Source organism: Ambystoma mexicanum, chromosome 11 (assembly GCF_040938575.1).
Source record: "Ambystoma mexicanum isolate Mex_15411 chromosome 11, UKY_AmexF1_1, whole genome shotgun sequence".
Classification (NCBI taxonomy): domain Eukaryota; kingdom Metazoa; phylum Chordata; class Amphibia; order Caudata; family Ambystomatidae; genus Ambystoma; species Ambystoma mexicanum.
In genome coordinates this window covers 1,231,127,042-1,231,271,220 of record NC_090934.1, presented here as the reverse complement: position 1 = coordinate 1,231,271,220, position 144,179 = coordinate 1,231,127,042, and the positions used below count along the sequence as shown (strand labels likewise).

Sequence of the window (144,179 nt, the reverse complement as noted above, 5' to 3'; positions counted from 1 at the left end):
CTGAAGCACAGCAATCATTTTTGTACATGACTACAATCATGTACATTATACACAGTTGCTACTGCCTCTTGTATGCTTACTTTACACTCTATACATAAGCCCCATATTTGTATGCATTGCAGTGTATTTATGTTTTGTGTGTATTACTATAAATATGTATTGAGTGATGCATTATTAACAACTGAGTACATGTTTCATAGACCAGTAAAGTCTGGTACAGAGGCATTCATCATTTTATAGTCCAACTTTGGAAAGTAGAAATATAGCACCTCTGTGGTGTATGCTGCAGCCATTAACTATGTTTCTGTATGAGTAGGTTCGTGTACTAGAAAGAACACTGCAATGGAATTTTCTTTAGAACACTACATTGCGTGCTGAAGTATGAAGTTTATTACACATGTCCGATAATCCCTGATACTTTTTTACCAAACTTACATTCTCAACCCCTTGTCTGAAAATTAAGCTGCACATCATCAGACCGTACGCTCTGCAACACAATTCAGGAACATGCAGTGAGTAAGTGTAATGCACATGACCGCACCAAAGCACCACACAGGTCATGCATCCATTAGTGCGCACGAATAAATCCCACCCAGGGAATACACTGATTATCACTGGCCCTATACCACAGTAGCTCTGCATGCCAATATGGGAAAATGAACCGATGAATGACAAGTCATGATCAAACACGTGCTAATTCTGCTAGTTAACATACCTACAAAGTACTCAACATCACCTATATGAGTGAAAGTTCAGTGGTAGGAATCCACAGTACATGAGTATCAGCATGCAAGTGGACACCCTGCATCATCTGGATAACGCAACCCACACCTGTGGACCATAGCACATAACAAATTGTGGCATATAAACATGAGGGCAGACATCCAGGGACATGTGCATGTCATCATCAAATAGCTGCAGGCATGAGAGTGCAAAGTACATGTGACATGGCGGACATCAGCCTAAAGCACAACACATTGGCAAACATGCATTTAGTCACATCACCTGCCCCGCATCCCTCACAGGTGACTACATCATGTTCCCTATCACTCCATCTGATAGTGTGTTGAGTCCGATGTGAAGGCCCCTCAGTCCTGTATGTGACACATGCCCTCCACCATTTTTTGGCCACGTCTTGAACAGGCCAGATAGTTGCGCATATGTGTAGACAATGGGTGCCATCGGAGATACCCGGCGTACCAACATGAACAATGAACAGGCTAAGTACAGGTGTCATATAAGAAATAACCGCACGCATATCTTATTATGCTCCCATGCAGATGATGCTGGCTATCCCTTGAAGCCGTGGCTCCTCACTCCTGTCAGGAACCTGCAGAACAGGCACGAAGAGGACTTCAATCAGGCTCATACCCGTACCCGTGTTGTGATCGGGCAGACCTTTGGCCTGTTGAAGGCACGGTTCTGCTGCATCAACAGGTCTGGTGGCACACTCCTTTACGGGCCTGAGAAGGTGGGGAAGATCATCATGGTCTGTGCCTTGCTGCACAACATGTGCATCCGGCGGAACGTACCTCTGCCACCTGACATTGACCAACAAGCCGGGGCGAGGATGAGGATGAGGAGGGAGAAGATGTAGCACATCAGCCAGGTTGCAATGGATGAGATGGACATTCTGTGCGCCAATCAGTGATAGACAATTTTTCTGAACCACTGGGATGCAGAGGGTTCAATGGATGTTGTACTCTGGGCACTGGGATTGTGTGCATATGGACACATGGTCTGGGGGTAGATGGCCACTCTGCACTGTCATGCATTGAATAAACACACGCCAAAGAAACCAAATGTCCACTCATGATATTTTTTTGCACACAACGGGTGTATTTAACTGTAAAAATGAATTTCAAATGACCCTCCACCTCCCTCACACCCCCTCCCCCTCAACACCACCACACACTCCCTCCCCCAACACCACCAGCCACCCCCTGCCCCCTGCCCCCTTCCCTCCGACACCCCCACACACCCTCTCCTCCCTCCTTCCTCCCCCCAACACACTGACACACACCCTCCCCCCTCCCCTCAAACTCCCCACACATGATGTTCAATAAATGTTTTTGTCTGCAAATGGAGTCAGCACATGCTGGGTGCTCCTGCTACTGGCAGCCCCTCTTTGGATCCGGGGGCTGTATTTCTGAGTGCTGTGTGCCATCCCTGGACATCCTCACAGGGCTGGTTTGGGTCGTCGAGCTGGCTGGTGTGCCAGATGATGTGGATGTGCATTGTTGTGATTCTGTTGGTGCAGGACGCCACTGCTCATAGTTATCTGCAATACTGCCCAAGACCTAGGTTACTGCTGCTAACCCCTCATTGATCAGCTGTGTGTTCCTGTTCATGGCCTCTATGATTGACGCAGTGTTCTCAGGGAATTGGTGCCGGGTCAACTCACCCTCTGCCACATACTGCCTAACAAGCTTTGTCATCTGCTCCTGGCGCCCCTCCATTCGCGTCATGCGTCCCTCAATGTCATGAATGGCTGTGGAGGTGGATGTGGCACTTCCAGGGGGGGCCCAATGCAGGGCTGTCCTCTGATGGGGACCAAACCCCTCGACTCCCTTGTCCTCCGGGCTGGTGCTGAGGGGTGCCTTCTGGGGTTCTGTCTGTGGTGCCCTGTGTGGTGTGCTGGGGGTGGCCTGGGGGCTTGGTGTATGTGCACCATCCCCATACAGGTTGTCATCCCCGTGTGAGTGGTCCTCACCGTGGCACTCTCCCTCGGTATCACTATGGGGCGCTGAGGCAGCTGCCTCCCCGATGGAGCTGGTGGCGGCCGACTGTGTCCTGTCTGCCTCTGCTTCCACTACAGTGGACACGTCCTGTGTTGCAGCTTCCTCATGTGGTGTCTCCCCTGCTGTTTGACTGTCCTGTAGCTTGGCCTGTGTTGATGGTGGTGCTTTGGAATGGCTCTCGATGTTGATGCCCTGGTGCCATCATCCCTGGGTCTGGATTTTGTAACAAGTGTCCTGACCTGTGAGACTGCAACCTGTCCATCACTGTCAGCATCCGTGCCTGTGGGGGAGCAAGCGAGGCAGGACATTAGTGATGGTAGTACGTGCATCAAGCATACATTGGTTTTAGTGCAGTTATTCCTATGTTATGCATTGCATTCTTGTAGTTGTGGCGGACAGAGTGCTTGCAATAGGGTGGGGTTATATTGGCATATGTCGGGTTCTCACATTTTTGTGGTGGTGTCTGCTGTGGGGCCTACTTTTGTGTTGTGGTTTGCGTGCTGTGTGACACATGCAGTTTTGCTGTGTGTAGGGTGTCTATTGGGTATGGAATTGGCATGAAGCATGTATGTTAATGTGACAGTGCTTGGGCCACCATCAGAACAGTGGTATGTCCATGTGTGTATGATAGGTCATGCATTGTCTTACTTCACTATCACATTAGTTGGCCTACATCATGCTTTGGTTATCTATGGTTTGTGGGGACACTCACCTTCATCTGCCGATGATGGTACTCCCAACTCAACATCTCTGAATCCTTCGATTCCCTCCATGATGATGCTCATGCTGCATGTCTCTTCCCAACTGGTGAGTTTGGTGGGAGAGTGGTCGTCGCCGCCTGTTGCCAGCCCCTGACTGCGGGTGGCCGACAATATATTTTTGACGCGGAGGCGTAGATCATCCCACAGCTTCTTTACATCTTTGACAGCACGGGCGGTGGTGCCGACCGCACTGACCTTCCTGGGCACTTCCTCCCATATTTCCTTCTTGCGGATTTGGGCGGGACACCTCAGGTCTGCAGCAAACACTTCATCCGCATGCAAACCAATGTGTCCGCCAACATGTTGAGCTCATCATCTGAAAATCGCTTCTTGCGCTGCCGTCGGGCGCCTTTCCTGGTAGCTTTTGCCATTTTATACAGATTGTGTGTGCTCTGCAGTCAGTACAGGTCCTGTGTTTGGAGGATTGCAATGGATTGTGTTTTTAAGATGGCCGCTGGTGCATTTCCCGTTCCGGCGCGATGACGTTACTTCCGGGTCCGGTATTAACGGACCCGGTAATACCACTAATGGTATTACCGGGTCCGTTGTTTAGGGGTGGTCAGAGGCGGAGGCAGCATCAGCGCATTGCATGATGCCGCTATTGGGGGTTTGAGGGTTGTTAGCGGCATGGCGGTACGGACGTTACCGGCATGCCAGCACGCGGTGCACGCACTCTCGTAATCGGCTGCCATTTGCAGCATCAAGGCTTCTTGGACGCGTTATTACCGACATGCCGGTAATGGCCTTTTTTTACAGTGAATCTCGTAATGTGGCCCATTGTCTCTAAGGGGCTCTTTATGACTACTTTCAGAATTTGTACATTTTCAACACACCTGAAGAAGAGAATTATTTCTCAAAACGCATTGCATTCAGCTGTTTTATTGTTAGAGAATTTAAACATAAGTTGTATGACATTAAATTGAAAATGTAAATGCGTGTCTCATTATATCTATTGGGTGATTGTTTATCAATTATTATCAACATTTACATATGTATAGTTATTATTTTTGGAATTTCTGCAGTACCATTTGGCTTTTTTGGCCACACATAGTGTGCAGGGGACGGGAGTTCCCAATGCTGGGAACCCTTTGTTTTCTAATTTGTTGAGCTTTTCATGCAAATAATGCTGCTTTGATCCACTCTGCTGCCGGCTCTTTCAGTGCATCTTTTGCTAGAATGGATGCTTACAGCACCCCATACGTAGATAGCAGGATGTACGTTGCTTTCCCGCAGGCCGTATTCATCAAAGCCTGGTTGCCTGGGCCCGGTTTTAGTGCTGCAGGGAAACATTGTTCCCTTTTTGCTTCCCTTCCCCACCCTCCTGCCTGATGTGGGGGACGCCCCTGAAAACCCTGGTTCGTCCACCCACCCCTCACCCAGGCCCAGATGTAGATCACATACTCCACCCACTTCGTCCCCGAACCCGCTCCCGCGTTCCCGACCCTGGTATGCCACACGCAAAACACACACACACACCCACACACACCAACACATAGACATACAACACTACCCCACTCCAAACCTCCTCCTCACTTCAGAGTCCGGGGCGCCACTATGTCCAGCCCACTTCCTCTATGTGCAGATCAGGGGAGTTGCTAGGTCTGGAAAAGACCCGGGGCTAAGCTGATGTCGGAACTGTTGGGACTGGGGGCTAGCTAGTCTTTTGGCTGTAGCTCCTGAGATTCTATCCGGGGCTACAACCAAAAGATCAGGGGCTATAGCCCCCTTAGCCCCCCCCCTAGCAACGCCCCTGGTGCAGATAACAAATGCGTAGTTCCCCGAAAGGCCAGATTGTGAAGAAACGGCTCCTTCCGGGAACTCGCAACAAGTAAGTGGGGCTGATCCAGATAACATGGAGATGATTATGCCGTATCCCCCCCTCACACTGGCAAGGCATCTGCTCCTCCTAACCAGGACTTGGGGCCAGCGCCCAACTTCATGAGGAGCACGCCGTCATCCCCTCATGAATCTTTGGCTCCTCTTTTAATGCATCGGAGCTTTCGTTCCTTTTCCTTTGAATTTCCCCATTGGCCCCAGACCACTAATTTGGAGCTAGGAATCCTGGGGTCACCCATGGCCCACGCAGCCACAGTATGTTGCAAACCACAATGTTAAGCTCAAGTAGTTGGAACTCCCTCCTGGGAAGTTTACTGCGCTCAACTTCTCCACAGCGCCCCCTATATGTGGGGTTTGACTTCTAGGAATGAAAGATATAGGAAAGAAAAATATTTGGTCTAGATCAAGTGCAGGATTAAGATGCAGCTGCGAACCAGACAGCACATTATTTCTACTGTGTCCTATGCGTTATGCGACTTTCCTCTTTGCTAATGAATACGGGCTGTCTCCGGAACCTAAATAAAGATGCCAAAGGCAAGGCTAAAGGTGGTATTCCTGTCTTAACCCCTTCATCTACGCTCCGGGGAATTTTTTGAAGGCAAAGGAGGGTGGGGGAACAGGAGTTACTTTTCCGCCTCACTGCTCCCCTCTGTCCTCAAAAACCACTTGGTTTAATGCCCGCACAGCATATTCATGGTGGTGTAAAACCCAGAGGACTCCTATGGAATCTTCCAGCTTTCTGCAACATCAAAAATCAGGTGGATTCCATTGTAAAAAACTGCGTGCCATGCATAAATACAGGTGACGTAGACACATTTTGCAAAGTGGAGTTCATGGCGTGCATAATGGATCTGGCCACCCTCTGTCCTCCTGGCCTAGGTACCTGCTCACCCTGCCACCCTCCTGCACTGCCTCTGGGCCACTCTTTGCACTGGGGTCTGTATCTGTACTCCTACTGTCCCCCACCCACTTTCTTCTCTTTCTGTACTTTTCAGACATAACCTATATGCTGCCTTAAACCCAGCACTTGCTGGCTGCACTTCCACTTTTATTGCATTTATTATTTATTCATTATTATTTATTGTTTCTCGCCTGCTCCGCACTTTCCACTTCTCCCCCCTCATCCCCTCCCGCTCTCCCATGCACTTGCGTGTTCTCAATGTCACTGGGCCTAGCAAGATCGTTGTTTCGTGCTCCTTTGTTCCCCTCCCTTGCCTTGTCGCGCTCTGACACACTTGTGTACCAGCGCCATATAAATAAAATATCATATCATATCATGAAGAAGAGGCATAAAGGCGCTTCCGCCACCATTTTAGACTTCCCACTGCAAATGACAACAATTGCATGCACTGCCTGCACTGCTTTCGAGAGCGATTCCTTCTCTAGAAAAGAGATTCAATCCATATTAATCTTGTCCAAAAGTCAACTTCTCTCAGATAGAGGGCGCATGGGCTGCATTGTTGATTTCTGCAGCCTCCACCTCTCAACCCATGAACTATCCTTCCAGCCCAACCAATTAACGGTCTTAACTTCTTTAGATTTGTAAGGACGATGAAGATCAGCCTTACTGTGATGGTGATAGCATGAGAACCATTTATGTGCCTGCAGAAATCCATACAAGCTTTATTTCAGCTCTTAGAAGTGGGAAGACTATGCCATGAAGCGCTATATAGCGCTATATAAACACCTGATATTATTCATGTGTCCATTCCAGGAGCAGTAGAAAATAACACACCTTTGATTGCTAATCATCAGACTGTGCAGAAAACATTCTTCGGCTTTTGAAATAAAAGAGCAAACTTGATTATTTTAACTTTGGGAGGCACACAATTGTGCTTTCTTTCTTCGGAGAAAGAGTGACAATTAAGTACCAGCTGTCAGGCGTTTATCGTTCTGAGGGAAGAAAATATTGTTAAGTTTTAAAATAAAGTTCAATGCAAAAGTGCAATTTATCTGTGACGCACTTTGGAAACTAGAAACGTATAGAATGTACTGTACAAATGTCATTATCCAGAGTGACAACTATTGTGAGGACTGTCAGCCTCAAATCAAATTTCTCTGAGTTTGGCATTTATTATTCATATGCGTATTGCATTATTTTGACGTGTTTTCCATGAAGTAGGCACAGCGCATGACTGGAAAGTATTGGCACTGAGTTTGTGGAGTCACAGCTCAGCCCCGAATTGGGAGTGGTGGCAGAGTTGTGCATGAGAACATATGAGGAGGAGTGAGATAAAAAACATTGTGGGTCATTGGCAACACGGTGTGCAATAAGCCAGCACTTAAAGTGCATGCTTGAAAGCCTGGGGTGTGGAGGGCCTGCCATTAGGGGTTCATGTTTTACCTATTCACTGATGGCTATTGGATGCTCGAGAGCCAAGGAATTCATGGGGAGCACAGAGCCAGAGACGAGCCATTGGGCCTGGCTTGGCTCTAAGAGCCAATTGCGAGCCGAGCCAGCAAAATATGCATACTTTGCCCTCTACCTCCCAAACCTCAAACACAAAATCCATCCCTGTCATCCTGCCTCCTCAAACCCTACAACAACAACAACAAAATACCTGACATCCACCTCCATACACCCCACAATACAAACCCATAATACAAATCCATGACTGAGATGCTGTTACCCTGCCTCCCACATAACAGGAAACCTATACCTGGCATCCCAATTCTAGAAGATGTAGCACAGTTAAATAAAATTATTTGTCCAGGATCACACACTTTCTGTAAAATGGGATATGATCCCAGTCTGCACTTTAGACAGAATGGAATCGATTGTTAGTATTGGAAGAGTAGGGAAGCGTAGCCGGCGGTAGGGGGCACAGGACCGAATAGAGTAGTGAACCGGTGGAGGTCGGTGTGTGTTACAAGGCACATTGATGCATAAACGAATTGTCGTCTGAACAAAGCACAACTTGATGGGGAGACCACGACTTGGCTTCAGAAGAAGGCTGTCAAACTTATAAAGCCGAAACGTCTGTGGACTCCAGCACCATTTGGTGCCCTTACGCTCCACCCCTCTTTTGAACTTTGGACTATGATTCATTCTCCTGACGTCGACCTACTACAAGGTCACCCTTTAGCCTGGCTCTGGTAGACCTCTCCAAGGTCTTTTCTCCTAGAGAAGCTTTATTAGTTATGCTCTCCTAGGATGTTGAAATTGAATAAGGTTTTAGAGAATGCATAGGATACTGACATGTAGTATGAGACATTCCATGTTAGTGTTTGCATGCTTGCATTTTTTGTCATATGTTGCATTGCCTTGCACTAATTTGCTTTCGTGCATGAAGTAATGCTTTTTGTGGCCCTATCTCTCTGTTTATGCTACCATGTAATCTAGACACTGTGTAGAGGGAACAAGCTATGCCACCCTCTTGTCAAATGTATTAAGGTTTATTTTTGACCACAGACAGATTGCTGTTTTCAGAAATTTAACAATAATAATAAAAAAATAACTTCAGCAATAAGAAAAGCTGAACTACAAAAAATCACTAAAATTGAGTGCATGTTTGTACCTTGCACGTCAGAACATTATATGGTAAAAAAGAATGTTGTCCATTAATGTTCTTTATCACAACTGATTGAATTTGCATTTAAATATATTGCAGCTACTAACTACCACAGGCAGCCCCCTCTAGTGTGTACCTTTAGACACTTGGGGCCTGATTCATAGAAAAAGCACCCATAAAGTACTTAGAGCGTAAAACATCTTTGCACCTACTTGCACGCAAATGTTTTTTTGCAAGATCCACGTATTCATGGATTTCTAATTGCAAAGTACCCCGAGGTGCAAAGAAAATCGCGTTGCGCCTGGAATGCTCAAAACACGCCCCACGAAAACAAAAACCAGCACTAAATACTAACCTTTGCACCTACCTTATCCCCACCATCCAGCACCCTGGCGTACTATGGGTTGTCCCCCTGCAGCACAAGGCAGCACCCCAGCATACTGCTTACTTACCCCCGTAACTCATGGCTGCACCCTGCTATTCTGTGTTCCATTCTTCGTAAACCAAGTTAGCACCTGGCTAATCTGTATCCGATCCTCCATAACTCAAGACTGCACCCCGCTAATCTGCTTATGATCACACCTAACTGCAAGCGCCACCTCAACTACGTACCGTCATCCATAAATGACTATACAAACGTAACCTTTTGCGCATTGGCTCCTATGCGTGTTGCACTTTGCGCTTCCTATCATGTGGTGGTAAGATCACAAGGTTTGTGTGTAACTTTTCCTGATGTGAAGTTGGGTTTTGGAATTCATGAATTTGGCTAGGTTTGTGCTTGACTGGGTGTGTGATTTCCTTGCGTGGCGCATCCGTCAAAATGCCCATGTTAGTCCTTGTTCTTCCTCATTTTTCAGGGAAAAATGGGGAATATGCAGGCTGCGCCCCTATTTATTTCTTTGTGTAGGCCCGTCCCATACTTTGTGTGGAGTGTCGCGCAAAGCGATCGACTGCACGCAAAGTCATGATAGACCCACAGAAAGTCACGGAAAGACCTGCAAAGTCCTATCCATGAATCAAAAAAAGGAGTTTTGCAAGCTGAAAAGTCAGCAAAGTCACTTTTCAGCGAGAAAAATATTCATGAATCAGGCCCCTCACCACATAACTTCTAATTTCTTGCTAATATAAATGGAGGTTAATTTAGCAGTTCAAATTATACTGTTTCATAAAGATGACTCAAAAGTACAGTATTCACAATATAGACCAACCTGACAAATATATAAATCCTTGTGTTAAAGGTCTCGTCCCCCCTTCTTTGATTCCTTTCAAACATACCTGCATCCTGCAACAAGGGAAGGAAAGCTTGTCAAAATTATTTTTCCTCATGGGGGCATGACCAACTTCCAATGGCCTCAGAACGCCCATTTCTTCCAGGCTTCAGGATATCATTTTATAGCACTTCTGTGTCTTCACAATGGACATCTCTGGTGCCAACATGAGCTATTTATGTAGACTGATTTGCCCATAATTGCGCAGATGGGTATAGTGTGGAAGCACACATGTGCCTATTGCATCTTTAGTTTTGCACCAACATGCAGTTCCAGTCCAAACGTAAACACAGCACTCTTGGTAAGTAGATGATTGCATCTTTGAATGTAACACAGGAACAGGTGATACTTGGCTTGGCTCCAGTTGGGCTCTTCATCCACAAAGGCACTCGAGCCAGAGCCAGGCATTTAGCTCCAAGCAGGCCCGAGCCCGCTCTGGCTCCTCCACCTCTAGTTGCTGTGCCGTCACAGTTGGGCCCATGCCACTGCAAAGCACATGGCCCCATGAATGATTTTAGGCGAAGCAGTTGTTTTAATTCAATTAATATGTCCTGCCATTTTTGGCCGAGTTGGCCGGGCGAACACATGAAGGAGGTTTCAGCAGTTATAGTTCCTATGTTTTGTTCACTGTGCATTCTAGTGAAGTGAATGGCAGGGACAGGCTCTAACAGCAAGGCCCAGGGAGCGCTTTGTTTATTTATTTATTTATTTTTAAATGTATAAAGCGCACTTAACCCTCAGGCATCTAGGCGCTTGTACTTGTAGTTGCAATTGTACTTATCTAGGCGCTTTGGCTTGAAGTCTACAATCCTGCAGAAAACAAAGCACTTTTCTTGTATTGCCCTTCAATGTTCTTTCTGAAAAGAAGGAACACCTGCTCGGATCCTTAAGGGCAGGGATCAAGTTAAGTGTGTACGTGGGTGGACAGATACCCCCACTTTTTTCAGAAGACCCCCCACTTTTTTTCAGAGGGTAGCTTGATATGCTAATTTCTGTTGACGCCACATTCAATTGATATGTTACTGCGTCCCCCCGCTTTTATTTTTAGGATTTGACACCAAGAGACCCCACTCCCATGTACAGGCCAGACAACTGTGGTGACCTCGCTTCCTTATATGGGTCAGACAAATGGATAAGCCATTCTGGATCACAAAACGAGCAGCACAGTGCACAGCACTGTAAGCTTCTGGTGCAAGCAGGAAGCAACAGAGCAAGCTTCTTACACACAAATACAGAACTGGATTAGCACATACAGCAACAGTGCAATTTCCTCTCCAGCACAGCCGTGCAGAATGCACAGCAATAGTGCAAACTACCAGCACACTGAGGAGGGCGGGGGCGGGAGAAGGAGGGAGCCTCTAAGCTTATCTTTTAGAGTGGGAGGGCCTGGAGGATAATCTTAAAAGGTGGTTCTCTAGTGGGGCCACAAGTGATCCCCCAAAGCACAATGTCCCTCCAAGTGCCTGCATGCCTACTACCACACCTGCCTTTGCTTTGCATGAATGCTGGCCACCCATGGTCTAAGAGAGACCTGCAATTGATGCTGAAAATCCCAAGTCTGGGAGGCACCTGATGGGAAGGCGGAGAAACACAAGATCCGGGAGAGACCAGATATTAATGTTGAGGAACCCAACATCTAGGAGAGCCCTGGCGTGATTGCCAATGAAACCAAATGTCTTGGCGAGCCCTGAAATGAATGCAGAGCAACCCAAGGTCTGGAAGAGACATGAAGTGAAAGCTGAGCCACCCAAGTTCTAAAACAGACCTGAAATTGATGCTGAGAATTCCACTTCTGAGAGGGGCCTGATGTGAAGTAGGAGAAACGCAATATCTGAGCAACCCAAGGTCTGGAAGAGACGTGATGTAAATGCTGAGCCATCCAAGGTCTGAGAGAGATCTGCAATTGATGCTGAAATCCCAAGTCTGGAAGTCACCTGATGTGAAGGCGGAGAAACGCAAGATCTGGGAGAGACCAGATGTTAATATTGAGAAACCCAACATCTAGGAGAGCCCTGGCGTGATTGCTGTGAAACCAAATGTCTTGGAGAGACCTGAAATGAATGCTGAGCAACCCAAAGTCTGGAAGAGACATGCAGTGAATGCTACAAGGCTGAGGTGACCCCTAGGGAAAAGGAACTTGAGAAGCCTGAAACCTGGGCGAGGTTATGAGAGGCCTGATGAACGAAGGAAGGCCGGCGAAGGTTCCAGACTGTGAGTAAACCCCGGAAGAGCCTTCCCAGAAGTACCTTTTTACTAGTGTGTGATGGACAATGTGTAGGCTATCTATGGGTAGGATGTGTACACTTTTTTGTTTTCTGCTATTTTAAACTTTATATGGTACTTTAGCATAGCCAAGAGGCTAAAGACTCCTTAGGATTTGGATTTAAGACATTTCCTGTTGGCAACACCACTGGACATTTGTGTTTGGACTGGAGTGTCCACGGACGAACAAGAACTCTTAGGAATAGGTTACAATTGTATGATTCGGAGACTCATCCATGAAGGTGTTCACTTTGTGTTATCCCATCCCTGACACTGTTTCCAGTAGGAATATCCATTCTACTTCTGTCTACTTACCTAGCTCCTCTAGATGTTTATTTCTTCAACTTCCCTGACAAGATACTGAGTGTAAGTTATCCTTTGAACCACAGCCATCTGGTACCGAGAGGGTAATTCTCTGCCTTGCCATACAGGTGAGAGATGGGAAAGGCTCTTGCTTTAGGGTGCACCTTTCCCATCTGCACACCTGTCTGATCGTCATTGCAGAGCGCTGTATTTGGGCTGCAACTTGTTCACCTTGGGAGGGCTTCAGCACTCCTATTTCCCAACCCAAAACTGGTGCTGGCTCTGCCACTGCAGCAAAAACAAAATATGTAGCTCGGTGAGTACCAGTGCAAGCTTCCAGGACGCACAGGGCAGATACAGCAAGGGCAACAGCAGGGAAAAGTTCCGTGATGCACACATCAGAGCCCAGGCATTATCAGCAATGCAAGCTTCTATCAGACAGAGAACACAGATTTGACAGCCACAGTGCAAGCTTCCATCCCCAATAACACAGGCACAACAATGTCAGGTTCAGTACAAGCTTTCACGATGCACTCAGAATAAGTAGAGCCTACCCAGGCATTATCAGCAATGCAAGCTTCCATCACACTTGGACACAGCATTGACAGCCACAGTGCAAGCTTCCATCTCAAGTAACATGGTTACAAGGCCAGAAGCAGTACAGGCTCCCATGAGGCACTCAGAATAAGTAGAGCCCAGACAGTATCAGCAGTGCAAGCTTCCATCACACAGAGAACACAGCTTTGACAGCCGCACGACAAGCCTCCATCACAAATAACATAGGTACGACAAGGCCAAGAGCAGTGCAAGCTTCCCTCACAAGCAATTAGTAGAGGGGGATACCGTTCATCAAATATTTGTTTTGACAGGTGACCACACCCCTTTTTCACCTTTTTCACCTTGGGCCTGACCCCTGAACCCTATAAAATATGGTGGGCCCCAGTCATTTTTAAATCAATTTTCTTGACGGCCAACCTTTTTTAAATAAATTGCATTGACCCCCGACATTTATTATATAAATGTGATCAGAACCCCAAACATGTTTGATATAAATGTGATAAGAACCCCAGGAATGTTTGTTATAGTTTTAATATACATTTGAGATTGATAGATTTGATATGATTTTGATATCAATTTGATATACATTTATATAATTTTAATATACACTGCATATCAGGTTGTTATAAAATGATATACATTTGATATAAATGTATATACACTTGATAATATGTTGATATAGATTTTATATCATGTTAATATAAATGTATATACATGTATATACATTTTATTGCCCCCTAAAATTTGGATGTGCATTTGATGACCCCCCAAATTTTTATATAAATTGCCTATAAAATTGATAAGCCTATTGAGTATCAATAGGTGACCTAATTAATTAATTAATTAAAACAAATGGTAACCTTCGACTCTGACTTCACCATGCCTATGCAAAAGACCAGCCGGATGGCTTTGGCAATGTGCGTTCTATCGAGATCAGTCCCATCTGTGCCTCCCAGGGAGTCGGAGTCCACATCCCCAACCACACCTCAATAACCATTTGCTATAAAGATGGAATAACGCTTGCGCTTCTCACCCCAAAAGCCTCCCGCAGCCCTGGGGCAGGCATCCCTGGAATCCCAGTACCCTAGCTGCTGCACTTTACTATACTGTGTGATTTTTGTGCAAATCCTCCTAGCCCCAGGGATTGCCCTTCAGTGTTCTCACACTGTGATCTTTTGCAAATCCATGTAGCTCCAGGGATCGCCACTTGGGTGGCATAGGCATCCCAGCTGTCACACCTCACTATACTGTGTGATCTTGTGCAAATCCTCCTAGCCCCAGGGATTGCCCTTCAGTGTTCTTACACTGTGATCTTTTGCAAATCCATGTAGCTCCAGGGATCGCCACTTGGGTGGCATAGGCATCCCAGCTGTCACACTTCACTATACTGTGTGATCTTGTGCAAATCCTCCTAGCCCCAGGGATTGCCCTTCAGTGTTCTCACACTGTGATCTTTTGCAAATCCATGTAGCTCCAGGGATCGCCACTTGGGTGGCATAGGCATCCCAGCTGTCACACTTCACTATACTGTGTGATCTTGTGCAAATCCTCCTAGCCCCAGGGATTGCCCTTCAGTGTTCTCACACTGTGATCTTTTGCAAATCCATGTAGCTCCAGAGATCGCCACTTGGGTGGCATAGGCATCCCAGCTGTCACACTTCACTATACTGTGTGATCTTGTGCAAATTGTTGTAGCTCAAGGGATAGCCATTCTGCTCTCTTTCCAAAGACATGGGGAAGTTCCTGTTGTGTGGATTTCTGTGCCACATACCGTGAAAGTATCATTTAAAAAAGTAAAAGGGGAGTTATGCGCGGCCGGTAACCAAACCACTCAAGCAGGTCCGAGGTAAGGCAGGTGAGGCATAAATGGCATAAATGTTAAATGGTAAATGTATTTTCCAGTGAAGCAGGAGCCTGACTCAGAAAAGGGGGCCCGTGGGGGCTCTCCTCTGGTGAAATTATTTTGCAGCACAATTTTCAAGAAAAGTTGTAGAAAAAGACCTTTGATACGAGCAGTTCTCAGAGGAGAGCCCACACAATATTCTACTACCAGAGATGCCAAGTTGCTGACAGTACAAAGGGCCATTTTGCAGCAGTAAATCATGTATATGCCCATCTCCTACAACGGCACAAATATGCTTCCATCATTAAGGCAAGTGCTGGGTAAAGTGCGCCACTGCCAACCCCTAAACATTTTCCAATTTATACAATTTTCCTGCAGGAATTACACCTATCTTAAATAATGTGACAGAAGATTTCATGATGCACATGACTTTCCTTGTTTTGGTAGTTAAAAATACAATCAGAATTTGCTGCAACTCATCAGAGAATACCATACAAAGTGTATTCAAGTGTTGCTCAAATACTCAGTGTGTTGCTAAATAGATATGTAATGTGCCAATTGCCTTGGGTGATGCTTAAATACATCAGGGCACTCCCAAATGTGTCCACTCAATAAACCAGCTTTGCCGTAAAAGAAATGACATGTACCTTTTTACATTGCCAAGCCAGTGTAGTTAATAACACGTTGTTAATGCCATACCATTGAAAACAGTGCACTCATATTAGCTTTACCCCAGTTGAGCACAGCCATGCAATTCCAGCAATACCATTCCTAGCAATGTTGCCTCACATCGCACACTGCCATGTTGGTATCCACCTTGTGCCCAGAAAACAGTATTATCCCAGTGGAAGCCCCTGTAAAAATACATTGGGCCTCATTACGAGTTCGGAGGCAGCCATGCCCTTAATAAGGGCATGGCTGCCTCCAAACTCAGTCCGGGTCCGTGGTCCCTGAATGGGGAAATACCAGGCCATTCCAACTTTGGAGGGCCCAGTATTTCCCCATTCAGGGAACCCGGACCATTCCCATTTGAGCCCCCATAGGGCTCAATGGGAATGGGGAGGGAGCTAACAACGGGCCCGTTGATAGCTCCCTGGTCCGCTTGTGGGACCCGCAAAGGACGTCTGGTGTGACCAGACGTCCAGAGCAGGTCCAGCAAGGGGAACTCGTAATAGGGCGGAATGGGTTTAATGGCACCGGCAGCTCTATTGGCGCTGTTAAACCCATTCCACCAGGGTGGTAATGAGGCCCATTGACAGAACACTTGGGGTCTAGTCACCACTATTCCCACTAGTGGAAGCTTGAACTAATTGGTCCTTGTACTCCCTCCCTGCTTCATACCTATAGGGTAGGTAGGATCCAGTAGCACTCACACAGACTTGCTTATTCTGCTCTTATGTAAGAAACACCCTTCGCATTTACACTGAAGTCCTGCAAAGAAAGCAGACATTTTATTAACATCTGTCCCTCCTCTGAAATTAATAGAGGCAGAACCTATAGTGAACACTCTAATGTTCACTCGGCAGCAGGCCCGGCTGAAGATGTGTGGGGGCCCATTTCAACATGACGGTTGCCCCCCTTTCTTAGAGTGTGAAGCAGTCTGAGGCACCCATTGGGGGCATACATTATAATGGAGATAAAGAAAAGGTTAATAGCTGCCAATTATCAGAAGCTCTGAGCGAGCAGGGAGCTGAAACATGATGTAAGCAGTCAAAGAAGGATTCTGGCCCAGAATCCTTTGGGCATTCAATACCAGAGCAGTCTGAGGTCTGGTAGGGCTGCCTGTAAGCATGTCCGCACTGTGCCCATGACAGTGGTGCAACACCATTGAGCTCCCCCGAAATTTTGGGCTATATTGACTCGATCTGGCTGACCTACATAGCCGTGGGCAGACAGAACAAGGACACTGATGTTAAAGGGCCGCTAGGCTTCGCTGTTAACAAAGACCAGTCAATTACTAACATAAAACCTTTCATTACTGTCACCTGCATTCATATGCATTATTGTGTCAGTAATTGAAATCGTAATTTGGGTTTAGTACTTGCCTGCCAGGGGAGTGTTTGGAAGGGTAGAGAGGGGACAGGATACCGCTCATTCTCACAGCGGTCCTTAAATGGGTGCTTTCAGGGAGAGAGTTAACTGCTTGTAACATTGAAGCTGCACTAGAATAGTCTCATTAGAATGTGTAAAGAAGTGAGATGCCCCCACAGATAAGTGTGCCACTCCCCTACCATCTCTGAAGTTATCACCTCTGCCAACATTTGAAAGGTTAGCCCGCCGCCCGAAATTTAGGTTTTGTTGCACCCCTGTTTTAACACATATCAAAGCAGTAAGCCTATCCCTCTAGTATGCCTGTGCCCCTGTGATTTTATTAATATTTCCAGGGCTACATGTAAACACTGGCCTGGGCACTGCACTTAAATGCACAGACTGTGCTTAGAGTTGAAAGCAGTCTGAGGCACCTGTGGGGGTGTCAGACATTAATGATCTGTTTGCCCCACACGGGTGCCTCAGACTGCTTTCCACTGTCACTTCATCAGCTCTCTGCTCTGCAGTGCCCACAAGCACGTCACTCACTGTGAAATTTGTTCACTGGCCTGGCCACTGCACTTTAAATACAGCCAGCTCCTCTGCCTCTCGTCTCCAGTCATTCTAGTGTGGACCCACGTGCAGGAAGTTACAAAACCAAACCAAACACAGCCTATGGTGTTTGGTTTAGTTTCAGTTCCTGCACGTGGGTGGGTCCCCACAGTGACATCACTGTGACCCTCTTTCAGCACCCCGCCCCCGTCCTATCTCTTGCACAGACTGGGGTGTGGTCTGTAAAGTCTGACGCTACCCTAGTCGGTTTGAGGAACAGGACAGGGGGCTGGGCAAAGAAAAGAATGCCTTGCGGGCATTTCTTTTCGTTACGCCCCAAGGCATCCTTTTCAGCTGGGTTTCTCGGCTGTCATTGCTGGCCCGGTAGGGCCTGAACTGCGCATGTACAGCAGTGATGGCTGAATACTGTGCTCCCCGCTGCATATTCAGTGCAGTCCCCACCATGTCCATGAGTAACAGGATCTTGCTGTTCCTCGTGGACATGGTGGGGGTGTCCTATTGTTGGTGGGTCGCCACCCCTCCCGCCCCCATGGACCAGCTGTGCATGGTGCACAAAATCAGCAGGAATGTGGAGAGGGCTGGGGTCCTGCACTCTGTCTGAGGTCTTGCAAAAACATACCTGGGCATAAGTAGGGGCTATCGGAAGAGCTAGGCATGGGACAGCACGGCTGTTATGTTTCCCTGCGTCCTGAGATGACAAGCTGTGTATAGCTATTTACGCTGCTGCAACAAAACTACAGATATGCTGTTTCGAATGTCTTGTTAAGGCAACTGTAAAGACGACAGGAAGCAACAAAGTAAGTTGATTATGTTTTTGGTTTTGTTAAGACACCTTGGCCGTGAACGGAGTCGGGGGTTGTTGTGCGTTGTGAAGCCCTACGGAAGCAGTTTTAAGAAAATAAAAGTGGCTTTGTTTTTGATCTGTTAAGACGCCTGTGAATGAATAGATACACCTATGTTGATATTATCCAGGGATAGCCAGAGGCGTGGCCGCATTGCCCTTACAGGACCTGGTGCCACGATGGACGGTAGATGACAGAGGTTTTTGAAACCGAGCCAAGCAGGGGTTGGATGTTGCAACTGAAAGCTCAGGGCCAGAGTGCGACATAACACGCAAGGTGTATTGGATCCAGGAAAACACAAAAGGCCGCTTTCCTGGGCTTCAGCAGACTTTCTCGGGTGCCAGGTCTGGGACTGGCAGCCATAGTTCTTCAGCACCCGCTTGAGAGCATCAAGCTAAGACAGAATTTTCAATGTTAATTTATACCCAGGCGCTAATGATCAGATGGTGTTTTAAAAGGTTTAGGCTTGTAGCGGTTTGAAATGTCAAATTTCAGTTTTTTTTGTTCAGCGTTCTGGCATAGTGTGGGTCTGCTTTGGGGGTGTATATAAGGAGTATCTCCTTACAGCTCTTAAAGCTTGTGTGCACTGTGCTTGTGGAATGTAGTCTTTAACTGTCCGATCAGTCACCTGATTTCAATCTGGTGTTTGTTTGCCAGGTAAACAGCCAGGGAAGTTCCTAAATTATTGACATACATTTCATTTTCTTCACTCTTTAGGTTTTTCATAATTTCTGCCAATTTATCCTTTTCACTTTAAACTATTATTGCATGTCCCGTTTGTTTTCACAGGGAAAATGTTAGGGGGAAAAAGATCAATTTGTTGCAGAACCCTTGAAGCGAATAAACTTGCAAATCTTTGACAGCCCTGTTTTTGGTTCCATGTAATAAAATCCCCACAAGAATGTCACCATACAAGAATGGCGCCATTTATTTGTGGCGATATTACCCCATGGAACCTGTAGGGGACACCCCGCAACCCCCATAATTTTTGAAAAGGAGCAGGGGGCATCCCTGCTCCCATTTACCCCATAAATTATCTCCATAAATAATGTTGCTTATGCCTTTTCCAGGAGACTATCTGTATGGCGACATTATTTATGGGGATACTATTACCCAATACCCTGTTTTTGGCAGGTAATATGATATTTAAAGTGGCACTGACTGGATTGTGGAATCTCTGGGCCGCAACGATGCGCGTGCAATTTTGTGTCCCTGAGATGCAATCCTTGGGATGAGGGTCAGCGTACCACTTTGGATTATCACTGTGAATATATTTTTTGCAGTCACATTTCAGTCGATTTATTTACTTTCTTTGCATTGTTTTTACTCAACAGAGGCGATAGTTGATTGACATAATCGCAGTGTAAACTCCAGGGCAGTATCTAAGGCAGTGTTATAAGAGGGTGTCCAGTTAAAGTTTCGAAAATAAAGGATCGAATGACCTTTTATTCAAAAGTGAAAGGGTCGAAAAAAAAGGTTCGAATTTTTTTTAATTTATTTATTTCTATTTTTTTGTTTGGTTTGGTAAAAAAGGTTTTTTTAATAAAGAAAACAAGGGTTCGGGGGAACCCCCCATAAAAAAAATAATAAAAAAAAAATGAACCTTTTTTTCGACCCTTTGACTGTCGAATAAAAGGCATTCGAACCTTTTGATTTCGATACTTTAACCTAGAACCTTATAAGAGACGTTATGGTCCTGCTGAGCATTACAATAATAGAATGTGTCTTTGGATTCTTCTGGCTTCTAGGCACTGAACAAATACATGTTATAATTGCCTGATTTAATGTGCTCACTAATGTCATTAGCTCTTAGAGTATGTAGCCAAATCATGCCTTAGTACTACCCATGTGAGTAGCCGACAGTATCATGTGCCCTGAGGCCCATGGGCATGTGGCGCCATACAAGAAATAAAATAAATAAATAACTATCCCGTCCTCGCAAATGTAGGTTCACCCACAGTGCGCACTACGAAAGTTGAACAAGCAAATACTATTTCACTGCATTGCGAATGTCCAGGTATAATTACCACCTTGGCTTTTTTGTCACATGTGAAATGGTTGAGCCTAAACCAGGATGATTGAGAGGCTGTTTCATGTAATTATTTACGTCGAAAATCAGGGATTTGTGCGCCATTCTGCCCGCAAATCCCTGTTTAACAAATGGGGATTTGCAGGCAGAATGGCGCACAAATCCTGTTTTTTCGGCGCAAATAATTCCATGAATCAGACCCTTAGACTTTAACCTCTAGTTCAATCTGTGACAGCAGGTCCAGGCATAACAGGCCGGTTGGGTGAGCCAGCTGTGTAGGCACGAAGAATCTGGCAAACCAAATAGGCGTTCGGATGGAACAGTGAACATTCGCACCAAGTGCTCGCATCCGAACACTTGTGCGATGTATAAAATGAGAGTATTTTAGCAAACATCAACCCGATAATTTGCAGGCGGACCGAGGAGTGTAGCCTTAATCACAAAAAGCGAGCCAGCTGCATGATGGGTGTGGCGATACATTGTAGCCTTCGCACATTGCTTAAGTAGCTTTGCTGATTATATCCGGGGTGTGCCTGATTAACAGAAACATTTTATAATGGTGCAATCCCATAAGAAAACATTCTGTGAATCAGGCAAAGTGCTCACTGCCTGATTTCTAAAAATATTTAAAAATAAACACTACAAAGAACAAATGTATGTTCTGTGTCTCCTACATTCTAACATTTCAACAAGAGACACCCCTTTCACCAAAAACATAATGATACATCTTTGACTTTATCCTCAGTGCCAAAGGTGTTTATAAACATCAGTGTTAATGAAACATTCTATGCTGTACAATGTACGTTTTTAACCGCTGCGCCGACTTTGCCGTTCCAGAAAAGGCATTGGGCATTGTAGTGGGTAAGTACATATTTGTTTTCTTCCAATGATGGAGCTGCAGTCCACATGTTGTTTAATACTAGCCCGCAGCATCATATTGAATCTCTGATCCGTGCTATAGCAACATTTCCCTGGGCCCACTGGAAACCGCGTCCCTACTTTGGACACGTTGTGGTGGGTTAACAAGCAGGCACACTTATCACAGCATCTTTTGTTAGGGTGCCAATATGTTTTGAGAGCACAACACATAAATTAGAGTTGCTGGTTTTAAACAGCAGAAAGCTGTGTTCACACAACCTCGCTGACAACCACACTCTAAAGTTAGCTAGCTGGTTCACAAGGCATGGGGAAATGACGTGACTATGCTGCAGCATGGCAAAGGACTCAAGGGGCTATAAGTGCTCCGAATTCAGTTCCCACCTGCATCACATGCTCCCCGCATCCCTTCTCCAGAGCTATATTTCTAGATTTATCACTGTGACACTGTTACTATTTCAGTAATGAAAACAACTTTTCACTAAATCATTTTTGAGATTCTTTACAATGTATTCAATATGACAAGATGTGGGTTTCATGGTGGGATTAGAGTATTTGTCAAAGATCACACAGTTTGATTAAACGGTGTGGCTGGGATTCTTTCCCACAAACTGACAGTTTGTTATGCACTGTGTTAAGAAAATTAGAATATCCATAAAGTTAAGACTTTTTTACACGCATTCCAAAGTAGCGGATACCATAGGTGGTTTTATTATGATCATTCACTTTCATTGTACAATAATATGGAGTGTGGAAGGGAACTTGGTGTTTTCAGTACAAAATGTGCCAGCATGCTGAAACACATCGGTGTGCCCAACCAAAATCTTAATTTATAACCTTTAAATTTGATTCTGTTAGCCTAATGCAACCATCTCTCAATGACGCTAATTAATCACAGACTGCTTTTGACCTGTTTTGACGCTGTTGTTATTTGTATGAAAGATACTGGACTTTGTTAACTCCCAATTTTGGTAGGCAATGCACAGTGGGATTTAAGTAGTTGTCAAAGATCACACAGTTTGATTAAGCTGTGTAGCTGGGATTCTTACACAAACTGATTAAAATGTCAATTTTTTTTAAAACTGTATTTACTGTGTTTACCAAAGACCTGTGTAAAACATAGCACAGTTTCCATTGATGTTTGAAAACAAATCTCATTTTAGAAATGTATTTGAATATTGTAACAAAGTAATTGGCGCTGTGTGCAAAATGGCAAATAATGATTCTATAATTTTGTGTATTTATTTAGTACTGTCATGGATCAGTGAACCCTCGCAGTCATTGGACCATGGAGGAATAGATCTAGGCCTGCCTGTGACTGTGTCTGGTGTGCCCTCGCAGTCATCAAGGATGGATCTGTGTAGTCAGGTTTTGGCAGAGTGTTGCTGGAAGGGGCTGTTTTGCTTCATTCAACAAGTCACAGAGGATTGGGCTCGCCAGCACAGAGTGTTTTTTCATGGACTTCAAGCCACATAGGTTCGGGGTGGCTCCTGATGGTGGGCATGGCTTTGTTGGTTCAATAATGCCTCTGGGCCAGTGCGTTTAACAGGCAGCTGGTGATGGAATGCTACAGGGGTCTGCCTTATTTTGGAACCAGGGTGTGGCATTGAACCCCCACAGCAGGAGCGACAGAATGTGCTGGTGAATATTACCGTTTTTTAACTGTGGAGCATTGTTTCGCGGGTCTGTGAATGGACCTCCATATGCCACGATTATAGTACTTAAAGGTATGTCGTCGTGCATCATACACAATGGTTGTGGGTTTCTATACAACCTTTAAAGACATATATTATTGAAGAAAATATACAAAGTTGAAGCATATTTTTGGGTGGTTACTAACTGTGTTAATATAGCGCTCACTCCTGCAGTTTTGCACATCACGCGCAACAGGTGGTTATTTGAAACCAGTGCAGCAGCGTTTGTGTTATCAGTCCCAAAAGGATGAAAGGCTGTGGCATCAGGGATTTAAACCCCTTGTGAAGTTCTCCCATAGGTATCTGTAGATGGTGCATTAATCCATAAGTATTGGCATTAGGGATACCAGCCTACAACATCTGTTTTTGTGTGTGTGCTATTGGGGCCTTCTAGCTGCGGCAAGAGTTATTTTGTCAGAAAACTTCTAGAAAACACCCACACAGCCACCATGACTCCCGTCCTAAACAATATTGTTTGGCTCTACAGCTGTTGGCAGCCTCTTTTGTACAACCTTACAACAACAGTCTAAGCACCTTCGTTTTGTAGAAGGTATGCCTGACAATCTCAATAACCATGGTTCACTATTGCCGAGCATGGTAAATATGATCATCGTGGAAGATTTGATGACCGAGGGTGGCCAGAGAGACGAGCTAGAAAAATCCTTTACTCAATATTCCCACCGCTGCAATCCAAGCATTTGTTATATCATTCAAAACTTGTTCAACAAAGGCAAGATCAACAGATCTATAATGCTAAAGGCTAGTTATATAGGGATATTTCAAAACCCCAGTGATAAGCAACAACTAGCCTTGATAGCGTGACAGATGTATCCACCTAAAACGTGTTTCTTCATGAAGGATTTGGAAGACGCGACCAGTAAACACTACGGATATCTGTTGGTTGATTTAAAAACAACCACTATCTAGTGGATTATAGATTGTGCACTGACATATTCCCACCACATCTATTTGCTGTTTACACTCCTAAAAGGAAATCTAAAAAAACACCCTTAACTCCAATGCTGCCTCAGTAGCTAGCTGTGCTTATACCACCTCAGTAACTTGTTGTGCTTGTACCATGTCGGCATGCAGATGGAGGATGATTGTGCTGCTCAAAATACATGTATACACCACCCCTCAACAGTGCAAGGACATTCTAATCAAGGCGTCTGACGATCTGGTGGCCGCAATTTCAGAGATTGCTGAGAACACTTTAAAGGGACTTGTCCCCTAACACACCATCAAGCAAGTGTGTTGAAAAAGGGCGTCATCAAGAAATTGGTCAATGAACAGATAGCGCTATGTGCTAAAAGAAATGTGGTCTCTCAGGCCGGTGGATTCATAGGATTTCTCATAGGCATATCCCTACTGCTAGTGATGGGGAATTCTCACAAAATGTATTTGGTGAACAAGCGGCATTAGAATGTCTGGTGGCCTCCACGCCCCCGGCGGATTGGGATATATTGAAGGTTGTCACTGTGCATCTTGACTCGGAAATGAAGGATTTTAAACAGACCTGATTTAGCGGCGTATAATAAAGCAGCCTTACAGACGGATATTCGGCATAAATACTTAAATCACACCAAGAACAGCGATGCAGCAAAAACAAACTAACCTTATACATGCTATCCGAGGAATGTAGCGGTGTGAAGGTGCAGCCTGCGGTGGACCCGGTTGTGGCAGACGTGGTGAATACACTTAGCCAACGCTATAAACTTAATGCAGAACTCTCACAACATAAAATGGGACAAGAAAAGGATGTGGTCACGTGTACTGTGGGATGTCTTAACCCACTCATCCAAGCCCTGCAACATCACTAGGCATTGCTGGCAGCAGAAACATCAGAATGGCCATTGGAAAGCATGCTGCTCGTTCAAAACCATCAAAAATGTGCAGTAAAAATCTGAAAGATAGGCTGCCATCCACTTTTGTCTATCTTAGTGAGCACAGGAGATCACTGCCTAAAACCGCCATTGGGCCATCCACAAAGCAGCCTGAAACCACTTGGAAAAAGCAATGCTGATTGCCAAAAGCAACACAGAGCTGTGTGGGAATTCATTTTCTTGATTGTCAAAATGTGCTAAAATCATGGCTCACAAATCACCAACAAGATCCAACCTTCTTGTTGGGTGTTCCACATTATTCTACTGCAAGAATCCACATCAACACAAAGTCCTCAAGAATCATATGCTATCAAGCTAAATCCCCTTTTAAAGATACTGATGTAAAGACAGCTGTCAAGAATGGGTGCAATACCGGTACTCACCACTACCAGAAGCCGGCGTTTTAAAACCATATTCTTTGAAAAGTTGAACATGGAACCCAAACTATGCAGAAGAAGAGAATTCCATCAAAATGCCATATAGAGTGCCACACAGTGATTTCATTGTTGAAAAAGACTTGATTTAAAGATATGTTGCTTATTGTGAGTTTATAAATGTATTGCTGGAAGACTCCAGAATCCAGACAAGATCCAGATTGAGACTCCAGATCTAGATCCAGAGACCAGAACTTAGAATCCAGACTCTAGAACCAAGCTGTAGAACCCTGAAGCAAAGGCCTAATTCACAAGCTGAATCCTTCTCAGCAAGCCTTCAGAATCTTTTGCAACCTGATTCTAACCTCTAAACTTCAATGGGGCCTAACTAAACCATTCAACAGTCTTGCTGAGCTGTGTTGCTTCTAGCTAAGAACCCTGTGCTAGACCCAGATCCAGACTCAGAGAGAGCAGTGCGGTATCCAGACCCGTCAGATCCAGTTCAAGAGACCCAGACCGCCGTGCAGTGCTGAGAGCAGAACCCAGAGGGCCTGAGACCTGTCCGGTGGCGAGAGTGAAGCCAAACCCTTGACCAGATCTTTGACGAGTCCCATTCCATTCCAAAGCCTAGGAGTGAGTATCTAGTCTAGAACTGTCCATAACCAATCTCTTAGTTTAAAGTAATCCTCTTCCACCCATTTCAACCTGTCCAGAACTGCATTATAGAATCTTGTGTCCATCCTGTTGTTGGTAAATCTCTAAGGCGCATCTGTCATTTCTGAAATCTTGACTTTATTTCTGCAGAATCTACCTTCACAAAAACCTCCATAACCTTTGAACCACACGTCCTAGAAGCAAACTTTAACTGTCATTTTAAAGCTAAGATCCTAAGCTTTCCATCAGAACCAAAATGAATCATTGCTAGTGTTGACCTGAACCAATCTCAAGTAACTATCACTCATCCTGAATCTCTTTTAGTGAATTAAAATCAATTTAGCAGATTTCCCCATCTATTGCAATCACATTCAAAAGCGTTTTGACCTGTGTTTTAAAATCATACCTGTTTTATCTAAGCTTGCTGGGGGGAACTGGAATGGAACTGCATTCTTGATTGTATTCCTGAAACCTGTGTACCCTCATTTCCACCTATTCATATTGCATAGGGGGGGAGTGAGCAGTCACAGGGGAAAAGTGACCACATTATCTTTTTATTGAAATCATATCAAGTCTATTTCTGTGTTGCATTCTTTCCCATTCTTTCCCATTATTGCATTTCCATGAATCACATAAAGTATTCTCTGCTAGAGTATCCTTCATATCCTTACTCCATAAGTGATTAGAGAAATTGTTACTTTTGTAATATTATCCATTGTATTACCGTCCATATTCATAAGTGTGCTATTCAAATATTATTTTGTTCATAAAAGTGTGATATATATCTTGTTTAATTATTCAAATAAACCTTTTAATTTGCAAAACAAACATACTTCTTGGCTCAGTGAGGTCAGGGAGATCCAAAGAGAGGGGCGTTATATAAGGGTTCATCATCCATATTTAAAGAACTTTTGACATAAAAATATATAAATAAGGGCTTCCATTGGGCATCCCATCCTAATCATTGACTTAGTTGGATTGCTGGATTGAAGTCACTTACAGTACTGATAGGGGGGATTTGATCTAAACAGGTAAGGATATAAGGGGATAGAACCTGCACAACCTTGTACATGGTGTTATAGATCAACAGCCCACTTTTAAAATAAATGCCCCCAGCGACTGGAGCGAGTTTGTTAGGCTTCTTTTGAACTTTTTTTCAGTGCATAGGTTCCCGCTCCTTAAAAGGTTGAAATAACCCATTGATACATTGTTGGATCTTAAATCGAAGGTCAATAGTGTACAGCCGAAGGGCATACTCGTTTCGTGTGATTCCAACAAGCACATTGTGCATATGCGACCCCATGATAGACACCAGGCCCATGTATTCCCTGATTGTTTGGAACTAAGTTCATGTTAGAGTGTTTGAAGTTCAAGAGATTCCGATCGTATGCACTGGCATACGTATTACCACTCTGCGTTATCATTTGATCGCCCTGCGCCACGTCCACCTGGTTGAACATGGTGGCTATCGAATATGGGATTGCCCCATCGTGCGGTAACTGCGATGCCGGTCCCGTCCACATTTGTTATTTTACAGGTTAGATGCAGTAACATGTCGTTCAAACCCAGATTCATGTCAGTTGACCCCCGATACAATGAATTCTGTGCTGGCTAGCAGTGAAACAGCTGCCAGAGGCAAGACCTCCATGAAAAAACTGTTGCTGGTCTGGGTCAGGGGTACGCCGAAGAGATTGAGCTACAATTTCATGCACTCCCCTGAGGCTCCATGTAGGAAGGCCATTGTTCTTAAAAAGCTATCACTGCCCTTGTACCTTTTAGGGATAACACGCCTCTTCTTCTTACTCAGCTGTTTGCGGTGGGGTGTCTAGCTGCTTTTCTTGATGGCTTTCAGGGGGCTGTGCAGATGGGACGTGGACCTCTTACTCTTAACGCTCCTACATGGTCTTAAAATGAATCTTGATCCCTCCTGGCCTTTCTGTTTGGCGAGACGGTTGGCAACGCCGTTGTCACACTTCCCATGGCATCTTTTGCAATATTGGTGGCTGCCATTTTCACATGCGGTTTAGCTAATTCAAGCTGCAGCATTGCAAGTGTATCACATTTCTGAAGAGACTTCTAAAAATCCTGTTGACCCCCTCTCTAAATATTATGGGGCTGACGCTAAAATACGGCTGATCGCTGTAGCCAGCATGGTCCTGTAAACTATGGGTCCCCATAGTTTTTCACCATGGACATTGTAACACTGTTTCATTAGTCTTTGAACCAGAGCGGTCTGAGGAGCAACTGCAGGCAGATTTTCCCATATTTAAATGATACAAACAGCCCTTGATCGTCTCATATCTATATGTTGATGGTTTCAAAATGTTTGTTACACACAGGGACGTAATCGGGTTTGTTGTATTTAATGTTCACAATATTGTTTTTGTACCCTTTAATCTTCATGGTTCTAAGTAGCGGGCGTAGCTATCCCTCACCCTTTGATACTCTGAAATATCGCTGTAAAGCAGTATGCTGTAAAAGCTCCTGCAATATCGGTACATGTATTGTCACGCGGTTGGTCTTTACTTCTAACAACGTGTTGCACGGTTCCCAGTATGTTACGCAGTCTCCCTGTTGATGAAAACCTGACAAACAAATCCCAGCCCCGATAAAAAAAACCTTTACGCTGGTGTGGGTATAGCTGTAATGTTATATCACCGTACTCTGGTATGACTGATATGGTTTTGTTGATGAGTGACATGCTTTTGTATATTAGGGATTACCCTTCTGTGAACCGTCACATTATAAACGTGGCTTCCACTTTGCCTAAAGTACCCCATGAGTGGACGTATTGAATTTCTGTCAGCGCCACAGTTCATTGTGCTTCCAAATGTATGAGTTTGGCTAGCTTCACTGTGAAGTTGGATATTTTGTTCCCTCTGAATGTTTTGGCTGAAGCCTTGCTGGGGAGCATAATGTAAAAAGGTGTAGACTCAATGCCACTCCTGTTATACACCATGGGCATCTAGATAGCCGACATCCACCCAACTGTTGAGTTTGTCAGGCCAGCCCAGACATTTGACTAGATATGGCTTCTTAGCTCCACAACCTTTACTTCTTATTATTTTTTCTGTTCAATAGACTCGTTGTTGGTCTTTATTGACTTTCTGGATCTCCTACCTATAAAAAACACATTGACCAGCTTCACCCTAGTACCAATTAGTCTGTATACATAAAGACCCTGCCATTCAGTCTCTCCTTCTATGATAAAGATCTTGTCGCTGTAGTTTTGCCTGTACCCCTATGTAAAGACAGTCTTGTGTTTCGAGATGCGCACAGGATCCCCCTTTTTAAAGGGCGTGTGTATCTCCTTTTAACAAAGTCTTTTGCCATACAGTATTTTTCATACCTCTAAATAATTCTCAGGTGTTACTGCAGAGGGGGTGGTTTTAACAGTTCTGTGATGCCCCTCCACATGAAAACCACTTTTTCAAAGATGCTTCTAACACACATCAGACACCACTGTCTAAAGTGCTCCATTTTCAAACGGGGGTTGTCTGCCACTTGTATAGTCCACAGCATTTTATTTGTATTGTTCAGTCCCTTTCCCAACCCTTAGCCGGGTTAGCGGTTGTATCAGCTGCATCATTTCTTCGAGGATTTTAGGGCTCAACAAGTAACATATTTTACCTAGCGCTTTATCTGCATTAGATATTTCCAAACATTTGTGAGCATCCTGTTGACGATCAGTAGTTTTTATGCCTGTGGCACCGTCAGTAATAGTGGTGTTTTAAACATGCTTCTGTCGCTATGGCTGTAAAACCCTGAATAGCCAGGGTAGCAACCCTGGGAAGAACCGATGTGTCAGTACCGTCTTTAATGCAATTGTTCTCCATTAGCGAGATACATTCCTTACACAGTCTATTATCACAAGCCCCAGGTTTTCAATTTGATCTGAACAGCAAACACAATAAATATTGACATTGTCTTTAATGCTATCTGTCTCCATTAGAAAAATACAGTTCTTACATGTGCTTTTATTGCAATCCCCGGGTTTTCAATTTGATTTGAACAGCAAACACAATACATATTGTTAGTCTCCACCCGGAGTGCAGGGTTGCTCTCCCATCTCATAACCGTATCTTTGTATGCGACCATAGGCTCATAGTTGGTCTCTTGAGAATTCATATCACCCATGGGTGCTTGTGCGGGCTACATGGCCAGGGGATGCTTCAGAACCATGTCGTCACCCCAGGTAGCCGCATTCTCCGTGAGTGCACCGGCATCGCTACCGGTCATCAAATCCTGAGCGTCTTCCATCGCATCTTGACCCGTAAGACATCCCTCGTCGTAACAGTAATGGTTCATAATCGCAGTTTCCTCTGCACCATGCTGGATAGCCTTGGGGAGCCGGAAGAGCACACGTGTTTACCGGACAGACCGCAAAAGCTATATATCTGGGTTGTAAGATCCTCCCTGACAGCGTCGTAGCCTTATAACCGCCCCTTTGGATCAAAATTATATCAAAGTAATATAAAAGTTATATTAAACATTCTTGGGATTCTTATCCATTTTATATATAATGTATATCTAATTTATTTTAAATTTATATCAATTTGAAAAATTACATAAAATGCAGATAATATATATATATTACAATTAAATAAAATGTATATTAAAGTTATACCAAATTTATATCCGATTTCTATCAAACATTCTTGGGGTTCTTATCAAAGTTATATCAAACATTCTTGTCTTTTTATCACATTTATTTCAACAATGTGGGGTTCAATAAAATTAATATCAAAATGATCGGGTCCCCCACCCCATTTTATAGGGGTCAGCCCCATGGTCAAAAAGGGGTGTGGCCACCTGTCAAAACAAATGTTTCACGAAAGTTATCCCCCTTTACTACTTAGGCAGTATCAGCAGTGCAAGCTTCAATTGCACAGAGAGTGTATACAGCAGGGGCAACAGAAGTGCATGCCTCCCTCACACAAAATAACAAAGGGGGGACAGTTCAAGAGTAGGTTAATTTGCCGACTTTTATGCAGGCCTTCCTTTCTCCATGTCAGCCAATAGGATAACACGCTTGAGGGGAATCGATGGAACCTTAGTCTTTCATTGAATATGCTAGAATTGACTTCTAAGGTGCAGGCAACAGGACATCAGCTCCTGTACACCTTTAGTCACCCAGATTCCACCCATGGGAGAACAGGATTTGGAAAAACTATGTGCACATTAGGGGTGGAATGATCGCCCTGACATGAGGATATTTAATTGCAATAATTATTGATTGGCAGAGATGGATATATTTGAAGCCTCGTTCGATAATTGGCAGGAGGCGTGTGACAAGGCCTTAATTCAGAGAAACAAAAGAAAGAAAATGGAGGGCCAGTGACCAAACATTTCCTAGCATGTACGTAGCCGCTCTGCCAACTTCTGGCACTGCCCTCTGTTGCTGCCGACAATGCTCATGTATTTGAGGCCGGCCGAGCCTGCCACTCCCACCAGTTGGTGGTGGGTGAAGTGGAAAAAGGAGTGTGAGGCGAGGAGTATGATACTCCCCAAAACTATATGCATGGTCAATCTACCTCCGGGATGCTCATGAAGACAGCACAGAGCCTTGCTCACGATGTACATGGTGAACTGTTGATGCCACCCAGTTAAAATAATTTGCACTGTGCAGCACATGAGAGATACTCCAAGAAGTCAAAAAGCATGTATGCTAATGTTGCCAAGTCTTTATAACCGGCGGCTTGTTTGGTTGTTTCTTGTCCCAGTGTCAACTTCCAAAATAGTCTTTGTTTACAGTCCCAACACCACACCTCATGCTCACCCTTATTTGGGGGGAGGGTCTGATCCTCCTTGGGATCATTTTAATACCCTAGTTCGAAGAGCATCCGGTAAACCTTATTCCAATCATGGGAACAGAAGTGTCCAAGAGCCAACAAGTGACAGCGCTACTGTATTAAAAATAAGTGTCCCTCCAGTGATTACTAATTTTAGTAGCTCGCTGTGTGTGACCATGATAAAACACTTCTTAGTTTATGCTCTACGTTTCGATAAACATTTTGGAGTAATGCGACCCATTCTCGTGGTTAAAAACTGGGTCACCGACCATATTAAGTGACTTACAACCTTTGAACCTCTGCAGAATTAGGGCATCCTAGGTGATGCCAAGAAGCAAAAAAAATCAGAACAAATAATGAATTAAATGAATTATCACTGTATTACATTATTGTTCTCAAATGCATCCTAGGTGATGCCAAAGAGAAAAAAAGAAAAATAGGAGAATGTATAATCCATCGAATGAATTACAAATTTGATGCATTATGGTTCCCTAAAAAGCATAAACTGTGTGAGATTTAGAAGAATCTGAAAGTAAAACATCTACCCATCCTCTCTTCAAGTTTTTGAACCTTAGTTTATGTGCTTTTTTCTTTAACTATTCTGACGCCTGGGTCTTTTTGAATATATGCCAACAAACGAACTTATCACACTCTTCGGTTTTCTGTTCTCTTCAAACTTTCTTCTCAAAATGTTTAGTCCCTTGATTGGAGGCCATTTTCTGATTATTTGTTTTTCTACACTTGTTACCGAATGGTTGTATTTATTTTGGTTGGATTGTCGCCTTTTCAATAAATAATGTTTTAACATATTTCCTTTGAGTGTCATAACAGGATGGTGATAAATGGGGCAATTAACTAAATCCTCTATGAATAGGAAATTGGATTTTAAATATGATTAGTAACAAAGTCCAGTGATAGATAGTTTTTTGTTTTTGTCATCTTCATTCAGGTCTTCCTCCAACAAACTGTTCCTTTTCACTCCCTCAATGGTCCCATCCTCCAAATATTATCTGGCACCAGCCTTGTTGGAGATTGCACAAGTTGAGATAGATATGCACCCACAATTACAGGTCCCTCCTACACCCTAGCACGCAGTCACTGACCTAGTGTACACCATCTCTGAGTAAAGCACATGGCAGCGGCTGGGGTCTGGGGTTCTGTTGAGGTGGCCACCCTGGCAGACAGTGAGAGAGAGAGCTTGAAAAGTCGCATGCACAGTTCAGGTGATATTTCCCGCTGCATGCCGGCAGATCGAACTGATGTTGAGTCTGCTCTCCACTGTGCATATCTATAAGTCAGCAGCAGATTCAGGGCGCTCTCTGCCAGGCCTTGCCTCTGTGGTGTGAATGTCGCTGCCACCTATTCTATTTGCATCAGGATCTAGGTTTGCTCTGCCTGGTAGGCCCTGTGGTGCAGATCAAAAGCACATGTCACAGTGTGCTTGGGACCCACTGAGCATGTGTCTTGGTTCACGCCTGAGTATCAGTGCACTTGGTGACGGTGATGAGTGTCGGAAGAGAAAGGGCGCTGTGCTACACATGACCCTCCTTGCATACGCGCAATGCCAACAACAAGGGCAGCACACCCGTATCTCACTGCCAGGACACCTGAATCACTCACCCACCAATGCCGCCCCCCATCCTTGTTGCCAGCTGTTAGCAGCTGCATGCAGGGAGGCTGACTTAGGTGGAGCAACATGCCTCTTGGTTACATTCATGAGAATGGATGAGCCAGGCCATCACAACGCATGTGCAGTGATGCAAGGCGGCTAATCAGCTTCCTGCAATGCCAATGAGCCGGAGCTTGGGAGTCAGTGATTACGGGCAACTGGCACAAATAGCCACACTCAAGGCATTTAGGTGATCTTGTGATGTGTGAGCCAATCTCAGAAAGTGTTATAAACATGATCAAGGTGCAACTTGCAGCACCCTAACAGCAGATCAAAGACATGACAAGAAACACCAGTGTTATTTAACATATGTGCCAGGGCTCAACCCCGAGTAGCTCCGGCACAAATGAATCACTGGGCTCATGCCAAGAGCAGGTTTCATACATTGCTCTTTATGGTAACGGTGGAAGTGCATCAATGCATCAATGAGTGTGAGCATTAACATGATGCTAGCCTCAGGCACCCATCCAGACGCTGCCTCGCTCTGAAAAGGTGATTGTATGTCCACATAACCAATGAAACGCAGCCCAGCAAAGACGGAATTCATCCTCCCCCGCAACAACATGAAGCAAACAGACCCAGACCCAGCTCTATGACATGAAACTTGAAGACTTTACCTCCCACCACATCAACCTCGCCGAATCACTTGGCTTCTACATCGACTGCAACATCTCCTCCAAGACTCACATCAACATAAAGAGTGAAAGCAAATGGCACCAATTCTCTACCTGAAAATACAATCCTAACTTCCTGAAGAAGACCTCAGGCCCGTCGTCCAAAGACTAGTCATCTCTTACCTGAATGGAGGCAGCGTCCTCCATGCCGGTACATTGGTTGCCGCTCTGGTCCCTCGGAAGGGCACCCTGCACGCAGCAGCTAATCCGAGGTAGTACAGCTACATCACCAGGATGCTGGGGGCACTTCACTGGCTGCCCCTCCAAGCCCACATCACCTTCAAGGCAGCCTTCATCACCCAATAAGCACTAACAACCAGTGTAGTGGGGTAAGGCTAAGGTCAAACAAGAACCTGCATGTAAACTCTTCAAAGACAGGCGCCAAGTTTGGTATTCACAGTTACTTCATTTTATTAGTGAGTTGTTAGGAAGAATCTTGTTCTTTGATTACACGTATTTTGGCATAAAGCGCCTTTTTCAAATCTGGGCATTGGTAACTTGCTTTTTCATTTCTGCTTCGTTTTGTCACATAATCTGCCATGTATTAATGGGGTAATTCCCTCTTGCACGTCTGCTGCTCCGTCCCTCTGCTTCGGCTCTCACGGTCAAACAAGAAGACTGCACAACACCAGATCCCAAAAAAAACTGCATGAAAAAAAGACCAGGAAGCACGCCTCCACCAACTAAACACTGAAAACATGGAAGGGATTCTGCATGACATCAGACTGGTCATCTCTCTTCTGCCATTCAGGAAAGGCCTCAAGGCTTATCTCTTCAAAGGACATCTGAGAGATCGACAAGCTGTACATCCCGCGACCTCCATGGGTCTGCTTTCCCTTCCCTGCCTGTATCCCTCTGTGTCCCCTCTCTCTGCATCCTTCTAACTGAAACCTTAAAGTTCTATCCTTCTCACTGTGTTTATGTTATTGCACCAAATGGTTGCACTCCCTTGTTGCACAGCGACCAGCGGGTCTTCTTTCCCTTCCCTGCCTGTATCCCTTTGTGCCCCCTCTCTCCGCATACTACTAACTGAACCCTTAATGTTCTATCCTTCTCACTGTGTTCCTATTATTGCCCCAAATTGTTGCACTCCCTTGTTGCACAGTGACCAGCGGGTCTTCTTTCCCTTCCCTGCCTGTATCCCTTTGTGTCCCCTCTCTCGGCATCCTTCTACCTGAACCCTTAATGCTCTATCCTTCTCACTGTGCTCCTATTATTGCACCAAATTGTTGCACTCCCTTGTTGCACAGTGACCAGCGGGTCTTCTTTCCCTTCCCTGCCTGTATCCCTTTGTGTCCCCTCTCTCCGCATCCTTCTAAATGAACCCTTAATGTTCTATCCTTCTCACTGTGTTCATATTATTCCACCAAATTGTTGCACTCCCTTGTTGCACAGGGACCAGCGGGTCTTCCTTCCCTTCCCTGCCTGTATCCCTTTGTGTCCCCTCTCTCCACATCCTTCTAGCCGAGCCCTTAATGTTCTAGCCTTCTCACTGTGTTCATATTATTGCACGAAATTGTTGCACTCCCTTGTTGCACAGTGACCTGCTGCTCTACTCCTTAAGCTGGTTGCGCGCGATATAAAGCGCAGCACCTACTGCACGGGACCCAGTACTGGGTAGGATGGCTAAAGGATGGAGATGTGCCCGCAGAGTTGTATGCATGTTGGTCCCAGAATTGGAAATACGATAAGGTGCTGCAAGTCACGACAGAAGTGCATTGGCAGAGCTGGTGCTGGGCAAGAGTGATGTGTCTCAGAGCTTTGTGAGGGAGGGGTCCCAGTACCTGAATGGCAAAAGATGTCACCGTCCTGGATGTAGCTGCCATTAGGTTGGTGTGCTGTGTACAAGCCCAATAAAGAGGTGTCTTGGCAGAGCTGGTTATAGCAGAAAACCGCCTCTTCCTCTGCCCATCTGTCCTCCCTTTATTCCACGAAGTCTCTTCATTTTAAAAGCAATACAATTTACTGAAGGGGCCGTGCGGATATTATTCTGAGCGGAGCTTTCCAGTCCATGTCATTTGCTTAATGTGCTTTTCACTCCGCTGCTGCCGTGCGGGCCCCATTTCCTCTTGATGGATTTGGCTACAGTCAGTAATAATTGTTCAGACTGCAGTAAATTCCTTTAAATTCCTAACAATTTAAACACAATGCCCCTTTCTTCCTATGCTTAAATTTCATCAGCTCGCTTTTCATCTATTTCCGGGAAGATAGCAGCTGTCCGCGGAGATAAACGTGTCTTCGGCTTCCTCGCTGCTATTTATCGACGCGCAGGTGTCACCGCGAGAGCAGCGCTTCAGCCTCTCGCGCGTCAAGAGTGGCGCGTGCTCTCCCTCAGACGCGCTCCAAGCCCTGACCAGGCCACGCCGGCTGGCATCGCTGTGGGACCCGAGCGTGTGAGTCTGTCAGCCTGACTGGCATTCTACATTGGATGTGGGTGGGACCCTGGGTGGGATCCTGTCCCCAGGGGTGTTACTAGGTCTGGAAAAGATACTGGGATACGCTAATTTTGGGACTGTCAGGACTGCGGGCTAACTAGCCTTTTTCGTAGTAACCCCTGAGCGTCTATCTTGGTCTACTTCAAAAAGACCCGGGGCTATAGCCCCCTTGGCATCCCCAACCCCACCCTCTGCTTTTCCCTATCATATATGCATGCACTCGTTTTATGAAGACCAGCAATCCCTTTAAGGAGGACAGCCCCAACATGGCAAATCGGGACCTCGCTAACTCTAAAGCAGGGATGTTGTTAGGTTTCTTAAAAGATCCGGGGCTACGCTAATTTCATGACTGTCAGAGTTTAGGGCTAGCTAGCTTTTTGGTTGTATCCCATGAGCTTCTATTTGGGGCTACAACCAAAAGACTCGGGGCTAAAGCAGCCCCAGAGTGCGACTATTTACTGAAGAGCATCATAATCAACCCAACCGCCTATAAGCTCCCAGCATCCATATCCCTCACCACACCACCCCAGCTTAACGCACCTAGCCCACCTATACTGCTTATCGACACCTTATATGCACGCGCTAACATCTGTTGCACCACAAAATGTAAAGGCATTTAGCCTACCGTTATTGCCAAGTTATACCCTAACAACTACGTATTTTCAGCGGCTGCACCACAAAATGTAACTTCAACTGTTTATGGATAAGCTGTATGTACCTTTCTAAGAATATCAGCGCCTAGATGACATAGGGTTAGGTGCGCGCTACAAATGCTTAAATAAATAAATAAATAAAGACTCCCCATCAACGCATCTGCCTAAAGCACAGTCCTTTACATTCCACAAGCGTTGAAGACAAGGTAAGTGCGTGCACGTCAGTCTTCGCTTGAGTGGGTGGTGCACTCCCTCATACATCGTCAGCAGGAAAAAGAGGGACCTGAATTAGGATAGGAAGCTTGACATTCAGCCAGCCATCTACCAGACAAGGCCTCCACTCTCAAACAAGAACCAATAGGCTAAGATAGTCTGCCCCAGGGGCAGGGTTAGGGAGTGACAAACAGAGTAAGGACTACCTAAGAGCTGGAACTAGCCAGCCCTAATTCCACATCAGAAATGGAAGCCATCCTCAAGGGTAGCTGCCCGCAAGCCAATCCCTACACTATCTGTCTGAAGCGACACACCCGAGTTCCCTTACTGGAGGGCATGGTCAGGGTGTGGCAGACAGAGGGGATCACCCAGTGGCAGGGAAGAACCTATCTATAGTCCAAAATCAGTAGTTTAAACCTTCCCCAGAAGGTGGAGCCCAACATCCAAACCCTATCCAGGATAACACACCTTAGCCCCGTATTACAGAGAAAGGAAGAAAGGAGGGGCCAACGCGCTGTAAAAGCGAGCAATCTCAGTCTGGTAATGATGGTGTTTGGAGTAGGAGGTGGAGAGTGAAGTCACGAGTTTGTTTGGAAAAGGTTGGAGAAGAGAACAAGAGACCGAGCAAGACCCAGAAGACTGGCAGAGAGGTCCTTTATGTTGCAACACAGGAACCTGGGCCCTGGAGTAGAGACCCAGGAGACTGGACCAAGGAGTTCAGAGAGATGAATCAAGAGGCGGGAGATGCTCTTGGGCGATAGCACTTTATAAATATTTATACATATATTTATACATATAGACAGGTGCCCAAAGAGGGTGGTGATCGGAAGGTACCAAGAGAGGCAAAGAGATTGAGAATGGAAGTAGAGAGGAGGAGAGCCATGATCTGGAGAGAGAAGGTGCTCAGAGGACTGAAGAGTTTGATGGTAGAAGTAGAGAGTTGTCTCGGGAGGATAGCTGAGGGGCAACGTGCTCGCCTTAGAAGCAAGATGGCACGGAGCACCACAGGTTCGATCCCCGGGTCCACTCTTAGAAATCTCTGGGTATTAAGCACGTTATAAATAACCTATCATATCAGAGGGGACAGGATAGTGCTCAGATGAGCAAAGATGGTCCAGAGAGGGGTTAATTTGAGGGTGAAATTAGTAAGGCGGGTGATGCTCAGAAGGGGGAAGACTGTGTCCAGATGGGTGAAGGGGTTCAGGGTGAAAGCAATACAGAGGCAAGATCAGATGATCGAATAATGTGAGACTAGTGCCAGCAAACCCCAAAGGAGGTAGGGAGAATGAACACAGGTTTTGGATAGTGACAGTAGTTAGTGCCTGAAGGGGCGAAGTAAGTGCGAAAGAGAAGTCCGAATGAAAGTACACAGAACCGAGGTGGTTGCAGGATGATAGTGCCCTGGAAAAGAGAGAAAAGACGTTTGTAGGGGTATTGATAGTGTAATGTAGGCTCGCAGAGTGCAATTGAGAGTATTCAAACTAAGGGTGGTTGTAGGAGAAGAGGGAACAGAGGAGAAACTACATAAAGGTAGCAGGAAAGGGGTACATCGGTTGAAGGAGATTGAATGGAGTAGGAGAGAGGCCAGAACACTTGGGATCAAAGTTAGAACTGCAAGTCACAGAGGGGGACCACAGAGAAGTTGGCCGCTCTCTCACTCTGCCAAGCTCACCTTCTCCCCATCAAGGACTTTGGGTGTTGCCACAACGTCGACCAGAAGCATCAAAGGATATTCTGCTCGAAAATCCATATACATGGAAATGTATTGCACAATGAAGAAATAAACTAATGGTTTAAAATAAAGCAGGTGTAATAATGTTAAATCAAAGTAAAACAAGCCATATCAAACTAAAACACATTCATGCCATTCATACCAAGAACAAAACATTTAATCTAAACACAGAAAAGTGATACATTGTAAAAATAAATGTAAAATAGTATGGTCTTTTTTAAAATAATTTTATTCTGAATTGTACAGGTACCAAGGCAGCAGTTTAGATGATGCCAATCTTGTTGGCCACATCCAATGCATCGTAGTCCGACGCTAGATGCACGTATGCCTTCTTCTCATCATCAGGCCTGATTAGCGTGTTGACCTTGGCCACATCGATATCATGTAGCTTCTTTACTGCCTGTTTGATCTGATGTTTCTTGGCCTTCACACCAACAATAAAAACCAGAGTGTTATTGTCCTCATTCTTCTTCATGGCAGATTCTGTAGTAAGCGAGAACTTTATGATGGCATAGTGTTCAAGTTTGTTCCTGCGGGGAGCACTCTTCCGAGGATACTTGGGTTGTCTTCTCAACCTCAAGGTCCTCGGCCTCCTAAACTTGGGAGCAGTCCTGATTTTTTTCTTCTTGTGACTGTGGACCCCCTTTAGAACAGCCTTTTTGGCTTTCAGAGCCTCAGATTTGGCCTCTGTTTTGACAGGGATAGCCTCTTTCCTTCGGTGCCATCGTGGGGGAAATTTATCTTTTTTTTAATCTAATCTAGAAACGTTACTATGACGATGGAAAATGTATGAGTTACAAATAATTATATTATGAATAGAGAAATTAATTCTAAACAAAAACGAACTGGCATTAGACGATTTCCTCATAAGAAAGAGTTAATCAATGCAGACTCCAGAACCTGAGTTTTGGCTGAATGACCATCTAACATTGATGGGCCCAGCCTTCACCAGGACAAAATGGCAGAGCAAAGTAGGTGATAAGGCTTGCTTTGAGTCAGGTGTTGGAACATTTCCTGTGAATGACCCATGCAAACTGGGTTACTTATGTGTTAAAGGGTTACCAATTGAGGAAATAAGCAATTTCCATCTCCAATGGTTGTGACCTTTTGCTTGTAGCCAATTTCAAATGGAGACTAAAAAAACATTAGGACATTTCCAACTTAGACCCATGCACCCGGTAGCCAGGCATTCCTTCAGTAGTTGACCAGTTGGAACAGAATGTGGGGAACCATAAGAAAACAAACCATAGACTAAAAGAAACATGTCATAGAGGAGAAGGAGGAGATAAGAAGCGAGGTCCACATGAAACAAGTGCCAGCAGAGGGATACACCAAAAACACTGGGATAGGTTAAGTCCCAAGCAGAAGTGGCAACACAGACACTTTGTTTTATTAGACTTTGGGAAAGACTTTGGTCTGTGTTGTGGACACCTCTCCAGGAATCGAACACATGGAACCTCACTACGTGGAAGCAAAACCACTTTGAACTTTTTGTTTTTCCTGAACTTTCAGTTACAGCCACTTGTGTAATCCTAAAGTTTCTGTTGTACTTTACGCCTACTCGGTTTATTTGTTCATTATTTTTCCCCCTCACTGCATCAGTTCTCAACTAAAGTACTTGAAATCCAAGCTTTTGAACTTGTCTGGTCTGGTTTGTGTCAGAAGTGAGACCATTTCCCTAGATAACTAAGATCGACCCACTCAAGGACCCCGTTCACACCTCCTAGGAGATCCAGCCTCCACTATGGAGGACCAGACAAAGAGTCAAATGGTAGAGAGTAGAATGAGGGAGATAGTACACAGCCTTTCCCGCCTTACTCTCATGTTCTATACCTTGTTGCCAGTAGTGACTTCAGTCTTCTGAAGTTGGTCTCCCCACTTTGTCTCCCCACTTCAGAAGACTAATACTCAACAGGAGATGACTTAGAGGATCCCAAAAGAGAACATCCAGAATTTGACCACTGAGGGACCACTGGCATAATCAGAGCTGCAGTTCTCTCAGCTGACATTCCTGGCCCAGTTACCAGTGAGACACAAGCCTTGGAGGACGAACTACCAAATGCTTTCATCCATCGATGTGGAAGATACACGTTGTGTATAGGTGCTCCTTTAGAGCGCCTCTAGGTGGAGATATCAGAGAGCAGCTACAGTTTAATCATCCCATCATAGCCCATGCAAACCTATTGACAGCTCCAGATTGTATGCACTGTGGTCCCAAAAGCAGAGAAAGAGAGCAGGTTGTGTTCTTGTGAAACCAACTGAGCTGGCCAATTTGGATCCAACAACGTGGGAAAGTAGTGTACGTGCAAGTGGAGCCTTGCCACTACGTGCGGGAATTCAGCTAGCCCTGAACACTGGATTCAGGACCAAAGCCTCAACAAGAACCCTTTCAGGTTCCAAAAGCAGGGGCAGTAGTACTGCAGTCTATCAGAGACCCACATGTCTACTAAGAGTGTCAGCTCACCATCCCTGAGCAGACTGAGCCTCATTGTCTTCTATGGAGAGCCAGATTACAGCAGATTCCAGGAACTTGGTCCAGCCATCCACCCAGAGTCCTATAAGTACCCTAGGACTCCACCGCCAGCCCATTACCCAATGGATAAGTGAACAGCATCTTGAAGACATTAAGGATGAGGAAGCCCTCTGAAAAAAAGCCTGAATCAGTACATCAACTAGGGCGGGAGAAGGCACAAGCCCATAACACAACTGAGACACGATGGAAGAGCAGGAAGTAAACCCAGAGGAATGGTTGCACTCCAGATCTTAGAAGCCCAGATCCAGTTTCTTTTCTGACCTAAAAGCAGCATGCCAACCGCCAACGACTACACCAAATCAAGATCAGTGCCATTCCACAAGAAGCAAAGAGGTTACAGGAGAAACTAACAGGGCTACGAAAGGTCCAAGGGTCAAGATACTTGGTAGTGAGCCCCAAATTGTTTTGGGATTTCCCTGATCTCTCTGAAGATTTCCAAATGGCAGGGAAAAGTGAGAATTTTAGGTTTCGTATAGGGTCTCCAAGGGTTTTCCCCTTCGCAAAAACAGAGGTGATAGCCTCAAGAGGAAATGAAAGGAGAAAGAAAGGGATGTGGCAAAGTCCCCTTTCTGTTCTAGAAGACCTTCAGTGGGTTGATCAGGTAGGCTGGGTTCCTCTCCAAAATAGAGAATCGCAGGGGGAAGATCTCCTTGGGACCCTCACGTGTTCTGCTGCGTAAGGCAGGGAGGAGACAATCACATGGTGTGAAAAAAGGGACTGGTCCCTTCAAGGGGCATAGCGCTTACACCTGGAAGTTGCAGATCATAATCAGATAAGGGAAATCAGGATCTCCCCAACCCTAAAGCACAGTCCTTTAGCTTTCACAGAAGCTGGGGACTCTGTAGATACTGCCCCTTTAAAGTGGGGAAAGGTGGACCCCCTAAACTGGCTCCCTTCGCACAAGTGCAGGAATCCATTATAAATCTACAGCAAGAATGAGATGAACCTGAATTAGGATGGGAAGCTTGACAGTCAGCCAGCAGTTAACTGCACAAGGCCTCCACTCTCAAACAGTTAGTGGTGGGTCCACTAGCCAACCCTTACATCAGCTACCCGAAGAGCCACACCTGAGTTCCCTTACCCCAGAGAGAATCTAGAAAGCAGGGCCAGATTGCGGCAGGTGGAGCGAGAACTGCCCAAGAGGAGGGCAAGCCAATCCCAAGCCCCACATCAAGATTGTAAGCTGTCCCTAGGGGAGGAGCCCAACAGCCTATCCCTAGCCCAACTACCACACCAGACTTCCCTTTCACCAGAGAGAGGTTGGAAGGCAGGGCAAAAGTGTATAAATCCCACAAGCTTATTATGACAGGGTGGGAGTTTGGAGCGGGTGGGGGAGACTTGTGAGTGGAGACAGGAGTGTCTTTGGAGAAAGTTGGAGAGAGAGAACAAGCAACCAGCCGAGACCCACAAGTCTTGAGGAGAGTTCTAGGAGGTTCAGCAACATGAATCTGGGGGGCAGAGGAGAGAACCAGCAGACTGGGCCAAGGAGTTCAGAGAACTAGAGCAGGTGGTAGGGAATGGGAGAACGGTGGCCAAAGAGGGTTATGCTAAGAGGAGTGAAGAAGGTGCCTATCGAATTTGAGTGTGAAAGTAGTAAAGAAGAGGGTGGCGCTCAGATGACGGGTGATGGCGCCCAGAGGGGTAAAGAGTTTGATGGTGGAAACCATATAAAGGAGGTCAGAGGAATGAAGAAGGTGAGAATAGAGACAACACTTCTCAAAGGGGCGAAGAGAGGGATTTTGAGAACAACAGTGGTGTCTGAAGGGGTAAAGAAGGTGAGGATAGCATAGTGTAGTTTCAAAAAGAGTGAAGAAGGTGGAGAGAGTGACAGCAGTACCCAAAAGGGTGAATAAGGTGGGAAAAAGAACAAGATTAGGGGTACAATGGCCAGATGTGATTACAGAAGGAGAGAGTTCTGTTAAAGGAGAGGCTGGAACTTTGTAGAGGTATTGACAGAGGAGTGTTGTCTTGAAGAGTGAAAAAGATAGCACTCAAGCCAGGGATGTTTGCAGGACAAGAAATAAATGAGACAAGAAACTACAAAATGTCTGGAGGAGGAGGAGGAGTGAAGGATAGAGTTATTGAAGGAGATCGAGGAGAGTAGTAGAGAGGCCAGAGCACTGGGAATTTGGTGTTACAAACTACTAATGGGAAAGCAGAGGAGTCAGTCACCCTCTTCCCCTACCCAGCTCCCCTAAACTCCATCCAGTACTTTTGGAGTTGCCAAAACCTTGACCAAGGCCCTTCCCTCTTTAGACTCTGCAACCAGCGTTTCTTCTGCAGTCGACCATCTAGATCAGAGAGTGGGCGACCTGACGAAGAATGGACCACAGACTAAAAGAGAAACGTCTCAGAGGAGAAGCAGGAGAGAAGGGGAAACATCCTCATGAAACCAGTGCAGAGGAGTGATTGAGCAAGAACCCCGAGATGAGACAATTCCCAAATAGAGGGGGGAATTAAGAGAATTGGTTCTAGGGAGAGACTTTAGTCAAATAGAGACTTTTGGGATACGCTGTTTTCTGCTACCATCACCTCTCCATGAAGGTAATCCAAGACCTCACGTGGCTGAAACAAAGGCACTTTGAAACTTTCGTTTCCCTTGTACTTTCAGTTAGTTACAGCCACCAGCGTAACCATGACATTTCTGTTGCACTTCATGCCTACCCCATGTATTATTTTGTCCGCTCACTGTATCAGTTCTCAGATAAAGTACTATATATCCAAGCTACTGTGTTTTCTGGTCCTTTGATTCCCATCACAGAATGGGCAATGCATTCTCCAGGGTCGATCCTTAGGGTGCTATTATTTGTCATCCAGGCTTCAATTAAGCATCATCCAGACTTTAATCACGGAAAGACAACCATCACTTCTAATTCCTGTTGCGTTTTACAAAGACCTTGATCTTCACAATCATGGATCAGTTTAGCCAATGGCTGAATTATAAACTTTAAATGATATGTAGGCCTAGTAGACCCCTGGGGGACACCACAAACGAATGATTGAGGAGAGGATGTAAAAGAATGAAATTCTACTGTATGATCCTCACCTATAATATAGGTTACAATCCATGAGGACCCACGCCATCCACACTGTATGATTTCTTAGTTTTCAAGTGGAGAGGATAGTCAACAGTTTGGAAGGATCAGGGTCATGTTTAACTGAACGATTTTCTGCAGCACATGAGCCGGTGCACCCTGTTTCCGCTCCAGCCTGCTCCCCTATCTTCTTCCCAGCCTTCTTCTCATCTCCTCATTTCACTTAATCTCTCCCCCATCGGTCCCAGACTCTGCTGCACCTTTTTTATTCTTTTGGAATCATGTTTCAGCCACCGCTCTTCCGGTATGCACAGGACGTGTCAGTTGGGCACGCGTGGATTGGGCGTGGAAGCCATGAGCCCAGTCCTTTCTTCCAGTGGCCACAGATAGCTCCAGTGAAGCAGGGTTTCTGGCAACGCTTCCATCCATCTCTTCCTGCAGCTGATCAAACATGGCTGTGTTTACCAGTTCAAAGCATGGACGTCATTTCACCAAAATTCCAGGGGTAGCAGAAGTGACATCACATGACCCTTGACCCCCCTGATGACATCACAGGAAGTGATGCCATTTGACCCCACCCCAAAGTGATATTGGGGGAAAGTGATGAAACACGACCTGTCATCCATTAACAAAACAGGAAGTGGCATCACATAGCATTGTACACTATGAAAAATATGGTTACGATAGCACTATAATGTGATGTACATTTCATACAAGAATGGATAGCCATATGTATCGTTAAGATCAGTGTGTATAGGCCCATATCACCAAATTACTGTGAATACAAGCAGACGTCCATGACCAAATGATAATGATGTGTTATTATATAGCACTTATGCTAAAGCGCTTTATATAGAAAAAATATACACCCAATATCATCCAACCTGTGTTGGTACTCATTTGTCGACCTCAGAATGATGAAAGGCTGAGTTGAGGCATTTAAGAACAGACTAAATCAGTGACTTACCCCCTGAAGTGTGCCTGAAATAAACCTTTAATGAGTCTAGCTATTATTGTATATAATTCCAGAAAGACACATTATTTGGTATTCCTATTCCTTCTTATTTAGGGTATGTGCTGAAAGTGTTAGACTTGTGGCACTCCTGTTCTTATTTTTCTTATTTTCTTTAAGGGGCCTGAACAAGAAAGCCAGCCACTCCAGAAGTAAAGAGCCACATGGTGCTGGCCACAGCTCAGGAGCTTGCATTACAAAATTTCAAAATTTTTAGAGGTTGCAAGGGAGACCACAGAGGTCGCAAGGAAGACCTCAGAGGTCGCAGTTGCGACCTCTGGTGACCACTAAATGACATCCCTGGTTCAAAGCCCACATCACATCTGAAGCCAGACTGTTCAGGGTCAATCAAATCACTGTACCCCAAAATATTATACACATTTTACATACTGTACAACTGTCTGTTGCTGATGGATTCATCTCCACAAATGTGGCCATAGATGGTTTGATGACAAAATCTCAGCCACTGAATTTGGCCAGAGTTTGCAGCGCACTACAGACCTGAATACTAGGGTTGCTGTGATTGTGGCAGGTGCAGGGTTTTAGGTGAAGGCTCCATGGAAGGGGACCCATTTTTCCCCTAAGAGGAAGCACAATGAATGCACACTACTTCCATTAGTGGTGACTTGGTATCAATGACGATTGGAGAGTTATAAGAAGAAGAGTTAGGAATGGGATTATCTGATGAAACCACGAAAATAAAAACACTCTTTAATTTTCTTCGACTTGTTGTGCCTTTCCCTCCCCCGCCACCTGCCAGGCACCATGAAGTGGAATCAAAGTCTTTCTATCTGCTCCATGATTGATAACAAGCACAGAAGGGAGCAGACTGCAAGTCCCTTTGAAATTCATGCCAAAGGGCTTCCCGTTGTCACCCTGCAGAGGGAAGTCTCCAGCGTGTTCCACTGCCGAAGTGTGGTTGGTGTGGGCACCCACTTGTCAGTCCCCCAACTACTGCCCGTAAATTTCCCTCCTAGACCAGGCACACGCAAGATGTACTTTCTTTCTTTGGCCTGGTGCCTTGTGGATCATGGAGTGGAAATCACACTGAGTACCAGACTGCGTGGGGAAAGATCAAGGACGCTGGGAGTGGCAGGTCTGGTGAGCTCGCTCTCGAATAGCCATGCAGTCAATGGCTCGTCCAGGGGAGCCACGTGCCCCAATCACACAGAGCAAACCTTAAATTAGATTCAAAGGCAGGTCATATCCTTAATTCCCACCACAGTGATGCAAATGGTCCAGGACAAGAGGCTATCATCGCCCTTTCTCAGGCTTATGCACAGTCCTATGAAACCATCAGGGAGCCTAGGCTTGATGCCACCATCTTCAAGGGGCACTGGAAATCTGGCCCATCCACAACACGAAGGCCCTTCAACCCTACTCTCACTATTTTTCTCAGCCCAAGAGTGGGGTCATAATCTTGAGCCCCACCCGTGACTAAATGGCCAAAGCACAGAGTGAGAGTGTTAAAGGAAGGTTTGCGAGCCTGACCTGCAGTGTGCAGTAGGATTCCGTATTGAAGAGAGGATTATTTTCACCACAACCGTAAGTGTTAAACATTTGTTATGCATTTGTGTATGCATGTGTGTTTCAATGTGTGTGTGGGTATGACAAGTGAGAGAGAGGTTCTTTGAATGAGTGTGATGAGTGTGCATGTGTGAGTAAGCGCAGGGAGAGTTAAACTGTTTGAATCTTTTTACATGACTGGGTGTGTTCAGTTTCAGTGCCACGTGGCAGGCCTCCTTCCCTTGCCATGAATATGCCACGGGATCGGGTGCCTGCCTTCCACAATGGAAGGGTATTTTGCCGGTCAAAACAGCATTGTCAGTAAGAGCGCTCCTACAATGACAAAAATGGGCATTACTGGGGTAATCCAAGACTGAGGCACGTGCGTTCATACAGTGGCTGGCAATAGTGGACTTCTTGTGCAAAGCCATCACAGGTGTGTTCTTAGAGTTATAGAATTGACAATTATGGGAAAAGTCAGGGCAATTGTGTTCTTACAGTGGGTGGCAGTACTTGCCTTATTGGGCAAAACCAACAAGTGTGTGTTCTTGCAGTTACATTAATGTCATTGTTGGACAAAACCAAGGCAAGTATATTCTTACAGTTCTAAAGAGGGAACCAGACATGGGCCAATGATAAACATTTTTTAAAAATAAATAAATTAAGGAGATTGACATAATGATATCCCAGATAGGACAAGTGAAGAGATATTGAAATACACTACCAATTCCAAGGGATTAAGAGACAGTATCATATCCCATAGGAAATAAGTCAAGAGACATTTATTTATTCACATTTATAGAGCGTGCAATAGCCCAAAGGCATTGTGGTGCTTGTTACAGCCATAAATATTGGTTACAAGGTATAATACATTTTTTTACATTTAGAAAGACAAAATGTAATGCAGTGAAAGTATAAAACTAGGAAGGGGGTGGGAGGGAGGCAAGTAAGGGAAGAGAGGAGAGGAGGTTAGTTTGAGAGAGTTAGTTAAAGAAAGAGGTTTTTATCATTTTCCGGAATGCCGGAAGGGAGGTCTCAGCTCTGAGAGCTATAGGTAGTGTGTTCCAAAGTTTAGCAGCTATGTATGGGAATCCAATCCCGCCTGCTTTGGCCCTGTTGATGTGGGGATGTACAGTTGGTCAGAGTAGCAGGTTCTTGTGGGGCGTGTAGAGGTGGTTCTTGCAATGGTCTTCGATAGGTATGAGGGGGCTGTGAGATTTACCCATTTGTGCGTGAGGGTGAGAATTGAGAATTTAGAAAGTAATGCGGTCCCTGACGAGAAGCCAGTGTGCTGCCTGCCTGGCTTGGGTAATGTGGTCCCTTTTAGGAATTCATAATGCTGCTCTCAGAGCATTATTTTGTGTAATTTGGAATCTATTTAAGTTTTTCGTTGATGTTCCGGCTAGAAGGGAGTTGTAATTGCCAGGTTTGGCCCCAATAGTGGCTCTATCTATTGCCAGACAGTTTGGCTTGGAAAGGTAGGGATTGACCGCGTTAATGAGTTTCGTGGTATGAGCGGAGGCCGAAGCGATGGTGCTGACTTGCCTGGTCATGGATAGAGTAGAGTTTATATATACCCCTTAAGTCTTTACTAAGGAGGATATGGGAATGATGGACTGTCAATGCTGAAGTTCGAGTATTGGATGTCAAGTCTGGCTAGCGTAGCTTTTTGACAGAGTATAATTATCTCGGTCTTGTCTCCATTAAGACAGAGGCCATTCACCACCATCCAAGCTTGGATAGTGGCGTAGATCAGATGTAGGGCCTTGGCATCTTGGTCATAGGAGCCGGAGAGTGGTAAGAGTACTTGAGTATCGTCAGCATAGTTTGTATATGCTAGACCAAGTGCATCAAGCTTTTCGAAGAGGTGCTTCATGAACAAGTTGTATAGAGTGGGAGCTGTGCAGGAGCCCTGTGGGACTCCACAGTGGATGGTGGTAGGGGCTGCGCTGGGTTGATTAGAGAAAACCTTCATAGCTCTGACTTCAAGGAACAAGGTAATCCAGGAGGCTGCTTCTTTGGAGAATTTAGCTGAATGGGTGAGATGTGATGTGAGTGTCTTGTAATCTACAAGATCGAAGGCAGCTGAGAGGTCCAGGGGTAGGAGAAGTGTTGGCTTACCTTTGTCCATAATTTGTGTGATTTGTTTTTTTAGGTCTACCAGGGCAGTTTCTGTGCCATGACCTTTGCGGAAGCCTGATTGTCTTTTCCCTAGGATGGAATTGGCTTAGAGAAAATGTTGAATCTGGCTGTGGGCCGCTTTATCCAATTTTTTTTGGAGGAACAGAAAGGTGGATATGTGCCAGTAGTTATTTGGCAAGGCGGGGTCTAAAGTGTTTTTTTTAAGAGGGGGCGTACCCATACTTCTTTAAGGCTTGTCGGGACGGTGCCTGTTTTGAAAGAAGAATTAATAAAAGCCGTCAGGAGAGGGACGAGGGAGTAGGGACAATCCTTAATGATGTTAGGTGGGCAAATGTCACCTTTGCACATGGGTGGTTTAAGGTGTTGGAGGAGGTTCATGACTTCTGGTTCTGTGATGTCACGGAAGGAGAGTAGCAATTCATTGGGGTTCACAGGGTTGGGGACTGTCTAGGGGGGCCGGTGTTGGTGAGGTAAGGCTTTGTTGTGATCCTGAATTAGATTTTCTAGTAGGTCAATTTTATTGAGCATTGCAGATTGTATATTCGCACACCACTCCTCCTCTTTGATAATCTCATCTGGGCTAGTGGGAAGAGTGATGAGTTTGTTAAAGATGGTAATAATTGCCTTGGCTTGGGAGTTGGCATTAGTGATATGAGCGTTGAAGGAATTGGATTTGGCTATGGTGATGAGTTACTTGTATTGGGATGAAATCTGTTTGAAACCTTCCTTGGCAAGGTCACTTGGGTTTGCGTGCCAATTGTTTAGTGACTTACGTTTGCTAGTACGTAAAGCCTGTAATTACTCAGTAAACCAAGAGTGAGAGTGCAAAGACTATTTCTCTTTTTTACATTCGAGTGGGGCTATGGCTTTGATAGCTTTAGTGAGGGTGACCTTGTGCCTGGCTACCAGAATGTTAGGGTCATTGGAGAAGGGGGCGATAGTTCAGGGACTTCCAGATGATGGTGGAAGAACAGTTGTTGTCGGTGACCCAGTCCAGGGTGCGGCCTTTGGAGTGGGTAGAGCTAGTGACTTTTTGTGTGAATCCTAAGTCCTTGAGTTCTTTGGCCAGGGTGAGGCTGCTTTGTCTTTTCTATCATTAAGACCTAAATTTAAGTCACCAAGAAGTAGAGTTTTAGTGGAGCTTTTGATATTATCGCTAAGTAGTGAAAGATTAAAGAATATCGAGGCTTAATACCACATAATAGAAATACGCCAGTCACAAGGTTAAAGTATAATGTACATTTGTCTGGCTCTCAACACCCCACAATGTGTGAAAGCAGACACAGTGAAATGAGAGAGTGCTGGACATTTCAAAAACACAAGTATTTATACAAGTTTTCCACATTACTGGACACACCTTCAGCCCCTCTTCGTGTAATACATTTACCTAGGGTTCATGGCCTATCTACATAACTAAGTCATGCTTAAACATCTTTGAATAGTTTGTTGTTTTCCTTTAAACATTTCACATGTTTTCCAAATATAAGACACAAAGGTAACATTCCTTATTTTGCTTGCTAATATTTGTCTAATATTTGTTCTTGAGTTTAAAGTCAGCTTAGTTTCAAGGAGCGAAAACAAATATTTCTGCAAGAAGAGCACGTTCAATTATTCATCATTCTACTTTGCTGTTTTAACGGAGAAGGGACTATTGGAAGAGATGGTATCTAAATTACTGGTTAGTACAGCTTTTTATAACTCCAAGTTTTCTCAGTGTAGGACAAACAATCCACTTCAGCAGCTTCAACATTCTTATCTACGTTGACATCATGGAAACAGTACAAAGTAAATTTTGCTCTGCTGCAGCCAAAAACACAATTCTAAACATGGGACAAAAAGCAAGAGGCAATCAAAATGGCAGATAACTCAAAATGGCAGTTGGTCAGTCTGTTTCAGGTATATTCAATGCAATTTATAGTGCGATGCGAATGTGCTTAGGCCAACGTTTACTATCAAGCGGTATTCTTGCAAAATATACTTTTAGAGACCCTCCTTTTGGCCTAAGCGAAGAGCATTACTCAAACATTAGCATCATCTGAAAACCATGTATCATCATCACAGCATCCTGAATTGCTATCTTCAAAAATATTGATCATGTCCTGCATTAACAAGGCATTAGTAATTTTTCCGGGCTTAGGTTCTAGTTTACCAACTGCTTGTGCACAACTTCCCCCTATCATGGAACAGATGACAGGAAGACACTGTATGCAACAAGATCAAAACAGTACAATGCCAAGGATCACCATTAGGACTGCAAAGATTCTCCAGCCCCAAGATTGTAACAAGTCCCAGAACCATGTGCCAACATCCCAGTTTCCCTCTGGAATGTGTACTTCAGTACTCAAGGTGTGCAATTTCTTAATTGCCTTAAATATGGTGGGGGAGGAATCGGATACACAAAAGCAACACACAGATCCCACCATTTTGCACACTCCACCACGCTCAGCTAGAATGATGTCTAGCACCATCCTATTTTGGAGAGCCACTAATCTAATAGCCTTTTGCTCTAGTGTCATGTTATATAGGATGTCAGTAGTTTAATTGATGTTTTTTTTTTCTAAAACCCTTGCTAATTGTCTAATATCTTGAGAGTTTATTCTCTGTCCCCAAAATGGTACAAATGATTTAGCAACGTCACCCAGAATCTGTGAGGGATTGTCACCATCCTCATCCCACCTGGGATAAGTTCTAGAAACTTCAGCAGTGGTGGCAACATATACACCTGGTAACAGTATTCCTAAATAACAAGTACCCTTCCAGTCTCTTGGCAACCATGGTTACGCTTCATTACCATAAACAAAGTAAACAGGATCACCTACATACAGAGGTCTATCCTCACTGGTTAGTACGTCATCCCTCAAATGTACCCATTGTCTGGGAACCCTCTCTTTGTATACAAAATGGAACAGAGTGGTGACTGTGGTTAATGGTATAGGTAGAAGGCATGGCATGCCTATTACCTACGGGAGCCATTTTAAAGGTAATCATAAATTGTAAAGGTCTGGAGAGTCTATCAGAAGGCCTAATAGAAGCAACGTTTAGCTTGCTCCTATTTGCAAACAGAGAACATCCTAAAGGTGCTAAAACTCGTTTTTCAAACTTATTGGTATTAGTCCCATCAAAATTCCCAGTGACACTTATCATTCCACCTGTCAAAGAATAATGCCCTAAGTGAAGCACAACAAGCAGTAGTTAGAGGGAGAGGATGTATATACCAGCCCAATCCCTTTTGGCCATGTTGAGGCCGATGTAAACATATCCAACAATTGGTCTTATTTAGAATGGCATGTGTGGCATTCATAATCATCAAGAGGGTGTTGTTGTGATAACCCCCTCTATGTTGGAGGTCTCGAGGTCAAAGAGTGTTTGAATGCACATATGGTGGAGACATAGTGGAGACACTTGCAGTTGGCAATAAAATATCAAGTGGATGTGCACCCTCCAGATACCAGAACCCGAATGTCAGTGTAATTACAATACAAGCTGTTATTGTGATCAGTACCCATTTGGTCCTCGGGGACCATGGCCCTCGATGGGCGGATTCATCATCAGCAAAATGATCAGTATCCTTATTAGTACGAGTGGCCCCTAAAATAGGCCTAGTTTCTCTCCGTCCATTAAGAAGCCTCACTGTTAGGCTTTTTTAGTTCATCCGTGGGTGGCACTTGACCACGTGGCCTATTTTGATTGGAGGTTACTTTGCTGTTCCCTGCCTCTTATCGTAAGCAGCAGAGGAATGATGAGGGACTGGCTCAACTTTGGTTTCTTGTGGGTTTCTTGTGGGTTTCTTGTGGTTTTCTTGTCGGTACAGAATCCTAGCTTCACTTTCCTATTCTATTTACATTAATGTAATGTCAGCAGGCCCTAAATCTAAATCCTGTTCCATGGTTGCAGATTGTACCTTGAAACTCCAGGTACAGAATGATCAGGGAACAAAGCGTTGTTGTTTCCTGAAGAAGATGAAGAAGCAGAAACAAGATCGATCGATGGTGAAGAAGAAATTGAAGTAGAAGAAGCAATCTCCGCAGACCCCAGGGGCTCAGGAAGGACTTTCGAAGAAGAAGCAACAATCTCCCCAGGCATCATGGGCTCAGGAAGAATGTTCGTGGCACCCTCGGTGTCGCTTAAAGCAGGCTAGTTATGAGCGTCAGGATCATCAATTCCCTTCTCCTCCCCTTCTTCATAGGGCAGAGGAAAAGGAATCATCTTCACATGTGTCAGGTGGATCCAGTATTTCTTTCCGGTCACTTGTACTGCAGTTTGCGTAGCCAAAAAGGATCTGATGGGGCCCCTTCCAATGAAGGCAGGTACTCCTCTCGAAATTTTTCACCAATACCCACTGACCAGGTCTAAATAGTCGGTGGCCTGGACCCTCGTATTTTACAGGGAGGGCTGCTCGTACATGTTGGTGAATCAAGTGTATGTTTTGAGTCAACTGGTCACAATAATCAGACACAAGTGGATACTCAATATCTTTCAACTGTTTGGGCCTCTGTGCATTTCATACATTGGCTGGTCTCCCCATGACAATCTCATAGGGGGAGAGCCCTGTCTTTGACTGTGCGGTCGTCCGCATCAATAGTAAGGCTATTGACAAAGCGTCTGGCCATTTCCTATTGCTGTGTGCACAGACTTTAGCAATTTTATTCTTCAGAATTCCGTTATGGCGTTCCACAATGCTGGCACTCTGAACATGTCTGGCCAAGTGGAACCGTTTATCAATCTGCAATCCCGCACATACTTGAAGGATGACGGCAGCAATAAAATGTGGGCCATTATCGGACCAAATTACTTGCGGCAAGCCAAACCCAGGAAAATATTCTTTAAGCATGGTCTTTGCCATTGACATTGATGTGGCGTCTTTCAGTGGGAAAGCCTCAACCAATTCACTAAAGGCACAGATCACAACCAAGACATATTTATAGTTTTGGCAACGTTCCATCTCAATGAAATCAAAATGGATCACCTCAAAAGGCATGGAGGGGGACCAAAACTGCCCTTCGGTGTCAGTGTTCCCTTCCCAATGTTATGTTGCAAACATATCATGCAACTCTGAACCAAACATTCAGCAGTGTTCTAGATATTAGTGTTATGCCAGACGGGAGCTAATTGTTGACAAATCTTTTTAGCACATATGTGTGTTGGGCCATGAGCCATGGTGACCATAGCAGTGATATAGGCATTGGGTAGCATCCATCTTTGCTTCTCATTATCCACCCAAGCACCCTCATCGTCTAGACCCATTGGACCCTCAGTCCACTGTTTGATTTCTTCTGGAGTAGCTTCAGCCTGAATTTCTTTTACACTGCTAACCCCTTCGTCCATCATACAAGTATCAGTAACCCATCTTGCTGAATCGAGCATGTACATTTTTTAGTGCAAATCAATAGCAGTCTGTTTGGCTATTCTGTCAGCAAAAGCATTTCTTTTTCCTACATCGTCCATTACTTTCTGATGTGCGGCACACTTCATTATTGCTAGTTCTGTAGGAAGCGCAAGTGCTGATAGCAACCAGACTATCAGAGTGCCATGTTGAATTTTTGTTCCATGTGAGGCCAGGAATCCTCTCTCAGCCGACAGTCGGCCAAAATTATGAACCACCCGAAATGCGTATTGGCTATCTGTATATATGTTTACACTAAGCCCTTCAGAAATTGCTCAAGCTCTGGTTAATGCAATAATCTCTGCCGCTTGCGCAGTTATGTGGAACTCATTTACTCTCCACAACAGTGCTTAATGTGGTGATTGCATAAGCAGCGGTAGATGCACCATCTAGTAGTTTAAAACAGGAGCCATCACAGAATAGCTCCCCTTGTGGATTCCTTAAAGGTGTATCAATTAAATCAATTCTGCCCTTTGTTTCTTGGTCTATAATAAAGAGGCAATCATGTGACATTTTGTCACTGTAATCCTTCGCTTTTGGAGAAGGCAATAGTGCAGCCGGATTCAATGAACAACATCTCTTAATTTGAATATGCGGAGCAAATAGAATCAGCTCGTACCTTGTTAGTCGAGCTGATGTGAGATGTTGCATCAGCGTTCTGTTTAATAGAACGTCTACAGAGTGGGGTACCATCACGGTTAAAGAGTGACCTAAAACCATACCCTCACTTTGTTTCACGGATGCAGCAGCAGCAGCTACAGCTCTCAAACATCTCGGCAAAGCGTATGCAACAGGGTCTAATGAGGAGGAAAAATAGCCGCACAGCCTATTCCTGCCCCCATGTTCCTGTGCCAAAACAGCCAAAGAACATCCATTACGTTCATTCACATACAAAAAAAATCCTTTTTCATAATTTGGTGTGCCCAAAACTGGTGCTGAACACAACACAGCCTTAAGCAAATCCAAAGCATTTTGCTTAAGGCTGGCAATCCATGTTCCACGGTAAAGGCAAAGAAATGTCCTTCTTTGTCAATGGCAACAAAGAAAAATTCGGGATCTACTTCTACAGTATGAGGCCATGCCTATTAAAAGTCTGACCTCCTTCTGTGCATTTGGAACAGACATATCAGAGATGCTTTGTATCCGTTCAGGTGTCAGTCTTCTTCCCTCCTTCGACAGGAGGTAGCCCAAATAGGCGACCTTCTGTCAACAATACTGTAACATCTTCAATGAAGCCTTATGCCCATGCTCTGTTAAATGAATAAGCAGCAACACGGTGCCCTCTTTGAAAGCATCTTCAGAATCAGCAGCTAGAAGTAGATCATCAACATATTGCAACAACGTGCAAGTGGAAGGTAACCTAAGCATATAAAGCTGTTCCTTCAATGCTCTACTATTGATACTTTGACTCTCAGTGTACCCTTGTCGCACACGAGTGAATGTGAACGAGAGTCCCTCTAGGGTGAAGGCGAACAAATATCTGCTTTCAACATGCACAGGAATACTAAAGAAAGTGTTTTTCAAATCCACAACACTAAAATGTGTAGCCGTGGCTGGAATCATAGTTAGAATTGTGGTGACATCAGGTACAATCGGAAAATGTGGAGCAACAAACGTATTAACTGCGCGCAAATCAATAATAAAACGGGAAGGAATCATATTGTCCCCTTTCTTATAGACTGGTAAAATCGGACTATCACACACACTGCCTTCAATTTGTTCAATTACACTGCGCTGTACGAAATCAGAAATAATACTTTTCAAAGCCTGTTCATCTTCGACCAAAATCTTATACTGCGGTATACGCGGCAATTTAACACCTGGCTCAACCTGTAAAATTCAAACATCATTGTCATTAACGGCCCATAAACATGTCAGAACCATATTCAATTCAGTTGGTGAAGGCATAGACAGAAATTGAGGAACGGAAGTTTGTTGGGGCAAAATCGTTAAGTACACTCCATCTGGAGAACAGTAAATCACAGCATTCAATTTGTTTAATAAATTCATTACCAACAAATGTTCACCACAATTTGTCGTCAATAGAAATGGACAAGAATCAGTAAATGGTCCCAGTGAAATTGCTACCGGCTGAGAGACTTGACTAACCACTGGCATACCAGAGAACCCTATAGGAATGTTGTTCTGCCCTGACAGTGGTTTATCTGGAACACGCAGATGATCAATAGAACACTTCTGTGCTCCTGTATCAATCAAAAAGAGATGCTCCCTATTCCCCACCTTCATTTCAACGTAGGGCCCTTTCTGATCGACGGGAATAGGTATCGGTTCCAGACCCTGCTTCGGGCTGTCCAAACAGAACAGTATGTCGTCAGATGCAAAATTCTCAGAAAAATAGACATTTGAAGCATTATAAAAAATATTCCCACTACTAACACTATGTTGCTGTGATGGTGTCTGTTGGGTCTGTGCAAACTGATTTCTACCAGGACCCCCTATCCCAGGAAAGCCTCTGGATGTTTACTCATGGCGCCATACGTGCTATTTGATCTCTGCTGAAGGATCAGGCATTGTGCTTACCAATGACTCTCCTGTCTACAATGTGCACACTGGTTTATGTTTACGGGACCCAGTTGTGCGCATTCCCACCTCTGGCTCCTTTAGCTATTTGCTGCAATAACAATCTAGTATCAGGTCTCCCTTCTTCTTTTCCACCTTCTCTTTCTCTGTATTAACCCTATTTTCATAGTACTGAGCCATATGTAACACTTCAGATTGTGATTTCACTTGCCACACACTCTCAGAAGTCATGATCTGTGATTGGATTTCAGGCAACAATCCACACACAAACTTATCAACAAATAGCCTCTTTCCTGGCTCTGTACTTAAATCTTGACCACTAAAATCTGAAAATACTTGCTCAAATCTGTTAAAATACTCTGTTGCACCTTCTGACTTCCCTTGCATGCAAGCCGTAAGCTTATCCCATATAATTATTTTTTCAGGAACCAGAGTTTTGAATTTAGTCATTATTCTGTCTGGCAACATCAATATCACATGTGGCGGTTTTTCACTGGCATTCCTTTCCCCATCTACTCATACTAAGGAATCCCATGTATCACCCATTCCTGCCTGATCATCTACAGTTCTGATCTGCTTCCACAAATCAGCAGGAAAGATCACAGGGAAACAACAAATCTATATCACCCAGCATGAAAACTGACAAATGGAAGACAGATTCAATTTCTTTATAAAATCCTGCTGGATTCTTCCTAATATCTGGAATTGATTGCCTAATGGTATTCACTTCCTGTCTAGAAAACGGGACATGGACAAACTGTGAGACATAATGTGCTTCAATAGTGGTGGCAGGTGTTACTGCTGCAGCATTAGCTGGAATCTCTACTTTGGGAACAAATGTCGGAGGAACTACCCTCATCGGCCATTGTAAAGAAGGCAAATCTGAACGTCTATTAAGCAACAAGGCTAAATCAAGTGACGAAAAAGTCAATGCAGTATCAGGCGAAAATGCTCTTTTATAAATAACCATAAAATCTGTGGGACAACATACCTTTTTCTTCATAAATTCATCTTGTAAATACTCAACTATCACCTGTAACACTTTCCTTTGCATTACCAGAGCATACTGACTAAATGTGTCATGCACTTCAATGGGAGAAACTGAAACAACGGAAATCCATCTAAGAGTGTCTCATCCATTCCCAGGCTCGCAGAATCTGGGAAAACCTGGAAGATCAGCCATGCACCTCTGGGATCAGCGCTTCTGAGTCGGAGGATGAATGGACCAGGGTTACCCGAACCAAAAAGGCCAATAAGGCAAAAAGGGTCTTGCTTAAGGACCCATTGAAACAAATAAAGGCAATAAGGAGTGTCATCACGCCTTATCATAAGAATGCCAAGTATTCTGTTTCTATAAGCAAATGATGGAGACTTTCCATTTGAAGGACAGCCAAAGCTGTATTCAATATGTAAAGTGGACCTTCTCACCAGAATACTCCAGTTTCTTTGCGGGGCTGGAGGATCAAAACCATTCAAGGTGGTCCACATACAGGGCGGCCATCTTGAAACATTTTTCTGTGCACAGAAATCCTCAAGAGGCTCGCAAGGCAGCCTACAATTTGCAATGTGGGGAGGATCAGGCCCCACAAGAGTTTGTGCAAGAATTAAAGCGTGCTTTTGCGCAGACCACCAGAAGGGTGCGCACGGATAGCAGAGAATTTATCAATACGTTTTTCCATGCCTTACCCAAATCCATAATGACCCAGCTCGTGAGAGATTTTCATGAGAAAAGATCTTTAGACTGGGTCATTGAACAGGCTACCCGGATCTATGAGGTGCAGAAGCCCAAATAAAAATAAAAATAATGCACCGAAAAACCCCAAAACCAACAGCACCCCTGCTGCTGCCAAGGTGGCAGAGGTAAAGGTTGCCCCCGTTTTAGATTTGGAGATGGGGGGCCTAAAAACCTGCCTGCACCAAATAATTCACAGCCCAGAAGGCCCTCGGGCCAGTCACAGACAGGGAGTCGAGGAGGTAGTCCCACAAATGGGGTCCCCCGCTCCCCTGACTATGTAAGTCCCCACTACAAGGGAAACCGACCAATCCTGGGTTATGTGTGGACTCCTCCAGCCCAAGGGGGGGGATCCAGCCAAGCACCTAACCCAGGGAACTTCCCTCCTAACTTCCCCCAGAAGGGCAGAAATTCTCCAAATCCTGGGCAGAACTTTTTCCCCAGGTATCCGCCCAATTTCCAGCCACAAAATCATCCATCCTTCTTTCCCCAATTCCCTGAGCCCAGACAACCTAATCCGGGAGAGGGGAGGCCAAGGGTGAAGGGGTACCAAAATCTTCCCAACCAGGGGTACTACCAGAGAAGGGATAGCTACCCTTCCCGGGATCAACCCAGGGGAGAAAATAGAGCCCCGTATCAGCCTGAGCGGGTTTCACAACTTGAGCGCCAGGTCCAAAATATGGCACGGGATCTGGGTCACATACTGAGGGCTCAACAGAACCCTCAGATGAGCATGCCACCGCAGAATGCCCCAAACTCTGGACCTGGTGCTCCAGAACAATGACGGGGGCAGCACCCCGATAACCCACCGGTTCCCGGGGAGGAGGCACAAGGGAAGGGGGGTGTAAAGCCTTGGAGGAAGCTTCCTTCCCAACTTGTAAACAGCCCCTGGAAAACCAGGAACCGGAAACAAAATCTCCTGCCCCTGAAAGCCTGCCTCCCAAGGAGCAGGGGGGGTAGGAGAAACAAAGGACCCAAACAGACCCACTTTGTGGAGGAGGTACAGGTCTTCCAATTTGAGGGAGAGGGATCCTCAGAAGATCCTGGGAAAAGGATCTTCTCCTTCAGAGATGGGGGAACTCCTCCCAAGGAAAAATGGGTCCCAAGGGATTCCAATCCAGACTGGGGAGATGTGGAGACTGAGCTACCGCCGCCCATCATCTCATCCCAGAACCGACAATACCAAAATCCCATGGGTCAAACCCATCCTGATGACTGCCTCCAAAAAGGGGAGGGCGGCCCAGAACCCGAAACCATTTCCAGTTGCCAACTTTTTCTTTCAGATTCCCCAGGCTCTCCACAGAATTCTGCCCAAATATCTTCGCTAGCAATGTCCAAAACCAGAAAGTTAGCCCACCAGTTGTCCAAAAATGTGCATTATCTGTGCCCCCTTGAGGAGAAGGATGCAAGATACTATGCCCCGGTACAAGTACAGGGGCAGGGTACAATTTTGGCACTGGTGGACACTGGATCCCAAGCTACCCTTCTGTCCAAAAGGGCCTTTGAGGAACTAAATGCAGGAAGGGGGGAGAATTACCAAATTCCTCTCACCTCTCTTCCTGGACAACTGCAGAACTTTGACGGGAAGGAAATTCCCATTGAGGGGACTGCAGACTTGGACATTAAAATTGGGCGCCACAAGATGAAACACCCGGTCATAGTAGTGACTCCAGAGGGCACCCCTTGTTTACTAGGGAATGACCTCCTGAGAAGGTTGTCACCCCTAATAGATTGTGTAAACAAGGTCCTCTGGACCCAGACTAGCCGACCAATAAAAGTAAAACAGAGTGTCAACCATGTTAGTTTAAACGGCACCTGCCACATGGTTGAACAAAAGTCTGACCAAGTAGAATATCACTTCCAGAACAACCAAACTCCAGACGTGACAGTAATAGCAGTAGGACAACAGACTGGTGATGGGGGGTATTCCACACTGGAAGGAAACACACTGAAATTCTTTACTAATCCACAATCAGAAACTCCCACTCTTATAGTCCAGAAAGATGTGAAATCAGCTCAGAGCCTGGCTGATATTCTGCAAATTGGAGAGCAGTTGTTCATCCCTGTTCAGTTAAATGATGGGAAGGACTCTGTTCTCGCTCGAGTGTGTGTGAACAACGGTAAGAGCTTCATCAGCGAAGCCATGTTCCGCCAACTCCCAAAAGATCCAGCCATTCCCACATTCAAACTGATAGACAAATGGGAAATGGACCTGGAAGCACCTAATTCCAAACATCTCCTGCCAAGCAGGTGTATGCTCAAAATCTACATTGGCAACAAGAGCATAGTCCATAATTGTTGGGTCGTGCGAGACGTCACTGCCGCCTTTTACTTAGGCAGTGACATTCTCAATCGCTTTGCCATTAGTTTGGACCTAATAAACGTCAAAGCTTGGTCCCGATTAGCGGATAATCCCATGGGCTTTGATGATCCAGAAAAAGCATTTAGGTCAGCTCAATTGCTACCTTATGCAGTTGAAATTCAGCTCAAAGAGGAAGTCACCATCCCAGAAAGGACCCGACAATTCTCCCTGGAAGTGAAAGTTAAAAGAGGACAAAAATTGCAAAACCCTGATGCTTATATTCATCTAAATGCTTCTCTCCAACAGCAAGGGTTAGGGGTAAACCCAACACCATTAGTCAACATAGAACATGACACCATTCCAATAGAGGTGGATAACAGCGACTTACAGAGTATTACTCTAGCCGCAGGCACCACTATTGGAATGGCGGTTGATGACCGACATTTCTCTATTGATTTAGGAAATGAACTGTTAGGACCAATCCCCAAGGACTGTTTTGACAGTCACAGTGAGGACAATACAACACCAGACAGGATTTTCACCCGGCATGGGGGGAACTTCCTGGTGTACACTTCTTGCCCTTATGGTAAGGAAGATGTGACTTGTGACTTCAGGAGGGATGAGGTGATTTTCCAGGTCCATGAGGGCTGCCTTTCCCACCTGAAGCCTCCAGTCCAAATCAGCACTCTGACCAGGGACTTCTCCACCCAGCTGGAGGAGGCCGCTGAGATAGCCAAACCAGAAGTCTTTCCAGGCTTCAGGCAGATGGTGGAAGAGAGAGTCAACCTAGCTGATGTCTGTGTGACTCTGGAACAGAAGCAAAAGTTGAAACAAGTTTTCTTGGATTTCCAAGATCTCTTTGCGGTAGACTCATATGACTGTGGTCGCACCGACATCCACACCACAACAATTCCCACGGACCCTGGAATGACTCCAGTGTTTGTGAAGCAATATCGCTTGCCTCTCGCATCCATGGAGTCCCTTACTGAAATAATTAAGAACCTTGAGTCCCGGGGAATAATCCGTCCAGTCCACAGCACTTTCAATAATCCGGTGCTGGGAATATTGAAGCCAAACGGCCAGTGGAGATTCTGCGCCGACCTTAGGGAGCTCAACAAACGGGTCCATACTTCCCGATGGCCTCTGCCCTACATTGACCAAGGGCTGGCCCAGATCCGGGGTCACAGGTATTCACAGCAATAGACCTGACCAATGGATACTGGACCATGCCTGTCAGTAGGGAGGACCAATACAAACTGGCTTTTACCTTTGGGGGCCAGCAGTACACATGGACCCGGACTCCCTTCGGATACCTCAACTCCGGCAATGAATTCAACATTTTCCTACATAAGGCCATGCCCGACCTGGGTGCGAGGGGCAACCTGGCTTATGTAGATGATGTCCTCATCAAAAGTTCATCTGTGGAAGAACACATAGCGGAGATCCGTTATGTTCTGACGCAGTTGAGGGCCGCCAGAGCAAAACTTTCCTTTCAGAAAGCACAGTGGTGTAGAACCTGTGTTAATTTCTTGGGGCATGAGATTACTCCTCAGGGTCTCTGTCCCCAAGAAAAGAAAGTGGAAGCACTTCAGAAACTGAAGGATCCCACAACTCTGCGGGAACTAAGGAGCCTCCTTGGACTGACTAATTACAGCAGAAAGTTCATTGAAGGCTACGCAGAGATCACTAGACCCCTGATTCATCTCTTGAAGGGGGGGGTCAAGTGGGAATGGGGTCCAGAACAATCCGAGGCAGTAGGACAACTCAAAAGAAGCCTCTCACAAGCGCCTTGCCTAGCTTACCCTGTCAGAAACAAGGAGTTCTTCCTGGAGACAGGGTTCTCTAATACGTGCTTGACGGCAGTATTATACCAAAAGCATGACAAGGTCAATAAAGTAATCTCCTATGCGAGCAAAACTTTATCCTCTGTGGAGGAAAAATTCAACGATTGTGAGAAGGCACTCCTGGCAACGGTGTGGGCATTGAAGAATTACCGCCCGTTTATCCAGGGGGAACACATCATAGTGGATACTCCACACCAGCCTCTGCAATATCTCCAAAGTGACAGAATCCGGGCCGGAAATGTGAGTAATTCCCGAATTACTTCCTGGATTCTGTCAATGCAAGGCTTTCCTGTGGAGGTCAGATATGGCCAAAACAAGAAGAGTCCCCTCGCGCAAGGTCTGGCTGACTTGCATGATTGTGCCAGAGAAAACTGTCTCGAGGACGAAAGTCTAAAAACCAAGGACAACATGGAGGCATACCTTAATTCCCCACACAAAGTCCTTGAAGAAGACAAGTGTGAGGGAATGCCCACTGTCTATGTGGATGGATGCTCTTACCATGTTGACAAGAACGGGGTGAAAGAACTGGTGGCCGGCGTAGGGAATGCATGGGTGAAGGAGTTTCCAGAACCCTCCGCTGGATACAAAATTGGTCCCCGAAGTAGTCAGGTGGCAGAATTGATGGCTGTGCATCAAGCCATCCTCACTGCTGTCCAACATCAACTCCACGAACTGGTCATAATCACAGATTCGGATTATGTACGGAACGGGTTCGTGGAGCACCTGGTTAATTGGAAAACCAGAGGCATGTTATGTGCTAACAACAAACCCCTGAAACATGGGAAGTTAATCCAAAACATTGATGATCTGGTCACATCCAATGGGATGACCATCTACTGGAAAAAGATCAAGGGTCATTCCAAAGTAGAGGGACCAGACAAAACTGGAAATGACTTAGCTGATCAGCTGGCCAAAACCGGGGCCATCCAAGGGGATCTAATAGAAATAGAGTCCCTGTTGGGGGAAATCCAGGTCACTGCTATCACTAGGTCCCAGACAAATGCTCACAATGATCTTTCAACTGCACAATGGAGTAAGGAGACCTCTGATGCTGATTTAATTACAGCTCAGAAGGGGGATCCAATTATTGGTAAGTTTTACCAACACCTTGAGGACCCTGAGAACTTTCCCCTGACGGATACCGATTACATTGGGAAAGAGGACCTAAGAGTGTTGATGAAATGTCCAAAAATGTTCCGAATCCAAGACGGTTTGTTGGTAAGGAAATCCCAAGCTGGCCATGATCAGTCGGTGGTTCCTACCTCATTCCGAAACCTGATGTTAAGTCACGCCCAAGATGCGGCCACCGCCGGTCATAGGGGTTTTCACACAACACTGGAAATCTTAAGAGAGGTTGCATACTGGCCACACATGGGGCAGGACCAAGTGGGTGGAATGTCTCCCGGCACCAAACTGCAAGGCAGAAACAGCAGCTGCCCTGATGATTAACCACATCTTTTCCCGTTTTGGTCTACCTCAAAGGATTGAGTCAGACAGAGGTAGCCACTTCACCAGTGAAGTAATGACAAAGATGTGGAGATACTGGGGGTCAAAAGAAAGCTACATATTGCTTACCGGCCAGCTTCTTCTGGGGCAGTAGAGAGATACAACCAAACCATTGTGAGCATCTTAAAAAAGTTTGTGGCAGATTCTGGGCCAAGTTGGGATATCCGACTACCTCTGGTCCTAATGGCCATCAGATCTACCCCTTCATTTGCAACTAAAATGTCACCATTTGAGTTGATGACGGGACGCAAGATGGTGCTTCCCCAGCATTTGCTCTACAGGACCCAAGAGCAGACACTGATAAATGCCTCCACAACTCATGAGTATGTGGAGAATTTAAGGAAACACCTTCAACATGCTTTTGCCTATGCTCAGCGGAATCTAGAAAGATCAGCCGAGAGCATGAAGACCCACTATGATTTAAAAACTACCCGAAAGGAATATAAGGTGGATGATCGGGTCTATCTATACAATTTCCAAAGGATCCAGGCCAAACAGCGAAAATTCTTGCCTACATGGAAGGGACCGTTTGAAATTATAGACAAGATCTCCCCTGTGGCCCACAAGATCCGCATCCCCAAAGGCAGTTTGGCGGAAGGGGAAGACAAGTGGGTACATATAAATCAGCTAAAGTGTTGCCATCCCAGGCACACTCTGCAACAACTGGAGGAATCCACTGGAATCCCAGAGGGGGCCGCTCCAGAGTAACTCAGTTCCAACCCTAAAATATTCCACATATAGCATATAAAATTCTGTGATCCTTGTATATATATATATATGTTCTTGTCTCCTAAGTTAAAAAAGAAAATGTATATGTTCATATCTTCTGATTCATAAAATGTATATGTCCGACACACCATTAATAGTGGTGGAAAAATGTCTAGGAATGTGTATTGCCGCTTTGCTTTATCATCCTAGGAGAGATGAAACCATGGAGACTGACCAAGGAGGACGACCGGGGACCGGGAGCAGAGACCCGAGGGGCCCGGGGTACCGCCCAATATTCCCATCAGGACCGGCGAGGAGAACCGATCAATCCAACTGGATGGGGGAAAAGATGCTGAACTGTGCCATCTACCCGAAGAAGATGAGGAGAACATCTCAGATCTTGCGAGTTCCATCTGAGAAAGGACAGAATGGCCATCGCAAGAGGGGGGGCTTGTGGGATGTTTTTACCCATGCATCCAAGCCCTACAATAAAACTGTGCAGTACTGGCATGGAAAACATCATGATGGCCAGAACTCCCCAGAGAGTGCACAGGGAAAACATGAAGAATAGGCTGCCACCCATTTTTCCCTATGTTGTGAGCACAGGAGGGCACTGCCTAAAACCACCATTGGGCTACACACACAGTAGCCTGAAACCATTGGGAATGGCAATGCTGATTGTCAAAAAAGCAACTCAGAACTGTGGGGAATTCATTTTCTTAATCCCAAAAATGGTTGCATTACCAGTACTCACCACTATCAGAAAGCCGGCGTTTTAAAACCACCAGACTTTTGTGTAAAACTGCACAAATGAAACAAAACCAGACCAAGGAAAGACTTGCTAAGAGGTGGAAGAATGTAAAACCATATTCTGAAATGACTTGAAGGAAGTAATTATTTAATGTATAGGTACAAATTGTCAGTTTGATTTGAATGTAGAAAACTGGGAACAAAAATTGACATTTAGCTGAAACCTGGCTTAGTGAAACTGGATTCTGCCTGACAACTACCCCCGACAGGAGAAACCTGTTCAGCCACTCTTCCCAGGCCTAGCTGCATCCTGCTTCCCCTTGCCAAAAGGAGTTGTCACCTCTCTGATTAGATTAGGGGTGGAGCACCTGGGAACTGGAAGGAACAGAACAATGCAATTCCCTTGACTCAGGCAAATGTTATATTGGGGGCGTCGTAAAGTGGCTTCCTCTCAGGGGAAACTGGGAGGGGCAGTGCCTCTGCTAGCAGCTGAGCTTGGGGGAAGTGGATAAACCAGTTATTCCACCCTGTGATGTGGGAAGCCACACCCCTTTTTGACCAGGGCATAATTTTAAAAAGATAGATAACTCATAGTGCGGACTTGTCAGAATTATATAAGTAATATCATTATTTTTGTGATTTTTCTGTGAACATTTTGAGAGGCGTTAGGACCCTGTGGTGTATTCTGGGGGGTTGCTAGCGGAAAATAGGGTCTCACTCCAAATGTCTGCATGTTAAAAATCTGACACTTCATCAATTAATGTCCATACTCCTTGCACACATGTGTGTAATTTTGGGTAAATGTCCGATATTGCAAAACCAGTTAAAAAGCGCAAAATGTTGTCATTTTTTAATGCAAGCCCCCAGGAAGATCAGAGGCGGACAAGCATGGACCATAAGGAATATATAATGTGCACATGTAATTTCAACAAATTGTATATCTGGGAAGGATGTATTTGAATCAAATATAGATTGGTGGGCAAACTGACCAGGGGAGGATCCTCTGACCCATAAACAGAATTCATCATGATGACAATCCATTTCCTTCCCCCAATCATGGGAGAGGGGAAGAATTGGGCCAATGACAAGTAGAGAGGGGCAGGCTTAGCTAGGCCCAGGCACGCACCCATTTCCAAAACACATAAAAAGAGACTGCTGGGACAGGTAGAGAGATTCAATTCCATTTGCTGCGGAGCATGCTGACCGACGACTTCACATCCAGAGATCCAGACTTCAAATCCATCAATCTCCAAAGACCAGAACTTTACTTCAGAACTTAAAGCAAGGGCCTAAACCCACAAACTGAGAACTCTTCTCAGCAGGCCTCAGCAACCTTAAAATCATTTGCAAACTATTCCAAAGCCGGGCGAGCTGTTTGAATTCTTTTGCCAAGAACAATTGCCAGAGACCAGACCAGAGATCCAGAGTGACCCAGACCGCTGTGAGCAGAACCAGAGAGCTGACCCAGATCACTGTGAAGTGCCAAGACCAGAACCGGAGTCCAGTCCAAAACCTGACCAGATCCGGGGCGAGGCCTATTTCAAATTTATATTGTGAGTACCTAGCAGAACTGTGCAGAACCAATCTCTTAGTTAAAATAATCTAATCCAAACTATTTTAACCTAAGTAGAACAGCCTGCTAGAAGTCGTGTCATCTGTCATTTGTAAAGCTGCACAACTGTTACCTGTCAATTCTGAAGCTGCAAGCTGTCACCTGTCATTTTGAGTTTTACTTTAAATCCGAAAATCTACCTTTATTTAATCGTCCGTATAGCTGGAACCGTTTGGGCTAGGAATGAAATGTAACTTTCATCTGAAAGCTTAGAATCTAAGCTTTCCAACGAACCTAAAACCGACTTGCTACTCCTTATACTTTTGCCGTAATCGCAATTCACGCACTCGCAAATTTTGCCACGATATGCGATTTGGCCTGATTTCTTTACCTGTAAAAAGATAGCAGCTTTTTGCTTTCCTGTGCTAAAAATTCGTTTGTCTCTTAATAACATCCCTGAATCATTGCTAAAGTGAGCCTGAGCTCATCCCAAGTATCTCTCACTCACCCTGAACCTCCTAAAGGGAATTAAAAGCATTTTCAGCATATTTCTCACTTCACTGCCACCACATTCAAAGCACTTGGGCCTGTGTTTTAAAACTCATACCTGTTTTCTCTAAGCTTGCTGGGGTGGGAATTGAATTTCGTATTGTATTTGATTACATTCCTGAGAACTGTGTGCTCCTCTTTCCATCTCCTTCCATTTCTTACATTGCATAGGGGAGGGGGTGAATTGCCAGAGAAAAAGTGATTATCTTATCTTTTGCTAAAATCATATCAGGTATTTCTGTACTGCATTTTATTCCTCATTGCTTTTCCCTTGAAATCATAAAAGTATTTTTGCTACTTTATCCATCCTATACTAACTCCTCATTGATTGTAAAGAAGCGTGCTAGTGCCAGATTACCCATTGTTGATCAACATCATATGTCTAAGTGTACTATCAGATCTTAAGTTATAGAAGTGTGATATATATATGGTTTAAAATTTCAAATAAACCTTTTAATTTGCAAAACAAACCTACTTCTTGGCTCAGTGGGGTCAGGGGGATTCTAAGAGGAGGGTGTTATACAAGGGTGGTCATCCAGAGTACTGAACTGAATATAAAAATACATCAATAAGGGTTTTCCTCAGCATCCCAGTCTAGGCATTGACTTAGCTGTAGTGTTGATTGAATATCGCTTACACCCCATTACTCTTCGATTCCGGTCTGGTAGTCTCGTCCTCATCTAGCGATGTGACATCAATCTTGAGGGTCCCTATTCGGGCACCATCTGAAAGATTAAAGAATATTGAGGCTTAATACCACATAATAGAAATACGCCAGTCACGAAGTCAAAGTATAATGTACATTTATTAACACAGCTGTCTGGCTCTCAACACCCCACAATGTGTGAAGGCAGACACTGTGAAATAAGAGAGTGCTGGACATTTTAAAAACACAAGTATTTATACAAGTTTTCCACAATACCAGACACATCGTCCAGCCCCTCTTCGTGTAATACATTTACCAAGGGTTCATGGCCTATCCCCATAACTAAGTAATGCTTAAACATCTTTGAATAGTTTGTTGTTTTCCTTTAAACATTTCACATGTTTTCCAAATATAAGACACAAAGGCAACTTTCCTTATTTTGCTTGCTTATATTTGTCTATCGTTTGTTCTTGAGTTTAAAGTCAGCTTAGTTTCATGGAGCGAAAACAAAGATTTCTGCAAGCGGAGCATGTTCAACTATTCATAATTATACTTTGCTGTTTGAATGGAGAAGGCACTATTGAAACAGATGGTATCTAAATTACTGATTAGTACAGCTTTTGTTTAACTCCAAGGTTTCTCAGTGTAGGACAAACAATCCACTTCATCAGCTTCAACATTCTTATTTTCATTGACATCATGGGAACAGTACAAAGTTCATTTTGCTCTGCTGGAGCCAAAAACACAATTCTAAACATGGGACAGAAAGCAAGAGGTGATCAAAATGGTGGATAACTCAAAATGGCGGTGTAGTCAGCCTGTTTCAGGTTCATTCAATGCAATTTATAATGCAATGCGAATGTGCTTAGGCCAATCGCTTACTATCAGGCAGTATTCATGCAAAATATACTTTTACAGTAGGTAGATGAGATGTCCCTGAAAGTCTGATGGAAGGCCAGTGGGCCAGTACATGATATGTAAGTTAATGGTGCTGTTAGGGGACAAGGATAGTTTGGCCGATAGGATATCAGAATTGCCATCCGACGGGTGGTTTTTCAGTCTAAGGGATAGAGCATCCTTAGTGATAAGAGCTACTCCACCTCCTCACTGTGATGGTCTACCTTGTCTGAGGATGGAGTATCCAAGTGCAAGAGCTAGAGCAACAGCTGGGCCAGATGCCTCGTGCAACCACGTTTGCGTGATGGCAAGTAGGTCGAGGTTGTGGCTGGACAGGAGATCGTTAATTTCAAGGGCGTGGGCAGGGAGGGAGCGAATGAACGTTGAGCAGCGCGCATTTCAGGGGTCGTGATGGTGTGTTTCCTTCAGTGAATAGGTAAGGGTTATGCAGGGGTGGGGATGGTGAAGTGAGTAGTGGTGGTACGAGTGGATTTAGAATCTGAGATACCAAGTGGAGAAGATGGTAGTGATTCCAGTGTGAAGAGGAGACTGTAGTTGGAGGGGTGTCTGAGGGATGAGCGAGCACCCAACCTAAGGTTCCTGAGAGCTGTGAGTATGGGGCGGCAAGTAAGTTGTAAAGGTAGGGCGCAGGCCCTAAATCTCGTGAATCTGGTGGCTAGGTCTACTGGATAAGACAGTGATAATGAAGCAGATGTGTAAAGTCATGGAGGTGCCAGAGGGAGGCAATGTGTGTAGAGGGGGCAAGAGGGGAGTAGTGCTCAGTGGTGATGTTATGATGCAGAAGCGGGGAGCAGGAGGAGAGGGTAGGGTTGGCAGTCAATAGAATGAGAGAGATTGTGGGGAGGTGGGCAGTCACTGAGGCTATGTTGATGTGCCAGATAGGTGTGTTGAGGTGTGTGCTTAGCTGTATAGAGATGTGGGAGAAAGGATACGTGTGAGCCTTGGGCAGCATGGTAAATGTGGGTCAAAATGAAGACAGCTGCACTCGCAGCGATCCTAAGAAATGGGGATGTCAGGCACAAATGCCATGGGCTGGTACACAAGGGTGCAGTCATAAAGGTAGGGGCAAATGTAGTAATACTGGCAGACACAATAAAAGAGGGGACGTGCAGTGACTATACAGTCATTGTAACTGCAGCAGACGCAGTAAATAAGCAATCACAGTAGCATTAATCACAGTAGCATTAGATACAGTAAATAAGCAATCACAGTAGCATTAAATCACACTAACATTAGATACAGTAAATAAGCAATCAAAGTATCATTAAATCACAGTAGCATTAGATACAGTAAATAAGCAATCACAGTAGCATTAAATCACAGTAGCATTAGATACAGTAAATAAGCAATCACAGTAGCATTAAATCACAGTAGCATTAGATACAGTAAATAAGCAATCAAAGTATCATTAAATCACAGTAGCATTAGATAAATCACAGTAGCATTAAATCACAGTAGCATTAGATACTATAAATAAGCAATCAAAGTATCATTAAATCACAGTAGAATTAGATAAATCACGGTAGCATTAAATCACAGTAGCATTAAATCACAGTAGCATTAGATACAGAAATAAGCAATCACAATAGCATTAGGGGAGTGCAAGCACAATCAAGTCTGGCGCTGTGGTGGAAGGCAAGTTACACAAAGTACAGATGTGAAGCACGCAAGATAGGACGAAGTTAATATGATCATGGTAAACATAGTTGCTACTTTAGCACGGAGCAGCAAATACATAGCAGACATGCTTGATATGGCACAGAGAAGGGTATATAGATACAGGAATACCTTTGCCGAGGTGTGCATGCTGGGCAGTTGGCTAAGTGTAGCAATTGGCAAAAGTAGGTAGAGTGAGGAAATCGAACACGGTGGTTTGCAATAGTAGCTAAACAGCACACTTTGCAGTGCTGGGCTAGGCAATGCAGTTGGCAGTACAATGGGCATATGCTAAAGACAGATTTGGCATGTGCAGAGATTTAGCACAGAGCTAACATGGGCATAGGCAAGCTACAATAGGAGTAAGCTAGATGCAAGGCTAACATAGGCGTAGGTTAAATGCAACATACAGTAGGCATAGGTGGAAGGCAAAATTACAATGGTCATATGTGCAGAGAGATAGCGCAGAGCTAACATGGGCATAGGAAAGCTATAATGGGAGTAGGCTAAATGCGAAATTACGAAGGGCATAGGTAAAAAGAATGACTGGCTAGGATATGCGAAAAGAATATAGAACTCACAAGATCAGAGTCATGAAGCAATACTTACCTAGGCATTGGGGTGGATACAATGCTAGTATAGGTAGTAAAAAGGTAGAGATGATTCCAAGGCCAAAAGCTGAGACAATAATGGCGTGAACCTGAACCAACTAGTAGATCAAGGTTTAAACTTGAAAAGGAACGTTGTGAGGTCGCTGTCGGTAGTGGCTTATGAGTCTAAGAAACTGTTATTGGAATTATTAGTGTATCCTCATCATATGCATCATATGCATAATATGCTAGTTCTGTGGGTGTAGCACCAATGTACAATGTCATGCAGAGTTGGGTGAACTCGAGGTGCAGGTTTACCTCCATGCAAGGGTAGGGGATACACAATGCGCCCCGTAGCAAACCGTAGCAAACAGGGCCTTTGGCTGCGGGCCTTAGGAGGGCGGGCCGGCTTTCCGCCTGCCGGAGTATGTGATAGGCTTTGAAGCCTGCTGACGAATTATGGTTGCCTAGCAACGCAATAAACAATATTGCAGCGCTGGTGTGGCGGCCATTTCCAAGCAGCTAATTTCGAATCGGGAGCCGGTGCTCTGCGTGGCAATGGTGGCTCTGTTTGAGATCTCACCGTTAATTAGGAGCGAGGCAGGTGAGGAGGCAAAGGGCAACGGCTTTTCAGCTTTTGGGCAAATAATAGCTTGAGAGACACTCACAAGCTATGTTGACTGGATTTGAGATACAACATTAAGGGATTGAGAGATTGTATGAAATCCCGCCAATAGTGTTCAAGAAACCTTTTTCTTTTGCACTATTTAACTTTCAATAAAACACAACTAATTTTGGTGCAACAAATCTGATGCTTCTCTTTATTTTCCATGGTCTTGCAGTGGAAGTGGCAATACTGGGCATAGCTAAGACAAGTGGGTTCCTACATTGACGGGTAGTACTGCCCCTATTGGGCAATGCCATTATGGGTGTGTTCTTCCACTACTGGCATTATTGCACAAACGCAAAGTGTGTTCTTAAGGGTGTAGTAATGGCACTTTTGAGCAAACCTAAGGTGAACATGTTCTTACAGTGGAAATGCTGGCATATATTCTGGATAATGCATTGGAGAGTGCCTCTGTGTTCTTTTTGTGATTTGTCACCTACTGGATTTTTTCATAGTTTACCCTTTCATGCTGATTGTAAAATATGTCACCTTTTGCCCAATTTCTCACAGAAAGTGTACTGAAAATGCTCCATTCTAACCCATTATTTAAAAATATTCCTCGGTGCAGAGTCTCCGAACCTTCCTGGCGGCTTTATGCTTCCTTGTAATGCTCGAGAGCGCAGGCACTCATTACTGGGAACTGTTTGTGACGTGCCCATTAAAAGACATTCACTAGCCACTACTTGTGAATACAAAGTGATGCGCTCATGAAAGTAAATAACTCTGGCTGGGAACTGATCATTGTTTCCCTCTGATAATACTCAGGTGACCCTGTATCTACTTTCTCCCCGCAACCCTTCAAAAAGGCTAGGCCAAGAGTGCTCAACCCACGTAGCCTGCATCAGGCAAGGCGCCTGCAGACGCCATGTTGGACTGCTTCAGAGGCACAATACAGAGACCCCTTGATAGTGCATTGTTTTTGGTTGTATTACTACAGTTAACCTATACAGATCTTTTCCATTCAACAATATACAGTTATGTCCATGAAATACATGAAAATCCTTCATTAGAAAAAAAAAAGACCCAGAAGAATGCACACATACCATAAGCCATCTTATCATCTTTCTGCTCCCCTCATTAAAATATAATGTATTCTACCACACGTCGACACATGCCTCAACACATCTTACACAATCAAGCACACATGGTAGGTTCTCTCCCCACATTATATACTTCCAAATGGTCTTCTCCCACTGTAAGTCATTCAGAGTAATATCTTTATAAGAGACTTACTCTCTCTGCAAGGGCCTCATAGTCTCTACTTAAGTGAAACTGACTTTCCAATGCTCTTTATTTTTACAACCTACTGTCTTTTATTTTAATGCGTGGGTTCTTCAGCCATACTCCCGTTATTTCATAGGCGTGATATTTCTAGAACTGAATCCACACATAAGTAAGTATGCCTTTTTTACCACACGCGGGAACACCTCGGCACCTTTGAATGGTTCAACATTTTAATAAACTCTCATGGCCCAAGTTGCTCCCCAAGGGAGCCCATATAAGTGCGTGTGATCATCCGTTTTGAGATTTTGAAGGATACTAATTTTGTCCATAGACAGTTTATCACATAACAACTAGTAGGAGTAGTCAAATATTTTAGAAATGTAGATTCCACAAAAGTACACAACACTTTAATTCATATGTATCCATGCATAACAACTACCCTAACTTGGCTGCACAAAGAGTGACACAATGCTTAGGAACATCCTGCTTGCCAAGACTCAGACTATTCTGAACTTGGTATGCAATCTTATAACTGCAGGAAAGTAACTGCAGATTCATTTTACCACACTTGTGTTCCTACTGAATTTGTGCCACAAGAGACTTGGGTAAGGAAATATGGGATGGGGAGACGGGTGGATTCTACCCTTGAAGTTTGCATAAACAATTGGTAAAACTTGTGGAGTAAGAAAACACAGTGTAAAAACACATGAAGCATCTGAAATTCACCTTTAATAACATTCCACAAGCTGCTATCGCCATCTTGGCAAATTGGCTTGTAGACAGACATTTAGCATGAGTGACTCATGAGGTTAAACTGACATGTAACTGCCCGCTGCTATTTACCCCTGGAGAAAAAGCCTGACTCCTGCAGACCCGGCCAATGGTATGTGAGCTACCATGCCCGCAGCCTGCCACTGTCATCTGGTTTCAGAGGCCAGGGACTAGCCGTCACTGCTGAACCGCAGACCCTCGATGATAGCCCTAGAACTATGGCTACCACCAAACAATCTGCACTGGTCCCCATGCCCCACAACATCTGACAACAACATCCCTGGCCTCCTGCAAGAAGCCCCAAACAGCAAGAAATGAAATGCAAGGGTTACCACATTCCAAGAACCCTGAACAGTCCAGCAAGCTTGCTTCTAAAGATGCTTTGCAACGTGTGTGTTTTCTCTTCCAGCATCTGCTGATTTTTCTCCAACTACAGAAGTTTTGGCTCACTGTAGGGACAGGAATTTTTAGGATCCACATCGCAAATGCCTGAGTTTGCTCTAGCAGGAGCCCCTTTTAAAGATCTTTCTCAGCTCCGCGGAGAAGCTGTCTGTGGCTGTGACCCAGACAGTGACAACTACCGGATCAATGGACAATGGACACGGGTCCCCATTGCTCTCAGATATTTCAAAAAAGGTAGCAGACCCTCCTCTCCAGAAAGAACATGGCATGATAACCTCTTCTGAGATGAGAGTTTGCAGCACACGCTTTGTGCTCACTGTACCTTTCACAGATGGGAAATATCCATTTGCATATAAGCCTTTGTCAAGCCCACATGGGCAGTCCAGCACCAAAATGCTATGGCAATTCCTCTCTGAACAAGAGTACCACCAGTAACCCCATACACGTGTTTCAGCCTTGTTGGGCCTCATCAGTGCGGTGAAGCTGAGCCTCTCTGAGCACAGTGAGCAGGGAGACCACGTTTGGTTGCTCCTAGGTAACCTAGGGTGACCAACCACAGGTTCCTTACAAATATTTCAAAAAAGGTAGCAGGCGCTCCTCTCCAGAAAGAACATGGCATGATAACCTGTTCTGAGATGAGAGTTTGTAACACACCTTTTGCTCACTGTACCTTTCACAGATGGGAAAATTGCTCTCAGACCTGGAGGGCAAGATGGATTTAACTGCAAGAGATAGAAACTTGATGAATTATCAGAATAGGGTTGTGAGGGAAATGAAGAAAGAGAGGATGTGTAAAGGCAAATTACAAGGCCAAAAATGGAAGGGTACAAGGAAAGGGTACGGAATAGGCTCTCACCCACGCCTCCAAACATTCTGATTTCTATTCATCACTGCAAACTATCCTAATCCCAATCCTACTGGACTTCTTGGCAACTTTTGATGCAGTGGATCACTCCTCTGCTCTTCGGACTGTCACCAACCTGGGAATTCAGGGCACTGCTCTTGAGTGGGTGGCCTCTTACCACATCTCTTGAATGATAGACAGGTCTGATCGTACCTCCATACTGTAGATGTGGAAGGCAGGCCAACATGGGGAAGGCCGGGTGGGAGACCCCAGGAAGAGCCGCAGTTTTGGGCCAGGGAATTAACAGACCCAGTGAAGGTGCTTGTGTGTGCAGGCAGACTGAGTCCCCCCACTGGCAATAACAGGCAGGCTACGCCAAACAGTGGGAACATAAATGAAGGCACCAAAGTCTTTGCACAATTCTGGAACAGATTTATTACAGGCAGAGATGTAGAGTTATTGTAAGCAGAGTATGTTTGTTTGTTTGTTTGTTAATTTATTTATATAACGCGCCTGGCCCGTAGGCATCTGGGCGCTTTAAAGTGGTTACAGGTAATAACAAGGTAATAGGTACAGGATAAACAGATACAGACATAAGTTACATTACATTAATTAGCATTACTTTACATTATTTACAATACAGGTATGTGACTAGGTAACAGGCACGGTGTACTACATTCTTTTGGCAGTTATGTGAGGTTAGCAGGTGGAGAGCCATGTTAGACATCAAGAGTGATGAGCCAATTTTTTGTGTTTTTTTCTGAAGCAGAGGAAGCGCCACCTGTATACTGGAGTTTGGGCCGCCACAGCTTCCCTCCCATTGAGGGGATCTTTTTCTTTGTTTGATTTGTTATCATATATGTTTCTGTATTTACAACACATACTGATTTATTTAGTAATTGTACTCACCGACTTGCAAAAAACTGTATTGAATGTTTCTTTGTTAAACCTGTTTGATTTTTCAACTTCCAATATTATTGACCACTTCAGACTGTACTTTAATGTTTTACATATGTCTTTTCCCCTTCATTCTTTTTAAATTGTCTTGAAAATGCACAATAAATCAATTTGATAAACAAGGAATGTTTTCAGAAATATAAATATTGTGGCTTAGAACATTTGTGATTACCTTGGTTTAGGTTACACAACCACACAAAATTGGTTGAAATGTATTCTTTAGAAAAAAAGCTAAAATTTGTTTCATTTGAGCATAGTGGATACCTTTGGTTTAACAAGAGATATTTCCTATAATAGTCCCAATCCACTTTATGCCTTAAGGGACGACCTCGATATTTTTTGCATGAGGAAGGAAGGTTCAGCCCTTAGTTTACTGGCAAAGAGTTTCAAAGGAGTTTCAAAGGTGAGATGCTAGAATGGGGAAGCTACTACCCCCTGCTCTCTTAAGGTTGTATCTAGGGACGTTAAGACAGTTAGAGTATAGGGTTCCAGTAGGTCGATCTGAATTGTTTTTAGAAAATGTGTCCACTAGATACTTAGGGGCAGAGTTAGCAAGACATTTGTGAGTAAAGTTTAGTGACTTAAAGTTAATTCTGTCTTTCACAGCTAACATTTACTAGCCGATTCATGGAATCAACGTGCGCGAAAAAACGGCGCACGCGTGCAAAAACGTGCGAATCGCAGTGAGATAGCGAAAATCGCAGTGCAAGTGCGTATTCGCACAGAAAACATCGCACATCTATTCATGGAAGTCCGTGCACACGCAAAATGTGGGAAGTGCGCTGAAAAAGTGTGCGGCGCACGCTGGCGCACGCTGGCGCACGCTGGCGCACAGGTCACCGAACGATCGGGCCTGGGGGAGCGTGTGCGTGTATTTCCGAGGTGCGCGAGAAGTTCCACACGCGATTGGCCTGGGCGTGTTTATTTCCGGGGTGTGCGAGAAGTTGCACACGCAATCGGGCCTGGGGGAGCGTGTGCGTGTATTTCTGAGGTGCGCGAGAAATTCCACACGCGATTTGCCTGGGCGCATGTATTTCATGGGTGCACGAGAAGTTCCACACGCGATTGGCCTGGGCGCGTGTATTTCAGAGGTGCGCGAGAAGTTCCACACGCGATTGGCCTGGGCGCGTGTATTTCAGGGGTGCGCGAGAAGTCCCACACGCGATCAGGCCTGGGGGAGCGTGTGCGTGTATTTCAGAGGTGCGCGAGAAGTTCCACACGCGATTGGCCTGGGCGCGTGTATTTCAGGGGCTCGCGGGTGTTTTCACACGCGATCGGGCCTGGGGGAGCGGGGTACGTGTATTTCAGGGGCTCGCGGGTGTTTTTACACGCGATCGGGCCTGGGGGAGCGGGGTACGTGTATTTCAGGGGCTCGCGGGTGGTTTTACACGCGATCCGGCCTGGGGGAGCGGGGTACGTGTATTTCAGGGGCTTGCAGGTGTTTTCACACGCGATCGGGCCTGGGGGAGCGGGGTACGTGTATTTCAGGGGCTCGCGGGTGGTTTTACACGCGATCGGGCCTGGGGGAGCAGGGTACCACTCACCGTCTGCCTTGCGTGTAGAAGAACGCGTAGCCAACACCCACCCGCTGTGAAGTAATAGGGTGTGAACCCCAACGCCTGCAAAACACACGCACCGCACCCCACGAAAAGCAACGCCCGTGCGCGATACGTCACAGACACGCATACGCGCTAAGGGCCTTTGGTCCAATGGAATCGCGTATGCGTGCTGACGAGCTTACGCGCTAAGGGCCTTTCCTCGATTCACACGCTGACGTGCAGAATTTTCCCGTGCCAAATCACTCCGTATCAAGCTGGCCACGCGTAAGCACACGGAAGACCACGCTCCTGCCCAGAAGGCCGAACTACTGCCCCCCAGAGCCCCGAGCACGCTCCCACCTGCCATCTGCTGCTGCCTGACTGCCTGCTGCCCACGTGCCCTGCCATTTGCTGCCTGCACATCAGCCAGGGGTGCTGTTGCTGTGACCACCCCTGCTGGAACCGAAGACTCCCGACTGGGATTCCATCGCTCCACAGCCCAGCCCCAGGACCCAGTTGCCCACCCACTCCTGCCTCTGGGGTTGTCATGTCGGGGCAAACACCATCTGAGACCACTGACAACCCCCGGCCAGAGAGGCAGAGGGGCACCAGCTTCAGTGCCACCGAAGTTGGTGTCCTGGTGGAGCAAGTCCTGGGGCAGTATGATGCCCTCTTCGGAAGTTCCCGCGCCGACAAGGGAGGACGGACTCGGATCTGGACTGACATCATGACTGCCATCAACGCGGAGGGGGTGGCAGTCCGCGACTTACAACATGTCAAGAAAGGCTGGGAGGACTTCAGGTCCAGGACCCTGAACAAGGCCCGGCGCCTCTTGAAGGCAGCGGATGCCAAGGGGCGCCGGGGCCACTTGTCGGAAGAACAGATGAGGGTCCTGGAACGCATATCCCCAGCGCTCCACGTCCAGGTCCTTGAGAGGCAGACCCGTCTGGAGTCGAGCAGTAAGTGTACATGCATCCTGATTGTGAGCTGTGCGTGTGGTGATTTTTCAGTAGTGTGCAGGTTGCACATCTGTTTGCATGGGGTCGAGTATGGGTGGGGGTGTACAAGGCCGTGGGGCTAACACATGCAAGGGCTGGAATGTGTGAGACATGGATGGTGCTTGTGTGTGTAGGCTTGCATGCCAAATGCAGTTGTGTGGGCACACATGTTTGGATGAATGTGTATGTAAATAGACATGTCCGTGATGTCACGCATGTATGTTGTTTTCAGCTACATGTATCAGCACTGTGTACATGTGCATGTGTGTGTATTTGACAAGGGTGCAACAGTGATGCAACATGGATGCATGTGACAGCGGCATGTGGAAGCCTGATCGGCAGATGTGACATGGATGCCCATCTGAACACTGCGACACTTGGCAGAGGTGTACACATGCATGCAAGTGTGGTGGTGTGTGTACATGTGTGGTGCACTTCCTGTGTTGCATGTGATGTCTGGCTCACCTTTGCCTGCTCATGCTGTTGTATGTGTATGGATGGTGCTGGCAGTTGCGATATGGCTGTGGTATGGCTCATGTGTGCGAGTTGAAATGACATGTGTGTTGGGGATTGTGATGACATGTCTGAGGTTTGCCAATGCCACTCATGTACAACTGTAATGTGTGTATGTGTCCATTGTACAGTGCCCTGATGCCTGTGTTTTATTTCTCCCTGTCTGCAGCGTCAACTGATGAAGAGGGCGGAGAAGGTGCTGTGGAGCACAGCGGCGGGGATCCCACCACCAGCCGGAGACGCAAGGCCCGGCTCCCCTCCCATGGTGTCATCTCGTCGGGGAGTGAGGAGTCCGGTGCCGCATCCCAGGCCGCAGCTGCCGGTGGGAGGTCCAAGAGGCGGAGGTTGGAGTTGGACTCCTCGGCAGCAGAAGGGGCAGCTGGGACCCCACAGGGCCCAAAGGGGGAAGATGGCACGGAGTCATCCAGGTTGGTGGGGGGTTTGGTGGAGGAGGAGGCCGTGCAAACAACAGAGACGGGGTCTGGAGGTGGGGATCCCACTGGTGCTCGTGGTGCAGTGCAGGACCAGGGACAGGAGGCAGCACAGGCCGCCGCGGAGGTGTCTGTGTGCAATCCTGTCCCTGATCCTGTCCCTGCATCATCTTGCACCAGCAGGGATGCCTACGTCCAGACCCGTTTTCAGGCAGGGGATGAGCTCACAACAACTGGCCTTCCTCTGCCTGCGGACGTGGTTATCCGGGTCCGGCTTGAGCCTGTCCTGACTGGTGTGGCGTTGCGTCAACGGGCCATGCGAGGTGACCTGCAGTCTTTTCATGAGGAGACTGCACGTCATCTCGAATGGCTCATTGACCACGTCAGCCTGCTGGGACAGGTCACCCAGGCCGGACCTCTGACGGTGCGGCCAGGCTGGTGGAGGAGGCATCCCTGCCACAGTCGGGAGTCGGACGTCCAGCAGGGGTGGCCACATCAACGACTGCACCCCAGCCGGCGGAGGATGTGCAGGCAGCAGGAGGCAGTGCACGGGCAGAGGCACAGCAGCAGCAGCAACGTGGTGGGAGCCATGAAGGCTCGGGGCCTTCAACATCGGAGGGGCAGGCATCGGCCGGAGGGCAGGAGGACCCAGGACAGAGAGTGTCTTCCGTGTGGCAGCGGTTGGGCCACGCCATAGATGCGGAGCGGCAGCGGGCGGAAGAGGCACGGCTCACAATGGTCAGGGCGGAGAACTCCATGCGGAGGGCCCTGAGGCGGGCCGAGTGCCTCGAGGCAATCCGCAGGGGTTTGGAGGTGGACACGTCGACGGCCCTGCGGACCCTCGGGGCCATGGAGGAGGACCGCCTCCGGGACATTGAGCAGGAGTTCGATGATGCCCTGGCCCGGGACATCCAAAAGTGAGCCGTCAAACTAGCCCGCTGCCCTTGTACATAGTTATGTAGGTAGTGTTAGGTTTCCTTTTTTTTTGGATTTATTTTGGACCTTTTGGACATTGGCCACATTTTTGTATATAGTTTATTTTATTAGTTAGTGTAGTTAGATAGGTTTCATTTGTTTGGTTGGGATAATGGACCCTGGCTTGTTCGTATGTACATAGTTCACTGTTGGATTGTATTTTTCTTTCACATATTAACCATGGAGCAATGGCTTTCAATTTTATTTCCCATTGGATTTTGATTTTCTGGACAGTGACTTTGGACACCATTAGTTTGGATTATGATTTTTGCTTTTGCTTTTTTTTCACAGACATGCTTCTTTTCATTTTTGTACATTCCCATTTCTGTTTCTTTATTTTTGATTCTATTTATGTTTCCTTTAAAACATATTTTTTTAGTGAACTTCAATGTGTAGTATCTCATTGGTTTCATACATATCATGATATGGGTTTTGAGATTCACTGACACCCATTGGGTGTATGTGAGGGAAATGCGTTTGTTTCGGAACTTGCAATTGGTGTTCTGTCATGTAATTGCCAATTATGAGTGGGTGGATGCAATACTCGGGTGGGTGTTTTGCATTTGGAGGCTGACCATAGGGACCAGGGATCTAGATTGTGATGACATGTTGGCTGGGGTACATGAGCTGGACATGGGTGGGGGCCTGCTGGCAGGTGCCCCACAGTGCTGGGGGGTGGTGGGAGACAGGAGTGGGAGCCTGGTGGAGGGTGACCCTGCACTGCTGGGGGGTGGGGGTGGTGGGAGACATGGGTGGGGGCCTGCTGGCAGGTGCCCCACAGTGCTGGGGGGTGGGGGGGTGGGAGACATGGGTGGGGGCCTGCTGGCAGGTGCCCCACAGTGCTGGGGGGTGGGGGGGGTGGGAGACATGGGTGGGGGCCTGCTGGCAGGTGCCCCACAGTGCTGGGGGGTGGGGGTGGTGGGAGACATGAGTGGGGGCCTGGTGGAGGCTGCCCCTGCACTGCTGGGGGGTGGGTGTGGTGGGAGACAGGAGTGGGAGCCTGGTGGAGGGTGACCCTGCACTGCTGGGGGGTGGGGGTGGTGGGAGACATGAGTGGGGGCCTGGTGGAGGCTGCCCCTGCACTGTTGGGGGGTGGGGGTGGTGGGAGACATGGGTGGGGGCCTGCTGGCAGGTGCCCCACAGTGCTGGGGGGTGGGGGTGGTGGGAGACATGAGTGGGGGCCTGGTGGAGGGTGACCCTGCACTGCTGGGGGGTGGGGGTGGTGGGAGACATGAGTGGGGGCTTGGTGGAGGGTGCCCCTGGTGGCTGGGGGTGCAGGGGGACATGCGTTGGTGGGCAGTAGTGCAAGTTGACATGTGGGTTGGCTGGGGGGCATGGCCATGGTGGATGGGGTGCCTGCAGGACATGTGCAGGGTAGGCCCCTGTGGTGTGAGCCACCTGCAGGGGCCGTGGAGGGTGTAGAGGGAACACCTGGGAGGACCCACACGTGCAATTCACGTGTGGTGCTCCCCGCGCACCCCTGTAATACACGTACCCTGATGGAATCGCGTGTGGAACTTCCCGCGCACCCCTGGAATACATGCGCCCAGGGCAATCGCGTGTGAAACTTCGCGCGCACCCCTGAAATACCCGCACGCAGCCCAATCGCGTGTGAAACTTCCCGCGCACCCCTGAAATACCCGCACGCAGCCCAATCGCGTGTGAAACTTCCCGCACACCCCTGAAATACCCGCACACAGCCCAATCACATGTGAAACTTCCCGCGCACCCCTGAAATACCCGCACGCAGCCCAATCACGTGTGAAACTTCCCGCGCACCCCTGAAATACCCGCACGCAGCCCAATCGCGTGTGAAACTTCCTGCGCACCCCTGAAATACCCGCACGCAGCCCAATCACGTGTGAAACTTCCCGCGCACCCCTGAAATACCCGCACGCAGCCCAATCACGTGTGAAGCTTCCCGCGCACCCCTGAAATACACGCAGCCCAATCGCGTGTGGGAGTTCCCGCGCACCCCTGAAATACATGCACCCAGGCCAATCGCGTGTGGAACTTCCCGCGCACCCCTGAAATACACGCGCCCAGGCCAATCGCGTGTGGAACTTCCCGCGCACCCCTGAAATACACGCGCCCAGGCCAATCGCGTGTGGAACTTCTCGCGCACCCCTGAGATACACGCGCCCAGGCCAATCGCGTGTGGAACTTCTCGCGCACCCCTGAGATACACGCGCCCAGGCAAATCGCGTGTGGAATTTCTCGCGCACCCCTGAGATACACGCGCCCAGGCCAATCGCGTGTGAAACTTCTCGCTCACCTCTGATATACACGCACACGCTCCCCCAGGCAAATCGCGTGTGGAACTTCTTGCGCACCCCTGAGATACACGCGCCCAGGCAAATCGCATGTGGAACATCTCGCGCACCCCTGAGATACATGCGCCCAGGCAAATCGCGTGTGGAACTTCTCACGCACCCCTGAGATACACGCGCCCAGGCCAATCGCGTGTGAAACTTCTCGCTCACCTCTGATATACACGCACACGCTCCCCCAGGCAAATCGCGTGTGGAACTTCACCCGCACCCCTGAGATACACGCGCCCAGGCAAATCGCGTGTGGAACTTCTCGCTCACCCCTGAGATACACGCGCCCAGGCCAATCGCGTGTGAAACTTCTCGCTCACCTCTGATATACACGCACACGCTCCCCCAGGCAAATCGCGTGTGGAACTTCTCGCGCACCCCTGAAATACACGCACCCAGGCCATTCGCGTGTAATACTTCTCGCGCACCCCTGAAATACACGCACACGCTCCCCCAGGCCAGATCACGCGTGAAACTTCTCGCGCACGCGTGTTCCCGACACCCGTAATACACGTTCCCCGCTTTGCGTTTGCTGTTTGCCAGTCCGGTAAACTGGTGAAGGGTTGGCGCAGCCCTTTGCGATGGTTTTGTGATCTTGATGGCTTTTCCTTGCGCGAGGGCGTTATTGGGGGCGTAACTGGTAATGCTGCAGGGTCGTTGCGCCACTCTGCGCCACGTCTGCTTTTGGAGGTGAGAATCCATGAATACGCTGTGCATGGAAATTGATTTTACCGCACGCAGCTGGCGCAGTATTTCGCACGGGCACGCTGTGCGCCAGCCGTGTGCGACACTTTTGAGAGGAATTACATGAATCGGCCTGTTAGTGTTACGTCTGGCCTCAGAGATGTGCTGCGTTCTGGGGATATTTCATGCAGTTATTAAAGCATTATTTTGCAAGATTTGCAGTTTTTTGACATTGTGTTTGCATGACCCTAGGTACAAGGTGTTACAATAGTCTATTTTAGAGAGGACTAAAGCCCTTGCCAAGGTAATTTGGCTGGCTGTGGAGACAAAAGATTTACAAGCAGTACTTAGCTTACAAGTATATGCCACCACTTAGGCTGTAGCATTAACTTGTCTTTTCAAGTTTAGGGCTGAGTCAAGGTAAAAACCCAGAGTTTATACATCCTTGGATGCTTTGATGATATTACTATCGATGTTAAATGAGTTGAATAGGTTACTTAGTTTGTTTAGTTGTACTGAGGAACCAATAAGCAGAAGCTTGGTCTTCTCATCATTGAGGCAGAGGCCATGCGTGGCCATCCATGCCTTAATAATGAGGTAGATTTTGTTAAGCATGAGAACCTGGGTGTCATTGGCATAATTAGTGTAGGTGACACCCAGATTGTCAAGGTCGTCAAATAAGGGCTTGGTTTTGTACATCGTGGGGGAGACACATGAACCCTGAGGTACTCCACAAGTAATAGGTACAGGTTCTGCTGAAGCAACCGGTGAGAAGACTCTTGTTGTGCTGTTATCCTGAAAGTATTGAATCCAGGCGGTAGCTCCGCCGGAAAAGAAGGCTGCTGCTTTTAAGTGGTTACATAGGACTTGATTATCTACCAAGTCGAATGCTGCTGACAGGTCCAATAGGAGAAGGATGGCAAGTTTACCTTGGTCCCTGATATCACCCATTTGATTTTTTAAATCTATTAGTGCTCTTTCTGTTCCATGTTTGGGTCTAAATCCTGACTGCCATACACCCAGAAGGTTATTGGTTTCCAGATATGCCTGGATTTGCAAATACACTGCCTTGTCTAGTATCTTCAGCAAAAAAGGAACAGTTGTTATAGGTCGATAGTTTGTTGAGATGGCAGGGTCTAGGTTTGTTTTTTTAAGTAAAGGGAAGACCTAGGAATCTTTTAGATTAGTTGGGGCTGTACATGTGTTAAAGGAAGAATGGATTAATATCATGATAAAAGGCGTTGGTTCCATGGCTGCCTCTTTGATTATGGGACCGGGGCATGTGGCCCCCTGACATCTGGATAGATTGAGGGAGGCTATTATGCGCTCTACTTCTAGACTTGTACGTGGGGTACATTTGAAGCAGTGCTCAGGTTTTGTAGAGGTCATTTGAGGTTTCGGAAGGGAAGGATTCCTAGAGAGACTGCTTTTTTAGTTCAATTTTCTTTTGTAGAAGATCAATTTTATTAGTCAGTGTCCCTCATTACAAGTCAGGCGTTAAGGGTTTAACGGCGCTGTTAACCCTTAATGCCTGATTCACACTTTAATGCCTGCTTTTTGCAGGCATTAAAGTCCAAGGCGCTAAGCGACCTTGCTGCTAATTACGGCACCGTAATTTACGGTGCCATAATTAGCGCCTTCCCCATCCCCATTATGCCCTATGGGGCAAAAATGGGAATGGGGAAGGGCAAATGGTGAATGGGGAATTACCGCCCCACTCACCTTGGAATGGGGCGGTAATTCCGCCATCCACCATGGCGGAATCCGGCATGGACCATGGTGCTAATAGCACATGGTCCACCGCCGGACTTGTAATGAGGGCCAGTGCTTCTTGAATATCAGTGCACCATGCTTTATCTTTGGTACAAGTGTCTGTTGGAGGAGAAGGGGATTCTAGTTCTCTTAGGATCATAAAGAGTTCTCTAGTGTTGGAATTAGCTTTGTTGATTCTATTGTTGTACATATCTCTTTTAGTTTTAATCATTTCGGATTTGTAGCTAGTGGATATTTTAGAAAGCTTTTCCTTATTTTCTGGTGTAGGATTGTTTTTCCAAGAAGATTCAGCATTTCTTTTTTGGTTTCGTAACGTTTTCAGGTGAGGGGTGAACCATGAGTTTAGATGCGCACACAGCTTACTTTTAAGCATTTTTAGAGGAGATATTTTGTCAGGTACACTGGACAGGAATAATTGTCTGCACTGGGCTGCAGGCACAAGGTGGAGCATTGATGGCAGGCATGCAAGTGAGGCACACCCACTTGCATTGGACCTGAGGGCAAGGGTAGTACCCTTGGATGCTGGGGGAAGAAGGGACGCTACAGGAGGAAGGGAAGGGTTGGAGAGGGAAAGATTCGAGAGGGCAGGCTGCTGAGAAGGCGGAAAGAGAGAGAGATTAGGGAGAGGGGAGAGAGAAGAAAGAATGGGGAGTGGTGAGAGAGTGACTGGGGAGCGAGGAGGAAAATAGACAGAGGGAGATAGAAGTAGAGGGGAGAGAAGGGGGCTGTTAGAGTGGGGGAGGGCTGAGAGAGTGGGAGAGACTTGGGCCCAGGGCAGCTGACAGACGGGTAACAGGCTCACAGGGGTGAAAAGAGAGAGAAAGAGAAAGGGCGTTACAGAGAGAGAGAATGATGAGCGTGAGAGAGAGCGAGGGAGAGAAAGAGGAAGAGAGAAAGAAAGAGAGAAGGAGCGGAAGAAAGAGAGGAGAGAGGAAGAAAGAGACAGAGAGAAAAAGACAGAGAGAGAGAGGGAGAGAGAGAGAGGAAGACAGAGAGTGAATATAAGGGACAGAGGCAGAGGCAACCAGGTTGGGGAGAAAGGGATACAAGAGGAGGAAAAGGGGATAAGGACGCCTGCTGGGAGAAGAGTACCTGCTAAGGGCCTCTGCAGCTTCACTACCCCAACCCATGCAAAAAGCACACCACTGAAACCAAAAAGAGACCCCGGAGCCTCTATCACCATGCTTATAAGTCTGTTGCTCCCCCTCCTTCAGAGCCTGCCAACAGAGTCCAAGGTGGAAGGGGGCAGGAATCACAGGGTGTAGGGCAGCCACATGCTGGGACAGGTGCTCTCTCCACATGCTGTCTATCCCCACCTTCCAGAGCCCTCCCACATCCATTTCCATGATGAGCACAGTTGTGTAGGGTGAATGTCAGGACAATCTGTTTCCTCCTTACCTACAATTCCACCAAAACCATTATAATGAACTTTGTACTCAGCCATCTTGATTATTGTGCCGCCCACTTTACTGCTTTTCCCAACCTTTCCGCTGCATCCTCTACAATCCTCCGTACTCTTCTCCCAGCTCCAAATACTGCCTGAATGCCAGTTAGCTTTCAATGAAAGACCTGCCCCTCTTTACAGTCCTACTGTTTCTCCTCAATCCTCACACAAGCTTGTACCCCCTATCTAGCTCACACTATGACCTGTTACTCTCTCGACATACCCTGTGCTCTAGTACCATCCTTAATCTCTTCTCTGCTGACCACCCTGTGCTTCCTCTTGCCCCGGCTGACTAGGAATACCATACTCCCCATGTTAAAAATGGTACTGCTCTTAGCCACTCCTTGAATTCTTCACTTCCTTAACTAGGAAGGTGCACCCTCCGCTTACTCAGACATCACCCCTCCTCAATATCTACCCTACACCTACCCGAAGAGTGCAGAATACCCTGTAAATCGCCCGTCTCTTAGGGGATTGTTGTTATTGTGTCAGTCCTGTCTCTGTTTCCATTCCATATATTCCAACTACCTTTCCTCTAATGTACAGCACCTAATGCATGGCTCCCCAATGGCTGTTTTCTTTCTCAACTAGGTCTTTTTGAGCAAAACACCATGTACCCTTAATAGAAAAATACAGAAAAAGTAGAAGAACCATAGAAGAGGGAGGAGGAAGGAGGAAGAGGTTAAAGAGAAGGCCAGTCAGGGTACCACATTGAAACAAAAAAGCAAAAGTGTGGCAACAGGACTAATATGCAGGACTTGGATAAGTTGCCTGATGACTCAAAGTAGGACATGGGAGAGGGAAAGAAAAAGATGTTGTGCTATAGTTAAGAAGATTATCCAGGAGGAATACGCGCGTCTTGGAAAAGCAAAAGTGAAACTAGGGGGCAAGGGGCGAGGCGATTGGGAGGAATAGATGAGCCAAATAAAGGGCATATTGGGTAGAGAAGAGACAAAGAACGAGCAGGAAAAGAGAAAGCAAGAGAGAATACTGGGGCAAGAGGGGCAGAAGAGGAGAGCTAGGGCGAATCAGAGCACAGTACGATTCAGAAGGGGCAAGGAGTAAAGATGGAGCGGAAGAGAACAGGAAATTAGACTAAAGAAGAAGGATCTCTATTTTTCTTAACCCTTTCTTCCTCCCATACCCCCTTTTCCTATCTGCCTTTGTCTCATTCTGTGTGCTTGTAGATGCTGTGATGTGCCCCGTTACACATGCACTGAGATACATTTACTCCGACAAAGGGCATGTCACCTGTGCAAGATTCCAAAAATGTTGCCAGAGTGGAGGAGAAGGAACATAGAAGTCTATGGATGGGTTGGGGCTGAAATGTGTTCTGATGCCTCATTGCCTGCCTTGTTACCAGGGAAGTCGGAGGAGAAATCCTACCCACAGGCCGGACTAGAGATGGGCCAAGTCTGCTTTAAAATTCATTATAGCCTGCCCGAAGAGAACAGCCATGTGGGCTTATCGATTATGGCCTGATCCCATATAGGAATGGGGAGAAGCCATACGTAGAGCAATAGATTTGCTCAGTGCTTTAAGTGGCATGCAAAATCGAGCCGGGGCTCTTACAGGCAAGTGACCGCAAAGGGGAGTGGCCTAACAGGCATCATCTAGGTCAGGTAAGGGTTGCCTCTCTTAATTGTAGCGCCGAGCCCCTGCCTGGCAACCCTTTGCATCGACCATCACCCTTGCACCCTGAAATCTCTAGTTAAAGGGGTGCCTGGTGGCGTTCTGTGCCACAGTTCAGGAAGAAAAGGCAAGGCTGCTAGAAGTCCAGGCCTTTTTTCTAAAGCCTGAAGCACTTTCGTATAAGCATCTTGTTCAGGTTTTAGAAAGAAACCCTTGGCTTCTGGTGACCTGATGGGCCTGGTTTACTAGCCCCGGCAGGGCCTCGTCTCAGACACAATGTAAAGCCCTGAATTTGCTCTCAGTACTCACTGTTACATGCGAATAAATGTTGCCACTTTAGGCTCTATTTGCACTCCTTATCCTGTTACTTTAGCAGCACTCTCTCTTACAGCCAGCAGATGTCACTGCAAGTTTATTTGGGAAAACTCCCTGAAGGGAAGCCATCCTTGACCTGGACAGCAGATGGCGGTGCAAGAGCAATTCTGAGCCCACTACCCTCTGCCAACCCACCCGATTTGAGCAGGAGCCTCGCGATTTTTTACTTTTCGCCTCCTAATAAATGACTAACCCAAAAGCAATCCAATGGGGAAATTAAATTCGCCCGATTTATGTGACAACATCTCCCTCCCAGTCCAGCTGAGGCAAACAGTAGGCATGTATGCTTCCTGTGCTGATGACGTGTACGTTCCTGTGCAGAGCTCCTCACTGAGTGCCCTTCTGCCCTGAGACTCCTTTCCGTAGGTAGGTAGGCACGCACCGCGAGGCCCAGGCTTAGCACATTATTCTTCCTGTGCTGATGCACGTTCCTGTGCAGAGCTCACCGCGTGCCATGCGGCGTCAGGGCTCCTTTCCGTAGGTAGGCAGGCGCCGCGAGGCCCAGGCTTAGCCCCCGGTGTTCTTCCTTTAAGACCAGGCTCGTTTTATCCTCCCCGAGTCTCTCTCTCTCTCTCTCTCTCTTTGACTTGCAGCCGCTCTGATTCGATCCGAGCGGCTGAGAGAGCTACAAACATGAGATGCAATTAAGAAGCATCTACAAAGCGCTTCAAAACCCTTCAGACTAACTTAATTAATTAGAAACTTTGCTTAATGCTTCAAAGAAGCAGATTATGCAGCTGGGTAATAGAAATATAATTGAAAGACGTTAAGAGGTGGAGCACAGCTGTACTTTCATTTTGATGTGGTAGAGACCAATAACCTGTGCAACTGGGTCTGTACTGATCCCACAAAACAATATTTGTACATGAGTGTGTGCGCTTCTGTATACGAGTCTGTGTGTGTGTTTATGTATGCTGCCCTTTATATGTGTGCCTACTGCCTATGGCTGTGTATGCAGGAGTGTCTTCTGCATATGCCTGATTGTGAGTGTACGCGTAATTGTATACAAGGCTTTATATAATAATAATAATAATAATTTGCATTTATATAGTGCTACGAACCCTCAGGCATCTGAGCGCTGCTTATGAAATCCCACGGTGTGTGGTGCTCATTTATCAAGCTCAGAAGGATGAAAGGCTGAATTTGGCCTTGCCGGGATTTGAACCTGCGTTGGCAGGCTTTGTACGGATGTCACAGCGAGCTATCTGACTGGCTGTATGCCTGTATGACTTCTATATGCGTGTATGTGTGTGCATGCTACATGCAGGGGGTGGGAGGGCATGTGTCTCGTCGTGCACACACGAGGGTGAGAGTGCATGTATCCATATGGGTGAATGAATGTATATGTAGGTGTATGTGTGGTTTCATACAACTACATGCACGTATGCGCATGCCTGTGTGTGTAGGTGGGTTTGTCTATGTGTGCACTTACAAGCAATTATGTGACTTAATGTTTGCTGCAGGACTGTCTTTAGAACGTGGATATGTGCGTGTGTATTTCACTTTGCTAATGTGAGTGATATATGACTGCATGTAAACCTGTGTGTGAATCTATGCGTGCATGTGTGCATGTGCATTTATGAGTGTGTGCGTATGACTGTGTTTGTGCTTGCATTCAGGATTGTGTATTTTCCTAACCGATAATGAGCGTGTGCCTTTGTGCATGCATATGTATTCATGTGTGTGTGTGTGTTTATGATATCATATTGTATGGCATTTGTAACGCGCCTATACACAAGTGTTTCAAGGCGCGACTAGGCAAGGAAGGGGAACAGAGGGAGGACAGAGACAACGATCTTACTAGGCCAAGTGACATTGAGTGCCAGGGGAAAGAGGAGGGGACAGTGCTGTACATGGGATCAAAACAATAACAGGAAGTGCGGCCAGCATGTGGCAGGTGCAAGGGTAAGTGCAGACAACAGGTGCCCAAAAGTGCAGGTAGGGGGACTGTAGGGTTACAGATACAGACCCAAGTGAAGGGTTGCCGCGAGGCAGTGCGGTTGTGCAACTGGGTAGGTAGGGACCTGGGCCCGAAATCAGAGGATAGCCAGGTGACCAGTGCAGTATCAGACAGGAAATCAGCAGGGGAGAGGAAGAGAGAAGGCAGAAGCAAAGAGGAAGGTGTCTTGAGTTGCTTCCGGCACCGGAGATGGTTCTCCTCGAGTTTCAGAGAGGCAGGGAGGCTGTTCCAGAGGGATGCCCCAGCCGAAGAAAAAGATCTACCACCAACTTGTTGCTTGGAGAAGCGACTGACCCTGAGGGAGTTGGAGGTGGCGGAGCAAAGAGCTTGAGTAGGAAGGTATTTACAAAGAGAGGGTTGGAGGTATTGAGGACCCAGGTCCCAGAAGGCCTTGTGGACAATGCAGAGGGTCTTGAACTTAATCCTTGCAGCCACTGGGAGCCAATGCAGTGATTTCAGTGCTGGAGAGATACGATCCCTGGGCTTGAGGCCAAGGACAAGTCTCACAGTCCTGTTCTGGATGAGTTGCAGAGGGCGGAAAGTAGAAGCAGGCAGATTTAGAAAGGGGCTGTTGCATTAGTCCAGCATAGAGAGAACCAGAGCTCTAGAGACAGCGAGCTTCTGGGGGAAGGAGAGGAAAGGAAGAATACCTCTGAGAAGGTGCAGTTGGTAGTTTGACTTCGTAGAGACGTCAGTGATGTGAGGAGAAAAGGAGAGTGTGAAGTCGAAGATTACGCCGAGGTTCTTAGCCTCACCGATGGGAGCAGGAGGAGGGCCAAGGGAGGCCGGCCACAGAGTAACAGGAAAGGAGGGTGCCGGTGTGCCGATGAGGAGAATCTCCGTTTTACTGGCATTAAGGCAGAGATCGTTGCAGCACACCACTCTTGGCTAGCAGACAGACAGTCAGAGATGAGAGAAGAAGAGGTGGCAGAGGGGAGCCTAAAATTGAGCTGAGTGTCATCTGCATAGCACTGAAAGTTGGAGCAGAGAACGGCATTGTGGTGGGTGAGAGGTGCCAGGTATTGGTGAACAGCCAGGGAGAGAGGTTAGACCCATGGGGAACACCGCAGGTAGAGAGTGAGATACAGGAGAGGAAGGACCCAAGTTGGACCTGGAGTGTCGATCAGAGAGGAACAATGTCAGCCAGACCAGGGCCTGATCGGTGATACCCAGGTCATCACAGAGACTATTGAGCAGGATGGCATGGTTGACCATGTCAAAGGCAGAAAAGAGATCGAGTAAGATGAGGACAGAGTGGAGATTAGAATCAAGGTTAGAGAGCAGGACTTCACTGATGTCCAGGAGAGCAGTTTCCGTGCTTATGTCTGCTCTGAAGCCAGACTGATAATCATGAAGACAACCAACGGATTCAGTGTGAGGATTAAGCTGGGAGATGGGAAGCTTTTCCGGGAGTTTTCCCAGGAAAGGAGTGATGGGGATCAGCAGATAGTAAGCCGGGCAGGAGGGGTCAGCTGAAGGTTTATTGAGGTGAGGGTGCACAAGAGAGCGCTTCAGGTGGGAAGGGAAGGCTCCAGTGGCGAAGGAATGGTTGCAGAAGTCAGCCAGGGCAGGAGCAAAATGTACCTGCTGTGTACGCGTGCAAAAGTGTACCTGCTGGATGCCTGTTTATATCTGTACATATGTATTTACAAGTGTCTGTGTGCCTGTGCACATGGAAATGTGTATGCCTGTGTTTATTCTTCTGTGTTTCCCTGTGCACCTGGGTAGAATTTTACCTTTGCATGTATGAGCTTGTGCAGGCCATGCATGCACATGCATGTCTGGGTGTATGACTGTGTAAGCACATGCTGTGCATTTTCATTACTAATTCCTCTGTGTTAATGAGTGTGCATGTGTATGTTAGTATTTTTGTGTGAACAAGTGTTCTTGAATGGTTGCGTGCATTTTATATTAAGCATTGATGACCTTCAAAGGTTAAAGGTGGTGTACTCGGCTATGGTCCTCAGGCCTTCTAATTCTACCATCTGCACATGTAATTGTTGAGGTAATGTTTGTGCCTTTGGGTATTCTAGTTCAGTATTGTCATGCAGCTGGGTTGGGTACTGTGACCAAGTCCACTGCCTGACTCTAGGGACATCTAGTGAAGTGGTGGGGGGCCAGGGAATCTTCTCAAACTAGAGGTGATCTGATTAAGGGTGCTATGGAGAGGAACTCTCAGTCCTGTGGCAGGGGTCTGTCATATGAAGAGTAATAAGAGAAATGTGAAGGTCGTTTTAATATAAGGTTACCCCTATCCTTGGATGTTAGGGCAAGGAAAGGTAAGATAGGTTGACACTGTCCCTTTAAGGGAACATAGTTTGGAAAGATGGGGAAAGCCTCTAACATACAGATGGTAATCCACTTGCATAGACATCACCGGCTCACACAAACATTCAAGTTATACAGAGACTGCCCACATGACACTGTTTGAAAGTCTGCAACATCAAAGATGCACTGGGAGGGCCTGTGCGATATGGCTGATTCTGCCCCTAGGGGTTAGACACACAGAGCCAGTCTGCATGTTTCAGTCCATAAGCCTGTGCCGAATTAGGAAACTCTTACCCTGGTCAGTGGTGTTCAGCTCGATTGACACTGCATTTGTTTCCTGGTAGTGTAAGTCAGCAGCCCTTGCACCGGGAAACCTTGAGAGCTTTAGAATGTTGTATGTTGTGCTCACCAAGACTGGGTTCTCCCATAGTAGATATACACTCTTTTCCTGTAATCTCTGGCAGGCAGAAACATCTGAAAGATGCCTAGGGCCCTCAGAGGGAGAGGGGACAATCCAAAATGGTGAATCAGTTAGGAATCAGCTTGTCCCGCCTCGAGATGCTCTATAATACACACACGAGCCCATTCAGGATAACCAATAAGTTACTCACACATTTGTTCTCGCAGGTGCAGACCATTAAAGAAAGCCCAACCCCAGAAGAGGGGGCAGGCCTATATAACCTCAAGTGCTCAGTCAGAGAGGAGAGAGGCAAAATAGTTGGAAGGCTGGAGCTTGTTTGAAGCTGGATAGCCCTGTTTGTGTGGGGTAACCGGGCGGGTCATGTGGTGAATTTATGACTCCCCCCGCAGCCATTTTTACTGTGGGTGAACAAACAGGCATTTTGAGGTTTACTTCTTGCCTTTATTGCTATTCATGCTTTTAATTCTGCAGTACACATTGTAAGCAAGTCAGAAGAAACACTGATTTACCCCTGGGCTTCAACATGTTATCAAAAGTGCGAGAACAAAATCATTCCTGCACCCCCAGCAGCAATAACCTTACAGAACTACTTGCCCTACAGGTGAAAAAGAGATGTGCAGATGTGGCTGACGAGTGTTCTGCCCACATTAATGACTACATGAGGAAGCTTTGCCTCTGGATCGTAGAAGAGAATGCTGCCTCCAATCCTTTGCACTTTACAAAATTTCAGTATGGGCAGACTGGGAGGCCACTGGCATCATAGGACACCATCATATTTAAAGAAAAACCTTTACATTTGCATCCTCCACACGCCACCACAAAACACCTCTGCATTCAAAAGTACTGCCACAAAACACGTCCATACCCACTGTGAACAATGATTTGTCACCAGGGCAATCAATTAATGTTTTCTTTACAATACTTTGCTCTGAAGCATCATACAAAGGTGGTGTGTAAAGACAATGGAAAGAAAATATATCCAATACAGTTTGTCTTCTATACTGCCTATTACCATTGTTTACAGCACTGGTGTTGGTAGAATTGTGTACTAAATTGGAGTCCCTCCCTCGCACATACAAACATGCAGTTCCTCATCCAGCATCCCCAATGGGCCAGGCAAGGTTGGGGAAGCAAAAACGCCCCTGGCTTTACATGGCTCATTGGATAAAGTCCAATGAGCTGCAAGGCTTATCCTTGGGCTTAAGCATAGGGACCACATCTCTGCAGCCCTAAAATCTCTCCACTGGCTCCAGGTTGCTGCAAGAATCAAAATTGAAATCCTTCTGCATCATCATAAGACTGTCCAGGGCCGGGGACCACACCATCTAAAACTGGCTGTCACTAAATACTCTCCTTCCAGATCTCTACAATCCTTCAGTGACAACTCTCTGCATGTCAAGCGCTTTTCTAAACAGCAAAATGGTGGCACATCTCTTTCCTCGGCTGGCTCCCTCCTCTGAAACAGCCTCCTCCTTCCTCTCGATCTTGAGTCAGATCTCCTCAAATTCAGGAAGCCCCCACAGACTTTCCTTTCACCTCCTCCTTCCCCCTCTCTCTCCTTTGCTAAACTCCACGTCATTGAGATTGGTGACCAGGGTCCTTATGTGTCCTTCTGGGTCTTTGCCTCCCCCCAATCGCCTTTAGCCTCCTCCCACTCCCAGCACTTGCCTTTGGGCACCCACTGCCCTGTGCTGTCTCAGAGGCCTGCACTTATTGTATTGGCAAGTGACCACTCTTACCAATTGATCTCTGCCACACACTTAACAGTTGCTTTCAACTTACTCCCCAGCACTTCCCTCTGTGGAACTGCTAGAACCTACCCCCCTCCCTCATCCCTTCTCTCTTTCTGCACTTGCACGTTCTGAATGCTCACAAGGCCCAGTAGGACCGCCTCTCTCTTTCTTTTCATTGTTATTATATTTGCCTTTCATTCCTATGTTCACTACCCTTTGCCCTGTGGGCGCTTTGAAACACAATTTGTTTGATGTAGAAGTGCTTACAAATGCACAATAAATAAATAAATATGCAAGTCTGAGGAACAGAACTGTCAAACAGAAACCGTGTTTCCCTTTGACAGTTCAAGCCAGCCGAGGAGTGATTCCTCAGACGCATAAAGCAGCAGAGGGAGTGCTCAGTGTTTACAATGGGCTGGCTCCTCCATTATGGGCGAGGGTGCCCGTGGGTCTGCACAACCTTGACCATTATGGAGAAGCGCCACTGGTGCACTGTCAAAGAATGTATGCACAGGGTCAGTGTGGCTGGAGTTAAAATACAGTTGACTTTGAAGTCATGTACACAAACTGCACTGTGGGTAATACAGTGATTTTGAACATATGAATGGACTCATAGACATGCCCTACAGAAGAAAGCTACCAGGGTAGCTCAGCAGGTTCAGTGACTGTTGCTAAGATGTTATATATTTAAAACTGGCTGCAAATCTTATGAAAACAACTGCTATACAAGCTGTTCGGCCAGGCGATGTGTTGGGCTGTTAGCTTACTTATATTCAGGGTGAGGGAATTTCTTCCCATCTAGGGAAAATCATAAGTTGGCACCCATGAACCCACAGTTTAATTCCCTGATAATTGCAATAGAAGCATTATGTTGCAATTAAGCAGTTTCACAAGCATATAAAAGCTTTAGAAATATATCCTGTGAAAAAACACAAAGGAAGGGCATTTGTGTGACAGTTCGCCAAATAAAAACCCATTTCAAAGAAAAATAATAAATGTAAGTTCAAAAAGCATGTTTCAGTTTGGAAATGTCTTTTGTTTTTTTTCTAGACAAGTGTAATCTGCACATTTTGAAAACAAAAGTGTTCCCACCATGTAGGTAGCCTGCTTTTATCAGTGATGGCCCCCAGTGATATTCATGGCCCATTGTTTCCCGTGGTGTCCCTTCCAGGCCAGAAGAAAGAACACAGGCTCTGCAAATAGAGCCTGCTAACGCGTAAATGATGCTTGAGGTGAAGGAGCACCTTTAGGGCCCTTACAAAGAATTCTTTGCCGGAGAAGGATGGGGGGTGCAGGCCATCAATCAGGGGGGCGATGCCGCCTTCTAGGGACACCTATGCCAGAAATGTCTCGGGCTTCAAAGACTTTCGTAATGAAGTATGGCCTGCTTCGTTTTCTGCTGCTTGAAGTGGGCCGCACTTCATTATGAAAGTCCTGTCCTTAAGGGGCCGCAAACCACAATACCGCGGGCAGCATATGGCCCGTGGGCAAAATGTTGTGCACCCCAGCCCTTAGGAATAAGGCCAAATGAGGTGGCTTTGGCTGAAGCCCAGGCACCAAGGAGGGTGTAAGGCATATGTCAGAGTCTTTGCTTGAGCTGTATCTTAGGGCCAACCAAGAGACTAATCTGGAGCATCAGGACCTAAGGCTAAGGTTGGAGCATAGGCAACAAGGAGGGTGTAAGGAGGAGCAAAGGTCAGATCTGGAGTTTAGACCTCCCCAACAAAGGTGTCAAAAGCAGGATCTTGAGTCAAGACCCGAGCTACAATCTCACCCAGGAGCAAACCACGTTAAGTGAAGCCTATCCAGCTGAGAGAAGATGGCTATCAAGAACTGGAGAGGTGATCCAAGAGAATAGGTAAGTAGCTGGTGAGTGAAGGCCAAAGGGTCTGAACTGACTCAAAAGGAGGGTGATGACAGAGAGTGGACTACAGCTGAGGTCCCAAGATCAACAAGTAGTATCCCCAAGGAGAGAGAGGGAGTAGAAAGTACCCACAGGGATGAAGAAGGTGGTAGGGGTGGGAGCCAGCTCGAGACCCATGTGTTGAAGGTAGGAGGTGCCCAAAGGAGCAAAGAACGTTGTAGAGTCCTAAAGAGCAGACACCCAAAGCTAACCAAAGTCTTAACTCAAAAGCCAAAGGAACTTAGAAAGAAAGTAAGATCAAAGGAAGGGAACAGTTAGCAAGGTGACTTGCGAGACAAGCTCTTGGTTAAAACACATGTGGCAAGCCAGATGAAGGACTCAGACTAGAGGACATACATTTCAAGAGTCTTTGTTCAACTTCAAAGGAAAAGACCTCACCAAGCCTATTGCTAAATGGGGAGTTCCCTACCTACCAAAGTAAACTAAGGTGCTTGTCACTAGTCACAAGAAAAATAGTCTTGCATCCAAACCTATCCACTAAACTGGCCGTACCAGAAAAATTAAAGAAATGTAGGCCCTGCACTCAGTGTTGGATGGATTCTGGAATATTTCCAAAGGGGTTCCAGGAATCACTCCTGGTTTCAGTTTTCTTCCAATTAACAGTTCTCCTGCTTCACAGTTACTGGCAGTTTATCAAAGTTCCTCAAGTCTCTCAAGTTCTACAACAAAACAAAGTCTTAGGTTCCAGAGAAAACAAAATACCCAAAGTTCCTTAGACGGAGTGATATTTCCGTGATCCCTCTCCACTACTTGTGTTGCTCCCTCCCTACTAGATTCAGGGTTTGGGTGCCCTCTCATGTCTGTTCTTTGCTTTCTTTAATGGGCCTCCCTGGCTCCCTTGAGTTTCTTTGTCTCACTACTTCACTTGACTTACCTGGGTTATAGGTAACCCCTCTCTTCTATGTGTGGTTCTCTCAGCTCTTCTGGGTTTTTGTGACCCTCCTGCATGTTAATCCCCCTTGAGTTTCCCAGGCTCTCGTAACTCTTCTCTTTCTCTTGTTCAGTCTTTCTGTCAGATCCTCTGTGACTCTGTACTATTCTTAGCTTTCTCTGTTCCCCCTCGACCTGCATTCCTTTCCCCTTCTATTCGAACTAAGTTATCCCATGTATCACCCATCCCTGCCTGATCCTCTACAGTTCTAATCTGCTGCCATAAATCAGCAGGAAGGATCACTGGAAACAATAAATCTATATCACCCAGCGTGAAAACTGACAAATGCAAAACAGATTCAATTTCTTTATAAAATCCTGTTGGATTCTTCCTAATATATGGAATTATTTGTCTAATGGTATTCACATCCTGTCTAGAAAACGGGACATGAACAAACTGAGAGACATAATGTGCTTCAATAGTAGTAGCAGGCATTCCTGCTACGGCATCAGCTGGAATTTCTACTTTCTGAACAAATGACGGAGGAACCTCCCTTATTGGCAATTGTAAAGTAGGCAAATACGAACGCTTTTTAAGGAACAAGGCTAAATCAAGTGACAAAGTAGTCAAAGCAGTATCGGGTGAAAATGCTGTCTTATAAATGACCATCAAATCTGTGGGACAACACACCTTTCTCTTCATAAATTCATCTTGTAGATACTCTCCCATCACCTGTAACACTTTCCTTTGTATTGCTGGAGCATACTGACTAAACGTGTCATGTACTTCAATGGGAGAAATTGAAACATCTGAAATCCATCTAAGAGCGCCTCTTGTGCAAATGCGCATTTCCTCTCTCATTTGTTTCAATCGAGGAAGAAATCACTTCTGCACAAATGAGGCTTCCTGTCCATTACCATCCATTTCATATTTCTGTAACCGATCTAGATCCCTCTTAAACTCAAATACCTTCTTAACATACTCATGTACTTTCTCCGCAGTGTCCCTTGACCGCTCAACAAATTACTCATGTGCCAACAAATAACTCATGTGTTTTTGGAAGACTTTTTTAAAATTATTATTATTTCTTTTTTTTATTCCATTTAGTTTATTTCAACTTTTTAGAAAATAATTCAAAATACAATCCAATCCAAGTCAACCCAACTTAAAATAAGAACAAAAAGGAAGTCTTCACAGACCCCATCACATGAAGGTACAACTCAACCAAGTAATACTGGAAAAAAGGAAGCAGAAACTCGAAAACGGGAAACGGCTGCAACATAACAGTCTTCCTATTTCTTGTGCCCTATGCATAGTTTCTGCTTTGTTCAAAAGCAGAAAAAATTATTAGTATTATTAATTATAGGACATTCAAATCCCTCAACCCCTGTGGGACATTCATGTCCGTCAAAACACTCCATGTAGCAGCTAAATGCGTCCCCATCTGTTCTATCAAAATAGTCTGTTCAGGAATACTTTCTTGGACAGAAATCGCAACTAAAACAGCCGATTCATTGCCCTCTTCTATGTGCTTTTTAGCCCACGTATGCAATTCTCTTTTTTTAGCTTTGGATACTGTACCACGAGTAACTATTCTCGAATCAACTCCCGCCCCTTCAACCACTACAGGAGAACCAGAACCACCTGGTAAAGAGTCAATAGGTAGCAGAGGCAATACCCGAGCGGTGCAGATGGAATTATGGGGACGGCAACTGTCGTAAGGGTGGAGGTGCAGGAGGAGGAACAACAACAGGAAGAGGAACAACAACGGGAAGAGGAGGAACTACAACGGGAGGAGGCACAACAACGGGGAGAGGCACATAGTGAGAAGGTGCAGTGGAAACAATTCTACGTTCATTTAACAATTTATTAATTAACTCATCTGAGGGATGAAAACCCTGAGACGGATATATCTTTTGCACATCAAGTGAAGAAGTCCTATCCATACTTCTAATAGATTCTAACTGTTTCTGCTGATCATGCAATAGTGCTTTTTCAGCATTCCTCATGTGTCTACGTGCATGCTTTTCCTTACTTTTAAGTTGCTTCATAGCCTCCTTTCTCCAATCTTTAACTGCATCAAATGCTGCAGGCCTAGCCTTTTTCTTAAACAATATAGATTCTAAATACTCCAGATGGGCAATTTCAAAACTGCTTTAGACTGGCCACTGAAGTTCAGAAACATGTCTAGTCTGTCTGTGCCAACTCATAGGCTGTACTTACAGTACATTAAACAAGCTGGCAACCCCTCGGGTGGCACCAGTTGGCCTCGTCCCAAAGATTGTCTATCTCTGTGGAATAATACCCTGAAACAGGATGACAATTTCCCAGGCATATCAGATTACTGGTGTTACCTGGCGTCGTTGTATTCGCGAATTCAAATCTGCAACCAATATCAGGATTCTTAGGAATCGGGGCATGACTCATCTGATTTCAAATGCAAAGGGGTCCGATCGGATTTCAAAGGATCATCGTGGGTGGCGATTTCAGAAAAAAACGGCCTCGATATGGGGACCCTCATCAAGATGTCCTCCTAAACCGCTTGCTCACTGTCCAGGGATCGGATCATGCAGTACTGCTGAGGAGTCACATCTCATTTTGCAGGGTCCCCTTCACTCTCCGATCCCAGTTCGGTAGCCGCATCTCTGTTTAGTGATGTGACATCAATCTTGAGGGTCCCTATTCAGCGCCATCTGAAAGACCAAGAGAAATATCTCAGCTTAATACCACCACAAATGAAATACGCCAGTCATGAGTTCAGAGGTACATGTACAATTTTAATGACAGATAGCTATCTGGCTCTCAGCGCCTAGCAGTGTGTACCAGTAGACACTGTGAGGGGAAAGAGTGCTGGACATTACAAAGACATCAACTTATATACTTTTTATCCCAATCCCAGTTACATTGTCCAGCCCCTCTTCAAGTTAACAATTTGCTAGGGTTCATACCAAGTTCACTTTGCTAATACAGAATCAAATAACTATACATTGTACAATGATTTCCTTAAACACTAGACTAATTTGTCTGTACACAAAATACAATGGTAACATCTGATTTTCGAGCTTAAAGTAAGTCCAGTTTCAAGAAATGAACACAAAGAATTTCTGCAAAGGAACACAGTTTTAGCTATTTACCATTCTGTTCTAGTGTTTGAACGAGGATGATACTATTGGTACAGACAACATCTAAATTGAGGTTCAGTTCAGCTCCAAGGTTTCTTAGTTCAGGACAAACAATCCACTCTCAGCAATCACAACATGTTTATCTGTATTAACACAGTACAACGTTCATTTTTCCCTGCTGCAGCTGAAAACACAAAGTTTAACATGAGGCAAAAACAGGAGTTAAACAAAATGGCGGATGTTTCTAAAATAGTGGCGTAGTCAACCTTATTCAGGTTCATTTGGATGCGGTTTTCAGAGCAATGCAATATGCTTAGGCCAATGTTCATTATCAAGCAGTATGACGCGAAAAATGGTTTTTCAAGGTAGATGTAGTATCACTATTACTGACGCTCATGTAGGCAGCCATTAGCTGGCATATAGCGACTTCAGCATGGAAAAGGGAGTCCTTGTCCCTTGCAGGGGAGTCACTCTAGTGAGGTCCCACTATTCCAAACCCCTAGGGATGGTTTTCCTTAGCTGGCTCACCTCCTGAGCCTCACGGTTTGGCTCCCGCTAGGAAAGAATAGACGAATACCCTAGATTCATCACACACCCAAGATTCAAGGGTTTTTGAGAACAAGGCAAGAGTAGAGTCAACAGGATAATAAGAATAAAAACCAATAGAACCCTTCTAAGAACCTGAGGGAGTACTCCATGCCTAGGTTGGCGCGAAATGGGGAATAGGGAGAATGAGATGCATTATAAAATCCGCCGTGAGAAGCAAGTGACTGCAGAGACAGAGGGTTCTGAAGGAAAGGTTTCTGAAGAGACCAGTTTAGAGAGGTGGAAAGGGATAGCCTGATGGGGCCAACGAGAACAGATGGAGAGAAACTGATGTCTTACATGGGTGGAACACGAAGTAGAGGAGAAGGTTTCACAGTCCAGGTGTTCTTTTAGGGGAAGGTGAAGAAGATACTGGAACTGAAAGAACTAGAACCTAATGACTTAGGTACTTTGGTAGAGCAGTTGTTCTCCTTTGGCTACCAGCCAGTCCCTGTTCACCTTTGGGCTCAATCACCAATGCCTCCAGTCCAGAGTCCAGTGCCTGGACTAGTGGATAAGAAGGCTGCTCAGACAAATATTTGATTGCAGACAGAAGGAGTGAAAGGAGGGTCAGAAACTGTTTCTCTGTTGAGACCAGAAGGAGGGAGTGGGAAACCTTTAAGCCTGGGACTGGGAACCCTGGGTGAGGAAACCCAGAGAAGACCAGAAGATAGGTGCAGCAAACCCTCAATCCTGGAACTGAAAAACAGGGGTGCAGAAACCAAGAGAAATACAGAAGTAGGGTGTCAGAAACCTTCAAGCCTGGGACTTAGAACCAGGTGTGAGGAAATTCAGAGAAGACAGAATCTGACACTGTGGATTTTGAGTTAGTTGTATTCTGGATGTGTATACTGGCTTTCCTCTTTTTTTTTTTTAACTTTGTTTTTATTGACAGTATACATACAAGGAAGGGTGCATTCACAGTCCCATCCTGCCATATAATAAACGAACAACATTGTCAACCTTTTTTCTTTTTTTTTTTACTCATGATCCCACCCCCCCAACTTTTACACCATACCAAGTCTCGAGGTCTTGCGGGGTATAGAAATCGCCGAGAGCACCTTTAAACATTACTATATACATTGTTGCAAATGTTGACATCATGGGGTCTGCTTGAGTCAAGGCAACCTGAGGGTCAAGAACCAACTCCAGAAGCAGTACCAATAGGGCTACACAGGGTACATAAGAAAGCCTACTTTTTATAGACGCATCGAAATACAGTCATCGTGAAGGAGCACTGCCATCCATTCCTGGGTAAAATCTGAGATTTCTCACTGCTGTGAGCTTTTCATAAGTGAAAATCGCCCGTAGTTTACCAAGCCACTCCTCCTTGGATGGTGCAAGCGCGCTTTTCCACTTTTGGGCTAGCGCTAGCCTCCCCGCCCTCAGCATGGCCCCAATGACCCTCGGGAAAGCGTTCTGTTCCGACTCTGGCATGGGGACTCCCAGGAGGATCTCCAGGGGGAGGAGGGAAGGGGCGAACCCCTCTATGTCTTTTATCCAGCTGAGGAGTTCCGACCAATACACCTGAATAACCGGGCATCCCCACCACATGTGCAGCCACGTGCCCCTCTGGAGACACATCCTCGGGCAGAAGGGGGAGACCTCCACAAACATTTTAGACAGGGTAGCCGGGGGGCGATGCCAGGAGTGGAGAATCTTAAAGCTGTGCTCCATGGCAGCAGTGTACAGGGAACCCGTGAATATTGATTTAAATATTGCCCTCCATGTGTGATCATCCAGCGTCATATTTAACCTCTCCTCCCAGATTCGCTTAAAGGGCTGCCTGCCCTCCAAATTAGCCGTTATCAATGCCCTGTAGAACTTAGACAGGGAGCCCTTCCGGGTGGCGCTTTTAGCTATAACATCTTCAAAGGGGGTAAGGGGGCGTTTCAGGCTGTCAGCCCACCGTGGGTGTGTCAGGATTCCCTTTAGGCGAAGATATTCAAAGATCGAGGGCGGCTTGTCACCCAGCGCCTCACATAGTTGGTCGTAATCTATGAAACCCTCCTCACGGGATAGGTGGGAGACCCTCTCCAAACCCATGTCCGACCACGCTTGAGTGTCTCGGAAACCTCTGGTGTCTAGGTTAACAGGAGGTCCCCACAGGGAGGTCAGGGGGGACGGCCAGGATGACAGTACTTTGTTGTCTTTACTTGGCTTCCAAGCTGCCCATAGGACCGCTAATGTAGGGTGTGTTCTAAGGTGGGAAGGTAGGGTTCTGGGAGAAGCCCATAACAGATCTCTGACTTTTTTTGGGTGTGTGTGGGTGTCTTCTATATACGTCCAATACGTCCTCATGTCTTCCCTCATGTGTTCCAGCATCACCCGGAGTTGAGCCGCTTTATAATACAATCTGAAGTCAGGGAGACCGAACCCACCGTGTGATTTCGGGAGGGTCAAGGTAGAGAACTTAACTCTCGCTCTTTTCCTATCCCATATAAACTGTAGTATTCGAGATTGCAAAACCTCGAAAAAGGCCTCAGGGATCACCACAGGGAGGGCCGCGAAGAGGTACAACAAGCGGGGCAGTACATTCATTTTGACCGTGACCATACGCCCAAACCAGGAGAGAGTGAGTGGTGCCCAGCGCTTGAGATCGTTGCTAATCTTGGCCAAAATTTCAGGGAAGTTACACTGATATAGTAGTGAGAGGTCCCTGGGAATACAAGTACCCAAATACCCAGTGGACACTCGTTCTATTCTTACCCCTAATATTTCAGAGCTGTTCCCAATATCGTGCTCCCGTAGACCCATAGGCATAATGCTTGACTTAGACGCGTTCACCTTAAGTCCCGAAAATGCCCCGTAATAATTTATGAGCTCGAATAATCTGGGCAGTGAGACCTGGAGGTTGGTCAGGTAGCCCAGGATGTCGTCTGCAAATAATGAGAGTTTAAAGTCGCAGTCTTCGCAGCGTATCCCTGAGATTTCTGGATCTGCTCTGATCGCTATTGCCAGAGGTTCCATTGCCAAAGCATACTTTCCTCTTTTTTAAAAGATTTTGACCAACTTTGTAAATACCCTGAATAAACCTGAGTGAGTCACATGTTCAGAGTCCAGTCTGCTCCTTTGATCTCTTGTAAAGTGTGTGTGTGACTGTACTTGTAGGTCCTCCCCGACTCCTACATTTCAGAGACTGTTAAGGTGTTACATAGGAGGGACTCTGGGATTCCTGCTAGGTACTATTGGTTAAGTGTTGGGTACCTCTAGCAGTCAACATCTCCTACCCATTGGAAATGTCATAGTGCTGGTCTCAGGTGTCAGTGAGGTGGGTAGTCCTTGCAGGGGGATGGGTGTTAATGGTTGGCCTTCGCTATCTCCTGCCTGTCCAGGTTTAAGTTGGTGGAGGATAGTTAGTGTGATTTTTGTTTATTATTGTATATGGTTTGAGACAAACCTTTTACAAAAGTATATAACAAATCTTATACCAATAAAATTAAATCAAATAATACAATCATGCAAAGGCTTTCCAATACATGTTTCCACAATAAACAGTTAAAATAAAGGTCCCAAAAGAATTAAAAAATACATAGTGTGAATCCACTAATATGCAATTCATATGTCGGAACCAAATATGGAACTGTCCTTCCTTCTGACCCAGTAAATTCTGAGCGTACACAATAGCTGCAATTAACAATGAGGTTAAATTCCCATTTAAAATGTGATTACAGAAACTTCTTGATTGTATGGTATCAATTGTATGGACACATCTGGTAAAGTGTATTTCCCGTAAGGTCTGTAAAGTAGGGCATTCTATAAATAGGTCCTCCAAGGTCTCTAGTTTGTAGTCACTGTACATAATCTACAGCTCCTAAGAGCACTATGTAGCTTACATCTTGCACCCAGAACTTCTAACCTCGGTAGTAGATTACATTTCAATCTTACGAAGGTGGATCTTCATCTGTCTTTTGGAAATATTTTTAGATCATTTGAGAATTGGTTTAGTATTTTTGCTTCATGAGTTATATGGCTAAATAGCTTACATTTGGTGCATGATAGTATCAATCCAATCAGGTGACCGTATATGTTTTTGTTGTTGCAGCAGGATGTCTAAATCCTCTTCACTTACATTTCTTTCCTCTAGCAAGCCAGTACAGTGCGCAAGCCAGAGGTTGAGAGCGCGTCAAGAGCCTGAGTGCGATTCCTGTTTGGTTCTGCCAGGTGGATGATGGAGGAGGGAGGGGTGTTAGTTGGGTAACCACAAGCCCCTCCTAGCTTGTACCAACAGAAAAATAAAAATGCCATGGGGCGAGTCAGTGGAGCTACGGGTGGGTAGTCTTGTCAGTGGGTATGGTACTGGTAGGCTCGCCCAAGGTAGGCATGTCTGGTTTGTTTGACGTGGATATGTGTATCGGTGTGATGCCTGTTTGGGACTGTAGGGTGTAGGGGGGCCATTTCCAAATGGCCCCCTCACCTCCTACTTGCAGGGAAGTTAGGGTTTGTAGAGGTGATATATGCATATGGGACAGGTAAGGGTAGAGCTCCAAGCAGGGTGGTCGATTGTCAATGAACCTTTCTCATCTCCAACCTGTATGGGATTGTGATGTATGAGTTGATGTGTAATTTCTGTCAAGTGTTGTCAGCTTGGGACGGGTTTCAATATATTAATCCAACATCCTACCTATAAGAATGCCATGGTGTCTGTCTCTGAACGGCTGGTTGGGCGGGGGTGTTGACACAGTCCCATACGGGTACCTGGGGTAGTTGATATTCTGGTCATGGAGGCTGGGTGCCACCACCCTTGTCATGAATCTGATGTTGGGGGCTGGCACACAGTGAAATCCTGTGAACACCCCACCTTTTCTCAGGTCTGTTACAGAGAGATGTCACTTGGCTCATTGCACTAATCTCCCCTATCCATTTAAGGAATATTCATGTATTTAAAAAGCCCCAACAGCTTAATGGCTCACCATGTTGGATCTCTTCTGAAAATGGCACAATGTAAGAAGAATATGGGAGAGGCCTACCTGAGTTGAAGATCATGGTTGTGGTATGCTGATAGGCTCAGGTATTGTGCAAGAGTGTTTGATTGTGTAGTTAAAAGAGCACGGGGTGGACTTCCCCAACATGCAGAGTGCGTGCAAAACATTATAGATGGAGCAAAGCCTAAAATCGGTTTGGCATAAACAAATACCACGGGGAGAACTCCTTATCCTCTGGTAAATTCAATGGGAAATACCTCTTGCTCCAATCCCATTAAGGGCACAGTAATTCGCTACAGCTGTACCTGTTCACTGTTAGTGACAAGATCAACAAGAGGGGAAGGACTATAAGAGCAGCAGGGATTTTGACAGGGTTCTGGGTGTCTAGAGTCAGCAAACAGGTTCTGGAAGTTGTTGGAGGGAGGTAGAAAGATGACATAACAGAGCAAGGAGGACAAAGGAGAGAGCTCTATTTGGGAGGTTGAGAGGAAAATCTTAAAATAATTGGGAGAGCATAAGAGAGCATCAGCTGCCCAAGCCTGATATAGTGTCTGATATGCTGATGTGCATATGTGAAGTGGTTGATGCGACAAGGCAAAAATGATTTTCCTTGTCAATAGGGGACAGGAAACCCTCTGAGCTGGGAGTGGGAGTCCTACCAGGGAGCTATTCAGCACTGTCTTACTCTGAGGTGGACGTGGCACCAGAGAGAGTCCCAATTCTTCTCCCCCACCTAGTGCCAAAATGTTATCATGCAGGCCACTGTCAACTTCAACCATACCTATTGTGCATGATGCCAACCAGTCTTTCTCTTTTTCTGTTACAGAGAAACGCACCACAGAATCATCCCAAGGGCACAGCGAGAGCAATTCCAACACACATAAGTGCCGCCGACACCAACAAGCAGTAGAGATAGAGAGCCTCAGAGGGGAGGCAGGGTCTTGCACAGAAGCCCACAGAGCAATGCATCACCACCCAGATGCAACAGCAAGTTCACCCCTTAGGCCACCAGGCAAAGAAAAAGAAGAGGACCCCTAAGCCTCTAAGATACTTACCGGGAGACCCAAAGGCCCAGATTCCCGGAACACAGACATAGATACTCAGTGTCCGAGGTATCAAGATTCCAGGACGTGGCAAGTCCATGTGGAGAAAGTGCGCAGGGCTTAGCCCCCTTTTCAACATTTTCTCTGACACATACACCGCCCCTGCCCCCGGCCAGGAAAGACAGGGCAAGATTGGCCAGGGAAAGGTGACCAATCCTTGCAGGGTTAGAGGGATTTAAACACAGGACCGGAAGCAGGAAATGTTGTTTTTTCAGGTGAAGTCAGAGGTGGAGGCGGAGAGTAATCAAGGGACCAGTAGGAGGAAGGCAGATGTGCAGGCTTGTAGAGAATATTTGTGGAGCAGGTGAGGTATTGGTTAAGCAGTGAACATGGTTCAGCAGTTTGAGTGTGCTTGTTTGTGTGGAGAGTGTATAGAAAGTATATAGATAAGCTAGTGGATAGATAATAACAACCAGATAAATCACCTGCAAGTAGGATTTAGGACCGGCTTCAGTACCATGGACCAGGTGTTTCGATTAAATGTTTTAATACAAAAACTGGTAACCATGAGGAACACGAAACGGAATAGGTTATTTGTTAAGGAACGGGTAAGAGCACTGGGAGCATTGGACTGATCCCCAACCATGGGAGATGTTTACAGCTCAGGCACCTGGCCTCCTGAAAAGCACTAATCAGTGTAGTTACTTAAAGAACTTCATTAGGCAACACGCCTCACCGTTCAGACCATTCAGAAATACTAAACTTGCCTTGATAAAGACCCTTGTGTGGTTGAAACACGTGTTGGCACCCCTAGCAACAGTAAAGACCCAATGACAAAACCCTAGAGCAAGAGTGCTCTTTATTTACAAATTGTGACCAAACATTGTTTGTAAACAATAGAGATCTTGACAAACTGTGTACACAGCGCTAATATCGCAGGATTCCAACAACAACAATTTTTTGTATAGATTTTTCATTGATTTCAAAAGAGCATTCAATGAAGTTCCTTGCAGTAAATTATGGGATAGGCCAGAGACTGTTGCGCTCCATCGCCTGTAATGGCTGCTATTAAAAACCTTCATTCAGGTATCACTGCCATGGTCAGATGGAACGTGGAAGGGACTACCTCTGCCTTCGATGCACAGAAGGGTGTTGAGTGTCAGAGCTCTGTCCTGGTGTCAACCTTATTTTGTTTATACATCAATAAGGCACTAGAGCTATTGTTGCCTACCAAATCTGACGCAGCAACCCTGGGTAAGGACAAATACTCGGTGCTGATGTTTGCAGATGATACAGTATTGCTTCCCTGACATTGTCTTGGTTAAGAAAACAATTGGATTTCTTCATTGTCCATAGTGATGATCATGGTCTTTGTGTGAATTATGCAAAAACAAAATCCATGGTCTTTAAATCGCCATGGGCAAGATTAAAAAAAACAGAGTCAGAAGATTGGTACTGCAAAAATTGAGCAGGTTGCAACATTTGATTATTTGGGCATAATGCTCACGCTATCTTAAGAGTCACGGAAGCCAGTCAAGGCAAGCACCAATTTATATCACAGAGATCTGGGGCCATGTAGCAGTACAAAAAATAGAGGTTATGGATAAATTATTTCTTTACAGTATGTTGACTCTTCCAGGGGCCACACCGACCATCTCCTTGCACTATCATACATGCTTTAGGTTTCTTGGGCAAATGATCGCCACCAGACCTTTGTACTGGTTGGCCCGTATTTGGAGCACTCCAGTCCTGGTCAGATATAGAGAGGCCCTCCTGGATGCTCTAGCACAGGAAGGTGGTAAGAGCTGGCCATGGTGCAAGCACGTGAACAAATATTTTAACTTTCATGGACAGTAAATGAACTGATAATGTGGCCTTTAGTGATGCACTGATTACTTGCAGTTTCAGGGCATGGTTACTCAGGCAAAAGGTGCTACAACGTGATGAGATCAAGAAAACCTTCAAACCAGTTTTCATTAGAATTCAATATCTAACCTGATTGGTTTGCCTTGCTAGAGGTATAATTATCACTAGCTTCACCTGTCACTATTATTTAAATTATCTAATTTAGAAAATATTGACATTATGATACTCCAAAACAATTAACTTTATTCTGCATTGTTATTTTTAAATTTGTCTATATATGTATATAAATGTTAGGGGTTACATGAAGCTGATTAGAAATTTGACCGACTGTTCAGGAGATCAATTTTGGTCATATTTACATGGCGCAACATCTGTTGTTGCAAGTAAGGCGGCATTTGATATATGGACAGAGATTCAAAAGAAGGCGCTTTAGCTTTTATTATTTTTTAGTCTTGAGTCCTCCTTTAATAGAAGAAATGTAGACATGCAGGGATGATACAAATCTATATATTGTACTAGACTGATGAATGGTGTACATTGGCGGATTTTAACATAGAAATGTTGAACGTGCATTTGTACAATGAAATTTAATTAGAATTTAAATGATAATTTTGGTGTCTTGAGTTGAAAGATTTTTTAATGCATTGATGTTTTTTCTATGTAATGTGCTTAAAGGTTTAAATAAATTAAACTAAATGCATAATAAAAATAATATTTTTAAAAAAGTATATAAATTGTCATATAATTTGGGCTCACGAGATAACTGGAAGTAAATACCCCATTTGGTAGAAGGTTAAAACATTCCAATACTGAGGTTGATTGAAACACGCACTTGTTTCAAGATAACTGAGGTGAATATGTTCCTCCTACTGGAAATGTATATCGACAGCCCATTTCATTTTGGTTTATTGCGCTAATGTGTATGTATTGATGTGTTTGCCAAAATAAATGGTATTGATGAGGATGATGATGATTGCTGATGATAAGCTAGTGCAAGGAGTGTTTGGGAAGCAAGTGGGACAGGGAGATTGAGTAGTGGAAGAGGGTGGAGTAGTAGTGTGGAGGAGGGAGTAGTATTAGTGTAGAGAAGGGAGTAGTAGTGGGAGGAGGGAGTCATCTAGTGGGAGAGGGAGGAGTATAAGAGGAGTAACATCAAAGGGTGGAGGCAGTATCCGGAAGGAGTTAGAACATTGTAGGGAAAGTTGAATGGTGGGAGTAGTAAGACGGAGTAGATCAGCAGAAAGAGTAGCAAATGGAGAATTGAGATTGGGCAGTCTCGGGAGGATAGCTCAGGGGCAATGCGCTCGCATTGGAAGCAAGTCAACGAGGAGCAACACAGGTTCGATCCCCCGGTCCGTGCTTAGAAACCTCCAGGTATTAAGTGCGTTATAAATAACCAATCATCAGCATGACAGATGACTGAATCTTTCAGAGTGCGTGTAAGGCACTTTTCAAAACCCCATTCGATTACTAACAACTGGGTAGAGTAGGGACAGTTATGAAGTCCATGAGAGAAGTTTAGAGAGCTGGACTTTTTATAATCCATCTTCAGACAGTAGTGGTCAACCTTCAGCAGCACTAACAAGGGGAAAGGGATGCCTGGTTTAGGGATGAGGCTCGATACAAGATAAGAGATGGCCATACGGCCCTTAATATTCTAATAAAAACCCTTGAACCGTCCTTGAGACTCATGGTGATTTCTGTGCCATCTCTGACATTGCATAGGCATGGGCTGAAGTAGCTAGTTCAGTGTGTGCAATATTCTTACATTTGAACTGTGGGGATGTACCAAACGAGGGTGACTCAGAGGTCTGTTGTGTTATGATCATTATGGAGCAAATCTGTTACTGCATGTGTGGATGATGTGGCTGTAGAGGGAAGTGTGACAGCAGAGTATAATGGGGATACAGTAAGAGTGATGTGGATACTGTGGAGGATAATGTAACTAGATTTAGTGTGACATGTGATGTGGTGGAGTGTGGCATTGTAGGATGTGGCAGATGTACTGATGTGGTGATGTGTAATGTAATATGAAGTGTGAAATGCTGTAATGTGATTGGACATGGTTGGGTGTGATGGTGTGTGGTGGGTTGTAATGGGGTGTGATGGGTCAATGTGAGGTGTGATGTGGAATGATGGGCTGATGGCATGGAGTGATATGATAACTTGTGATTTGATGGAGTGGTGCGTGTTGTAAGTGGAGTGGCATGATGTGAAGGGCATGGTGTGTAGGGCAGGTTTATAGTGGGTTGTGCCTGATGAGGCAGGGTGTGAAGGGCTGGTGAGAGTGTTGGCTTTGGAGGTACTGTTGGGAGTGTGGGTAAGGTGAGAAAGTGTAGATTAGATTGGGTGAAGGATTGGGAGAAGGGATGGGGGACGTTGAGGGAAGATGGTGGTTAGTGAGGTGAGTGCATTGGGGTAGATGTAGTGAGGTAGGAGAATGTAGCGTTAGAGGCACTAGAGAGTAGTTGGAACAGGGTAGATTGGAGAAGGAGCAGGGGATGGACGGAAAGGTAGGAGAAGATGAATGAGAGGTAGGGGTCATGAGTAAGAGGTGGAAGTGGATTTCTTGTAGACTGGGGAGGGAGGAGTGTGCAGAGTAGGTAAGGTCGATGAGAGATAGGGTTGGGTGGGTAGAACGTGTGGTAAGTGAGGATTAGTAGCTGGACGATGGTTGTGAAGGGAGGTACAAGGGGAGTAATGGATACGGGGGTAGGGAGTGTGTGAAAGCTGAGGGAGAGAAGGTGGGTGGAAGAAATTAAGGTTGGGTAGGTAAGAAGTAAGTTTGAGGATGAGGCAGGTAGGGGTTGGTAAGAAAGGTTGGGTGCAGGAGAGGTCAAAGGCTTGATGAGAGGTGGGTCATTGAAAGGCAAGTGGGAGTATGGAGGGAAAGTGTGGGTGGTGTGTGAGAGAGGTAGACAAGTGAGGAAGGAGAGGGTGAGTGGGGTATTAGAATTAACTGGGGCTGGACATGGGAGCTAGGTGGTGGGGGAATGACTGAAAGGTGATGTGTAGGTGCTAGGATGTAAATGTGAGAGATAGGTGAGATGGTGAGGTAGATGAGTGGTTAAAAGGTGGACAAGGAAAGTAATAAGAGTGGGTAAGAGTGGGTAAGAGGCAGGATATGCAAGAGTTGGAGAAATTCACTAACAGGGTAGTTAACCGTGATAGTTAGGATTGTGACATGGGTGGGCAAAGGTGATGACAGGTCATGGTGATAGATAGGATGCTGACATGAGTGAGGTGGGTGGTTAAGGGTGATTGATTGGTGCATAGGTACACAGTGTGAGGTAGTGGAGAGTAGGTGATGGGGCAGAAGGGTGTGATTAAATAGATTGGTTTGTAAGGATGGATAGAAGAGGTAGATGTGGATAGGGAATGTGACATAGCCCCCTTCCTGGCTTTGCAGACCTCAAGTGGGATGATAAATGGGATCAGGTACCTCTGGAGCTAGCAGACATGTCAGGGGGTGGTATTGGGTGGATATTAACGCCACCCTTCATTGATTGCCATCCAAGGACAGGGGACAGTATTTTTATGGGATACAGACCCTACTCCTGGGAAGAGTAAAGCTTGTGAGATAAGGTAAACCAGGCTCTCCCTAAAGCACAGTGCTTTTGCTCGAAGTGGGGACCTGTAGATCCTACTCCTTAAGGGACTCAGGGAACGGCTATCCCACAGAATCAGAAGTGCCTGCAATCTTCCCCTAAGCAGGGAAAAAGAGGGACCTGAAATAAGAAGGGAGACTCAACAGGCAGCCAGCCAGGCAGCCACCCCTCAGACAAGGACCTTACTCTCACACAATCAAGAACAGATGGGCTAAGGGAGTCCACACTTGGGGCAGGGTTAGGGTGTGACAACCAGAAAGAAGAGCACACAAGAAGATGGACTAGCCAGCCTGAAGGGCTTCATCAGAAACGGACTCCCACCTTCAGGGGTGGTGCCCACCAGCAAATCTCTACACCAATTGCCTAAGTTACCTTAGCCCAAAGAGAGGCTGGACGGCAGGGCCAGGTTGTGGCAGGCGGAGAGAGAGGACTGTCCAAGAGGAGGGACAAGACAGTTCCATGTCTTATATTATGGCTCTAAGCCATCCGAGGGGGCAAGGGCCAAACACCAGTACCCATTTCACCTAACACACCTGAATCCCGTTTCACCAGGGATAAGCTGAAAGTCAAGAACACAGCTTTAGGAAAGCACACAGCCCTAGTCTGTCAGTGGAAGTGTTTCGTGTAGGAGCTCGAGACTCACAATTGGAGTAGTTTTGAAGAAGACTGGAGAAAGGGGCAAGAGACATGGGAAGAGGAGCAGAATCTCAGGAGTTCAAAGGAGGAATGGAAGCAGATGGCAAGGAGTGAATGGGAGGTGACCAAAGCTAGGAACAATCTGGAAATGGCAAGGCAGAGATGGTTAAGCATTAGGAGAAGGTTGGCGAGGTTGATGATGTGGAGGAGATTAAACATCTGAAGGAGGGTTATGAAGTTGCTAAAGTGCAAATAGTTGGTCATCAGGAAGTGCTTGACTACATTGAGATTGGTGAAGTTGAGAAGGACGAGTGTGAACATCAGGCTGGTGAATAGAAGAAGAATGAGCTGGTTGACCATCAGAAAAAGGATATTGATTAACTTTAGGGGGAAGTTAGAGAGCAGACACAGGAAGAAGTAGTTGAAGTGAACTCTAGTGGGAGGAGATTGTTGAAGATCAGGAGGAAGAACGTAGAGAACAGAAAAAGGAAGTGTTGGAGATATTAGTCAGCCAACCTAGGAAGGTTCCAATGGGCCAAGTTGGCCCATGGCAGGCATAGAAGGCATGAGGATGAGCAGGGGGCAAGAAGAGTATCACAGGAGTAGAAAGTAGCATGAGGATTATACAGATCACAGAAAGAATGAGCATTAGAAGAGAGGGACTGAGAGTTGGGGAAGGAGGTGATTGTAGAGATTGACCATTTCAACCTACGAATAAAGGCATGCCAATTAGAGTTGGCTGGAGAATCCCAAGGAGGGATTGGAGGGACCAACTCACCTGAGCTGAGTGAATCCCAACAGGAGTACCTGGCCACAGTCGTATCCTGCTGAGCTCCCCCCTGCCGTGCCCCCAGGCCACACCCTTGGAGGTGCCATACTTGATGATTATACCCCTTATTCTTAGGACATGGGAGAACGAGTACTTCCCAAATGGAGACTTCCTTAGAGACTACAGCCAATGAATGCCCATTGAACCTATCCAATGGGAAAGAGCGTACGTCTTGGAAATTGGGAGAAACCACAAAGGGTTGTTAAGATTTTCTTTTGTCCACTGTATACACTTAGCAGGAGTGAACCTTGATACCATTTGAGCCTGTATATAGTTTTATGCATTTTATGATGCCCTGACATTTTAAGTTAGCAATCCCCCGAAGACATCCAGACACTTTCAGCTGCCTTTTATGAAATGTATTGTTTTGGTCCTGTGCTATAACAGCTCCAAAATAAACCAGTAACTGTTTGTCTCTCATGTGTTAATCCACGTCACCTACATGACATTAAGCAGGATGTTGGTCGGTGAGATGGTGGGTGAGGGGATAGGCATGGCGCAGGTGTACGTGGGTACGTAAGCCATGAGGGAAGGAAAAAGGGAGAGTGTGTCAGAGAGTGGTAGGAGATGGTGGGTAATGAGAGAGGTAGGCATAGGAACATTAGGGTTGTTGGCTGGGGTGGGTTAGTAGAAGACACCTAATGCCAGTTGGAGAGCATGGAAAGGTGGGTGATGATGGCAGGCTTGTGAGAGTAGCGCAGAGAAGTTGGCCAAGAAGTGGGATAGGTGATATTGATATTTTATTTCTATTGCGCTCGTGCACAAGTGTTTCAGAGCACAACAAGGCAAGGGAGGGGAACAGGGGAGAACAAAAAAACGATCTTACTAGGCCCAGTGACATTGGGAATGCACAAGTGCATGTGAGAGGGGGAGGGGAAAAGTGCATGGAAAGGGGGGAGAAGTGGAAAGTGCGGAGCAAAGGAGAAACAGATAAATAATAATAAATAAGGTGAGGGAGGAGGTGGGTAGAATAGGAACAGGTGGACATAGACGTGTGGTGATGGGGGTTGGGAGAAAGTGAAGGAAGGTTATTGGTTAGAGATAGATGGAGGGATTTTCAAGGTGGTCAGCTGAGTGGGCGAGGAGGTCGTAGGGGTCAGGATAAAGGGGTGGAGAAGTGGGTGAGTGGAATTGAAGTGGGGATATATATGGGGATCAGGGCGGGCACCAGAGATGGGTGTATGAAAGGCAAAGGGTGTCCAGGACGATTATGAGGGATTAGAAGGGCTTGAAGGATGAGCAGGCGTAGAAGTACAAGATGGCAGGCAGTTCGAAGGGCACAGCAGAGGGGACTGCAGGTAGGAACACGTGAGCAGAGGGGCCGGACAGTGAGTGGAATTGTAGACAGACTGCTGGGAATTCTACGGGTCAAGGAACTAAGGGTTTACAGCGACCCTGCTCTACCCACTGAATGGAGGTTTGCAACCCTGGCTGACTAGCGATCCCATATGGCGCGTAGGAGCACTGAACTGGACCAAAGCATGATGGCCAATAGAGACAGAACATCATCATTATTATATGGATTAAATGCCATTACATACATACGTATTTTTGTAAACATTAGAAAGCCTAAATAACCGCAACAATAGCAAGCAAATGAATATTATAGTTAAAATATGTGAACACTAAGTTAAGACACTCCCCGCCTCCCCCCTCATGCTACAATCTCATAAGCTGCTTTATATTTCCTGTATTCTGCTACCAGGCCCACCACAGAGGATAAGTTATGCCGGAGGTAGATAGACACAAATCTACAGCAGCTTTACACGGGCTAATTGCATTCATTCTAAATAGCAGGATAAGCTTGTTCATTCTCCAGCTTCTATAAGCCTGGACAAAAAAGTATCAAAAGGAATCCCAGATTCTATGGTCTTGTTGCCACACCCACAGCCATCTTGCGTGTCACACCCCATTTTACCGAAACATACCCAAGGGATAGACACTCCTTTTTGAATTGAATGAAAAGCTTCATAGTACCCCTGGAATCTCCGGCAGGCAGGTGCACTTTCTTTCTCCATACCTGCATATTTGTTAAGTGCCAGGGTATCATTGAATGTGGACTGAATTGCTTGGGATATCCTGCCACTTCAGACTCCAATATCTGTCGCGTGGAACTCCAAAAACACCACAAACTCAATTGCAAAGAGACGGTTTTCACATGGGGTAATCATACCACTTTCGTCGAAGCATAATGTGACGAATCAACTTCTGGTGAACCAGTGGTCCAGGGATGAATATCGGTTTCTAAACCATCAATCAACCCACACCTCTACTACACCAGAAGGGATCCGAACAGATTGGAATACAAGTGAATTATAAGACATCCTTGTCCAATTTTGGTAACTTGGGCGGAACGGCAGGCTCATCTCCGCAAGGTCGTGGTTCTTTGGTTAGTTTCAACATTGTGAAAATACAATTATTACCCAATGATAAAAGGGGCTGTCCAGTCAAGGTTGTAGACAAATATCTACTTTATTATTACTACAACAGACAGTTCTAGCACACTACAACTACAACCCACAGTGTAAAGGTATACAGAGGACAGACAGTTTCACAAAGGAAAGGGATGCACTCTGGAGACTGACTGGAGGGTAGTTGGTAAAGCAATCAGTCTTACTGTTGGAGGTTATTTGGTTTCAACACCAAAGGGGCAAAGGATCGTAACTGTCTCTAGGGGCCATCAGAGAAGGACCAGGGGGGCAGAACCACAATGTACCTAGTGCTGAAGAGGTTCTTGGTGCTCGACAGCATTGAGGTCATTCCAGGGTGCTTAGCATCCTGTGAGACAGAGTTAGTGGTGGGAGACAGCTGCGGGTACCAGGTGGCAGGCAGTTTGTCAAGCGAGGATGGATGGACGTCTGCAGGCTGTCCGGCGTGGCGGCTGAGGGCCAAGAATTGTTGTCTCTTTGCTGGTTGACAGATGTGGAATGCTGGTCGAGATGTCTCGGACGGCTCTGGCAACTGCGCGTGACAACAGTCAGTGATGCAGCCGGATGCGGTTCGAGGACTCGACTGTCTCGAAATTGTCCTTAAAAAGATGGACGCTGGATGATGCTTGAGTCACACTCCTCTTAGCTTCTTCGCATGGCTCATGTCCTTTGAAGGCCAACTGCCCAAAGCTCAGGAGGGTGTTGGCAGGCAATGGCCTCATCCTTTGTCAAGAGACTGTCTGGCACTTCCCACCTATGAAGCTTGCTGTCAGAACCTAGCAGGGCACGTTTGTGTGCTGGCTGGGTACCGGTTCTGGAGCTGCTGGACAGATCCTCTGAGTCTGGTATCTCCCTCTGTTCCCTGGAAGATGTTTAAGAGAGGATCTTTCTTCCCTCTTGGAACTCCTGGTCTTCATTCATTGGCAGAAGATGTAAAGTAGACTGTACCTTCAGATTTGGTCCAAATGAGTCCTTCTTCTTACTCCTTGGAAAGTGTTCAGATAATCTGATCAGTGAGGGGGCTCAGCCCTCTTTTAAAGCCATACGGGACCCAGGGATTGGTGTAGGCCGAGCCTAACTTAATTGAGCCAATCCTGGGCCTCCACCAACAATCTCCAGTGATGCCTCAGGTCAGAACCAGGGAGCTTGGCAACAGACAGGGGAAGGATGACAACATATATTTCTAAGTCCCACGCATCTTCCTGTTTGCTGTACATCAAAGTGTCTCCCTAATTGACTCAGCCCTATGCTGCGCTTGATCATGACCTGGACCTCCTTTGAAGTGTGGGGTTACAGGCAGACTTTCATCTTCTACATTTCACATACTTCGATGATCTGAAAGGAGTGGTTCCAGACAGGACTTTCACTATCCTTTCATACCAAGGAGGGGTGTTACTACCAAGTTGACACATTGCATTACAAAGCAGTGTTGGCGTCTAGTCTCCATTGTCACTTGCTGCACCCACGCCTTCCCTGAGGCCTGCTAATTAACATTCTTCAGTATTTGCCACCACCAGCAAGGTTTGACAATGGAGATGCAAATCCATGGGCCCTTGAAATTCTAATGAGGCTACCCATGGCCAAATGCTTTTAATGTACCTACTGCTGTTGTGTCAGCAACACATGACAGGGGAGGGAGGCGCTGGTAAACTGTGTTCTCCCAGAGTAGATGCATATTTTTCTGCTGTGCGGTGAGCATGGAAAATGTTCCTGGGAATGGCCCAATCATCTATTCTATTAAATTTAAACAAACAAAAAAAGCCCAGTCAAGCACACTCCTCCTATGCGGATGGTTGAATTTCTTGCACATACACACCTAGTATTTCCTTTCGCAAATCTTGGTAAATGACAGCTTCCATATTACCCCACAAACTGATACACTATAGCACTCAGTGTAGGGTGATATGGTGATATGGTGAATTATAAGGCATACCCCTTCTTCTTAGTATAGGGATTGTGATGACGTCTCCTGCTGGTTCTGTGGACCATTAGAGGGGTGGCCCAGGGTGCTCGGTGACTCGATCCACTGGATAATGAACCCAGAAGTGTTACGGCGATGACCCACTGGTGCCTGTCTCATGGAAGGTGATAATAATAGGAACCATGGGAGGGACTGCCCTGGTGACATTGGCCCTCCCAAGCCAGCCCCCCGCAGGTTACTGTGGTACAGCTCTTGGGTCCTTGTCCACACCCAACCCACCAGAAAGTACACACAACTCAGGGGACCCCTGCCCTTCCTGAAGAGAGTCTAAAGCTCTCAGATCCAGAGTAGCAGAGAAAGATTAAAAAAAACGCTTGTTTAACAAGTTCCCCAACACTAGCAGCAAATGCTCTGATTCTATTGCAACCCAAACTGTGATAATAGAGAAGTCATTTTGAAATCCCAGTGAACCCCAGATACCAACGCTGGATACAATGTTGCACGTTTCTGACCCTCCTACCACAGATTTCTCTGCAGTATCACAGAAGTCACTTCAAACTCCCATTGAGTCACACCATGAGCTCAAGAGACCCACACATTATACACTTTTGCATTTTTGTGGCTTTCTGACAGATAATTTCTCTGCCTGTGACACAAACAGGCCAATTCTGTCTCACAGCAGAGTATTCAGTCACCAGAGATACAATATTACAAATTCACCACATCCTAATGTTCTCTGAACAGGAAGAGAGTGTAAATAGCTACAGCAAAAAGAGCACTGGTTCCAGGCTGCGCAAAAGAGTGATAGGAAGCCGTGAGGGCCATTAACCATGGCTTATAGACATTTCAGAGGGACCCGCAACCCTGCAATGACTGGAGAACAGATCTGAGCTGGTGTAACCCCTCACGGATTGAAAAGATCGGGAAAGACTATTTGGACTAATGAAAACTGGTGATGCTCACTTAGGAGAGAAATATTTCTTTTGGCTATCCTGAACTTTTGCTTTGGAAACAGCCCTGCTTTTATTTTGTTTAGTTAGCCCAATCTGTGTGCATGTCCCTTATCGAAAAGGTTGAACCGTAAGCTTCTTGTCTTGGCATATTTCTTGACCTGAACCCCTGAACTGGGGTGCCCGACTTAGCCCTTTAAGACGAGGTAGCAATACTTTGCGATAGATGGGGATGTAGAATGTACTCAAACATCAATAATCAAACTAACTCAGGAAGTTGACAAAGTGCGTCTGTTTTAATATCAATTATCTAAAACAGGGAGTTACAACGAACATCAATGAACTCGCTCAATCTTCTTACACAATGCACATCATAGAAAATACAGTTCATATACTAAAACTCATCATCATTGACGTCTACCTATGTGGCAAACTAAGAAAACCTACTTGGGAAGGTGATTGGCTTACAGGGAACATCTTGGTATACGTTGCATTCTTGTCAGGGAAGGTGATTGGGTCTCTAACATCAAGTGGGGCAACTAAGACCTCCTCTAGTGCAGGTTTCTACAAACAGCATCAAATACACAACATCCCATTGGTTATACAACCTATAGGGCTCTCTATTATGTGGCCCTCTATAATTGGCTGGCACCCTTGTACCCCTCTGTAATATTCCACATACGTAAGCAGCACGCAGGCTGGCACCCAGGTGCTTGTGGGATGGTCATAACCATAGCTTCTGTCATGAATACCGGGTATTTATCCGGGGCAGGGTGGGTAAGAGCTTGGCAGGCCTGGCATGTAGTACACACAAACACCCCTAGTTGGTGAGATTCCCCTGGTTAGCTTTTGCATGGTTTGTATCCTGTTTATTCCAGTCACTTCCTGCTTATGACTCAGCCACTTCCTGTTGCCAGAAAAGAAGTGTATGGGGACTCATTGTGCACTCTAGTGTTCGGGCGTGGCTGGCTATATAAACCACGCCCCAAGTTTCTCCAGCGCTTCGTGTTGCTTTCTGTATGCTGTATAGCAACACACTCACCACGCTCCTGTTCAGCCCACATGCTCTCAGCTCCTGAGTTCATCCAGCTCCAGATTCATCTTCGCGGCGCTCCCTTGGAAAATCCAGCAGCTCCGGTCAGATCCCTGTGCAAGAAAGAAGTCAAGTTAGTCAAAGCTAGCTCTCCTGCAATGCCGCGCGTACTCACCGGGCAGCAATCTTCGTTCCGGCTTGAGGCCTAACCTCCAGCTCCTGCAAAAGTAAAGAAAGACATTACACAGTGCTCGCGAATCCCAGCAACGCAGCGCATACTCACCGGACTTCCAATACTCATCCCGGCTCGTAGCGCGAGAGTCCACCAGCTCCCGCAAAGGAACAGAAAGATTAAACAGTGCTTGCAAAACTCCTTTACGCTGCGCATACTTACCTAATGTACCTTCTGGTATTTTTCGCACTTTGGCAGCATCTGAAAGACAGAAAAGAACAGTATTACAAGCTTTGCAAACTCAAATCCTTATGCTGCGCAGATTGCAAGGCCCACTTACCAGAGACGATCGGGTTACGTCTGCTAGTGAAGTAACTGGCACTTGAGCTATTCAGCACACGCTGTGAAATTGGAACAGCGTGGCACGTTGAACTTTGGCATTAACAGACATTGGCCATTATAACTCCAAAGAGGGGATGAAGTATCCCTCCCAGAAGAATTGCGCCCCTGCAGAGTGCAGGATGGAGAGTTCATCCATCTAAAAGCAAAGACATACTTTCCAGACTGAATTGGGGGAAGTGAGTACTCAGGACCTGGAGATTGATACCATTGCTCCCGCAGAGACACAGGTGAGTGTGACAGCTTCCCACAAATAAGCCTGTCATCTATCATCACTCTTGCAGCCTGCTAGTCAATTAAGGCTTTGAACTAGGCATTGGAAAGGCTCTCTGTGCTGGAGAATATGAGTGAGTATAGGCATACTCTGTCTTCTTGGTTTCGATGCAGCTCGTCCCAGTGTCTATTTCCATCTGACCACTGACTGCAGACCACGTTTTAGAGTCTTTCTGTATGTATTTAAAATACTATTAAATGATGAACCTCTGACGTGTTCAATGTTCTCACTTCTCACCTAAGACAGGAGTTTTGTTCTTTTCACACATTCTGTAACCGTTGTACGAACATTCAGGCCCACGGTGACGCCTTGACTTCCTGGTGGCCAACCAAGCCTTTCTTTGATTCACCTCCATGGTTCAGTTTTCAATTTCTAACTGCGACACACTAAAAACCTTCCTCTAACAGGATCCAGCTCTGCCAAAGTATGTTGTGGAATCATCCAAGTCCATATATTTCCTATGTGTATACGTTGGTGCATCGCAACAATCTATTCACTACATAGCCAGCCTTTAAGAATACTTTGTCTACTTGCGTTACTGCATCTGTACAGTTATAAAATTACTTGATATCTTCTTCATTATTTTTGTAGCATGAACATTTTCATCGCGAGCCCGAAATGTTGCTCATCGTTAACATCTCCTCTTTAGAGCCTATAGAATATTTAGGTTCTCTCGTCTCTGCATCTCTTCTGGGTGTGTCAGCTCTTTTTCTTCATGACGTCAGCAATCTACTGTTTTGCTCGGTTTACACACTTCCTCCGGGATTTCATTCAAATGGCCATCATATTGTTGTGAATGCATTTATGTCTTTTTTAATGGGAACCTCACTGCCAAGATTCTCTTTGGTATAGGTATTTTCACTGGCACTGCACGTGTCTCACACTCTGGCTCCCAACGTATAGGCAGCATGGTGGAGGAGCTTTGGGTGGGGGTACTTGTCTCCACCTCTACACCTGACTGTGTCAGAGTCCAGACACAGTCCCCAATTACGTGGACATAGGGCCTCATTCCGAGTTTGGAGGTAATCATGGCGCTATCATGGCCCTCCTAGGGCTCAATGGGAAGGGGGAAGGCGCTAATAACGGTACCACAAATTGCGGCACCGTTATTAGCTCTGAAGTCCCTTAACGGGCCCCGTCCATAACACCTGGTAAAACCAGGCATTAAGGAAGGGACCCACTAAGGGACCTCGGAATAGGGCTCAAAGGGATTACCGACCCCGATGTCCTTAACGGTGCCTGGTATCCCTTTGCGCTCAACTCGGAATGAGGGCCATAGACTTTTTAGGAACGCATTTCCTGCTACTGATATTCCCAGACATGAAGTTAAATTCCAGATGTTGGCTTCTTAGGTTGCCACCTGTGTAGCTCTTTCATTTTGTACTTTGAGGGCCCACACTGGGGAATGGCAGACATATTACCTATTAGATATTAGGTTGGACGGACGGCTGCAGGCTGGCCTAAACTGCGGCTTGGGGTCAAGACTTGTTTTCTCTGTGCTGGTTGGTGGATCTGGAATACTGGTTGAGGCATCTCGGATGGCTTTATTAACTGCAGCGGGACAACAGTGGTGCAGCCAGTCGCGGTTTGAGGGCTCATCTGCCTTGAAAATTTCCCAAAAAGATGGATGCTGGTTGAGGCTTGTTCTGGCACTCCTCCTAGCTTCTTTGTTGGGCTTGAGTCGTCCTTTTAGGATAGACGGGCCAAAGCTGAGGCGAGTGGTTGCAGGCAACAACCTTGCCCTTGTTCAAGGACTGTCTGGCACTTCCCACCTAGGAGGCTTACTAGCAGAACCTAGCAGGGCACACTGTGTGCTGGCTGGGTACTGGTTCTGGAGCTGCTGTACGGGTCCTCTGAGTTTGGTATCTCCCTCTGCTCCCTGGGAGATGTATAGGGAAGGGATCTCGCTTCCCTCTTGGAAATCCTGGCATTCATTCATTGGCGGAAGCTGTAAGGCAGACTATACCTTCAGCCAGGCTACAAATGAGCCCTTCTTCTTACTCCTTTCAAAGTCGTCCGATGACCTGCTAAGATAGGGGCTCAAAGTTTCTCTCTTGTTAATAGAGCTCTTTGTGGCTCATGATCAAAGCGTAGGTCTCTCTTAATGTTTGTGGCGAGAACATACTTTCTGCCTTCATCAAATGACATACTTCTGCCCTCTGAAAGAGGGTCCCCTTGCAGGGGTTGTATACTGTAAACAGTTGTCCCAGACATGACATTCACTGCCCTTTAAACAGAGGGGTGGGAGGTAGCTTCAAACTAACACATTGCATAACAAAGAGGTGTTGGGGTGGTTTCCTGTCCTTTGTTAGTTCTGTGACCAGGTGTCTTCGCAGGCCTGCTTCAATTAAGTCTCATTAGTATGTGCTGCCACCACACAGAACTACAATGGGCAGGGCTGATCCATGAAGCCTTTAATATTTTAACTAGGCAGACCATGGCAGGAGGAAGGTGTTGCCTTGACCTTCCTGAGATGCTTTGATGTACCTGTGGCTGTCACATTCCAGCTCAACATAACAGGAGGACTGCGCCTTAAGGCTGTGTCCCCCCAGGGTACACTTAACTATGTGTTTGTTGTGTGGCGAGCATAGGAAAATATGTGTGGATGAGCCCCACACATTTCCCAGAGGTTGTTCTCCCAACATTCCATTTCTTTATAAAACTTCTAAAACGTCCAGGTGAGCACACACTCCTTGTGCGAATGGTCAAATTCCTCACAATGTTTTTCTAAAAGAAATGTGCATTTGAGGAACACTCCTTTCTTGATAACCCATGGTTCAGGATTATGGGATATCTATTGCCAGCATTGAATGTATAAAAATGTAAAACGCTATAGGCACTTTTAAATGTTGTCTGACAGGAAGAAGCCCCTTGTTGTTTTGATAGTATTTTCTCCAGTTCCCGTTAGAATAGGGCAAGAGTCTTCAACCTTTGGCTCTCTGGATGTTTTGGACTACAACTCCCATCAGCCCTAGTCAGTATAATCAATGTGGAGGGATCATGGGAGTAGTAGTACAAAACATCTGAAAGGCAGCAGGTTGCAGACCCCTGGAATAGGGGTTCCCATGTCCCTTGTGCATTCCCCTCCACTCCCTGGTCGCACATCGACAACAATGTATGGGTGTGCAAATAAAAGACAAGCAGTAAATGCAATTTTGAGCTACAATCTTGGTTATGAACCTAAGGTGACCCCTGCTGTGGTTGCCCAAGTCAACCAGGTAAAATCAGGATATAAGTAAGCAACTAAAGTTAATGTTGCTACTGCACAAGACTATAACCACACACCAAAATAAAATGTAGCAGTTGTGTAGTTCTACTCCTTGGATCCAAGCAACAAGCATGCATGCAAATATGTAAACGTTGAGTGCTATTTCCAGGAGGCCTAACTCCCTGCCAATCTTACAAGGGCCAAACCTTCTAAGATCTTTGTGACAGAGGTGGAGTTTATTTATTTATTTGAATTTTTATAAAGCGCTGCATGCACCTGGGCCTTAGAGCACACATAGAAGACAGAAAAGGGGCAGGCAGCAGGGGATCAGAGTTCAGAGAGAGCAAGGGAGTGTCGGGTACAGCCTAGGTTAAGGTTGAACACGTATGTTTTTAAAACGTGCGAGAGAATCTCATTATCAGCATTTGGTTGATGTATGAGTGGGAAAACAAGAGTGGCAGGAGAGCAGCCCTTCTGATAGAAAGTATTTAGGAGGAGAGGAACATCACCTGCATTGCATGTGGCAATCACAAGTGTGGAACAAACAGCACCAGTGTGTCTCTTGTCTTCCCAGAAGAAGTAGTCAATCTTTTTTTTGTTTAAATGTTTTTATTTAAGGCCGAAAACATACAAGGCATATATGAATTACAGTGAAAATAATGAGGCACATTTATAATGTCATGATTTCGAGTTCATAGAGACATAAGAATCTTTCCCTTCTCTCCAAACAAACTACATCCTTGGCCATCTATAAACACGACTAAGGTCAGATAAGCCAAGCATAGCCTCAAGTCCTAAAAAATACATTCTGAATCACATCAGTAAGCAGCCTCCCAACCTCCAAATGTACCTCACTGGGTCAGAGTGCATATATAAAGCATCCAGGCAACCCCATTTGCAGATGTGTCATGGCTCGTGGGGGATCATTACAACATGATGGTTGGGGCGGGCTGCCATTGCTTACAGTGGAAAACAACAGTCTGGGGCACCCGTCGGGTGCATACATTATAATGGAGACAAAGAAATATAGGCAGGGGTTAATAGCCGCCGATTATCAAGAAATGGCCAGCCAGCAGGGAGCTGAAACACGAAATGGCCACTGAAAAGCAATGAATAATGTTTTTGACTTGGGGTTGGGGGGCTGATGTGGATAACCCGTGTTAAAAGGCAACTAGGTGATAAGAACACTTCAGCATACCCTGAGGGAAGTGACAGCCTGAAGAGCTCCAGCAAACTCAGTTCCAGAAGAAAAGTGATATAGAAAGGAGTATATTTTCGTGTTAGAAGAAGGCTGACTGGCAACAAGGGGGCAGTTTCTGGGGGGCCCTGAGGCTCAAACCCCCTTTCAACTGAAATGATTGAAAGGCCCTGACACCATCCCTGCATCCAGGGAGGTACCAGAGCATGTGAACCAAAGCTGTATCTGTGTCCCACAGAGGGCTGCAGCTGACTACACTTTGGTGCACTGCCTTCTCTAGGCCTTATATGTTTGTACCAATCTCTCTTCACTAGAAACAAGTGTGGGGGAAGGCATAGCATGTGATTTTAGTTGTTTTTATAGCTGTCATGCCATCTCAAAATGCTGTAGTCAATAATGGGGTAGAAGCCCAACACTTTCCATCCTACACCCCACAACATCATCTATTTGTAAACAGAACACTTCGAAATCCTGCTTGAAGTCCCCTTGGCTAACCTATAGGTGACTCATTTCGTTGGAATTACTGGCACACTCGTTTTCCGTTTCCCACACTCGTTCTCCCGGATTACTGCAGGATTGTGAGTGGGGTAACAGCGGTGTTAGCAGGAATTTTTGGAGTCCACCGGATTTTGGAGGATGTACTGTGAGCAGTAATTCCCACATATAAATCCTCCATTTTTTGGAGGCAAAGTGGAGGAGTAAATCCTCCACTTCATCTCCAAGGTCATTGACAGTAATGTAATTGTCGGCCAAAGTTTACTTCACCATCAAACTCGTAATGAGACCCAATATTCCTAAGTGCCTTGTTGCTGCAGAAGAGGAGCTGCACTTAAACATCCAGTGTCTGAGAACACAGTGGCCCTCATTACGACCCAGGCGGTAAGTTACCGCCTGGGTCGTACCTTTACCACCATGGCGTAAACTACGTTTACGCCATGGTGGTTGGCGGACTTACCGCCCCATTCCGAGGTTGGCGGGGCGGTAAGTCCCCAATCCCCATTTACCCTTCCCCATTCCCATTTTTGCCCCATAAGGCATAATGGGAGTGGGGAAGGCGTTAATTACGCCACCGTAAATTACGGTGGCGTAATTAACAACATGGTCCCTTAGCGCTAAAAGCAGGTGTTAAATCCGCCATGGCGCTAAGGTACCTCGGAATCAGGCGGTAAGGGTCAGCGCTGTTTACGCTGCCGTAAACCCCTTACCGCCTGGGTCCTAATGAGGCCCAGTGACTTTGTAGAAATCCTTTTTTGCATGCATCAACCATGCATTTAGCATTTGCCAAGTGACACAGGGCCTCATCACGCGTTGGGTGGAGTCGGGATAACGCCCCCAACTCTATTTGCATTACCGCCCACCCTTCTGGCGGTATTAACGCCGGATCATGGGTTTGGCAGTAAACGGTATTACCACACAGTAATTGCACTGAAAATCTGCATTTTTTTGTCGTGTTTACCCCCAGCTCAGCGCTGGGGGTAAACACTCCATACTCATGATTGGGCGGACCCTTAAATGCGGCGGTAACCCTGCTAGTACCGCATTTAAGGGCTACCGCCCAACTCGTGATGAGGCCCACAAACTAGCAGTATTTACCAGGAAATGTGTACTAATTGCCCCGAAGCCGATGGAGAAACGTAGCTCCTATAATTCTGGACCACAGACAGCATGCACTGTAGATAACACAAAAGAGCATCATGAAGTGTGGGCATCGCAGAGCCTGGCCAGGAATCTGAAAGTTGCCCATGATACACTGAGGGCCTAATTCAAAGAAGGATTTTATAATGGCAAAACCCCATTTTAAAACACTCTGTAAATAAGGGCCAGAAAGTGGTAGCACAAGTACGGCAGCCTGGCCGTTGCCATTGTGAAGTGGAATGCAAACTTAAACAAAGAGGCGGGTGAGCCAGAGAATTCATGGGCATGGTCGAGCCATGGCTGAGCCGGCGGGTCGCGCCTGGCTCACAGAGCCAAGCGCGGGTCGAGCCAGCAAAATAATGGCCAGTGAAAACTTGACTGGAATATGTTTTAAATGTCAGATGTAACATCATTCAATTTTGAGAGGCTGATGTGCATCGTTAGTTTTTATTAAAGTTCCTAGTTTCCCAAATCCTTGGTTGAACATTCTTTTATTTTGCTACCACTGTACTATTATTGTTTGGGCTGCAACTGTATCAGCTCACACCCCTCCGGAAGATGTAGCCTTCGCTAGGCATGCACTACCGAAGGAGGCACAGGCTGTGCCTGCTTCCTCTATAAGATTGGGATCACTGGTGGTTTAGTAGTAGTGTGGCGCAGAGTTGGCCCGTTAGCCGCTACTAATCCCTGTACTCCCGCAGCACAGTAGTCATTTTGCCACAGTTCCCGACCATTCTCCCCTACATGGCCACTCAGCAGTCGATAGGATGCTGCTGAGGAGCTGCCGGATAGAGCGCAGCCCGCTCTCTACGGTTCCACGCCACGCGCGACCCAGGATGCGCAGATCAGGTACAGATCTTTCATGGGGGCGATGTGGGAATTGCATAAAGGGCTCTCTACTGTTCCCACTGGAGGCATACACGTTCTTTCGGTGGGACATGTCACGTTCACTCTCTCTGTGTCCCAGCTCCTGGTCCTTTGTCATTGCCTTGCCCCCATCAGTATTCTTTGTTTTCATGCTTGTACATCTTCCACTAAGGTTCCTGCTTTATTTTCACCTCTCCGTCGATATCTTCATGTGGGCTGGCCTGGAGTGCCCCAGGTCGTCGATCCAAAAATTCTCCCCAGTGGGGATACCCACATCCCTTCATATTTGCCAGCATAGCAACACAGACCAACACCCCTAAATTATGTGAGTAGCACCTTGGTGCTCCCATCATAGTGCAAAGGCTCCCACTTATCTGAGCTTGGCATCAGACATGCCCAAGGGACCTGCCTGTCTGAGCACAACCCATTCGTGGACAACATTGATCTACGGGCTAAATAGGATGCTCAAGAATTCATTGCTGCCATGTGGTGGTCTTTGCCTCAAGTGTTGGGTAGATTGCAAAATATAAACTATTTCATAGAGCCCCTCTCTCCTGTAAAGGCTTGCAACATTGACTCTTTGGTGGTGTGAATGCATGCCTGCCGCAGAAAATCTCTTGGCTCCAGTGGCATCCATGTTGCCTCAAATTACAGGATCGGACCGGTGCCAGTGCCCTCTGGAGGCCATCTCTGCACCTAGCGCTCTACCCTGCTCCATGATATACTGATGCGCAGGGTGTGAGTGACCTCCACCCACTAGCGGTGCACGTAGGATGTCGAGGCGGGTCTTAAAAAGGGATTATGTGACTGCTTTTAATAGAAAAAATACGCACTTACAGCTTGCGGGGTCCAGGAAAGAATAGTTTTACTCAGGAGGGGGCTTAGTAGACCACTGGATTAGGCACTGTGGCCTTCCATGCTAGAACAGAGCAGCGGATCCCAAAGAGACAGGCTCCACTGGAAGACATGCCACCTTGCCTTGATCTGTCTGCCGACCTGCCCTCTGGCACAGAGGGCATCCCGGGTATTGGCTAACACGACCGGTGTGACCCTATGGGCGCCTGATTGAACCCCCTGTTTGTATCTGCTAAGTACGGCAGGATTGCCGGCCCACGAAGCTGCGAATTTGCACAACTATTAGAAATGCATGCAACGTAGCCCGTTACAATCACTGCCCACTAAACTAATGATGTACCTGGAAGGAAGCGCAGGTACATTAATATTCTGAAGAGTACCATTTTGTTCTTGCAGAGTGGAGTAAGGCCAGGAGGTGGTGAAGGGGAAGGAAGGGAGGAGTGAGCTGGGGAGGCCACAAAGCGGTAGGGGATGAAGAAAGCATGTGAGGCCCGTAGCATCGTGCCAGGTTGGCAATACCGCTTGTCATATAAATGTTGCCACTCAGTCACTTGCTCCGAGTTGTCGCTCACCGGGATGGGGGCACTGGATGACCTGGTAACCATCTGACCAGGCCTCTCCCCATCTCCATAATGAAGTCGTTAGTGAATTAGTCATTCAGTCGCCTGTGCGCCGCTGCCAACCTGCTCCAGGCCTCCACTGACCCCCATTATGTAAACTGAACATGTCGCTGCATACATTATCCTGCCGGCGACAAGACTTGTGGTAAGGAGAGTGAGGACACCCCCACAGCAGGTTGGCTACCAGGCTGAAACAGCAGCGCAGCTCTGTGTCTTCTCCCACCACATATAGAGGCCACTGAAATGGTAGAGGTTGTTCTATATAAGACCAGTTTACATTACCTACCACTGCTGATCTGTGCCGGTGGCATGGGATCAGAAGGGTCTCCATGAGGCGAGAGGCAACCAGAGGTGTTGCTAGGTCTGGAAAATATCCGGGGCTACGCTAATATCGGGACTGTCGGAGCTCGGGGCTAGCTATAGCCTTTTGGTTGTAGCCCCGGAGCTTCTATCCAGAACTAGAACCAAAAGAATCTGGGGCTATTGCGCCCCCTGTCTCCTCTAGTGACACCACTGCGGGCCACCATCAGAATGTCAATTAATTGTTCTTATGTTTGAGAGGTCATTGATCTGCACAAAAAACGTAAGTGCTAAGGACTTCTAGTTGACAAAAATCCATATCCATCCATAAGAGCGGTCTCCGAGCAGTCTCTTTAAATCAATTTTTTTTTTTTTTTTAAATTGCGTTATTCACTCCACACTGCACCAGCAACTGTGTTGTTGAATGAGTTATGGGCACAGAAGTGAGACACCACATGTGGTAGGACTGTGGCAATTGCTAGTTTGTAATAGGGCAGATGAGTATAGAGGTAACACCCACTGCCCCTACTCAGATGAGTATGCAAGTACCACTTCCTGTCCCTGCCCCACGTCAGTATCATCCAGGTGAGAAACAATATCAGCGGAGACAGCCCTACCACCCAATGAGTCTAGGAGTGACAGACGAAGCAAACTAAGACCATGAAAGTTCCTTTAAGAATAAGATTAGAAGATGTAAGTAGGATAACAGGTAGCTGTTACTGTATACATAGATAGAGAATGACTAGATGACTACACGCATACACACGAAGTACATGTAGCATACATAAGTACACATAGACATGAAGAGTGCATAGACACAAAGAATATTCAGACTTAGAAATTAAGAACATACACGCAGACATGAAACATATTTGCACGTAGACACGAAGTACATACACACATATATAGATATGTAACTCCGAAGAGCATTAACATGCACAGAAATGCAAGGCACAACATGGCGGAGAATGAACCAAGGTGCACCAATTGTCCAGCACAAATCTGCTACAGGCCTAAGAGTAACCAGGCCTCATAAAGGTGCTGAATTTACAAAACATATTTATTCTAGAATCCTGAAGCTGTGCCGAACAGTAGTTAGCAGCAAACGCCAAGGTCAGGGGCATGAAGGGGATTAGTGCACGTGCAGAATGCATAGATGAGATAACAGTTCCCAGAACAAGAAGCTGCAGGCTCCCAAGCTAATTAAGATTTATAAAGAAAAAAACAGCTATTGATGTCCCGGTGCACGACAATATGATGCCAAGAGACTCCATAGAGGATAGAGAAAGGGTGTCCCAAGAGGCCACAGGGAATATAACTCACACATAAGACTTTGCTACAAATACAATTAATAAGAACACATTCACTCTCCAACACGGTCCCCTTACCAGTGATCAAGTCATGAAAAACACTAGCCATTCATTATAAGCCAAGTTCAGATAAGACACCTGCCAAACTCCTTAGAGCACGAACAGACATGAGATGTTGCACAAGGCCAAATACAAAGGAATAGAAAGAGCATATGGCCTGGGAATGATAATAATTTAGCATTTATATAGCACTATGAACCCTCAGGTATCTGAGCGCTGCTTATTATTACCCATAGAGTGTGGTGCTCATTTATCAACCGCGGAAGGATGAAAGGCTAAGTTTGGCCTTGCCAGGATTCGAATCTGTATCATCAGAATGTGTAGCCCATTGTGTTCCCTTCTCCCACCATATGTCTCAAATTATATATTGACACCTTGTCAAAGTGTCCAAGGTTGGTGAGCAAGATGCCAACCAATCGAAATCCCTACAGCCATAGCGCCCAGGATGAAGATGCCAGCCAATTAGTGCCCAAAGTGGTGATGTGGTGAAAGGTTTATCAGAAAGAGGCTGGGAGCGATCAGATATGTAATAACTTACTGAGGGACTAGCCCCTATGTATTCTGTAGGTAGCTTAGGATACTAACCAATTAAAAGTGCTCATAAGTTGTGTAATCAAGTTTGTAGTGTGACGCCATTGATGAAACAGTTTTGATACTATGTACTATGAGACCTACTTGTATGCTGTCCCGGCCGCTTATTCTGGGTTTTTGAATAAAGCTCGCTTTTACGCTGCACTTTGATTACTCTATTATTGAGTATTGTTTTTTTAAGCTAGGGTGCCAAATCGGGCCTTGCTCAACAGGTTTCAAGTCCACTTTGACCTTATTGTGAATGTGGTGAATGTTTGCTGTGTGTTAGGCACTGGACCTCATACATCGGTTTGATGTGTGATCAATTATTGTGTTGCAGAATTTGGAATCAGGAGACCTAGGTTCTCAAAAGGGCTTTGCGATGGTGTGGGATCAACAGAACATTCGAGACTCAGGTCAAAGTTCTACACCTTTATTACACAATAAGGAGGGGTCGGATGAAGGCATATAAGTATGCGGTTAAGCTCTAGAGGCACAGTTTGGTAAACTAGTGTCAGACTATATTTGCATCAAAATATGTGCAAGGGCTCACTTCCAAACACCCAATCTCCATGGCCATGCTCACCAATCTTATACGGTCACAGGGATAGAGTGTCCAATCCACTTCTCTGGGCGCTTCCTGGCAGAGATATTGTGTGGGTGGGTTTGTCTAACATGCACCATTCATGCATTATGTAACTTCTGGCTTCCATCTTGCCTTGACATTTTTTATCTTTAGTCATGCACTTTGTCTTTCTGCTTACCAGCATGTTCCCCTTTGCCCCACTGCATCTCCACGCCCTTCCCCTGAGGACCTCTCTGGCTGATCCGAAGGGCTCCTTATCTGTTCCTTATGGATACATTCCTGTGCTATCATTCCTCTGGCCTGGCAGACAAACTTTACCTTGAAATGACTGGGCAGTGCAGGTCTATATGATGTATCGTCTGCCAGTGGGGTTTGGACGGAGTTGTTTTCATTGCATTCTGCTTGCTATGAGAAATTCTGCAAATTCTAAATACATTGGGAGGTACTGCAAAGAAGCTCAGTAGAAGAGAGCAGTGCATTCTCGCTTGCACCTGCAATACCGTTTGTGTGTATCTGTCCTGTGTGTGGCGTCTGTCATTGTGAAGGCTCCTAAATATTTCTGACCATACAAAGCTGGTCAAATCCTGAGTGCGGGGCCTGACAGAGGTTCTGGCCCTCTGACTGTGGGTCTTCTACTGAGGCTTTTAAGGGTAGATGCGTATATGCCTACCAGCGACTACTGCTTACTCTCCCTTGTCTTGAGGGGCATCTTACGAATCCCCTTCTCCCCAGCTTGCCAGTCTGAAATTATTGTCACTCACCAGTCAAGGGTCGCCCCCCCCCTTTGTGGGTTCGACCCCTTAACAGGCTCTGTCTCTTCCTTTGATGTCTCCCTCTCCTGGTAGAAACTGTGTTCATGTCTTGAATAGGTCCTCTTCTGTTGCTCTCCTGATTCGGGCTCCACCAGCACCTGGATAGAATCTCCAGCAGTTTCTTGGCAGCTTCATCACCTTGATCTCTGATTTGTTTCAGTGGGCTATGTAGCTGGTTGAGCTGTGCCTTCTCTCCTATCTGTTTATTCTGCCCTCTCTGCACCTGCTCTCTGGACAACTGTCCCAACTACCTCAAAGTCAATTTCCTCCTTTTGCTTCCTTTTATATCCATGGCCAGCAATTAGATCAACTTATAATGTGAGGGATTGGATAGGCAATCTTTCTTTTCTAGCAGCGCTATGTGATTGGTGGGGATTTCTTTTTTCCCGCCTTCCTACCCGGTGTCATTTTCCCCTTGTTAGAACCCACATGTGTGTTTGATTTGTGTCTCTCCTTGTTTCCCAAATTATCAAATTGCTCCTTTGAGCACTGACCGAGGATTTAAAACCTCGTCCGCCATCTCGAAGTCAGACGGGAACCCTTTCCGTGGTACGCAGCCCTGCACACCACCCCTGCTCTGAGCTGGTGATTGGACATTCACAGTAGCCGTATCGCTTACTCGTGGATGACTAGTGGTGAGCAGGTCTCCATTTCGAAGCAGCTTGCGAACCGGCCTCGGTATGTGGCACTGAATGCAGTAGTCTGTAAACTGTGAGGCTGGCACCCTCTAGAGTGTATGAAGGATGTCTGCGGAGGAGTGAAACTCTTTAGAAAGGGATAATGGTGACTGCTTTGAATAGGAAAGATAAGCATTTATAACTTGTGGAGGGCCTGGAAACAATATTTTACCCAAGCTGGGCTCAGTATAAAAACGTTTAAACGTTTTAATACCACTGCATTACAGTGTGCGTCTCGTCCGGCTAATGCTGCAGCCTATGGTTCACCTGTAGAGCTGATTGGGATCGGCCATAATTACTATTCTTGGTTATTTAAAAAAGGTTTCTAAGTGGTGACCCGGGATCAAACGTGTGCTGCTCCACGTCGTCGTCCTTCCAAGGCGACCACGTTGCCCCTGACCTATCCTCCCGAAACAAGAGAGGGAGGCATGGAAGGAAGTGCGTGCTCACCTATCTCACGGATTTCAGAATAAAAACATGTGGATGGTAGATTCCGTCAGGGTCAAACATCACTGAACAGGGAGTTCATGCAAGGCTAGAAGATGTGGCTTTGTCAGTTTCCTGAGTTGTGGATCTGGCCACTCATCTTCTGAGACGGTTTCCTTGTTCCAGGCGGACGCCTCTGCAGGTGTCTTTATAGGTCTATCCTGCAAGTACTTCCTCCCGGTCGAGGGTCCCAAACCTGGCATAGTCCCTCTTGCTATAAGTCTGCTGTTGGCCTTTGGACGGCGGACATGGTCTCTGGGAGGGAGACCTACATTTTGGCATTAGAGCCTTGGTGGGATAAAAGATAGAAGAGAAGGTTTCTTTTGGGCTGATACAATGGCCTCTTGTGGAGGTCCTGAATAGCCTCTTGGCTGTACTTGCTATTCAACAAAGGACATACATAGTTGAGGACTGCTGTGCCAAAAAACCTCTAGGTTGTCCAACCTCTGTTAGACTGGAAGCACTTCGTCTGAGACAGACTTCCTCAAGACCCTTTTCAAACTGACTGCTGGAGCCCCATCTGCGTATTCTTGAGTAATTTCTGCAGATGTGTTCTTTTTCTGAAGGTACCCCTCGTGCCCTGCCTCATTTTCGTCCCACAGCTGGCCCTCCTCCACATAATAGACCAATCAGAGGAGCTGGACATGGTCTAAATGTATGGGGACAAGAACATGTTTCTCAATTCTCAATACAGGATGAGCGACCGGAAGCATTGAGATACCAGAGCCAGAAAAAACTTCCTCCCGAAGTAGCACCTAAAAGCCTTTTATATAAATCCACCCATGAAACGGATTAGTAGCAGTGCCAGAGGCGTGGCCAGGATTGTCTAACAAGTGGGGCCTGAAGCTAATGTAGTCAGTCCCACCGCAGTGTCATTAACATCTGTAAATGTCCACACAGCGCTGCAAAATGGGCATTTTCAGATTCTGGGGGGACATTGCCCGCTCAGCATACATGCCAACCCTACAGATTTAGGCAGTAGGCTACTGCTTATTAAGCATTCCTACCGCCTACAGATTTGAGTGACAGATCCTACTGCTTTTTACATTGGCAGGTAATTTGTGACTCTAAGGCAGGCTCTAGGACAAAGCATGCAACACATTAATTAGTCTGTCTGTACAGCGGGCTGCTAGGGGATTACTTAGATTGGGCTCGGTCCAATCCACTGACCTGTCAGCGACGTGACTCTGTCCTGTACTCTTGCGGGGACAACCCTTATCTGAACCAGCAGTGAAGGCAAGTGGCAGAGCGTACTACCATCACACATCATCTGCCTATCAAACTGAGGGGGGTATCAGTCTCCATGTCAGTCAGTGTTCAACTTGCACTGCGGGAATACATATGTATTGCCCAGGCCTCTGCTACAGAGCAGTGGCAAATGTTGCCTACCTGCTCTGTGTGATTACCTTCTATGGGTGTCCAGTCATAATTTCGAAAACATAATTATGTCTATGAACCCCTTCTATGTAATTGGATTTGGTGTTAACATACCAATCCGAATTATACATTTTAAACATTTGAACATCTTTTCATGTTGTGCTGTTTGATGGGTTGTGTATTTTAGAATGCTTCAATGGTGCCAACAACAGATGTTTTGTATTTTCCTGTGATGTCATTGTTATACGAATTATTATTTTTGAAACTTGAAGAATCCTACATCTTTTTGGTCACAGAATGTTGGCAAGTATGGCTCAGGCCCTGCCCTGTCTACGACTCTGCAGCACTATGGATTTGAGCATGGAGCGCGGAGCCGCATTGCGAGGTCTGTGCATGCAGCATACTGGCTCCCAGCAGTCCTGACAATGATCATGTAAGGCATTTGGAGAAGAGAGCATGCAGATCCGGGTCGCTCTATTTTTTGAGGCTGGGGGGAGAGGCTGCCACGGGGAATGCTCCATGAGGTGCTGGCCTCCTGCATGCGACAACCCCCCATTACGAAGCCGCCATAGAATAGGAAGTGTGGAAAGACACAATGACAAATCTATGCTTCTCCATTCCTGTGTTTGCTACCGGAAATGCGGCACTGAGGGTAGGGGAGCAACAAAACCTACATTTTGGGTGGGATATCTGGTGATGGGAGGGGCCACTTCAGAAACTGGGTTCAATCCGCCCACCACCCTCCAGCACTATCTGAAATGTCATCGGCCTGGTACGATAGTCGCTTGTTTTGTTCCACCCCTCCCTTTCTGCACCCCTCCCTCTCGCCTTTTGTTTTTCTCTGGCTCTACCAGAAATGTCATCGGGCCTAGTACGGTAGTCGCCTGTCTGTTTCCATTTCCTTCCCACTCTCCCACTCCCTTTCTTATCTATGGGCCTCATTACACGGAAGGCGTTAAGGGTTAACGGTCACCGGTAATGGTACCGGTGACCGCTAACCCTTACCGCCTTACTACGAGGTCCCTTTGCGGGTTGGTACTTTAAGGCCTGCTTTTTGCAGGCGTTAAAAACCAACCCGCAAAGGGACCTTGGTGCTAATTACAGCACCGCAAATTTGCGGTACCGTAATTAGCACCTTCCCCATTCCCATTATGCCCTTTGGTGCAAAAATGGGAATGGGGAAGGGCAATGGTGGAAGGGGGAATTACCGCCACGCCATCCTTGGAATGGGGCAGTAATTCCCCTTTCCCCCAAGGCGGTGCCGATAATTTACCGGCATGGACCAAGGTGCTAGTAGCACCTTGGTTTACTGCCTTCCGTGCACTATCTGAAATGTCATCAGGCCGAGTACGATAGTTAATTTCACATCCTTTCTGTTCATGGCCTGTAAGAATGTCATTGTATTTTCCCTTGTTCCCTCCCTTGCCTTGAAACGCTTTGAAACACATTGGGCCTCATTACGACACAGGCGCTAAGTGGTTAACGGCGCCGTAAAAGGCTGCAGCGCCGTTAACCACTTAACGCCTTACTACGAGGTCCCTTTGCGTGACCCGACCTGAACGGCTGGTCTGGACCAGCCGTTAAAGTAGGGACCCGCAAAGGGACCTCGCAGGCAATTACGGTACCGCAATTTGCGGTACCGTAATTGCCGCCTTCCCCATTCCAATTGAGCCCTATGGGGCAAAAATGGGAATGGGGAAGGGCCATGGTGAAATGGGGAAATACCGCCCCGCCAACCTTGGAATGGGGCGGTATTTCCCCATTTCACCATGGCGGACTCGTTACAACACCGGCACCAAACAGGGTGCTAATAGTGCCATGGTTTAGCACCAGTGTTGTAATGAGGGCCATTATGTATAGGCGCTATATAAATAAACTATCATATCATATCATGGGCTGTCTAGCATGGTGCCCAAGCAAGCGCAATATGCCAATGAGAATAACCAAGTGATTGGATTTGAAGACAACATACACTTTGGTTAAACAGTGAAGGAAGCTGGGATATGAACCCATGCTGTAGTAATGTTACTTGGATACAGGTTGCATTTGTCACGAACTGTCAAACTTATTGGCTTCCCTATAAAAAAGGGAAGCCTTATTTTAGATGGAAGCCTTGTTGCCAAGGTAATGAGCCATCAGAGCATCAGTGGAAGAGAAAGAAGAAATTGCAGGTAATTACAAGGCCACAGGCAGCCCAGTCCAGGACCCTGCCAGTGGCCTTGCATGATAATGGCAATCCTGAGCTTCAGGGTGTGTGTTTAGACAGTGGTTAGGAGGACATGAGGATCGCTCTCCTTTCATCTGTAAATTACCCTGTGAATAAAGCCAGGCAGGGTAGGCCTGGTGGTGGTTAGTAATTAAGCGCAATAATAAGCGCACAAAGAAGGGGCAGCCCTGGTGTGCAAGCCCTGCCCCTCAACTCACATATCGGCGGGGGGGGGGGGGGCTGGAGCCCCCCTAGCACAATGGCGTTGCACGCCTCACTGAGGGCTGAAACAGGAAAGATAGAGACAGAGTACTGAGAGACAAGCGCTAATTACTGCAGCACTGTCAATATTTCATCAAGCATCCACATCCTAGCAAATTGACAAGACAATGTCAAATAATGTGGAACTAGTTAAAAATGATACTTATCTGCCGAAAAATCAGCAGAGAAAGAGGTGGAGTAAAGAACAGGCTGTTAACTTTTAGGGGTCCATTCATAAGGATTGCTCTTCTGGTACCAATTTTCTGAAAAGTTGAAGTACACCAAATCCTAGCAGTTGGTTAGATGCTTGTGTCTGTTACATTTTAGTTTGTACTATTAAGGGGCGTTTGCGCCACCTATAAGTCAAAACGATTGCATTAGAGTACAGACAGGGAGAAATGGCCTATGAGGATGAACACAAAGGCCCTCATTCCGAGGTTGGTGCTAGTCATGGCGCTATTAGCGTCATGACTAGCACCAATACCGGTACCGCCACCGACTTGGTGGTATTGGGACTTACCGGTCTATTCCGACCTTTAAGGGACCGGTAAGTCCCCATTTGAAAAGCCATTCCCCATTCCCATTTGAGCCCCCATAGGGCTCAATGGGAAGGGGTAAGGCGTCAATAACGGTACCGCAAATTGCCCCCGGTATCTTTTTGCAGGTCCCGTCCATAAAGCCTGGTAAAACCAGGTGTTAAGGGAGGGACCCGCAACGGGACCTCGGAATAGGGCGCAAAGGGAACCGGCACCGGTGTCATTACCAGTGCCCGGTATCCCTTTGCGCCCAGGTTGTAATGACCCCCAAAGTTGCTAGGTGCTGTTTGGTTATTTGCCCACCCACTGACTGCCCATCACCATGCTAATCCCTATGGCCATTCCCATGCAGTTACTGCCCCTGCCCACCCAAAACACCCTCTCATGGGAGCTCTCTTTATTCAAACCTTACCATCAAACTTTGCACCCGAAAAGCTTGCCAGTGTTTTTTCATCTAAGAGTTAATGGCCGGTACTAACGATGACGGTAAGCTACCGGCACCGTTGCTACCGGACCGGCAAATTATGAGTTGTGCTCAGGGGTGCCTTTCTGCAGACCGGCACCTGCGAGCACAACTTGTCGATGCACCGGCACCATTCATGAATGGTGCCGGTGCATCTGACCTCCCCATTCCCATCGAGCCCTACTGGGCTCAAATGGGAATCGGGAGTAATGGGCACCGGCACTTGGCTACGGGTAATTACCGGGTCCGGCAGGGTAGGAATGACCCAGTAATTGCCCATTGCCGGGTGCCGGTATTTTCACGAGTTGTGCGGCAGCCGTGCCGGCCAAACTCGTAATGAGGCCCAGTGACTTAATTGATGTGCTAAATGTGCTACTGGTGTAATAAAAATGTCTTAACCAGGTCCAGCTTCAGAAACTCGATTTATACACACTATGAGTGCCCCTTACTGAAGTTCTGTTAAAACAAGCATTGGCAAAGCCAACAGTTTTGGCGTGCGTATAAGTATTAGGCATTTGCCAGGCACTGATATTAGCTCCCCTGGTATCTGCACCATTTTGCACCTGCTACCTTCAATGGCAAGTTAATATCCACTATGGCAGGGCTTGGCAAGTGCCTTTCCCATGTCTACACAAAAGCCCAAACTGTTGCCATTGCCAGTGCTTGTTACATTTGCATTGATTTTACCCTGAAAGAATGATTGCTGTCGATTTCTAGCTGCATGTAGATCTCAGCCTCGGCCTGCATTCACAAGGGCGCCTTAGCCCTGATTTTACTGCCGCAAGGGCAGCTCTGTAAAGGCCAGACACGAGCCTAGCATTGGGCTCAGAGGTGTGTCTCTCCCAGTGATGGATGGGGGCCCCTTTGTGGAGTAATGGAGTATGCTGGGCATGCTCAGTACGCAGGGAGTCTGCAGATTCATCTCGCACACGCGTGCAGACATGGATGCATGGGGTGCACCCACCGCAGGCGTGTTGACGGCAAAGGGAATGTCTGGAGAGATGGACGGGCAACAGGACAGGCAGATGGATGCAACGATGAGTGCATCAGTAATGTCAGCGATGGGTGCAAATGGTTGGATGTCTAGATGAATGGACGGATTTGCACATGTGGAGAATGGATGATCCGGTTCATAATGGCGGGATTGAGACATTAATGATTATGGTGGTGGATGAATGTGTGGACAATAAACAGGGGGCGGTGGGATGGATGAAAGGAAGGACAAATGAACCAACGGATGGCTAGATTGATGGATGTACACCTGTGCAGTCAGGTAATTGGCATGCTGACTCAGCAAAGCATGACCATGGAATGGAAAGGAGGGCTAGATGGTGGAACGCGCTGCCAGGTGTACGTGCGGACAGACAGATGATCGAATGAAGGGGGCACATGGTTGGCAGGCTGTTGACATGATAAATAGATGGGTGGGGGAACATTTAGACAAATTGCCAGTGGACAAATCTACTGCCAGGTAAAGGAAAGACAAATTGGCAGGTAAATGTACTAGGAAAATATGGAGAATGGACCATCAGTGGTCGGGTCTGAGCAACTGTTTTTACAGTTCTAGTAATTGTTGAGGCAGGTATCCGAGCGTTGTCCATGAAGAAGCGTGAAGTTGCTGTTTTCTGTGTCCTCAAGAGAATACATTACCCACCTAAAAAAGATAAGCTTTTGGTTTCATGCAGTCATGATCTAGAACGAGATATTAAACCGCTTTGGTAGGTTTTTAGGATGATTGCCATGGCGAGGTGTGTGACAGGTGATCTGTAACTGTTCATTCTCTTAAAGGTAACTCTTAGGTTTAAAGGGATGGACAATTAAGCAATAAGCCTCGAGATGGGGGGGGGTCCCATAGTTAACACATGCCCCATGGTTTTAGCTGAAGTGTTAATGCCCCCCAAACCCCCTGTGAGGGGCTGATTGCTATTTGTACCCAAGCCCAATACGACCGGGTTAATAATAGTGTCTTTTTTAAGTTGCGAGACGCCTGCAGCGTCAAACAGCTGAAAAACAAAAAAAACTAAATGGCCGTCATGGAACGGGCGAAGGGACTATGCATAGTCCCTTCTCTCTTTCCGTGGTGACCATTGCAAAGCTCAGAAAAAAAGTAAACAAAAAAGATTCCTGCTATGGAACAGGGAGAAGGGATCCAACTTATTTACTCTCACACCCTTCTACTCCTCAATCTGATGTTCTTTCCTCCCTTTCCCTTCCTTCTACTCTCCTCCTTTCTGTTCCGCCTGCTCTCTGCCTTCTCTCCCTCTCTTTTACTCTCTCTGTCCCCACCTCACATCTGCTCATACTTTCCTTCTCCACTCTACTACTCTCCTCTCCCTTCTCAACTACTCTCTACGCCAGTACTCTAATTTTCTTCACTCCCACTATTTTCTACTCGCCACTCAATCTACTCTGTACTCTACACCACACCTCTTGAGTCTATACCTCCTTCTCTCACAGTCAACCTTCTTTCCCTTTCTCAGTCACCTTTCTCACTCAGCCTCACTCACTCCCCTACACTCCCTCTTAGTCTCACTCACTCGCCTTACTCATCATGCATGCACTCGCACCTAGGCTCTCACCAACCAATATCTCGCCTTGCACATGATCTCTGTAATTCTCTTCCATGCTCCGCTCCACCATCCTCCCTTCCCCTGGTCTCTAGGTCCGCCTTCTCCACCCTTGACCTCACTCAAAAATCCAACACTCACCTGTTCTCCCTGTCCACTTTCACCTTGCCCCTCTCCCTTCCATTGGCTCTTAGCTTCTCCTAGTTCCCCGGGCCAAGCTCTGCCTTGCTACCCCTCAGAGGTCAGGTTACAGAGATGACAAACCATAAATTCCCCTTGAGCTGCATCCCCTTTTCCAAATGCATGCCCGCTGGTGTTTTTCAATGGCAGCATAGTACAGCCAAAGTTATGTCATGTTATTTGAACTTTTAGAGCGCAACTGTCAGCAGAGGTATCTTGGCGCTGTGAGAGAGAGAGAGAAAAAGACCACCAGTTATAGACCACTGCAGGTTAGAATAACATAGTCTTTAAGGACCTTCTGAAGGCCAGATGATAGGATAAGGCCTTAATCGAGAGTGGCAGATTATTCCACATTCGAGCAGCGGCCAGAGTCCATTTCAGAGTATGTGTTTCGTGACAGCTGAGCGCCCTGATTGCTGGTCCACAGCAAGCAACATTCTGCCGTCTTCATGTTTGCCGCCTCATCACTTGCTGGTGGATTGCTTGATCGGTTATCTAAGGATCTCAGGTGCAGTAGTCCTGAAAGGGAAGATAGAAACACCAATTTGTTGACTAAGCCACAAGTCAAACTTGAAAGAGACGGTAAACTGGCCTTTAACTCAATGTATCGCCATCTTTGGATTAGCCTCCCACCAGATCTGAGAGGAATGAGTTCTCTTCCTCTCTTTAAGAAGGCTCCTAAGAACATTTTTTTTAAACTAATTTGGTGTTGGACTGGCTAATGTCATCGTAATAGCCCATCCTGGATTACCTTTGTTTGACTGTCTAGATTCTGGT

General features: G+C 46.1%; 1 protein-coding gene across 1 annotated transcript; it reads right to left on the bottom strand.

The window, feature by feature from the left end:
• Positions 1-39,467: 39,467 nt before the first annotated feature.
• Positions 39,468-130,891, bottom strand: LOC138505127 (uncharacterized). Its single transcript, XM_069625421.1, has 4 exons — positions 130,732-130,891; positions 122,067-122,216; positions 68,948-69,025; positions 39,468-39,688 (listed from the first exon to the last, which is right to left on the bottom strand). Exons 1-4 carry the CDS (start codon positions 130,889-130,891, stop codon positions 39,468-39,470), a joined length of 609 nt encoding a protein of 202 aa, XP_069481522.1.
• Positions 130,892-144,179: the final 13,288 nt, after the last annotated feature.

Excerpts from the sequence above, each read along its gene's own strand:
- LOC138505127 (XM_069625421.1), bottom strand. The coding sequence starts at position 130,891 with ATGCTACGGGCCTCACATGCTTTCTTCATCCCCTACCGCTTTGTGGCC. Across the intron at positions 122,217-130,731 it reads GTACCTGCGCTTCCTTCCAG|ATGCTGCCAAAGTGCGAAAA; the intron begins GTACATCATTAG and ends TCTGTCTTTCAG. Across the intron at positions 69,026-122,066 it reads GGATGAGTATTGGAAGTCCG|ATGGTGCCCGAATAGGGACC; the intron begins GTGAGTATGCGC and ends TTAATCTTTCAG.